Here is a 144,179-nt window from a genome sequence, read left to right as displayed (position 1 = left end):
TATTTTTGTAGATTCTCTGATAGGAGCTAACAGTAGGGTTCTCTGATACGCTGAATGCCATGGTGTCATTTTTGTTAAGATCTTATGACTTTTAGGGGATATTTCCCCCTATTTTCAAAAAAAGAGAAAATTTTCTCAGGTTAAGACTAAATTTGATGAAACTTATTTATTGAAAATCAGCATAAAAAACCAATTCTTTTGATGTATCTATCAGTGTCAAAATTCCGTTTTTTAGAGTTTTGTTTACTATTGAGCCGGGTCGCTCCTTACTACAGTTCGTTACCACAAACTGTTTGATTTCTGTTCGTTTTGGGTTTGATTTAATTATTGATGCTTCTTTTTGGTAGTTTTACTCTTGGTAGATTATTTAAATGTTTTTCTCATTCCTGGTTTAATGGAGCTCTTTATTTTCCTTTAAAACTAATTTGAGGAAAAGTTCTTTTTTATTGGGAGAAAAATATTTTCTTTGGATCTTTTTTATTAAAGAAACAATAAGACCGACACTTACTAAAATTTGTGAAGGGTGGGACAAATTTTTTCCATAAAATATGAAAAAAGGTCATTACCAAATCTGGAAAATAGGGAGGAAGCAAGGATTTTGCTCTATTCTCTGCATAAAAAGGCGAAAAGGTATTTCTCAAAATTTAATGGGCAATTTTCGCTTGAGAAAAAACAAAACACCAATCTAAAGGTATTTTTTCTCATCTAGGGGCTAATTTTACACCCTTCTCATTAGTGCACCAGCATATAGCATGAAAAAAAAGCAAAATAATTATTCATTATACTGATAAATAGTGGTTATTTAGTATATTTTTTCAATAATCTAGTGATTTTATGTGCTGATTTAGTATTTTTTTCAAAAATCTGATGATTTTTTTCACCAGGTGGCAGCCCAAAAAGAGCATTCTAGGAGACGGCTCTAGGCATTTACTCCCCAACCCCTTGAAAAATAAGATTTTCTATGTTTGAGAGAAAAAATTTCAGACATTGTGTTGCGAGAGGAACACTTTGGTTTTGTCCCGTTTTTTTTTTTTTTTTTTTTTTTTCCTATGTTGCCGATGTCGGCTTATTCCTGGAAACTGGTAAGGGTCTAACATGTGCGATTTTTACGGAAAGTGCGGACCTCGGGCTGGATTGATGAAAATGGCATTACATTTTGGAAAGCTCCGCAGAACTCTTGCCTGGGGCCAAAAAGGATGGTTTTTGCTTGTCCACGAGCCAAAGCCTATGGTGTGCGAAGTGAAATGGAGTTATGAAGCCTATGTCAGAGAGGAGTATCTGAAGTCGTGCAGCCAAGCTTTCGTTTCATCAAACCATGTTTCTGCTTTCGAGTGGAAAGCTCCGTTCTAGCAGACAAGTAGGCAGGCACCACTTTCAAATTGCAGATGGACTAAAATCTATAAGTGTTAAATATATGCGGCAGTTACCCGACCCCACAGCTAATATATCTTCTTTGGGTGATAAATAGAAAAATTTACAGAAGCAAAAAAGCGGCATTTTCCCACGGGTCCGGAAGTGCTGCCGTGATTTTCGCTGGATTTATCGTTTGTTTTTTCGGACTTGGGATTGAGGTAGAGAAATGTTATCACATATATCTCTTAAACTTCAAAAGTTCTCTCATTGCTAGAGAAATTGGAGGTTATCCTTTGCTCCTTTCTAATTGGTGACGTTAGAAAGTTGGCCTACGGCAAAAAAAAATCAACTTTTGAACTAAGAAAGATAGAATTTTTTTTCGACGTCAATCGATAGCTCTTGAAGAGCTGATCAAAGTAATTGTCATCCATTTTTTGATACGAAAATTCCTTCATGAGATATACTAGTTTGAAAGTTTCAAGGGGTTGACAACTTCAGTAGTAGGGTACACACTGAAACCAAAAATAAGCCGATACCAATTGTGAGATATGTATGGGTACATGTAAGGAAAGGTCAGCTGTTAGCTCATAATCATCTTCGGCAGTGAGGGGTTTGCAAATTTTGCTATTTGCTGTACCTATTATTTGTTTCCAGTATATTTGATGATAAGATCGAGTTGGTTCCAGTCGTAAGACATGTAGGGGACTTGTAAGTAAAAATTGTCTGTTAGGCTACAATCATCTTTAGTGAACAGTGGTTTGTAACTTTTGCTAGTTGGTGTAGCCTACCCATACTCATTGTAAGCTAGAACTAAGTGTTTACACAACGGGTAAAAACGATAACGTAAAACAACGAGGCAGTTTCGTAATAATTAATAGCGTCATCTATGGTATTTTGATCCTGAAAACTTATGGATAGCTTTATAATACCAACTAGATTATATAAGTTATTGTTCCAAGTCATCCGTCACGATGTCTACGATTGAAAAGGATAAAGTTCAACTGGCTGCAAAGTCAATTTAGTCCCTTCTTTCGATATTCTTTTGTTATTGTTGTTTTTTCAACGCTGAGGAATAACCTTTGATCATGTGATTACTGATCGCTTTCTTCTTTGAACATAACGTTTTAAAAGCTTCGAGAGGCTGACAACTTCAGCGTTTAACCGATAGCAAGGAAACAAAACCAAAGTGTTGCTCTCGCAACACTTTATTCGGCGAAGCCGGACAAAGGTTACTGCAACACTTCACGTTGCTCAGGCAACGTAGGTCTAGTCTTTATTAATATTAGCACAACTCAGTATAAGAAAATAGCCAAAACAAAAATAATCCTTGAAAAAGTGACCGGTTGGATATTATTCATGCCAATCCTTTCTACAAATTTAAATAAAAACGAGGATGTTACAAAAATAATACTAGAGAAGGAAAAAAAATGGCAAAGAAAAATAAATAAATAAAATATATTGATATGGTCCAGAATCTGAGATCTGGTACCGAAATCTATAAATCAAAACCAAACTTAACTAGTCGATAACTACAAACAATTGTTTTAAAAGTCAAAAGAAGATGTTTTGGAACAAGTAAAAGGTCTTGAGTTACAAAATAAATCGTCTAGAACAAACGTTATTAAAAGTCTGTGTTTTAAGGCTTTACTTGTGACTTGGAAAGAAGTTAGAAAATGGGAAAGCTGTTTAAGGATTTTGGTATTGAAAATCCACCAGTCTTTTAAAGATTTGAAAAAGTTTGAAGTGGTAACACTAGGCTGTATTTACATTAGAGTACACGTGATCATTGTTGATATTCTCCTAGTTATCTATTGCGCTTCAAATAACACGTGGAAGGATAAGTATTTGTTGTTATATTTTATGGAATACACCCTGAATAGAGGTAAGTCAGAAACAGGATCAAAACCATAGCTTAGATACCAATATACAGTTTAGAACACTCCAATGTGACGCATCAGAAGCTTTTAGTACAGAGCTCTTAACTTGACACCTCCTCTAAACCCGCGCTCCAACGAGTAGATCGCACTACAACACCATAGGCGGGAACGCAATTTTGTTTTGTTGCACACACGGCTCAGATAACAATATTGGTATCCAAGTTGTACTGCCCGTTTCCTATCCAGGGCTGCCAATTTTTTTTAAGGAGTGTGTCATATTTTTTCCGAAAATGTGCTTTTTGTGTCATCTCAAATTCCATAATGTGTCACGAAATGTGTCATATTTTTTGGCTACAAGTCATATCATATTTAATTGTCAAATCTTTATTTAGAGTTTTGGACATATAATCTTTTCCAAATGAGTTCAAAAAGGAGTAAACTTAACCTTAAACTATTATCTTGGGATCGAGACGTTTTTATGACGTCATGAAAGTAATAGGAACATTTGACTAAATTAATGTTGCACACTATGAATTTGTGTCTGGGCGGCCAACGAGGCAAGTTTACATTTATAAAAGTTTTTGGGACAATCAATTTTGACAGTAAATTAAATACTTTTCGCATGGCGTCGTAATCGTAATTGGCTAAGCTTTAGTTGACACCTTCGAAAATGGAAAAATACAGAATGAGCTTTTTAGTTTGCGAGCATAAAATTTGTCCAAGACCTGGATTCGATCGATAAGAAATTCGTAAAAATGAAGTATAACGCTTGAACATGCTTCTTTTTGTTTTAACATGTTTTGTGCCTACTTTTCTTCTCTTGTACAGTATGTCACTTGACTCGGCAGTCGGAACTTAGTTCCCAGAAAAAACAGCTCCAACTATCTGTCTATCAAGTTGTCTGTGGTTCATTGTGCCCTCATTGAAGCTTAGCTTGAACCAACAATACTACTAAGCTGTCTTCCTGTCTTAATGGTTACAATCGTACTTCTAATGGACCTAGAGGCCGAGGAAAAATGTAAGCCAAAATAAATTGCATATTTGTACTAAAAATTACTAAAAAACTTGATAACCTCTCACACACAGACCCCCTACCCAGAACTTCAAGTATATTTGACCCTGGCTACATCTAGGGCTCATTGGTCTCTCCTTATTTCTCTTTGTACCAGGCCATAAAATTCTTCCACATATCGGAAGGAATTTCCCAGTCGTGCACGGTTCCTGAGGTACGAGAGACCAGCTGCTTTGCATACATCAGTGAGTCTATTGTGTCGAGAAGTAGATTGTTCCTGAGTTTTGTTTTTATATTTGATAGAACTGAAAATTGACGTTCTGCAGCTGCGGAAGAGTACACAGATTTAGAATGAAAGGGGACAGCTCTTCAAACTGTGTCTTGCCTTGAGCATCTTTCGCATTCATTAACGTCTTCCAAAAGATCGAAGGAGACATTTCAGTTCCCATGGTTCTGATAATCTCATCCCTCTGCTGACTCATCAAGATCCACTGAGTCTCTATTACATTCCTTGACCTTTCTACTTCACCTTCATGTTTCCCAAGTAAGCTGCTGAACCGACCAGTCAGTCCCACTAGAGTGTCAACTTTTCAGCTCAAAGCAGTCACTGGGTCTAAACAAGCCAGAGCTTTTAAAGTGGGATCAGAATGACCAATTCATTTCCTCATTTGTTTGATAACTCCTACAAGGAAGTTCAGGCAGTTCGAGATCATGTTTCGAGATAAACTGTTTGAGATCATTCAAGGGTATCACATCCTTGTATTTCAGCACGGGTATTTTGGTATTTGGACCAAAAGAAATCTCGGAGATTTCCTTGAAACAGCCTGAGATCATGGGTATGACAAAAGCATCATCATTCTCTAAGATGTCAGTTTTGACAAAAGACTTCATGATAGACTTCATGGTTGCCCTTGAGGTGGAAAGGAGTTTGTGAAGGCGAGTGTCACTACTCTTGAACTCCAAATTCAAGCAAGTGATGTTGACCTTTTTCATCCTTTTTAAGTGAAACAAGGTAAGGTTAGAATGAAGTAATCTTGTTTGAAAATAGAATTATGTTCAGTTGGAAATTTTGAAGCTATATTTATTTACTCAATATGTAAGCCATTCAGCTAGCTTCAATATAGTATTTTGTCATATATGTTGGTGCCTTTTTAAGCCAAATGGATTATTCTGAAGGAAAGACTTCTCTGGAAATTTGTAATCTTATCTGAGGTGAGATACCCCTCCTGTACTCTTAAAATGTGAGTTGTTGCTTACGCATAAAGCTTTGGTAAACTGCACGCTGTTTACTTTTTACTATTAAGTACGTACCAGTTGGCTACATAGCATACTCAGTCAAGCAGCCAATTAAGTTCGATAATTCAACGTGCATTTTGATCTGAAATTTCCACCTATTGCTGTTTTCTTCTCATTGTTTAAATTTTAAATATGGTCATGGTATCTGTCCTGTATTCCGCACCGTTTGTGTACTGCTGCCACCGTTAGGTAGTGCTATTCTCCTCCGTTAATTTGTAGCTTTTCTGGAGATAGAAAACTGAAATTTTACTTTTCTTTTATAACCATTTAAAAAACAAGACTTGGATGACAAAATTGTGTCATTTTTTTTAAATGTGTCATTTTCGTCGATTGTGTCATTTTTTATCGAAAAATGTGTCATTTTCGTCGATTGTGTCATCATTTCAACTGAATATGTCATTTTGTCACGCAACATCAAATTGTGTCATTTTGACACAAAATGTGTCAATTTGGCAGCCTAGTTTCTATCTCCAGTCTCAAGCGTCGCTACCGCACACTGTGTCCCCAAAATTAAATCGAGTTTTCCTAACTGTATGTTAACAAAGCTGTAATCAAGACTCAGAACTTGGATGCTGACAACCCAAATCACAGTAACGATCATCAGATATATCAGCAATTCAAAAATTGTTAGACATCAGATTTATTTTTTGACGATGAAACATACACCGTCAAAAATATAATAACCTTGATGTAAAATTTCTTTTTGATTTTCACCGTGTGTTTTATTTGAATATAAAACTTCAGAATATTAATGAAATATCAATCACTGTTATTAACGTATGTAAATTATTTTTCATATGTAAATTGTTTTTCATAAGATAATTACATAGTATTAATAATTTCAGGACTTATTTAAGTCGTATAAAAAGCAAATATTCGAAAAATTAAAGCTGAAACGAAGAGTTATTGCCTATGCAAAGCCGTTTTCTTTTTGGTAATACAAAAAAAAAAGTTTTTTTTTCTGAAAGTAAGGAGCGACATTAAAACTTGAAACGACCAGAAACTATTCCGTATATGAAAGGGGGCTGTCCCCTCTGCAACGCCTCTCTCTTTACTCTAAAATTTCTTTACTCTTTACTTAAAAATTAGAGTTGTGACATATTCAATGTTTAGCATAAAGAGTGAGGCGTTAATGAAGGGATAGCCCCTTTCATGTAGGAAATGTTTTCTTTTTGTTTTAAGTTTTAATGTCGCTCCTTACTTTCAGTGAAGAAAAAACTTATTTTGTATATAATTTATGAACGTTTTTCAACTAATGCAGGTTCAAATACTGTTAGCACTTTTAAATTTATTCCTATTCTAATTAAACAGTCCCCGTGTTTCATTTGCCGATCTACAAAAATTACGACAGACAGTCAAACTTTAGCATAAAGAGCAAGGTGTTGAGCAGGGAGCAACCCTTCATGTATTGAATAATTACTGTTCTTTTTGAGTTTTAATGTTGCTCCTTACTTTCAGTTAAAAAAAAACTTCTCGTTTTTCAAAAATAATGCCGGTGAATCTCGCTCACCCTTTATGAAATATGCCCCCCACCTCATGGCCATTTCGCTGTGGAAATTTCATCCAACGTAAAGTGCAACCCCCCGTCCAATTACCTCAAGACATTTCCACCCTCGCTGAAAATCTCTCCTCTCCGTAAAATTGCTTGCGGCTGATTTAGCCAGAAAATTTTCCAATCCAATTACCTCAAGACATTTCCACCCTCGCTGAAAATCTCTCCTCTCCGTAAAATTGCTTGCGGCTGATTTAGCCAGAAAATTTTCCATAGTGTTCTTTCATTTGAATAGGACTCAAAATCTATAATCAGATTTTCGATCACTCCAGAAATACCCCTTCCGGGGAAATTATTTCCTGGAGATCAAACCATGCAGAAAATAGCCTCCGACTAATGATCCCAGAACATCTCCGCATGTACAATTTGGCAAAGAGAATGTAAGACAACTAAAAAGAAAGTAAAGTACACCTCCCCCCCGTAACTCCCTGCAGAAAGTGCAACCCCCGCTGAAAATCCCCCATCCTCGTAAAACTACTTTCGGAAGATTCAGCCAGAAAAGATTCATGGCTTTATTTCATTTGAATGCGACTTTAATTCTCTAATCGGTTTCTTGATCACACCAGAAATGCCCCTTTCCGTGAAAATTATTTTCTGTAACTCAAAAGATGTGTAAAATAGCCCCCCCCCCTAATAATTCTCCCTGACCACCTCCACATGTAAAATTTAGAAAAGAGAAAGTAGGACAAATAATAAGAATTTTGCATTGTAATTCTGTCAAATCCTTTCATTGTATCAGTTCCCTTTGAAAATTATCCCCTCGTAAATTTCCCTCACCTAGGAAGAGTCTCCCTATAGAAATCTCCCAAGAACACCCCCCCCCCCTCCAATACAAAAAATGTTCTTTATACTTCCCAGTAAAAAAAAATATACGTAAATAATGGACAAATTCCAAAACTTAGAGGCCTCTTTCCACGGATTGTGGGCGGTCATTTTATACATAACAACAAGGTTATTTAATCTTTCAACTATACTGAACAAAATGGCTATCTCAAAATTTTGATCAGACAATTTTGGGGGGAAATGGGCGTGGGAGGCGGCCAGTTGCCCTTCAATGTAATCGGGCACTTAAAAAGGGCACTAGAACTTTTAATTTCTGTTCAAATACATCCTCCCCTGATCTTCTATGCCCATTATTTTAATAGGATCACTCTTTGGAAAAAAAGACGAATTAACACACATCCGTCATCTGTCTTCTGGCAATTATAGCAAAATTACTTGTTTTTGTCTATAGGAGCTTGAAAATTCTAAATTCGGGTTTTCTTGGTGCGCTGATTATGATGGCGCAACTTTTATTAGGATTGCTTGAATTTTAAGGGTGTTTTCCCCCTTATTCAAAAATAAGGTAAATTTTCTTAGGCTCGTAACTTTTGAAGGTTAGCTGTGTATCTTCAGAGAGGATGTCGCCATTTTTAAGTGGGTCACCGTTCTCACTATCATGTGCTCCATGAATGATGCTTCTAATCCTACATAAAAGTGTTATTTACCAGCGCTGCCAACGCGATATAATTGTACCGTTTTGGCACAATACAGAGGTCATGGTACAGTAAGGTACAATCCAAATTTTTCTCCACATTTTGGTTTTATTCGCTCTGTACATATACAATACAATTACGGGAAAGCAGTCGTGGTTCCCGCCATTTCAATCAGCTTATACCTACAGTCAAACAGTTCGTGGTAACGAACCGTAGAAAGGAGCGACCCGGCTCAATAGTAACCGAAACTCTAAAAAATGGAATTTTGATAGCAATAGTTACATCAAAAGAATAGCATTTTAATGCTGATTTTAAATATACAAGTCTCATCAAGATCAGTTATATCATCAAAAGTTACGAGCCTGAGAAAATTTGACACATTTTAGAAAATAGGGGAAAACACCCCCAAAAATTCATAGAATCTTAACTAAAATCACACCATCAGATTCAGCATATCAGAGAACCTTATTTTACAAGTTTCAAGCTCCTATCTACAAAAATGTGGAATTTCGCATTTTTTTGCCAGAAGACAGATCACGGATGCGTGTTTATTTGTTTGTTTTGTTTTTTTGTTTTTTTTTTTTTTTCAGGGGTGATCGTATCGACTGAGTGGTCCTAGAATATTTCAAGAGGGCTCATTCTAACGGAAATTAAAAGTTCTAGTGTCCTTTTTAAGAAACCAAAAAAATTGGAGGGCACCTAGGCCCCCTCCCACGCTCATTTTTCCCCAAAGTCACCAGATTAAAATTCTGAGATAGCCATTATATTCACCATAGTCGAAAAACCTAATAACTATGTCCTTAGGGACGACTTACTCCCCCGCAGTCCCCGTGGGAGGGGCTGCAAGTTGAAAACTTTGACCTGTGTTTACATATAGCCATGGTTAATGAGAAGTGTACAGACGTTTTCAGGGGGATTTTTTTGGTTTAGGGGGGAGAGTTGAGGGGGGGGGGTACGTGGGAGGATATTTCCATAGAGAGACTTCTCATGGAGGAAGAGAATTTCAATGAAGGGGGCGCAGGATTTTCTAGCTTTATTTGAAAAAGCAATGAAAAAATAAATATGAAAAGTTTTTCTACTGAAAGTAAGGAGCAGCATTAAAACTTAAAACGAACAAAAATTATTACGCATATGAGGGGTTTACCTCCTCGTTATACCTCACTCCTTACGCTAAATTATTTTTAGTAATTTCAACTATTTATTCTACGGCCTTTGTGATTCAGAGGTCATTCTTAAGGAATTGGGACCACAATTTAAGCTTTATTGTAAAGAGCGAGGTATCGACGAGGGTTAAACCCCCTCAAATACACAATAAAAATATGCGAATATAGAAGTTCGTTACGTAAGTTAATTCGTAAGTTACGTATATTTTTTACCAATGAAAACGTTTGTAAAAAATTAAAAGTTCTAGTTGCTTTTTTGACTAACCAAAAACTTGGAGGGCAACTAGGCCTCCTCCTTCGCTTCTTTTTTCTCAAAATCTTCCGATTAATTGCAATTAATTAATATGCAAATTTCGTTTTAATTATTTATGTGCGGAGAGCCAAGATAAAAACATGCAGTAATTCAAAAACGTCCAGAAATTAAATTAAAAAAAAAAGTTTTTGTAACGGAAAGTAAGGAGCGACATTAAAACTTAAAACGAACAGAAATTACTCCGTATATGAAAGGGGCTTTTCCTCCTCAACGCCCCGCCCTTTACGCTAAAGTTTCTTACTGTTTTAAAAAGTAGAGTTAAGAGAAAGGGTCGAACTTTAGCGGAAAGAGCGAGGCGTTGAGGAGGAAAAGCCCCTTTCATATACGGAGTAATTTCTGTTCGTTTTAAGTTTTAATGTCGCTCCTTACTTTCCGTTACAAAAACTTGTTTTTTTTTTAATTTAATAAATATTAAGCGTTAATATATAAGCATTACAGTAGATAAGTAACTTACTGCCAACTACGAGCTCTATATTATTTTAATGGAGATCAAATTTTAAGAACTTTAAAATCATTATAAATTTTAGATTTTTTTTGTTTCAAAGCTTGTTTCAAAACCGAAGCAGCTCCTTACTGAAAGTAAGGAGCGACATTAAAACTTAAAACGAACAGAAATTACCCCGTATATGAAAGGGGCTGTTTTCTCTTCAACGCCCTGCTCTTTACGCTAAAGTTTTTACTGCTTTAAAAAGTAGAGTTGAGAGAAAGAGTCAAACTTTAGCGCAAAGAGCGAGCCGTTGAAGAGGGGACAGCCCCTTTCATATACGGGGTAATTTCTGGTCGTTTTAAGTTTAATATCGCTCCTTACTTTCATCTAAAAAGAAACTTGTTTTTTATTTAATTTTTGTCACACAAGGAGCGCCGGCGCTACGTGAAATGCGACTAATAACAGTAATAATCCTCAGCACATTTCTATCAATTCCTTTTTTTGGAGCTTGTTAAAGCAAAATATTTAGAAAAGCAAAGTTAGCAAGAAGTTAACATAGCATTGTACATATAGGCAGTTCCACATTTATGGGTTAGTATGTGAACCCAAAACGCAAAGAAAAGGCCGTTATTAGCGTTCACTAGGCGTTTGAATTATAAATTTGGAGTTATATTGAATCTGGAGCTATATTGGAGTTTTGATTTAAATATTGGAACTAAAAAATTAAAACAGTTACAAAAGACCCCTACCTATCAGGGAAAACGATTTGACTGGAGCAAACGTCACAAAACAGGAAGTATAGTAAATTTTCGCAGTTTTGCCACTAATTAAGCTCACCTATTTACTTGATGATTTGATTTTGAAGGCGGCATATTTGAATAAATATTAATGTAAAATACATTAAGAATTGTAACTCTTGTTTATTGTGTTTTTTTTATGGCACTTGGTATTAACCAAGTGACATATAGCAATCGTAATTTCTGTTGGTCTGTCTGTCGGTCCCGGTTTTGCTACTTTAGGCACTTCCAGGTAAGCTAGGACGATGAAATTTGGCAGGCGTATCAGGGACCGGACCAGATTAAATTAGAAATAGTCTTTTTCCCGATTTTACCACCTTGGGGGGAGTGGGGGGGCCGGTTAATTCGGAAAAAATGAAGTATTTTTAGCTTACGAACGGTTGATCAGATCTTAATCAAATTTGATATTTGGAAGGATTTGGTGTCTCAGAGCTGTTATTTTAAATCCCGACCGGATCTGGTAACATGGGGGGGGGGTGGGAGAAACCTAAAATCTTGGAAAACACTTAGAGTGGAGGGATCGGGATGAAACTTGGTGGGTAAATAAGCACAATCGTCCTAGATATATGATTGACATAACCGGAACGGATCCGTGCTCTTTGGGGTAGTTAGAAGGGGGGGAGTAATTCTGAAAAATTAGAAAAAATGAGGTATTTTTAACTTACGAACGGGTGATCGGATCTCAATGAAATTTAATATTTAGAAGGATATCGTGTCTCGAAGTTCTTATTTTAAATCCCGACCGGATCTGGTGACATTTGGGGGGGGTTGGAGAGGGGAACCTAAAATCATGAAAAACGCTTAGATTGGAGGGATCGGGATGAAACTTGGTGGGAAAAATAAGCAGAAGTCTTAGATACGTGATTGACATAATTGGAACGGATCCGGGTTAATTCTGAGAAATTAGAAAAATGACCTATTTTTAACTTACGAAGGAGTGATCGGATCTTCATGAAATATTTAGAAGGACCTCGTAACTCAGATCTCATATTTTAAATCTCAACCGGATCCAGCATCATTGGGGGGGGGGGAAATCTTAGAAAATACGTAAAGCGGAGAGATCAGGATGAAACTGGATGGGAAGAATAAAAGCAATTCTAAGGTACGTGACTCACATACCGGACCGGATCTTCTCTCTTTGGTGGAGTTGGGGGGGGCGGTAATTCGGAAAAATGAGGTATTTGTAACTTACAAACTACTATTACTACTACTTCTAATAACTCACTGCAGCACTAAGCCGCCTGAGGCCAACACAGCTACGCACGCTCCTCCTCCAACCTAATCTATTTAAAGCCTCCCTCTTTACACCCTCCCAGGCAGTTCCCATTTCCTTTAAATCTTTATTTATGACATCCTCGCAACCCAGACAAGGACGACCTGCTTTCCGTGTAGCCCCAGACGGTTGGCCAAAAAGGACAATCTTCGGTAATTTGTCATCCGTCATCTGTAGAACATGGCCTAGCCATCTCAACCTTTCTTTCATTATAGCCCTAGAAAGCGGGATTGAACCACTTTTTTCGTACAACCTACTGTTCGAAATACGGTCAGTCAGCCAGGTACCCAGAACAATCCGCAGGCAATTTCTCTGGAAAACATCTAGTAAATTTTCATCTGCTTTTCGGAGCGGGTGACCAGATCTTAATGATATTTGATATTTAGAAGAATCTTGTGCTTTAAAGCTCTCATTTTAACTTCCGACTAGATCCGATTAAATTCTGACTCTTTGGGGAAGTTAGGGGAGGGGTTCAGTGCTTTGGCGAGTTCGTGCTAAGACCATGAAAATCGGTAGGCGTGTCAGGGAGCTGCAAAAATTGACTTGATAAAGTCGTTTTCCCAGATTCGACCATCTGGGGGGCTAAAAGGAGAGGAAAAATTAGGTATTTATAACTTACGAGTGGGTCATCGGATCTTAATGAATTTTGATATTTAGAAGGACATCGTGACTCAGAGCTCTTATTTTAAATCCCGATCGGCATTAAGCCTCTGATTTTCCTTTTAAATCAATCCATTGATTCTTAGAATTTTGTTAGAGCTCATACCATATGAGCTCCTGGCTCTTAGCTCTTCTTGCCTCCGTCACAAGTGCCATATGAGCTCTGAGCTCTTGTTTTTTTTTTGTTTTTCTTTTCTTTTTTTCTTTTCCTCAGAGGTGATCGTATCGACCCAGTGGTCATATAATGTCGCGTGACGGCTCATTCTAACGGAAACTAAAGGTTCTTGTTCCCTTTTTAAGTGACCAAAAAATTGGAGGGTACCGAGGCCCCCCTCCAACGCTCATTTTTTACCAAAGTCACCGGATCAAATTTTGAGATAGCCATTTTGTTCAGCACAGTCTAAAAACCTAATAATTATGTCTTTAGGGACGACTTAATCCCTCACAGTTCCCGGAGAGGGGCTGCAAGTCACAAACTTTAACCAATGTTTACATATAGTAATGTTATTGGGACGTGTGCAGACGTTTTCAGGGGGCTTTTCCACGTTAAAGGGTGGTCAGGGGAGGGTGTTACGCGAGAGGATCTTTCCATGGAGGAATTTATCATAATCAATCAATCAATCAATCAATTTGTTAATACTAAAGAAAACTATTAAGGAGCAGCATTAGAACCTAAAACGAACAGAAGTTATTGCGTATATAAGGGGGTTCGTCTCCTCCAGAATACCTAACTATTTAAGCTAAAGTGTTTTTTAGCAGTTTCAACTATTTATTTTACGGCCTTTGTGATTCAGGGGTCATTCTTAAGGAACTGGGACCAAATTGAAGCTTTAGTGTAAAGAGCAAGGTATTGACGAGGGGGAGAACCCTCTCATATACGCAATAAAAACATATAAATATAGAATTTGGTTACGTAAGTTAATTCTAAAGTTACGCATATTTATTACTAATAAAAGTTTTCTTAAAAGAAAGTTCTAATTGCCTTTTTAATTAACCAAAAATAGGAGTGCAACTAGACCTCCTCCTTCACTCCTTTTTTTATTAAAATAGTCTGATCGAGTTTTTTATTTAATTTCATTACAGATCAAGAACTAAGTGTGGTCGCTATAACACGTAAGTATTTTTAGTTAATATATACATCGCAGGGTATATATTTGCGCGTTAGGGGTTTAAATTTTTGTCGCTAATGAATGTTACAATTGCCGGAAATTCTGATTATAAATCTATGTCCATTTCTTATCTATCTCATTAATGAGTTAATCAAAACTTTACCTCAAACGAATCACTGTTTGTTATTTCCAAAATACTAATTTTTATTTTTTGCATGACCGATATTGCAATTAAAATGGAAATATTAAAAGATTAAAATTGTATTTACAGAATGTGACCTTATGGTGTAAATAGGTGACATTGAGTGTTTGACCCTTTAGACGGTTGAAGGAGATAGCGTTATCAGACGTCACTAATAGACTTGCGCATTGATCAAAACAAGAAAATCAACTCTCTGAAGAGAATTTTCACTAGTCACTTTGCAACAAATTTGGCAGAAAGGCTTAGGAAATTTCATGTGAGTTTTATTTTTTTTAAAGAAAATTGTTAGGTTAAAATGCAGTTTGTGGGTTTTTGCGATAATTTTTTCGTTTGGTAAAAGATGAATAGGTTTTACTGCTCGATACGCCATTAACAGTGCCGAGTGTGATAGTCGCTACCGCGGTAATTGCGTCCAGACTCCCTCCCCGTAAGGCCTAGGGTAAATGTTTACTTTCGTTCCAAGTTCGTATTACTGCATATAGAAAAATTCTGATAATCACAAATTTCCTTGTCATTATTAGAGAAGCGCATTCATTTCTGGTTGACCCTCCTCCTCCACGGGGCAAAGTAAAAATGCATAAAATGGCTTGCTTACTGGTAACATTATCTATAGAGCGAAGCGTATTAGTCCATGAGCCCCGTGGGCAGTGGGGCGAGGTCTGTATTCTATATTTATTCAACAAAGAGTGATAAAACTTCTAAGACTTAGAACTCAGAAGACTTGGCAATATCTTCCAGAGTATATTTTTGGCTCTGGGTTCATTATGCTACTGAAAATTTCGGTAAAATTCTAGTTGATTGACTTTTGGCTATCTCGGAAAGGGTTTAGATTAGGAAAATGAAATTTTCAGGAATGGGTCTACAGGCTAAAGTATGTCCCGGGAAGGTATTTTGAAGTACCTACCTCCACTCCTCTCTCTAGAGGGCCCTGACCTTTGATGACATTCAAAAATATATGTCTTATAAAAGTGAAATCTTATAAAATAGATCTTCTGCTTGAGTGAAGTACGACAAAATTGTTTTCAGCTTCACAACTTTGCTCAATCCCAATTTATAAGGTTTTAGTGACATACAAATACATTTCCTAAATTTTGAAAAAAAAAACATTGATATAGCTCAGAATTCTACTCAAATAACAGGAATTGCATTTTCAGAGCTAAAGGCAGAGAATAAGCAACTGGTAACTGAAAATTAAGGTAAAATGTTGTTTTGTCAAAATTTCAATAGGTATAGATCTATCATGTAGGCAAATTTCAGGGCCCTCTAGAGGGAGAAGTAGTGGAGGTGGGTACTTTAAAATACCTTCCTGGGATATAATTTAGCCTGTAGACCCATGCCTGAAAGTTTCATTTTCCTAACCTAACCTCTTTCTGAGATAGCCAAATGTCACTCAACTAGAATATTACCAAAATTTCATTTTCCTTGCCAAATCCCTCTCCAAGATTGTAAATAGTAGCTAAACTAGAATGTTGGGTACTTTTGTCTTATAGCCACCGCGCTCAAGATCTTTTATCGCGAACATGAGACAATAGCTGGTTTTCATGGCTTTTATACCAGACAGTATTAGCTTTGGCTCGGTGGGAAACTACGTTGTAGCTACATTTTAATTAAATATTTAGTCGGTATTTTGGTTAGGTTAGTTTAGGTTATGTATTTAACATAATGCAGTTTGGGCCTCCCCCCTTCCATAATTTTTGTTATATTTTTCACAATTTTGTTTATAAAGTATTACATTTTCTTCATATTTTGTTTTATTTCATTACCATTAACCAATCTTCACTTATCGATAAAACTTGAATGTGTTGGCTATAAGACACGAGTACCGAATTTTACCTATTTTGGCCAGTTATGTTTGCTTGCAGGATAGAAATCAAATAGTAAAATGATAAATGTGCAGAGGAGGGGCTCTTCTAAAGTAAAAATAGAGGCATTTTTAGATTACTGATTCTATGCTCATTCTTATTGTTAAAGTCATGTCTGTGAAAGTTTCCCCGCCCCCACCCCCAATGATTCCATGTATAGCTGTAGGCTATCTGCGAAACTAACATGAAATAAAAATATTTTTGGCCCTTCTTCAACACAGACTAATTGTCGGTAACCTGGCAATGCACATATCCCCCCCTCCCCATGATGGACTCGTTTATAACTTCAATTTTATAATGTTACTTCTATTTTGATAATAAATATATCCTAAACCGCATTTATGGGATTATCAGGAGGGTGGAGTGAATTGTCACAAACGTGACATTAATAATAAAAATAAACAATCGGAAAAGCCTCTATTTTTGTTTGGTGATTTTTTGTGAGAGCTGCTCTTTCACAATTTAGGTACTTGGTAAAATTCTAGTTGAGTTACTTTTTTCTATCTTGGAAAAGGGTAAGGTTAGGCAAATGAAAATTTCATTAATGAATCTAGGGCCAAAAACATACTATGGGTAGGTATTTCCAAGCTTCCATGTTAACCTTCTTTTGATTAAGTATTAGAAATTTCCATACTTGACAGGTTACATATTGAAATTGTGACAAAAAAACATTCTACCTTAATTTTCAGTTATCAGTTCTTTTTTCTCTAGTTTTATTTCTGAAAATATAATTCCTGTTATTTTAGTAAAATTTTAAGCCATATGAATTTCTTGTCAAATTTAGGAATTGTATTTGCAGATCTTTGAAACCTCATAATCGGGATCGAGCAAAGTTATGAAGCTGAAACAAATTTTCTTATACTTTATTTAAGCAGAAGGTCTATTTTGCAAGGTTTCACTTTTATAACATAAAGGTTTTTAAAGACCATCAAAGGTTAGTGCCCTCTAGAGGGAGGAGCGGTGGTAGGTATTTCAAAATAACTTCCCTGGACATGCATTAGTTTGCAGACCCGCCCCTGAAAGTTTCATTGTCCTAACCTAACCCCTTTCCAAGATAGCGAAAAGTAGCTCAACTAGAATTTTACCAATGACGTAAAGTAACCTTTATCAGAAGATCTTTATTTAGCTAAACTAGAATTTTACCAAAAATGATTTTAAGGCATCACAAAGTCCTACTCTTCAGATTTTTTTGGCAGTTGAAAGGTATAAACGCTATTGACGTGTCGAGATACCTGTTTACCAGTGATCCAAAAGAATGGATAAACACATTGTTTCAGGATATATATGGTACCATCGGGGGAGGGGGATGTAGACATTGTTAACCGCGAATTTGATATTTGGAACGAACATAAGATAAGGAATCTCGTGGTACTGCTATTGTTTAATTTAGATGTTTATTTTTCTGGAGAGTCGCCAAGATAGAATGTTATCATATGAATTAACTTGACAAATAAACACATAATTATGGCACAACCATAAAATCACCTAGCATTGGATGTAACCTGGGGTTTTTGCCGAGTCCCATTAAAAGGAGTGGCCCGAACATTATTGTCGACTGTGATTATTGTATTTGGAAATAACATTAACAAGGAATCGAATGGTATATTTTGTTTTCTATCCACGTTATATCCGGCGACTTAGTTTAACGTTTAAATTTGATATGTTCTGTATAATTCCCTATTATTGTGTTTTTCTATAAATGTCTGTTTATGTGCCTGATCTTGATGTTTTTCTTTCTTATCTCGCCATGATGTGTATGTCACTTTTGTCTCTTTAGTAACGATCGGTCTTAGGGATACACAGCCCCATTCCCCTTTAAATCTTTAATATGTTCGCCTATTTCTAGCCCAGGCGATGTAATTTGGCTGTTTTTGTATTTCTGTCGCATTTGCCGTCCATTGGTCCGAATTAAATTGCTATTTACGTATGTCTCGTAACTTTTAAACAGCGTTGCCAGATGGGACGCATTTCTGTCTTAATATAAAAAATGAAGTATTTTCGGCTGAACCAAACGTTTGCTCATAATCTATAAATTTGAGGACTAAAAGGTCAGATGACTATGGAACTTTTCAATTATTAATCTAAGAGTGTAAATTTAGTCGACGCATATTCTTCCCTTTCTAAAATCACACTGTTATTCTCTTAAACTTTATTTACAGCATATATAAGTCTGAAAAGGGTACTTGTGTATTAGCCAGTACACACTCGGGAAGTGAAGTTAGGTTAAACATAATGAAATATACCAAAATATGATGAAAATACAATAATTTAGTAACAAAATTATGGAAACTGCAACAAAGAATTATGGTAATGCGGCCGCAAAGAACACATTAAATACCTAACCTAATATAACCTAACCCAACCAAAATAACATGTCTATATATTAAATATTTAATAAAAATGTACTTACTACATTAGATTTCAACTGAGCTTAAGCTAATTGTCTTCGAATACTGACAGCTATAAACCGGTTGTTCTCTGACCTTGCAGATCCAAATTCTCAAGTATGTACTGGCTAATGCACAAGTACCCTAAAATTTACCATCATGCTAAGTAATTTGCTTCTTATAGAAAACAAGCTAATACCTTTGTGATATCCAATCTCACTCTTATTACCTTTCTTATATAGGAGTTAATCAAAATTTCCTAAAGTCGTAAGGCACTTTCCTTTTTCAAAAATTGTATTCATAATCTGCAGTAATTTATCTCTAATTTAACAACCACCATATTTAAAAACTTATTTACCACACTAAGCACCTGGAGCCTTAGTATTTTTTTTATTCCTTTTAGTGTTGCCTCTAATTTTTCTTCGCAAAATATATCTTCATTTACCTCCAAAGTGTCACAATCTATTTCATTCTTTTCAATATCATTTCTTGTAACTCTATCACTGCTTAGCCAATTCTCAAAATATTTTTCCATATCTTTTTAACTCTCTCCTTATCACTAATTTTGACCCGTTCCTATTGCTAACTCGGTCAAGTCCGGATTGACTGTTCCATCTCAGTTTTTTAAGATGCCAATACAATATTTTACTATTATGCCGTCTATCCGCATCTCGTAAATGTTCAGTAATTTTTTCCATTACGTCCACTTCACACCTCATTAACTCATTTTAATGCTTTCTCTACTTTCTTTGCATTCCTCCTATTTTCATGTAAGGTATCACTAAAATACTACCCTTACAATAACAGGACAATTAGCCCCCCCCCCACAGGACCCGTTTTCCTAAAGAAATCTGGTCAAAATCTTAAGATTAATTTGATTGATTTGAAATTTTAAATCAGCATAGATTCATTTGATTCAGCATAGTTAAATGGTCCATTAACTATGCCTCTGGTGATAACATGGCCCCCATCCTCATAACCACTAGGGAAAGGTTTTGTAAGTTATGCAAACTGCCCATTGTTTACATAAAGCGTTGCTTTTCCATGTAGCATTTTTTCCATAAAGCATTGTAGGATTTTCCATGTGGACGGAAGTTCCCGTTGGGAATTTTTCAGGGAAAATTTTACGCGGATGGAGGGGATTTCATTTGGAAAAAAAAACCGTCAGAAATTAAATAAAAACAATTTTTCCAACCGAACAAGGAGCAACATTAAAACTTAAAAGGAACAAAAATTGTTCCACACATGAGTGGCTCTGTCCCTTCCCCATCTCTCGCTCTTAACGCTAAAGTTTGACTTTCTGTTGCAATTCTTTAAGAACGTCTCCTGAAACGCAAGGGTCATTGAACTTGAATGATAAGGACTTTTTTAAAATTCTTAAATATTAAGATTTTTAAAGAATTGAAGAGTATTTTTTAAATATTTGAGCGTAAAGAGCGAGGGACAAATCTATTTGGTATAATATGTGGAAATTCTGATCGTCTTAAGTTTTAATATTGCTCCGTATTTCCGCTGAAATTTTTTTAAAGTCATAGTTACAAGATGGCTGTTATGACTCAAAAGGAGTTATGTGACGTTGTTATTAAACTGAGGTGAAAGCCCAAAGATCAGCTAGCCCCCCTCCTCCCTGACATCCTCTTTTCCCAAAACACATTCAACTGAAATTGTGAGATAGACATGTTGTTACCTATAGTCCAAAAATCATATAACAATGTCTTTAGGGTGGACACAATCCCCCATAGCCCACGGGCAATGGTTATAAGTTATACCTAGGGGACACAAGGTCTTTATGGAACTGGTAGTTGTATAAACTTTCGGACATCTCGCTCCATGGTCAATTTGAGGCTAGCCAATGCAGAAAACGTCCAATCGTCTATCCGCCGGGGCACTGGACAGATTCTCCCACTGTCAATATAGCTTATTGCAATCGATTGCAAATGATATTGAAAACCATTCTTTTTGAAAGAAAAAGAGAATGGTTTTCATTAGCTCTCTGTGATGGAAATCAATTGCAATCAATTGTAATATGCTGTTTTAATTGTAGCATTGATCAACATGTTTTCCGGTTCCAAAGACTTCCTGAACACTTTCGGTGTCTAAAGACATGCCATCTTTTGAACTGCTGTAGCTGAATGCTGGTCAAAATATATCGAAAACTTTTAATACGTAATATAACACAAATAAAATGTATTAAAAAACGAAAATCCCATAAGGAAGGCTGTATGGGGGAGCTAATGGGTTTATCCCCCCTCCAAATAACATCGCACGTCTCTTGAAAATATGACAAAAAACTAATATCAATAGTTTTTTTTTATTATTTTTGAAGTTCTTCTTGTGCAAAATATCCCGTAAAAATACTACCCCCTCCCCCCAAAAACATATTCTGGATACATCCTTGACCGTAAGTGATGATAAAAATATTCTTTGGTCTTGCTTGGGAACATTTTTCGACAAAGCAAAAACACGTGGTTAATCTGGTTCTCTTTTCATAGAGAACTTTCTCTTTCTCTCGTTCTCTTTCATTCTCTTTTCTGGCATTGTTTTGGAGAATATGTATCTGCTGATTGATTCGTTGGTTATTCAACTTCTCTGCAGGATACTTTCAGTGTCCCTCACCGAAATATATTAATTCTTACGATTCTTCTTTGAGATTTCCTTCAGTTAATTCAGTTACCTGCGTTTTGCACGATTTTCCCCTTAAATTCCCTTCAATCAGTTCAGTTACCTGCTTTTTCTCTGGTTTTACCCTTAAATTTCCTTCAATTAATTCAGTTGCCTGCTTTTTGTACGATTTTCCCCATCAATTTCGTGCAATTAATTTAGTTGACTACTTTTTGTACGATTTTCCTCATAAATTTCCTTCATTTAATGGAGTTACCTGCATTTTGCATGATTTCCCCCTTAAATTTCCTTCAATTAATACAGTTACATGCTTTCTGCACGATTTTCCCCTTAAATTTTCTTTAATTAATTCAGTTGCCTGCTTTTTGCATGATTTTCCCCTTACATTTCCTTCAATTAATTCAGTTGCTGGCTTTTTGCACGATTTTCCTCATAAATTTCCTTCATTTAATGGAGTTGCCTGCATTTTGCATGATTTCCCCCTTAAATTTCCTTCAATTAATGCAGTTACATGCCTTCTGCACGATTTTCCCCTTAAATTTTCTTTAATTAATTCAGTTGCCTGCTTTTTGCATGATTTTTCCCTTACATTTCCTTCAATTAATTCAGTTGCTGGCTTTTTGCACGATTTTCCTCTTAAATTTTCTTCTATTAATTCTGTTGCCTGCTTTTTGCTGGTCTGGCTGTATCTGGCCTCTTTTCTCGAGTCTTGCGAAAGACCCTGCAGTGTCACCTTTACGTCCTTTAGGCCGCACCTCGATTGTACGTAACAATTTAATTTTACAAAATATGCTTTATGAAAAGGTTTAAATCGCAAAAAACATCATATTGCACGTCAATGAATTGTGCTACGAGGTCGCGCGAGAACTATTATCTTTTTTTAAGAGCATCTGAGAAATGGAAGAAATTTGAGCCTATAAAAATGAAACGTATTTTCTAAGCGTCCGATCCGCTAAAAAAGATCAGACATTCATTAAGTTTTAATCTATGCATTTATTATATTCCTTTCTACGGAACAAGAGCTATGTTTTCAAACAGTTTTTCCCCAGAAAATGAAATCAATATGAGCGGCTCTTGGTGTCTCCCCCCCAAAGAAAAAGAAAAAAAAACTGTTAGATATTTCCTTTTTATTAGATAAGGACCATTTTGATTTTCTTCACAGTATACCTCCTCCCTCCCAAAATTAGAAAGACAAAACTGTGAGGGCGTTTTCTTTTGATTAGACAAGGACTAAACAGATTTGCTTCACTCTAGAACATCTCCCCAAAAGAGCTGACCCCTCCTTTTCTTGACTACTCCTTTGACAGGCAGGTTAATCAGAATAACCCAGTTCAATCTATTTTGATATTTATAAGAAGAAAAGCAATGCAGTTTACTTTATTTTGAGGTATTTTCGTTTTCTTTGCCCTTCGGATGTCCTTAAAGTTTCGATCGTTATTAGAGATCCCTTGGAACTGCGCCCAAGCATGTCTTTGTCCCGTGAGCTTAGAAACATTTCCTTCAGTATCCTTCTATAAGTCTTGTTGAAAGCGGTGTTTTCAGTTTCTAGTTCAAAGGTAACTTAATAAATAATTTGTAAACTGAATTAAGATTAAGTAGTTGTGGGCATCAAGCCATGGCTAATTGTAGAAAAAGTTAAGACAGATAGTCTGATTGAGTCTGGCATTAACCCCCTTATTAGGATTGTATAAAAATGATATCAGTTCGATTGTCTGATGTATTCCTGTATTACTTAGAACACTCAAGAAATGAAATTAGGTTAATCTTAATGAAATGTATCAAAACACGATGAAAATATAATACTTTTGTTTTAAATAATAATATAATTTGAGCTATTGAGAATGGGTAAAAATGAAGGTTTTAATTTTTTATTAATTTATTGTTTCTCTCTATAGTGCCTAAAATCCATTCTGCTAAACGTAATGTAAAATGTTTACCTGACATTTAAGAATAATCCCTCTTGAAAAAAATGAAATCGCTTACGCGATGAAAACTATACTACCCAACCAATAAGAGAACTCTTAAACTAATTTCATCAATTATTCCTTATTGGAGTTATTTCGCAATAAGTACAGCAACCTCTCCCACCCTCTGGGTCAATTGACCTCAGGTCGCGTGTCTTTTGGTGTTTTTTTCATTTATGGATAATCCTAGGAATTTAGAAGACTTCAAGTACCAAGGACATCATAATAAAGGACCCCCTCTTGGACCCATCTTAGGTCTCATACGTGACAGCACCGATTTTCTAAGATCTTTGGTTTTAGTTGTTTCAAATTATGTGGATTTTAGAGCAGCATTGCCTTTGAGTAGTGTTGCCACGTTGAACCGTGAAAACAAATAGACACAGCTAATTAGTTAGGTCTGAGGTACTCCTGTATTATTCAGAACACACTCAAGAAGTGAAGTTAGGTTAATCCCAATGAAATATATCAAAACATTATGAAAATATAATACTTTGTTTTAAATAAAATATAATTTGGACTCTGCTTCCCAAATAGGGGGTGGGGTAAAGTAATTTAACTTAGCACCCCCCTCTAATGGGCAAATATATAGCCTAAAATTTAACAGTTCAATATAGGGATGAAACCGTTTAATCGACAATGAAACAAAATTTTTTGCTGGATATTTCAGACACGTATACAGTGTCCATCTTCAGCAGTAAAACTCAAAGGTTTCATCCCTGTTTTGAATTGTTACATTTTCGTCATGGAAAGGCAGTGTGGTCTTTGAAGTTATCCATATAGCCCAAATCATACAAGTCCAATGATTTCTGTTATTTGATTTGTCTTTGTGGCTATGAAACTGGTTTTCATAGATCTTACGTTCAGCGAACTTCTCGAGGGTGTTCTGAGTAATACAGGAATGCTAGATTTGAAGGTGTTTTGTGTTCTAAAAAAAATCAAGTATTAGGAATCGGTTCATCCCCAAATACAACTACTCTTTCTCAAGTTGCTTAGCGCCAAGGCATTATTCCGGGGAGTGGTTAGGGAGTTCACCTCTCCCCCCGAAATGTTTGCTTGACTCGTAAATAACGTAATACAAATGTATAAAATATATTTTGATCCGCTTTTCAGTTTTCTGTACTACCCCACCCCCCAAAAAAAAGAAGAAAAATACCCTCCCCCGAATAGAATCCTTGATACGGCCCTGCTTGGCCCCATATATTTTTAGCGTATTTTTTCATTATTTTTATTCCACGTGTGGAATTGTTCTTGGCGTGTGGTACTAACAAAAACTGCATAACTGTATACAGAGGTGTTTCATTAAAAATTATGAATTCCGGATTTTTCCTAGTTTATAAAAAATATAAATGTCTAAGTATCTACTTTACCAATTCAAACAGTCAGATTTCTCACTGTCCTTTGTACTTAAAAGATAAGCCAATTATGTAAATCAAGATTTTTACAACAAACAATTTTGCATTGTCTGGTTGTAAAATAATATAAATGCAACGCTTAAAACAATGGTATCTATGGTATAGATTTTAAGAGTTTTGTGAATTTTATAACATTGATTTTGAAATCATTGACCAGACAACTAGACTGAATTTGTAGTTGTTTTTTGAGATTATAGTAGGGGACACCAAGTCACGATTTTTTTCGGGGGGGGGGTAAAATAGGTGTTTGTTACAGTCTAGGAGTGAGAGTTTTGTTGTTTTTAGTTTTGTTGTAAAAATAGGTGTTTGTTACAATCTAGGAGTGAGAGTTTTGTTGTTTTTAGATTTAAAAAAATGAATATACCGAAAACAAGATATTTTTCAGTAAGAATACAAAAGAAGATATGTTCAAAATCTAGGAGGGGTGAAGGTCCGTCCTACTAGCACCCCTGGTCGTAGCATAGGCTTGTTTGTTTTATGTTTTGGCAGATCAGCAGAAATAAAAACGTAAAATAATTCAAACTCAAAAACGACCAAAAAGTATTATTAAAGAACAAATGAAACCCAAAACGAACAGAAATTACGTACACATTCATAACAAACAAACATACAACAGGTATTAATAGCCTATAAATGAATAAAAACATCTTAAAACGGGTAACATTTAAATTGAATATGCAAATACAGCTTTAGACGAACAAAAAGTTTGGCTACTGTCCTCTTCCCTAACTGTAAAAGTCTAAAACCTACTGCGTCATTGGCGCTTTACTGAAAACGAATGATGTTACAATTATTTTCTTATGTACTTATTATAACATTGAAAATGAAAAAAAATATCCAATGAAATAAAATCTTGAACTGATGAGCTTTCAAAATTTAACATTATAATATGTTAAGTATTCAGTTTAATTTTATTAGTTTATTCCAAGACTGTTCAAGACAAATAGTTTTCAGTAAATCACCAATGACACATAGTTTTCAGTAAAGCGCCAATGACACATAGTTTTCAGTAAAGCGCCAATGACATAGTAGGCTTTGGACTTATATAAAGTTAGGGAAGGGAGCAAAACTGTGAATTTTTGTGTTGAACCTACTTGTTTCATTATTAACTTTTTATAGTTGGAAATTGCTACCTTAAATGACTACGTTTAAGCCATTGGTTAATTATTTTAAAGTCTAATAATTCAACAATTTATAAGTCATTCTGGGAAATACCATGCTCAAATATGCTTGAAAATTGTCAGCCTGTTTTTAAAGCAAATTTATAAAGCAATTGCTTTTTTTAAGCCATTCTGGCAAACACCATGCTTAAATGACCCTGAAGACTGTTTCTCTGTTCTAATTGAGTAAAATTTATTAAGCAATTGACTTTATAAGCCATTCTGGCAAAGCCATGCTCCATCATGACTGAAAGGTGTCCTTGTATTTATTTTATGTAAATCTATTACTCGCTCACAATTCCCCAATTTTTTTTAAGTCACTCTGACATCGATTATTATAATTGATTTTTATTAGTATCGCCAGACATTAATTTTAGAATTATTTTCTACTAATCCTACCTAGTATTTAATTAGACTAAAAGGTACTTTTGTGTTATAGCGACCAAACTCCTATTACGCTGTTTGAAACTTAATAATAAACCGGTTTTATCTTTCAGGCAATTAGCTTACACTCGGGGGAAAATAATTGGCGGGTGACAGAATACATTAGACTTACGTAATTTGGGTTATATATTTGCACATTGCGCGTGGGGATAAAGTATTTGGACAGCGTCAAGTTGGAAAACAACTCTTGTTCCATAATATGCAGAATTATTGTAGCAAAAAGATCTTGTATGCCAACTCCCTATACTTTCCCCCTAATGAGCAAATATATAGCCCAAATTTGTTTAAAGTATTATATTTTCATCATGTTTTGTTATATTTCATTAGGATTGACCTAAATTCGCTTATGAGTGGGGTCGCTATAACAGATAAGTACCCAATAAAATTTACTGTTTTCACTTTTTTCACAAATAATAGATTGACTTCCCTTGGTTTTAGATGACTGAAAAGTCAAAAACAGGGTTTTAAATTACGCTCACAGAAATAAATTAAATTTCATTTTGGCGTAATTCCATTTTCAAAAATGTGGAGATTGTCTGGGAATATATCCAAATTTATGTTTGTTAGCTCGCGTTATGGGTAACACCTAAGGAATACGGCATAATCGCAAAAGTTAACAGTATTGAACCAAACGCTTGGAAAACTACAAGTTCTATGACTATCTTAGCTCTATGACTATCTACCTTAGTTCTACTGGCCCTAGGAATGACGCATGGACGGATAATAGCAAATGCCAGAAATGCTTCTCACTCAATTAGACTATCTGTCTTGGCTTTTTTACAATTAGCCAAGACTTGATGCCCACAACTATTCTATTTTAATTCAAAGTTGCCGTTTAACCAAACACTTGGAAAACTACAAGTTCTGTGACTATCTTAGCTCTATGACTATCTACCTTAGTTCTACTGGCCCTAGGAATGGCAAGTTTTTTCTCTACTTTTCTTCATAATAAATTAATTTTCTAAAATCTATTTTTAATCATTCTCACTTATTATAGAACCATCTTGGCTAAAAATGTCACCCTCTTGACAATTTCTGGGCCGCCACTTTAGGGAAAGCTAGGGGACGGGAGCTAAAGAAGTAAGAAAATTCGTCCCGGAATGAAAATCTCTGAAATAATTAAATAATTGAGGTTTTCTATTGCCTTGCTTTATGCCAATTAGTTTTTGGCTCTTGGTATTCATACAAAGAAAACCCCTGCTAAACCCCTGCTTTGGCACCATGATACCTTGACCCAAAAGAAAGACACCCTAAACTAAAGCTATATTTCATTATTTGCCTCGCTTAAAAGCATTTCTCTTTCTTCCTTTACGACCATGAATTTTGACGATTAAGCTCATGTTTTTAATGTAAAGGAGCCGATAAATAGTCAATATCTGGTGTAGGAGATAATTGGGAGAATTGTGTTCTAGCTATGCCAATTTGACTTCGGCTACTGGGGTAGGGCCCTTGGGTAGCTGAGGATATATTGGCTGATTTATTATATTTCATAATAAATGGGGTATATGTTTTGTTGTTGATAATGACATTATTTCCACACTTTTCTGGGCCTACAGGTTAGTTTCGTCTTGGTGTTAGAGCGGTTCAAATCTGATTCTGGCAAGGGGGATATATTTTTTATTTATTTTTTATTGGGATAATTTCTTTTGACAATTAGCTTGCGATTTCTACTGTTTGTAATACTGACATTGGCGGTAAGACTATAATATTTTTATTAATGGTGAATTCATCCGAAACGTAACGAAAGGTGTAGTATTCAACGTTAAAATCGGTTAATTTGTCAATCTTGTTTACGTCTGACTGCATTATTAATTCCTACGGGAGGAAAAAACCACAACTATGCAACATAATCCGATCAATATTTCGTCAAACGTGAATTCAAACTACGTAAACGCGGGGTTTTTCCAAAGTCAAGGTCGTATATAGGGGTGGGGGTTACCCTGTTTCACCCCCTCCCTGTAATTTTTGTCTTGCTCGTAACAACGTAACAAAAATGAATGAAAAAAAATTCGGATGTGTACCTTTATTATCTGTATCTCCCCCCCCCACCCCAGAAAAAAATCCTTGACTAAAGTTGCTTTTCAGGGGGCGGGACTTTTTCCCCTGTATTTTTAGGAATTGGGTAAAAAAGCAAATTTTTGGTGAGCAGTTCACCGAAAATTGATGTGAATCAAACATAGAACAACTGCGAAAGCATTTGCCAAGAATGTTTTCATTAATCAAGAACGAAAGTTAGAGGTTCGAAGGCGATCAGATACCGCATTTACGTTGAAAAAAGTATCAACGAGGCAATGAAAGTTTAGTGCTAAAACTTTTCGTGGATTTTTTTTTTTTTATTCAGATGAGAGTACAATAGTGGATCACAACATGCTTTGTGGTTATATCAAAGAAAACTGCATGGAAGAAAATTTAAAAAGATTTTTACCTTTCCCCTAAAAGACAAAAATAAAATACAGAAATTGAGCTATTTCCGCACATTTGGAGAAAGGGTTCCCCAATTTTTTTGTAAAAAAAAGTTTTTGTAAAAAATTTTTTTTTTTAAATTAAAAAAAAAAAATTGGTCGTCTCGTCCCTCCTTAGAGGCATTTATATGGCTGCCCTTGAATGTACCAATGATAAAGCGGTACGTGCCCAAGAGGCACACATTGATTTGATAAAAGTAGATTTGACAAGTAAAAGAAAGAAAAACGTGCTCTTTATCATTCGAACATTTTTTATCTGTGACTTTATCAGTAGTTAATTTCTGCTATAGTGCCAAGTGTCGTTGAAAAAATTGGATATCACTAGGCTACAAGTCAATCCTTTATGAGTTTTAAGATATTAAAAACTAGATCATATGATGATCCAAAGTTTTTCCTAGTTTCTCGAACATTTTGGAGACTTCTAAGCTGACTTTGAAAAACATGACATTGAACAAATTCGGGGGCCTCAAATTCTTAAAAACAGCTATTATAGCTATTTTGTTATAACCTTACTTTTACATGTACTGGAATTGCAGCTCTCTGAGGAGATGGCGCACGGTCGTATTCTGGGATTAAGGGTCAAAGGGCAACGATTTCAAGCCAAGGAATTTTTTGATTGGGTAGAAAAAATTACCTTTTGGAGGGGATTTTAATATGTGATTTTATTCCATCGTTTAATTGGTATAATACTTGGACATTTTTGATATTAAAAGGGAGTTTCTCAATTATTTCTACATATTTTAAACATATTTTAATTTAATTATTGACGGAATAAATTTGGTGTCCGTCATAGCTAATGAACTCGAGCTCAAATTAGTGTAAAGGATTGCCGAGCGCAAGGTTTTTTCTGCCCTGTCAAAAGTGACATATTGAGACCGCTTAATAAGTGCTCATTGATTTTTTAGTATACAAAGTTCTTAGCTTTTGACATTGGGCTTAGAAATGTCATCTCTTAAAATAGGGCATTATGCCCTTTTGGCTCTGCGCAGCTTAAATTTTTTTCATCTTCTAGATTAAACAATGACTACCTACTTCAACTATCCACCCCCTGAACTTCAAGAAGAATTGAAGAGGATTGCCAACGCCATTGTTGCTCCCGGTAAAGGTATTTTGGCCGCTGATGAGTCAACCGCTACCATTGGAAAGCGATTCGCAGACATTAGTACTGAAAACACTGAAGACAACAGACGGAAATACAGACAGGTATTTGTCTTTAATCTTTTTAATTTAGAAGGTGTTACAAGATGTACAGCAAGTAGAAGGGAATTTGTAGCCCCTCGAATTACATTTTGGAAAGATTAATTTTGACAGATTGACTCCCTGTCTTTACAAGTACGAAGGACAGTGACAATGAATCCTGATTGTTTAATTTGATGGGAACTTAAACAAGTATATATACATATATATATATATATATATATATATATATATATATATGTATATATATATATATATATATATATATATATATATATATATATATATATATATATATATATATATATATATATATATATATATATATATATATATATATATATATATATATATATATATATATTATGTCTCAAGAAATAAAAAATAATGACGAATTCTATTTTTCACAAAAAAAACTCACTCTATGATCAGACAGAAATTAATTTTTATCTCTAGAAAAGGCCTTCACAATGGTGGAAAAGGCCCTTCACAATATGCAGTTACTTTGTTTTTGACAGTTGTGTACGACAACTTATAAAGAAGAAAGGTCGGTGAAAAGTCTACAAAAATAACTAAAACATATTGCACCAAACACTTCAAGAAGGTGTAGCTTTCCTTTGAAGATGTAAGCGATGTCAAATTTAACTACTTAGCTTGTTTATTTTCACGGTTTGACGTGGCAACACTGACAAATATGGTACTGCCATAATCACTTTACAATTTTGAAACAGGTAAAAAAAAAAATCATAGACAATTGTAGTTTTCAGGCATGAATAGATCCCCAGTGCATTCGAGGGGGATGTGTTTTGATTTTAATGTGCTTTTACCTTAAACCAGTTTAAGTTAAACTGGATTACTTAACTTAAACTGTTTATAGTAGGTTTATTACTCAAGGACCTTCGAAATAAAACAATTCAGCAAGTCATAGACCTCGGTTTTTATGGCACTTGGAATACCAAGTGCCATAAAAACCGGGGCCTAACCAAGTGACATAAAGCGATCGTAAATTCTGTCGGTCTGTCGGTCTGTCCCGGTTTTGTTACTTTAGGCACTTTCAGGTAAGCTAGGATGATGAAATTTGGCAGGCGTATCAGGGACCGGACTAGATTAAATTAGAAATAGTCGTTTTCCCAATTTGACCATCTGGCGGGGAGTGGGGGGCCGGTTAAATCGGAAAAAATAGAAAAAAATGAAGTATTTTTAACTTACGAACGGATGATGGGATGTTAATGAAATTTGATGTTTGGAAGGATATCGTGTCTCAGAGCTCTTATTTTGAACCCCGACCGGGTCCGGTGACATTGGGGGGGGTTGGAGGGGGGAACCTAAAATCTTGGAAAACGCTTAGAGTGGAGGGATCGGGATGAAACTTGGTCGGAAAAGTAAGCACAAGTCCTAGATTCGATTATTGACCGAAATGGATCTGGTCTGTTTGGGGGAGGGTTAATTCAGAAAAATTAGAAAAAATTAGGTATTTTTAACCTACGAAGGAGTGATCGGATCTTAATGAAATTTTAAGTTTGGAAGGATATCGTGTCTCAGAGCTCTTATTTTAAATCCCGACTGGATCTGGTGACATTGCGTGGAATTGAGGGGGGACCTAAAATCTTGGAAAACGCTTAGATTGGAGGGATCGGGATGAAACTTGGTGGGAAAAATAAGCACGAGTCCTAGATACGTAATTGAAATAACCGGAACGGATCCGCTCTTTTGGGGGGAGTTGGGGGGGATTAATTCTGAAAGATTGAAAAATGAAGTATTTTTAACTTACGAAGGAGTAAAAATATCTTCATGAAATTTTATATTTAGAAGGACCTCGTAGCTCAAATACCTTATTTTGAATCCTGACTGGATCCAGTGTCATTGGGGGGAGGGGGACCGGAAATCTTGGAAAACGCTTAATATGGAGAGACCAGGATGAAAATTGGTGGGAAGAATAAGCACAAGTCCAAGATACGTGACTGAAATAATAGGACCGGATCCGCTCTCTTTGGTGGAGCAGGGGGGGGGATTAATTCGGAAAAATTAGAAAAATGAGGTATTTGTAACTTACGAACGGGTGATCAGATCTTAATGAAATATGGTATTTAGAAGGATATTGTGCTTTCAGAGCTCTTATTTTAAATCCCGACCAGATCCGGTGACATTGGTTGGAGTTGGAGGGGGAAACCGGAAATCTTGGAAAACGTGAAAATTGAGGTATCTTTATCTTAAGAATGAGTGGTCGGATCTTAATGAAACTTGATATATAGAAAGATCTTATGTCTCAGATGCTCCATTTTCAATTTGAATCGGATCCGGAGACATAGTGGGTTGGAGGGGGGAAACAGAAATCTTGGAAAACGCTTAGAGTAGAGAGATCGGGATGAAAATTGATGGGAAGAATAAGAATAAGTTCTAGATACATGATTGACATAATGGGAATGGATCCATTCTCTTTGGGGGAGCTGGGGGAATTTCCAGTCCTTTGGCGAGTTCGGTGTTTCTGGACGTGCTAGGACGATGAAAATTAGTAGGCGTGTCAGGGACCTACACAAATTGACTTGATAACAGTTGTTTTCCCGATTCGACCATCTGGGGGGCTGAAGGAAGAGGAAAAATTGAAAGACATGAGGTATTTTTAACTTACGAATGAGTTATCGGATCTTAATGAAATTTGATATTTAGAAGGACTTCGTCTCTCAGAGCTCAACTCAACTCAATCTCAACTCAACATCAACTCGTTAGGGAGAAAAAATAGGACACAACAGTGTCAACTAGCTAATTTAGGGGAGGAACTTCAATATATTTTTTCCAAAATATAGAGGGCATATTTGTTACTTTTTCGGTACTTTTATGATATGCCCACTACCTTATATTCTTCTATATATGTTTCTCTGACGCTCAGTCTAAATGAAATATACCCAAGTAAGATAAAATATAATACTTAAATAAATTTGGGCTATATATTTGGATAGTACTGGGGGGGATAAAATATAGTGGGTCTGTAGGCCTTTTATGTTAGGTACAATTATTCTGCATATTTTGTTGTAAGAATTGCCTTCTAACTTCACACTGTCCAAATACTTTACCCTCCCCCTAATATGCGAATATATAGCCCAAATCATGTATTTTCTGTCACTTTGTCTTATAACGCTAAGCTGAAAGAAACTAACGAGAAAAACTGGTTCTATAATGCATCAATGAATGAACAACATGAGCGGTGGTGGGTTTATCGTACAAGTAAAGCTTTTTCAATTAAAGTATCGAAAAAATGCAGTTTCAAAATCTAGATTGGTAGGGGAAAGCTTTTGGGCTAGTGCTCTCCTCCCCAATGAACACCACTGGTGGTCTAAATTTGAACTAAAACCTTTCTTGGGTATCTTCTTTGAAAAATGGCTTTTTCGGCATTTCTTCTGAAATTAAATTCGAGTTCAATGAAGCATATGAAACATATAGCATGGAAACATATGAATCTCTTATTAAAATACAAGTAATGACATCATTGGCTATAAAATCTGGCTTAAAACCATGCTAATCCAAATGCTAGCATAAAAAATCTATTGAATTCTAAATGTGACAGTAGTATTGGATATGGAGATACCCTTGCGATTTTGTAAAACGGGAAAGAATTCAAGTTCCAGGAAATACCATTAAGCCTTCATTATCACTTAAATTGTGTTGAAAATACAAGTACAAAACACACAAAAATACACATACAAGTACAGACAAATACAAGTACAAAATACACATACAAATACAATGAAAAGAGGAATTTTTTTTAATTTCTTTCGCAAAGCAAGATTAATTTCATTTTTTTTATCCTGTGTAAAAAGTAATATCATAAGGGTATTGTAGCCTACGTCTGGGTATTTAGGGCGTCATCCATATTAAAAATGTTTTTCCAAAATTAATAAAGGCTGTAAACAGTTTTGCCAAGTCTAGATTGTTTTTTTTTGTTTTTTTTTGTTTGTTTTTTTTTTTTTTTTTTTTTTTTTTTTCACATCGGAAAACGAACCATTATCTTGTTATGATCAACCTTATTAAACAAACAATAGCGACGACAGAGCGAAAATTAGTTCCCTGATATACCAGTTATTATTGTAAATTTTCTGCCGCAATGCTTAGTATTTAACGTGAAGCCATTAAGAATCCAGACTCACTTCACAGCTATGAAACGGGGATTTTTTTTTTTTTTTTTTTTTTTTTTTTTTTTTTTTTATAGCTCAAAATCAATTGATTTGTCAACAAAAAATTTTGATTTGAAGTTTCTTCTACTTATAATTAACTGAGGGATCTCTAGTTTCAGTCAACTGGCGATTTATATAAAAAAACATTAAGGAGACTAGAGGGGAATTTTCTTTTCCAAAATCACGACCTATGTAGATCGTTTTTCACACCGAGAACTGGCAGCAGACCACTTCAAAAAAAATTATTGCGGCATTCTCGTGAAAAAAAAAATACAGATACGTTTGCAATTGCTCGTTTAATAAGATAGATTAATGGAATTGTTAAGCATAACGATGGCTTCACAGGCTTATTGGTCAATTCACAATGAAACTATACTAGTACCAAGATTTAGCTAGTATTAATTTGAGCCGATCGTATTTTTCACGGAATTTTCTGATTGGCTTAAATTAGCGCTAGGTAATTCCCGGTGTTGGTAAAGTCTCACTGGGACTTGGCCTTACACATGCATACCACAACGGTTTATTAGATATCTTAGATGCATATTTATTCGCATAAATAGAAAACAATAGTAAACGACATGAATACATCCTCCCGCAAGGTTCTTATGGCCGAGAATGCAAAGAGTTCAGTTTCTAATTCTTTGACTTTTTAACTGACTTGTCATGGGGCGTTTTACATTCCGTGTTATGGAAGCGTTTGAGTATGCCTTAAATGTGATTATATTTTACCCAAGCAATATTAATGTCACTCTTACAGATAAGCTTAAAATTGTACACGACTACCTCACCGATAATATATCCCGTCCATAATTTGGTTAGTGGAACAATGTTTTGGAGCAAATTTTGAAAGTAAATTTTATGATTAACCAATGAGAGTAAAGATTCAAGGCATACGTTTTATAAATTAAAAATATGGAGGCTTAAAACAGCAGTATTCATATATGAAAGCTGGATATTACAATCCAAAATAGATACAGGCTTAGTATTGATGCAGATCCGTTCTTAGGGAGCGGGAGACAACCGGGGTAGTTTCTGCGGGCACTGTGGCTTGGGGAACACCATGACTGGGGAATTATCAAGTTTGATCCAGTTTTTCACTTTGATTCGGCTATTTTGCTTATATTTGACTCGGGAGAGGGGTGCTGTGATTAATTTTGCCCCGTGCACCATCAACCCTAGGAATGGCCCTGTGTTGGACAATAGTTGGAAACCCATTAGTGTTCCTTTTTTTTAATAAACCCCGTATATAAGTAAGTAAGTAAACTTCGTGTCATTTTATTTCAATTTCCGCATACGTAGTACAGATTTGACGTTACAATCAGGAAAAACCACGTATCATTTATAGATCCGGGGTTTTCGACGAATATGTTTGACTATGTTATGACTCGTGCATAAGATTTGTAAAAATCATTAATATTATGCTGATCGTGCTTGTACCTATAAATTGTTTGGATATCAAATGTGACAGGAATATAAACAGTACCCTTTTGATTCCAAGAACAATAAAAAACACAAGTTTCTGGAACAATCTCAGGCTATTTTTGTAATGATACTAGTGAAGCCAAATCCTTGAATCAAATCATGGGATTTAGCAACAGCAAGGTAACAAACAATGAGTTAAAAAGAAGAAATTGTGCAGGATTATTACATTGTCTATTATTATTATTATATACATTAGCCTAACAGTCTGTCGGGCGACACGGAAAAACGAGAAAAAAGTTACAGCGTATACTCTTGCGAGGACAAGAGAAAAAATTATATAAAAGATATTATACTTGCAAATTCAAAATTAGTGTGCACTCCGGTCTCATTTAAACAAAACTAAACCACAAACAAATATTGATAATATTCGGCAAATTGACATAAGTAATTAATGATAAAGTCTTGACAAAAAAGGCCCAAAATATTACATAAAGTTCCTGTTTTTTTTTTTGCCTTTAGTCCGACGGGCCCTACTACTGGTTAAGCCGTAATTCGAACTATTGAACGAGCTGACGAAAACGTAAAAGTCTACTCATAAAAATCATGGCGCAACAGTATACAATTATAGTCCCAAGTATTTTAATTTCCTACTTTATTAAAAAAAAAAACTGTATATAAAAAGGTATAAGCAATACCTAATTTTAAGAAAAAGAACAGAGTAAGAAGATGAAAGAAAAAGCCTGAAATCTAAGCAAAACTTCTGTAATAGGATGTGTCGAAAAAGAATAAATTGAAAGCAATTATGTAGATGGAAAACAACAAAATGATATAGTATTAAAAGCAATATGGACAAGAAATTTTGCTTAGATTACTTTAACCAAGGGATTTGGATTTAACCAAGTTAGAATAATGCGCCATTGGCACGAAGCTCAATCACATGCACGTGCCTGTGACTTTATTTTGGGAAAGATAGGGAGGGGATGATTTGGGAAAAAGCCTTTTTCCCAAATATTAATGAGATAATTAATGAGGTCTATTGGGCAATCGTTGAAATATTGATATTATTGAAGACCAAAGACCCCCCCCCCTCTCCTGTTTACGTACCGTAGTATGTTTATACTCAAATATACCATTTTGATTATTTATTCGGAGTGGCGGAGGGGAGTCAAATTACTCATCTGAAATCTAAAAGGTATTAAATGTATTTTTTTTAAATAAAAGCTGTATAAACGACTTCTCCAGCTGGGGTTCCTACAGCCTAATGAGCTGTACCCCTTCAGGGCTGGATTTTAGGCTCCACCCCTGATCATGGTCTTAAATATCGTAAAGGATTTTTTGTACATAAGAGTAAATTTATTTTTGAGAGCGTTGAATTGGTCAAAATCGGAAATGACAATTTATAGGACAACTGTAGAACGTAATAGGGAAAATTGTGCCTAAGCAGCTCATCACTGTCTTGCTGAAGGTCATATATGACTTTTTTGCGCTTTTGATGTAATTACCAAACACTGTTTGCTAAGCTGTTCTTAGATGTAAGGTCAACAGGGGAATGTTGATAAGGTAGATCAAAGTGTAATTGAGCGTACATTGCCCTGTGGATCCTCCTTTAAGAACAGCGAAGCAGGCAGTTTTTGTCAATTATCTTAAAAGTTTAAAAATTCCTAATATGACTTTAAGGTGGACAGCTGGATTTTGTTGCATTTTACACAAAAGCTAATTTTTTCTCGACTTGCCACTTTTCTAGTTTTTGTCTCCGATATGAGCTGCCTACATGCTCCCAGCTTCAAATATATGCGAACAGATCGACAGCGTTGCAAACTCGGTACAATTATACTGTTTTTGGTACATTTAGAAATATTTGGGTTGGCCTGCAATACAAATTTTCGGCTATATTTGATTCTATTTGTTCTTTTCTCACTCGGATATCTATTCAAGTTTTAGTTAATCGAAAATTCTTTTCTTGTTACGACACAATTTTAACCTGCTGTTCACAAAGTACAAAATAAACCTTTCGTGGTACCATTGTAGTTGGAAAACTGGTACATTTATTTCAAAGTGTTGGCAACGCTGCAGGTCGATATCATACAAAAATGGAAAATCTTTTCTGATAGCTGACGTGACTGGTGTAACTGGTTTTTTAATTTATTTAAAGTTACTTTTTAAAGATTTACTAGCGTCTGATTAGTTGGTAGGTGGGAGTGTCGTCATTGCGTACGTAAAAGAAAAATACGCCTAGCAACAACATTCTTAAAATATACTTTTGATTTTGAATATATGCAGTTTTTGTCTTCGCAATACCAGAATTATACTTATTTTTTGCAACATTTCAGCAGTTTGCACGCCCAGTGCTTTGTCACTATTTGTATTGATTTTCCATGTTGCCTAAACAAAAAATCCCTAATTCAGCACATTAATCAGTAGATTTTTGAAGAAAATCGCTGTTGTGAAAAACAGAAACCTACTCACTCTGGTTTCATAATGGAGAAATCCCTGATACAAAAAATCTCTTAACTATCCCTGATAAAAAAAAACCCACTATAATCTAGTGATTTATTCTCACAGGCAATCTTGCCTTTCAGGGACTGGAATCATAAAGGGGAGGTTTAGAATTTAGGGAGGCTGGTACTGGACTACCCCCCCCCCCTCCATCCTGAAAAATTAGTCAGACTCGTGAAAAAAGTAACAAAATTGCGCATAAACAAATTTTTGATACGTTTTGTAAAGTTCATTTTGTAAAAACCCCGAACAAGATCCCGGATATGCCCTTACTAGTCTAGTAAGCATACTCTCAGATGTTTACTTGTGTTGCCGTACTTTACCAATCCCTTCGAAAGGCAAATCACGAAAATATAGAGATCAAATTGCATATATTTTCAGGTACTTCCTTGTTAGCTAGTTATACTCTCGAGAATTTTGTATCGCGAACATGAGACAATAACCGGATTTCACGGTCTTTTATACCAGACAAATAGCTTCGGCCCGGTGAGAAACTACATTATAGCTGTATTTTGATTAAATATTTAGTTGGTATTTTGGTGAGGTTAGTTACGTATTTAATATAATGCGGTCTGGGCGGCCCCCTTCCGTAATTCCTTGTTGTATTTTCCATAATTTGGCTACAAAACTATTATATTTTCATCATATTTTGGTATATTTCATTATGATTAACTTAACTTCATTCTTGAGTGAGTACTAAGCTAACAAGGAAGTACCAATTTTCATTTTTGGTAGGATAAGAGGGAATGCATTTAAAAAGATATTGACTTTAGAGGTTTCAGGGACCGTGGTATCTGAATAAACTTTTTCTTTAATATTGGTCCTTAGATTAATTGCAGAGCTTACGACCTTAAATAGCATAACTAAAATATCGAATTTTATTATTTTAGCTCCTTTTCACTACTGATGACGCTGTCAGTAATAACATCTCAGGTGTGATCCTTTTTCACGAAACCCTCTACCAAAAAGCCGATGATGGAACGCCCTTTGTCGAATTACTGAAGAAGAAGAATATAATTCCCGGCATTAAAGTTGACAAAGGTGTTGTCCCCCTTTTTGGTTCTGAAGGCGAAGGAACCACACAAGGTAATACACTAAACCCTGTTTTTTTTTTTTTTTTTACTTTTTTTTACTTTTTTTTACTGCTCGTGACCCAACTGCAAGCAAACATTGAGTAATGCTCAAAGTTAATTCTTTCATGTTTTTTACTTGAACGCTTAAGGGTGTTTAATGCCCAGAAAGTAGAAAATAAGAAAATTGTGTTTTCCTCAGGGTTGCGATCGCGGTTAACTCCTAAAGTGCTACAATTGCTCGAATTTGTGTATTACACAGCGATTTTGGGTGATACAGTAAATAAATTGAATTTAACAGTGCTAAATAGCACTTTCGTGCTGTAGGTGGCAACCCTGATCACGTGCTACAATGCTACAGATAATGGAATAGTGCTAAGATAGCACTTTCGTGCTACAGGTCGGTAACCTTTTTTTCCCTAAACATTTGCTGGATATTTTCGAGATGTTTACTCAATGCCTATGGATTGTTTTTGGTATACCAAGTGACTAAATGTATCTAAAAAATTAAGCTGTATGAAAAATGTTGGTCAATCCTACTTTCTGTGGCTATGATGAGAGAAAGATTGAAATGGCTAGGGACACGTTCTGCGGATGCAAGGTGACAGATGGCCAAAGATTGTCCTTGTTGGCCAACCATCTAGGACCAAACGAAAAGCAGGTGGTCCCTGAATGGGGTGGGAGAATGTCGCAAGTATAAGATTTAAAGAAAATGAGAACTTGCGAGGGTGTTGAGAGGAAGGCTTTGAAAAGACCAGGATGGAGAAGGAGCGTTCGTAGCTGTGTTGGCATCAGTCGGCTTGGTACTGCAGTGAGTTGTTGGTAGTAGTACTAGTATTGGAAATTTTGTGTGAGTGGAAAGTTCCGAGGCGGTTTCTGCTGTGTATGGACTTACACTCGACACTGGTCGCAGAAATTCAAAAGGTGTTCTGTAGCATTTTTTAAACTGGGATTTATTGTCAATCTATTTCATCTCAGTTATTATCTATTTTTCCGTTTCGTATTTGATTCTTAAGATATTTAGATGTTAGTATACAGTAAATTTAGAGAAAGATTACAATGAAGAAGTGTATATTAGGAAAAAGCTTATGTGTTTTTTTTTTATATTTAGAAGCTTATATGCACTTGGTATTTAAATATTCAGAGGGTTTTCAATGCAGGAATAGTTTTAAGTTCGAGGTTTTGACTTTTACACATCAGAATTGTTTTTGTCACTTTTTAAGGCTAATTTTTTTTTTTTTTGACAAACAAGTGTACTTGTACAAACAGCAGCCAACAGCATTTGAACTTTTTTTCTGGGGGGGGGGCTGTTTCAGAGATTTTTTCCCTTTTAATTGATGTTTTCGAACTTTACTGGGAATGCCACAAATAATGGGCGAACTACACTGAACTCAGATTTGGCTTGAATGTGCATCCATAGCGGTTTTTTGGCTTTTTTTAATCAACTTTTTTCTGGGGGGGGGGGCTGTTTCAGAGATTTTTTCCTTTTAATTGGTGTTGTCGACTTTAAACTTTACTGGGAATGCCACAAATAATGGGTGGACCACACTGAACACAGTTTTGGTTTGAATGTGCATCCATAGCGGTTTTTTGGCTTTTTTAATGAACTTTTTTTTTTGGGGGGGGGCTGTTTCAGAGATTTTTTTCCTTTAATTGGTGTTTTCGAACTTTACTGGGAACACCACAAATAATGGACGGACAACACAACTAAGTTTTGGTTTGAATTCGCATCCATAGCGGTTTTTTGGCTTTTTTTATGAACTTTTTTTTTTGGGGGGGGGGGCTGTTTCAGAGATTTTACTCCTTTTAATTGGTGTTTTCGAACTTTACTGGGAATGCCACAAATAATGGGTGAACTAAACTGAACACAGTTTTGGTTTGAATGGGGATCCATAGCCGTTTTTTTTTGGCTATTTAGTGTTCTTTTGTATTCCCAGTTTTATCTCTGCCTATACGGGAACCTTAAAAAAACCTTAAGTGCCGCAAATCCAGAAATTAGAAATTAAGTAATTTTTGTTAATTATTATTTTGTAACACCCAAGAGCGATGCTATTGAAAAAATAGTACTTAAATAGGAGGTGGGGACTTGGGGATCACTCCCTACCCGAAATCTCATAGTTATGATTTATTTCTAGTATATTTTCCTCCTCTCGAAACTAATTTCTAACTAGTCTGCTTGCTTGATTCAAAATTTGACCATTTTATTCATGTTATAAAACAAGCAAGAAATTTAAACGTGAACATCTATAAAAAAAATCCGTTCATTTATCTTAAAAAAATAAAAATACTTTGTTATGATAAAGAGTCTTGGGTAGCAACCTGATCTGGAAGGATTCAATATTTGTCTACTGTAAAGCTTGATTGCGACATGCATAACTTGTTTTGCAAGGAATGTCTGGCTGAATAAGTTTGTTGTTGTGAAAAGGGGTGAAAAATCGAGGGGTCGCACATTCCTTTTGCAGAAGAAAAAGAACTGGTCCTAATTCAAGGCAAATCAAACTGTCTTAACAAATTAGTCTTACCACCTACGAAGTCGTCAGACATGTGCTTTTGCATTTATGCTTGCTAAAAACGTAAATTTTATTTTTCTCGAATTGAAATTTTTCCTTTTTTTTTATCTCCAATCAGGTCCAATTATCTCCAATGATTTTATTACCAGAAGTATTAAGAAAATCAAGGTTGCTTTTTCTATGTAATCAGCTTGACAGTTGAGTCATTTGTCGCATATGAGAACAAGCTTGTAACATCCTCTTCGTAAAATGTCCCCATCAATGTTTTGAGGTCAGTTGTGACGGTTCTTTTAGCTCCTCGTGAGTTTGGAAGCACTGCCCCCCCCCCTCGAAGCCAAAACTCTGATTTAGAGAGATACAAAAGCCAGTCGGGACTATGGAAACTTCAACAAATAATAATGGAAAGCAGGTCACCCAGAACGCATTATATTAAATACTTACTTAACCTAACCAGAATAACAACTCTATATATTAAATATTTAATTAAAATATGGCTACCACGTAGTTTTTCCCTTGAGCCTAAGCTAATTGTCTCCGAATACAGACTGCTGCAATCCGGTTTATTAGATTCATAAAGAGAAAACTTCTCAAATGTGTTCTGGTTAATACGGATGTACCGATTATGGTATTTGTTTTAGGGACCTAAAAAATACAAAGATTGTAAATTTTATCCAGCCAAGGATAACAGTCACTATAGATCCTTGTTGTGAAACTGCACTCCCAGAGAGGACTTCAGAACGGAAGAGAAGAATGGTGACTTTTGGAATTGTTCTGGTCCATGACAATGCTCGTCCTCACAGTGCAACCAAAAGGCTCCTTGGATATTTTAATGGGGCATTTTGGACTACCCACCATTTAGCCCTGACTAAGGGCCAAGCCTCTTTTTATATTCACCGTGCTTTCCTTTATAGCCAACAAGAAGTTAAAGAAACTTTCGTGTTTAAAAAGTAAATTGAAAGGGAAAGAAATAAAGATCAACTTTTAATAAAGATAAATAAGCTTTAAAATTTCAGTAGGAAAACAATACAATTTAGAAAATTGAAATAGATGTTTTAAGAATAAAAAAGTAAAAACCAAAAAAAAATATATAAACAAAATTCAATACATAGAAATTTCGGGAAAAAGGGGTGAAATATTTATTATTATAAAACTGCATAAAAATGGCACTTATTGGGGTTCACTCCCTAGCCGAAGTCTCATAGTTATGATCTATTTCTAGTATATTTTCCTCCTCCCGAAACCAATTTCTAACTAGTCTGCTTTCCTTGATTCAAAATTTGACCATTTTGTTAGTGTTTTGAAACAAACAAGAAATTTAAACGAACATCTTTCAAAACACCCATTCTTTTATCTTAGAAAATAAAAAAAAAATACTTTTTTATGATAAGTCTTGTGACAGCAACCTGATCTGGAAGGCATCCAATATTCGTCTATTGTAAAAATTGATTACAACCTGCATAAAAAGTTAAGGGGTCTCACATTCCTTATACAGAAGAAAAACAACTGGTCCTATAATTCAAGGCAAATCGAAGTGTCTTAATAAATTAGTCTTCCAATGAATGAACACACCAAAGTTTTTGTGGCACTTGGTATTAAACCATATAGCAACCGCAAATTCTGTCGGTCTGTCTGTCTGTCGGTCCCGGTTTTGCTACTTTAGGCACTTCCAGGTATGCTAGGACGATGAAATTTGGCAGGCGTATCAGGGACCGGACCAGATTAAATTAGAAAGTCTTTTCACCGATTTGACCATCTGGGGGGAGTGGGGGGCCGATTGATTCGGAGAAAATAGAAAAATGAAGTATTTTTAACTTACGAACGGTTGATCAAATCTTAATGAAATTTCATGTCTGGAAGGATATCGTGTCTCAGAGCTCTTATTTTAAATCCCGACCGGATCTAGTGACATTGGGGGGGGGAGCTGGAAGGGGGAAACCTAAAATCTTGGAAAACACTTAGAATGGAGGGATCGGGATGAAACTTGGTGGGAAAAATAAGCACAAGTCCTAGATACAAGATTGACATAACCGGAACGGATCCGCTCTTTTTGGGGTAGTTGGGGGGGGGGGTTAATTCTGAAAAACTAGAAAAAATGAGGTATTGTTAACTTACGATCGGGTGATCGGATGTCAATGAAATTTGATATTTAGAAGTATATCGTGTCTCAAAGCTCTTATTTTAAATCCTGATCTGGTGACATTGGGGGAGTTTGGGGGGGGGGGACCTAAAATCATGGAAAACGCTTAGAGTGGAGAGATCGGGATGAAACTTGGTGGGAAAAATAAGCAGAAGTCTTAGATACGTGATTGACATAATTGGAACGGATCAACTCTATTGGGGGGGGGGTTCTTTCTGAAAAATTAGAAAAAAATATTTTTAACTTACGAAGGAATGATCGGATCTTCATGAAACTTCTTATTTAGAAGGACCTCGTAACTCAGATCTCTTATTTTAAATCTCAACCGGATCCAGCGTCATTGGGGGGGGGGGGAGACTGGAAATCTTAAAAAATACTTAAAGCTGAGAGATCAGGATGAAATTGGATGGGAAGAATAAAAACAAGTCTAAAATACGTGACTGACATAACCGGACCTGTTCCGCTCTCTTTGGTGGATGAAACTTGGTGGGAAAAATAAGTAGAAGTCTTAGATACGTGATTGATATAATTGGAACGGATCAACTCTATTGGGGGGGGGGTCTTTCTGAAAAATTAGAAAAAATATTTGTAACTTACGAAGGAGTGATCGGATCTTCATGAAACTTCATATTTAGAAGGACCTCGTAACTCAGATTTCTTATTTTAAATCTCAACCGGATCCGGCGTCATTGGGGGGGGGGCAGTTGGGAGGGGAGACCGGAAATCTTAGAAAATACTTAAACCTGAGAGATCAGGATGAAACTGGATGGGAAGAATAAAAACAAGTCTAAAATACGTGACTGACAGAACCGGACCTGGTCCGCTCTCTTTGGTGGAGTTAGGGGGGGGGGGGGGAATCCGAAAAAATGAAGTATTTGTAACTTGCGAACGGGTGGTCAGGTTTTAATGAAATTTGATATTTAGAAGGATCTTGTGCTTTAAAGCTCTTATTGTAAATTCCGACCAGATCCTATGACACTGGGGGGGGGGGGGAGAGTTGGAGGGAGAAACCGGAATTCTTGGAAAATGTGAAATTTGGGGTATTTTTATCTTACGAATAGGAATCGGATCTTAATGAAGCTTGATATATAGAAGGATCTTATGTTTCAGATGCTCTATTTTCAACTCGAATTGGATCCGGGGACATAGGGGGTTGGAGGAGGGAAACAGAAATCTTGGAAAACGCTTAGACTGGAGAGATCGGGATGAAACTCGATGGGAAGAATAAGCACAAGTTCTAGATACGTGGTTGATATAATTGAAACGGATCCGTTCTCTTTGGAGGAGCTGGGTGGTGTTAATTTGGAAAAATTAAAAAAATTGAGGTATTTTTAACTTAAGAACGGGTGACCGGATCTTAATGAAATTTGATATTTAGAAGGAATTCATGTCTCAGAGCTCTAAATTCAAATCTCGAGCAGATCTGTTGACATTGGGGGGAGTTGGAGGGGGGAATTGGAAATCTTGGAAAATGCTTAGGGTGGAGGAATCGGGATGAAGCTTGGTGGATAGAATAAGCAAATGTCATTGATACGTGATTGACGTAACCGTATCGGATTTGCTCTCTTTGGGGGAGTTGGGGGGAGGGGTTCAGCTTTGGCGAGTTTGGTGCTTCTGGACGTGCTAGGACGATAAAAATTGGTAGGCGTGTCAGGGAGCTGTACAGTTTGACTTGATAAAGTCGGATTCCCAGATTAAACTATCTGGGGGGCTAAAGGGAGAGAAAAAATTTGAAATAATGAGGTATTTATAACTTACGAGTGGGTGATCGGATCTTAATGAATTTTGATATTTAGAAGGACATCGTGACTCAGAGCTCTTATTTTAAATCCCGACCGGCATTAAGCCTCCGATTTTCCTTATAAATCAATCTATTGATTATTAGAATTTTGTTAGAGCTCTTAGCATATGAGCTCTTGGCTCTTCTTGCCTCGTCACAAGTGCCATATGAGCTCTTAGCTCTTGTTCTCAATAAATATCCATATCCTTTTTCTTAAAATTTATATCCATGTCTATTTTCAGTTGGAAAACAATGCAATTTAGAAAATTCAACTAACTGTTTTTAAGAATAAAAAAGGAAAAGCCAAGAAAATATATCAAACAAAATTAAATACGTAGAAATTCGGATGAAAAATTTATTATTTTAAGACTGTATAATATGCTATAGTGTGGTGTAACAATGCATAAATATGCCAAAATATATCAATCATGTCGTACACAAATTGTTTGCTTTGTGAATATATTGAAACAAAAAACTTAAATAGCCAGAATTACCAGAAACCAGATAAAATGGTCCATTAGGTTAGGGACGTATTCTGACTGCACCCTCCCCCAGAATCCTAAATTGTTCACATTTTTTTGGTATTTTTTTTATTCAAATTACAACATTAAAAGCGTTTTTATATCTTACAGAAATTAAAAAGTTCAAGTGCCTTTATAAGTAACGAAAAAATGGAGGGCAACTAAGCCCCCTCCCACGCCACTTCTTTTTCCCAAAATCGTCCGATCAAAATTCTGAGATTGTTGTCTTGTTTAGCATAGTTGAAAGGCCTAATAACTATGTCTTTGGAGATAACATGACCCCCACAGCCCCTGGGGAAAGGTCTTAAAATTAAAAAAATTGTCCATTGTTTACATATAGTATTTGTTATTGTAAAGTATACATACATTTTTCGGGTAGGGTGGGAAGGGCGAATTTTTTGCTGGAGGGACTTTGCACAGGGAGAATTTTCCATGGAGATAGAATTTTCAAGGGGGTCAACTTTTTAGGGGAATTGTATGCTGGGGGAATTTCACAGTATTCGTATGTGACATTTCTTTATATGTCCTGCTTTCTCCTTACTGACTCAATTTTGCGCTTGGAGGTGTTAGGGATAATTGGCCGGGGTAAGTTCTCACCAGGATTGAATTTTTCAGAGGATATTTCCGTGGGGAAGGGGTTTTTCTGTGGAGGTGGAACCGGAATTCCTGGCGTTGTTTAAAAAACGATCAGAAATTAAATAAAAAAAATTTCAACTGCAAGTAAGGAGCAACATTAAAACTTAAAACGAACAGAAATTATTAGGTATATGAGAATGGTTGCCCCCTCCTCAACACCTCACTTTTTACGCTAAAGTTTAAATTTTGTCCCAATTCTTCAAAAACAACTCCTGAAACACAAGGGTCGTTTTATTAGACCAATAAGTAATTTTTTTTAACATGCCAAAAAACTGAAGCGTGAAGAGCGAGGTGTTGAGGTAACAATTTTCCCCTTAACACTTTCAGTTGAAAAAACTTGTTTTTTTTTAATTTAATTCAGCAAATAATAGTTCATATTGTGCCTTATTCAGTACGATGCATGACAATACTGCGCTGTTTTGTACGTGGAGCAGCAAGTCCTCCTATGTTCAGCAACCCTGTTGTTAAATTAACAACATTAAATTTAACAACATAACAACAATAAATTTAACAACATTAACAACATAGTTTTGTTGAATACGTTTGTATTGTGAGTTTTGTCCCAAGAGAAACAATTTCATCCTTTTTTTGGCAGTTGTGTTTGTAGAATTTTGTATATAAATGTGTTTGCCTTTTCTTTTGTTTTTGTTACTTAAAATGTAGTTTTCCTTCCTTTTTTGATCTTTTGCTCAAATATGTTTTCTTTTATTGGATTCAAATGTAGAGTATGTATTAGGTTGCTATATATTTTCTACTCTTCCTTTGGCAGGATTTTGTCATGTTTAAAATTTTAAACCAAACTTCTATTATAAGAAATTTGTTTATTTACTTGTTAATATTTGCTTTCATGTCTACATTTTTCTGTTGCTAAAATTTTGTTTAGCATTGAAAAAAAAAATTCCCCTTCCCCCTTACTTTGAAAAATACCTTCTTGGTATCGTCATTAAAGTAAACAATGGCTGTGAATTGAATATTACTATTGAATAATTCACCAGAAGTGAATTTAGAATATTAGGTATATTCTTTCTTTGAAAGTTTTTTCTTCTTCTTTTTTTAATTTACTACACCGCTTTGCATTTTCTATCATTTTTCACACAACAGATGATACTCTTTCAAAACTCATCTCTTGATATCTTCTCCGCTCTTCGAGGAAAATTGCATCATATAAAGTATATCCTGCTTAATTTTTATTTGTGACCCCCCCCCTCTCGTAGATGCTTGAAACGTTGCAAGTAATGTAAACGATAACGATAGATGATTTTAGTATCAAATGCTTAGACGGTCAGACGGATCAGCGGTAGTTCTTGTCATAATGAAATATAAGGCACTAAAAATAAAAAAATCACAGCCATAGCCATTGTCGTACGAATTTGTATGTTGATTCGAAATATCACAGAGTCAAACTAAAACCTAAGACTTGGAAAAATCCAACTATCTGTAAAAAAAAAAGTTTTAAAAAACAAAACGAATAAAAAGAATAATAAAATAAAGCAAATAAATAAAATGTTATGATTTCGGACGGCCAATCGCTATGTACTTCGAAAATTGAGACTGATCGTTAAAAAGATCACAGTTATGTTGCAACTGAACAGTATTGCTAACTGATTATCTGATTTTTTTTTTCTATAGGTTTAGATGATCTGGATAAACGCTGCGCTCAATACAAGAAGGATGGTTGTGACTTCGCTAAGTGGCGATGCGTCCTTAAGATTGGCAAGAATACCCCGTCCTACCAAGCAATCTTGGAGAATGCCAATGTTCTTGCTCGTTACGCTTCAATCTGCCAGGCAAATGGACTTGTCCCAATTGTTGAACCAGAAGTGAGTTTTATTTCACTAATTTTGCTCCCTTTGTTTTTATCAAACATGATCACCTTTTCCCAGTTTTAGTTCTTTATGTACGTTCCAAAAAAAATTATTATTTGTGTGGGCAAAAAAGTAAGGTAGTGGAAAAAAAGAGGGAAGGTAGTGCTGAAAAAAATAGCAAAAAAAAACAAACAGAAAGATAAACATGTTGCATCCTGTTTGAACCAGAAGCCAGCACGGATTTTTAATCTGAATGATCGCAGTGGCGTAAATTACAGGGGGGTAGAGGGCGTGAGCTCTAGATTTTTTGCACCCCTCTAGATTTGGAAAAATGCCTTCTTTTTTTTTTATTAAAAAACGTCTTTTTCGTATCTTCATGAATATAACCAGACAAATTTGCCTCCCTCCCCCTAGGTAAAAAAAAGAATGCACCCTCTCCCATTTAAATCACCTGGAATTGACACTACAGCGTGATTGGAGAACCAAATTGTTTCACATTGTCTGATGTCCCAATAACATGTGATTTATTTCTGTATTTCTATCGCCATCTAGTTTTTAGAAAGTGCATTTTTTGGAGCAAAATTGACTCCAAAATTCCGTCTAATGAGTCCGAATATGGTTCTATTTTCGTTCTTTTTATAAAGTGAACGTCAGTGTTTAGCAGCCACGTTTATCCTGACATTTCATATATAATTTGTATATATTTTTAATTTCAGCATCTTATGAACTAATTTACACAATTTAGGAACTAACAAAATCCTAGTTTTCCAGCGAAAATATACTGGCATCATGGTCATATCAATAATTTATGTTCGGGGGGGGGGGGCAGGTACTTGGGGAGTTCTTACTAACAAAGACTATTAAACGTAAAACAAATTGTTTAACTGCATTTTTGTTACTTTTCTACGAGCGGGAAAATTTTTTAGGGGTGCGATTGGTCCAAACAGGGTACCCCCTTCCCCTGGATACGGCCAAGTCCTGTATGTATATTAGAATAAAGAGAACAGACTGTGTCAAATTAATAATGCGAATATAATATATAAGCCCCTAGTCTATAATATATAGTATATAAAAGAGGTTAAAATCATATTAGTCTTGCCCATATAGTAATGCAAATTGCTTATTGTTCCTTCTTATCATTGTTCTGAAACTAAATAACAGACAAATAAATAGTTGATAATAATTAATTGTAATTTTCAATGTAATTGTAGCGTAATTAATAGTAATTAATTAGACAATTAAGAAACCGAAATGATAAATAATTAAGGTTATCAATCGTACAAACCTTAAGAAAAACATGGTGTGACTACAATTTTACCTATTGGGGGTTGTTGAGGGAATGGGCCTTTGAGGTCTGACCCCTGTCTATTTGGGTCCACCCCATCACAAATTTTGATCAGAGTAATAATATGAATAATTAATTTGATCAGTGTTGCCGGTAAAATTAGGGTAGTAATAAGTGTCGATCTCAGTTGCTGATTGAAAAGTGATGACAGAGCTTGAAAAAATATTAAGTGTCACCAAACTTCAGATGGCGGAGATAGTTTTTTGTTGACACTGGTGCCTGTTCCTACTCTTATCAGCTACTCATGCTCTTTCATCTGTATGCAAACATCTATACAGGTTGAGCTCTGTTCTCAAAGCAGAGCTCAAAACATGAGGAGGAAAGCAAAAACAAACTTTCGTTAAACAAATTAAGCGCGAAAAACAGTTTCAATTGGAACGAATCAATCGTCATTTGCTACAGTTCATAGGTCCACATCTCGTCCTGGCAAAAATAGATTCATTATGTATTGTTAAGGTAGTGAAAAGGCGCACAATTCAAAACTAAACAGTTTCAAGTGATAAGATATTAGGTTAAAAACTTATTAAACCAACATAAACCACTATTCTATTTTTTTTTAAATATGGTTTCGCTCCATAATTCAATTAATAATTCAGGTAGTGCAATATAGTGCAAAGTTGGCGGTGCCATAGTACACATAAATGAGCCGCTAAATTAATAAATAATTTAATGGATATTAAAAGGACTAACGATTTAGAACGTTCTTCACGTGGTATAAGGAGCAAGACTTGTTCAAGCAGTGTACAATCTTACAAAGGCATGACTTCAATTAATTAATTATCAATTTATTCTTAATATCAATTTATTAGTTAATATAATTTATTATAATCAGTTGATAATCAATTAATTCTTCTTCAAGATTTATCAGAAGACCTCCAACTACTGAAAAATTAAAAAATTTTGGCTTGAAGTTGTATTTGGTGTTTACTTTCGTCCCGCTTACGACAAAATCCTCTTGTAAAAAAAATATGAATTTGGTCTGTCAGGGACGGTGATATATACATTTGCGTTATAAATCTCATCTCAAGTGGTTCTGGTATGCTTTCAATTCATAAAGATAAACTATTGAATTTGTGGCTCATAACTGATACTAAGTCCCGCCCAAAGCATTCATTTTAATTTATTTCAGGTCCTTCCCGATGGTGACCATGACCTTGATCGCGCACAAAAAGTCACCGAAACTGTTCTCGCTGCTGTATACAAAGCACTCAATGACCATCACGTTTACCTTGAAGGTACTCTCCTGAAACCAAACATGGTAACTGCAGGCCAGTCTTGTGCCACGAAGTTCTCCCCAGAAGATGTTGCTAAAGCAACAGTCACGGCTCTGCAAAGAACTGTTCCAGCTGCAGTTCCAGGCGTAACTTTCCTCTCAGGTGGTCAGACGGAAGAGGAAGCTACTGTTCATTTGAATGCCATCAATGCTTTCCCTGGCAAGAAGCCATGGGCTCTTACCTTCAGCTTTGGCCGTGCCCTACAAGTAAGTTCGGTGTTTGATGTTATATGGAAGGTCAATGTTGGTATTACCTGAACAATTGTTTTGTATCATGAAACTATTGTTAATAGATGCATTTTGACTTTTGGAACATCTTTTCTCTCTTGAAAAACTACCGCAAACTCACCGTTATGGAGTTATTCCGGCCCAAATATTCTTGTATTTATACATATAGAATTGCAATCATTTCCGTTTTCGTTGATCGGAATTTTGAAATCACGACTCTGTAATAGCTTAGAAACAAATTTGGGCTATATATTTGCACGTTAGGGGGTGGGGGTAAAGCATAGCATATATCAAATACGTACACTAATCATTACTGTATTTAATATATGCTATGCTTTACCCCCCCCCCCCCCCTAATGTGCAAATATATAATAACTCCATAACGGTGAGTTTGCGGTAGTTTTTCAAGAGAAAAGAGATGTTCCAAAAGTCAAAATGCATCTCTTAACTACAGTTTCATGACTCAAAACAATTGTTCAGGTAATACCAACATTGACCATGTGGAATAATAAGAAAAGAAATACAAAAGGAAATAGCAGCATTTAGCGTTACCCAGCAAAGTCATAAACTTGATTATAAAACTAAATATCATTTTTTTTACTTTGGCCTTTTTATTAGCATTTTGATAAATTAGCCTTTTTATAATAGGTCATAGTGACTAATTCCTAACTATCATATAATCCTTAAAAATAGATTAAGAGGATTCAATATCTTAGTCATTTTACGAGCTTGAGCAACGTCGGTTGAGCGTCTGAAAACAAAGGGTCTTGCAGCGAATTCGCCTAGGCGACTAATTGTCATTGAAAGCTATGTTTTGACTCTGATATCTGGTTGAAGAAAGCAAAATTGTGTTGGCGAGGTTTTCAATCACAGGGGGTTGCACCAGAGGGAACTCCCAGATCTGCAAAATTAATCAAAAGATGTAGCCTTTGAGCTGACTTTAGGCGTTTGCCTAGCAGGTATGAACGTTTTTAAACGTTTTATGAACGTTTTAGGACGTTCTTTTCTAAACTGAAAAAAATTTCAGTTTAAAATTTAGAATCGACTGTCTATATGGCTGGCTCAAAAAATAAATATAAATCCCCACAAAAAAAAACGAGTTTCAAAATCTCGAAGGTTGTGTTAATTTGTGTTAATATGAAAAAAAGGTTCACTTAAAATTCTAAAAAAAAAAATTCAGTTTAAAATTCAGAATCGACTGTCTATATGGCTGGCTCAAAAAATAAATATAAATCCCCACAAAAAAAACGAGTTTCAAAATCTCGAAGGCTGTGTTAATTTGTATTAATATGAAAAAAAAGGTTCAATTAAAATTCTAAAAAAAAAATTCATTTTAAAATCACAATCGACTGTCTATATGGCTGGCTCAAAAAATAAATATAAATCCCCACAAAAAAAACAAGTTTCAAGATTTCGAAGGTTGTATTAATTTGTGTTAATATGAAAAAAAGGTTCACTTAAAATTCTAAAAAAAAAAAATTCATTTTAAAATCAGAATCGACTGTCTATATGGCTGGCTCAAAAAATAAATATAAATCCCCACAAAAAAAACGAGTTTCAAAATATCGAAGGTTGTGTTAATTTGTGTTAATATGAAGAAAAAAGGTTCACTTAAAATTCTAAAAAAAAAAAAATTCATTTTAAAATCAGAATCGACTGTCTATATGGCTGGCTCAAAAAATAAATATAAATCCCCACAAAAAAAACGAGTTTCAAAATCTCGAAGGTTGTGTTAATTTGTGTTAATATGAAAAAAAGGTTCACTTAAAATTCTAAAAAAAAATTCAGTTTAAAATTCAGAATCGACTGTCTATATGGCTGGCTCAAAAAATAAATATAAATCCCCACAAAAAAACGAGTTTCAAAATCTCGAAGGTTGTGTTAATTTGTGTTAATATGAAAAAAAGGTTTACTTAAAATTCTAAAAAAAAATTTCAGTTTAAAATTCAGAATCGACTGTCTATACGGCTGGCTAAAAAAATAAATATAAATCCCCACAAAAAAAAAAACGAGTTTCAAAATCTCGAAGGTTCTGCTAATTTGTGTTAATATGAAAAAAAGGTTTACTTAAAATTCTAAAAAAAAATTTCAGTTTAAAATTCAGAATCGACTGTTTATATGGCTGGCTCAAAAAATAAATATAAATCCCCACACAAAAAAACGAGTTTCAAAATCTCGAAGGTTGTGTTAATTTGTGTTAATATGAAAAAAAGGTTCACTTACAATTCTAAAAAAAAGTTCACTTTAAAATTCAGAATGCGACTGTCTATATGGCTGGCTCATAAAATAATTATAAGTCCCCACAAAAAAAAGAACAAGTTTCGAAATCTCGAAGGTTGTGTTAATTTGTGTTAATACGAAAAAAAGCTCACGTAAAATTCTAAAAAAAAAGCTTACTTAAGATTCTAAATGCAGATACCTTGTGTTAATTTGAAAAAAAAAGTGAGCAAAAGACATATTGTGTTTTTTCATTCATGCAAAAATTTGTAACGTTACATTGAAATTCGTTAGCCTTAAACTAATAAAGAAGCATTAAAAAATATTTTCCTCTTAATAAAATCAAACATGTTGCTTTTTGTTGTTCGTTTACTTCTTTTTTTATAATGTTTTTTTTTTCTTTTCTTTTCTTTCTTATTCATAGTCAATCTTTTTTTCCTATTTTTTTATTCTTTTTTTCAAATTTTTTCTTTTTTCATAGTCAATTCTTTTAACGCTAGTGGGTTATAACTAGGAATTGGTTATGGTATTGGTTTGAAAAAAAAAAGATAAAAAGACATTTTTTTTTCTTTTCGAAAATTCGTAGCTCCCTTTTGACATACAACAATTAGACAGAAAAAAATAATAATAAACTTCCTATAAAATCAAGCTTGTTGCCGGCTGTTCTTTCATTAAATTATTTTATGTATATTATATTATGTATATTATATATTACATAATATTATATTATATTATGTATATTATGTATATTATTTTATGTATATTATGTAAAATAATTTTTCTGAGTTACAATTAATTGTATTCGAATAACCGAAAAGAAGACATTTTTTTTTAATTTACCCAAATACTGGTGTCTCCTTTTGACATTCAATGAGATTTACTAATAGGAAAACAATGACCTAAGATTACCACCTAAGATGAAAATTTTTATTGTTTCAGTATTGATGTAGCAGACCCGTATTTGTTTTGTTTGGTTTATTATCCTTACAATATTCTAAATGATAAACGTAGTGATCTGTATTGTTCGGTTATTGTGGCTAATTTTATATGATTTCGCATATTAGTTCAAATAGCTTAAAAAAATAGATTTCCGGGAAAGTAGGTGTCTGCTTTTAGTTTTATGTCGTTTATGCCCAATCAATTCTATATAATTTGGCCACCGAAACTAAAAACATTTATAATGGACGAGATCCATTATTTAAGGGTATCGAGAGGGTATTAAAGGGTATTAAGTATTAAGGGTATTAAACAGGGATTCTTTAAGGTATCGAGTCCTCTTAAGAAAAAACGTGTGCCTGCTCACAGAAAATCCAAGGTCAAATGTAAATTCAAGGTCGAAATTAAAGTTAGCGTGCATTGAATTTTATCCTTTTGTTGAGCAACGCTGTATAGCCTATGGCGTTACTGATTTTTAGCCCCTATGTTAAAGCAGACAACTTCTTGCTTGTCAGTTCCCATGCTAGTGATCCAATAAGGACTGGATTTCTTATGTTCTAGGGTTGGAGAGTAAGGTGGGAGCTGACGTCGCTGCTGTGTTGGTTTAATGTTGCTCTTAATTCTAATTTAATTCCTTGTGAAATTACGCTTTTATTCCCTCATAGCTACAATGTATGACTTGGAACATGTAGAAAAGAGAGCGTATGCAACAAATACGCTTTCGGCCAAATATATATTTTGAAATTCTGCTTCAGTGTTTTTTCCCTTAAATTTTGTTACTAACTTTTATTTTTATTTTGAGCTAATCGTCGATTTTATGCATCAAAATATATTTGCTGCTTCAACCTACTTTAAGCGAAAACTTCCACTTTAGCCCTCCTCATAGTATTTAGTATCAGTTTACTGTTCAGTTTGAGTGAAAATTGTTGACCTTCTTTTTTTAATAGGCCTCTGTTCTCAGAGCATGGAAAGGAAAAGACGAAACAGTCAAAGCAGGTCAGGATGAATTGTTGAAGCGCGCAAAGGTTCGTTTTTTAGCTGTTTTTTCTGTCACTGCACTCGTCTATTTTGCCAACCTCCTAAAATTTACAGCTTTGCTGATTTTGACTTAAGTTTTTTTTTTTTTTTCATGGCTTTATATAATTGTTTCTTTTTCTTTTCTTTTTCCTTTGGTAAGACAGCAGGCTTTTTTGATCACTGTGTTTAGCTTCTTTTTTTCTAAACCCACCGTCCAAAACCCTTGGGCCACCGCCTGATGTTTTAGGGTAAAATAAGGGTGTGTTCCAGATTCTAGTTTTCAGCCATTATGATTAATTATGCCTTTTTTTCGTTCCAAAACGCCAGATACCAACTTATTTCAATCGGTTCTTGTTGTAATAAGTGTAGAGGCTACTGTCAGTTTAGCACATTCTTCTTATTTATTTTATTCACTTTCTTACTCTTATTTTAGCACAGTTTAGCACATTCTTCTTATTTATTTTATTCACCTTCTTATTCTTATTTCAGCACAGTTTAGCACATTCTTCTTATATTTTTTTTATCACATTCTTATTTTTATTTAGCACAGTTTAGCATATTCCTCTTATATTTTTTTATTCACATTCTTATTCTTATTTTAGCCCAGTTTAGCACATTCTTCTTATTTATTTTATCCACTTTCTTATTCTTATTTTAGCAAAGTTCAGCACATTCTTCTTATTTTTTTTATTTACATTCTTATTCTTATTTTAGCACAGTTTAGCACATTCTTCTTATTTATTTTATTCACATTCTTATTTTTATTTTAGCACATTCTTGTTATTTTTTATTCACATTCTTATCTTAACACAGTTTAGCACTTTCTTCTTATTTATTTTATTCACATTCTTGTTTTTATTTTAGTACAGTTTAGCACATTCTACCTAAACTAGTTCTATAAAAAAAAAACAAGTTAGCTTTTATCTGCCAGTTTTGGAGGAAGGTAATACCAGTAAGTGATGATAATCATTGATAACAGACTTCAGGCACATGCTTGAATCAACCAGGGAGGAGGAGCTTAGCAATATAATCACTACCAAGCCAAATCAATACCGTTGTGATGTCGCTATATGTTTTGTGACTAATACTTGTATTTAATTGTGCATGCTAGTCCTTTTTCTTCAAATTACAGGTGAATGGCTTTGCCTCTGTCGCTAAGTACCTAGTAATGACGAGGGTCTTGGCCAATAAATCACTGTCAATCTATATCAATATCAATGTGATGTCGCTATATGTTTTGTGACTAATAGTTGTGTTTAGTTGTGCATGCTAATCCTCTTTTCTTCAAATTACAGGCGAATGGCTTAGCGTCTGTGGGTAAATACCAAGCAGGTAGCATCCAGAGTGTAGCTGCAAAAAAATCAAACTTCATCCAGGCACATAGTTATTAAGACCCCCTCTTGGACCTTCTCTTACCTGCATGGACCTTTTATTTTGCATGTAATTCTTTCTGTTTTTTGTTATTTTTTTTATGTTATTTCTATCATTTGCTTGATTTTCTACTTTATACTAGTTACAATTTGTATAATAACAATAATGTTTTGTTATAACACGAATAGGGTCATACAAAACAGTATTCTGTATCACGCATAACAATATAAGAACTTATAAATAGCCTCCCTTCTTCTCCCCTCCCCCCCCCCAAAAAAAAAATGTACAAAACTTCGAACTCCTACTGCACTCTTTTTTTTCTTTTTTTTTTTCTTTTTTTTTTATTTGAAATCAATATATTTGCAAACCTGAAAGAGTGTCTTATTTAAGGTGAATCGTCAAAGTTTGTTCTTCTTCCAGGATCCTCAGGAACATCAGTTTCGCAAAAAAAAAAAAAAAAAATCGGAAAGCCACATTCTCTTCTTGATTATACCGACGTTAAGAATAGTCTATGCCTAAGGGCATTATTGTCTATCAAACACTATTTCTATTTTTCAACGGTAGATAATTCGCTCGCCTACAAAACAAGTTCCCTAATATCTCCGACGATAAACCTAAATCAAAATAATACTCAAAGCCATGTGGATAATTTTATATAACTCTCAAGGAGTATGTTTATTATTCTCCCTGTGTGCATTTTCCCGCTTGTCATTTTCCCTATGTGTTTAAGTTCTAAAATATTTTTTTGCCGTTAGCGAAGCTGTCAGTGATACCAGTGACAAAGCACGCAGCTTTTTTTGGAACTGCGATATAGCTGATGCTGAAAAAAAAAATCAAGGACAAATGAACTAAAAACCTGCGAAATAAACAAATAAATCTCTGAAATAAAAAATTTTCGGCATACCTGGAAGTCAATAAAAATAACTTTTAGAAGGAGGTTACATCGTGTAACCTTATTTACACAGAATAATTATCTATTCATCCTTTCTTTGCAAAAAGTTCTGTTTCTTGCAACAGATGAAGTTCTTTGCTTCGAAATCACTAAAATAATATTAAGAAAGAAGATGTAACATTATATACCTTTTTAATCCTTAAATATCATATATTCTTGTCTGAATCTGTTGGTTTTGCCGTTAGTTATAATCATGCTTTTATAATTCTGAAAATACATATAAAATACAGCTATAAATATAGAAGATAAAAGATGTGTAAACTAAAGATCTGTCAGATCAATAGTTCTATAGAAAAAACAGTTGTTTAAATATGAGCTTGCCAAAAAGCTGTTGGGAAAGTTGAATTAACGAAATTCCAGCTGGATTTTAAAATGTTGACAACGATACCACTTGTGTCGTGAAAAATAAGAACAAACAGAATATCTCAACCTCCACCTTTATAAAAAAAAGTTTGTAAGACCTTTAAAAAAAGGGTTTTGTCAATCAAACCGCTAATATGTTTCGTTTCAGATATTAAACTTTTCTTTAATTTTCGTTTTGGCGCTCTTATAACGTCAACGAATACAATCATAACGTCAGAGTCAGAATTATGACGTCAACGAATGCAATCATAACGTCAGTCACAATCATAACGTCAGCGAATACAATCATAACGTCATAAGTCAATGATTTTCCTTACGCTCTGAGAAAAATACTTTATGTAGTTTTTTTTACCGCAAGACAAATATCCAGATAAACCGCAGCCTCGAGGGTTTCCGAGCCAGCTTTGTCCACAATACTGTCTTAAATCTGCCTGATGTTTCATATAAAGATAAAATACAAAAATACTTTCTCATTCTTTGTTTGATAGTTTTCATAATTATTGTTACCTACTTATTTGTTTTGCTTTCATGGACGGCGGAATAAAAAATCAAACTCATTGAATTTTATTAGATTTATAAGGAGTCAAGTGAGTATCGGGGATTTTCGTTTAGGGGGAGTTACAATTTTTTTTTTTTAAAGGCATTAAAAATTTGTTTAAATGTATTTTTCTTACGTTTTAAGAGTCGAAAAAAACTTCGAGGGGATGGGGTTATATCTCCTACCCCTCCCCTTCTGGATGCGGCCTTGTACACTTCAACATTGACGTCCCCAGTAGAGTTCAACAATATGTAGCCCTTTTTCTTTTAGGTCTAATATTACATTTTTTTTAAATTAAAGCTTTCTTCCTTTCAGGCTAATGGCGAAGCCTATTTTGGAAAATATGTTGCTGGATCTTGCGTTGGAGCCGCCGCCGAAACGGAACTGTTTGTAGCTAACCATAGTTATTAGTGTTTTCAAATGATTTATTGTTTTATTATTACGTTATTATTCACAAATCAGTAGCGATGTTTTGGTGTTTCAAACTTCATGTTACTGTTCTAAATAAAATCGTTGCTGGGAAGGTTTTAGTAATGTTTACTTTGTTTTTTAGAACTTTTGTTTTTTAAGTAATGTTTATTTAGCTCCAACCTAGGAAAGAGGGATCAACGATCCATGTTAATCAAAAGTCGAAAAATATATTTTGAAAACAAATGAAGAGGGTTTTGAATAAAGAAGGGCCATGGGGTTGGTTTCGATCAAAAGTCGAAAAACGTGTTTTGAAAAAAAAAATGGTGTTTTGAATAAAGAAGGGCCAAGGGTGTGATCATCTAGTTTATCAGCCGGTATATTATTGTAATGTAATGAAACGGTTCTGACTTAGTTTATTCTAGATCTTGATGATACAATAATATAGTGTAGTTTTTGAACCTTGAATAGAAAAAAGTAGATGGAAGCGTCCAATCATACAGAAATCTTTACTTCGTTGTCGCCAGGAAAACTATTAAAAAAGTAAACGGGAGCATCTCTGGAATTCTGTTGCATCTAAGTGTTGGATCGTGGGAATTAACATGTTGAGATAAAGTAAAGGACCAGAAAATTTAAAAGAGAATTGGGTGCTTGATATTTTTAATCTAAAATGCAGTAAGATTAAAGCTGCAATTTCTTTGTAAGAAATAATTAGTCAACAATTCTTTACTTTCAAGAATTTTTAAGTTAAAACATTGTAAATAGTAGGCCTAGCGAATTTAGCAAAGCTATAAGGTGTAGGCCAATCTTGGTAGGTTAGATGGGCTAATTAGATTTAATCTGGTAGACCTATATAAAAAAGATGTTTGCTTTACTTACCCTATCCTGAAATTCCCAAGAACTGAAACTACGTGTATGCAGCAGATTTAGGTCAAGTAGTCACCAAATTCTACATGGTGTCCGTGGTTTGAAAGGTTTCGAGAGTTTGATTGAAAGAAAAATTGAATTTTTTAGGCCTGATAAAGCTACCCGTAGACAATTTTTTTACGGGTTTTCGGAAGCATGGGCGCTCCGAAAAGCAGATGAAAATTTACCTGATGTTTTCCAGAGAATTCCCTACGGATTGTTCTGGGTACCCGGCTGACTGACCGTATTTCAAACAGTAGGTTGTGCAAAAAATTTTGTTCAATCCCGCTTTCTAGGGCTATAATGAAAGAAAGGTTGAGATGGCTAGGCCACGTTCTGTGGATGAAGGATGACAGATTGCCGAAGATTGTCCTTTTTGGCCAGCCGTCTGGGGCTACAAGGAAAGCAGGTCGTCCTTGTCTAGGTTGGAAGGATGTCATAAATAAAGATTTAAAGGAAATGGGAATTGCCTGGGAAGGTGTAAAGAAGGAGGCCTTGAATAGATTAGGTTAGAGGAGGAGCGTGCGTAGCTGTGTTGGCCTCAGGTGGCTTGGTGCTGCAGTGAGTTATTAGTAGTAGTACTATTAGTAGTAAGAGTAGAAGCAGTAGCATTAGGATTCAACTATTTTCTTTTGGTTAGTTCACCATTTTTCACAACAAGCGCCGGTAATTTCAACTTCACTCACCAAGCTGTTCCTAAGATATTGCTGTTACATCGTTTTGACAACCTGCATACAGTGGGCGTCTTCTGATTCAGTTCGTCTTTCCAGCTGAAAATCTCTTGAAAATTTCACATTCATACTTTTGGGCATAGTTGTAATTCACAGTAGTCATAGCAGTCATTCTAAGTCACAGAAGCAGTATTGACATTACTAGTAATGGTATTGATTAGCGGTAGTACTACTAGCAGCAGTAATATTAACTTATTGCCTTTTGGTCAGTAGAATATCTTCCTCATCAAGCCCTGGAAGCTTTAACTTAATACAATTAGCCATTGCTATGGCATATACGTCTTGAAATTTTCATCTCAATGCTCTTAGCCCTACACAGTTGAAATAGAAGTAGTAGTAGTAATAAATGTAGTGCAAATAACAGTAGTATTTGCAGTAGTACCCGCGTATGGCCTTTCGGTGAGATGATCTTCCCCTTTAAGTATTCTCTGAAAGTTCCAACTTAATACCCAAATCAATTCTTGAGATACGCTATTTTCTCAATATGCATACACATCGCGTCTTTTGATTTAGTTCAAATATCCAATTAATAGTGTAAATGGAGTAGTGTGGTAGTATGAGTGGTGGAAGTTGTAGTAGTATTAGTAGCATGAAAATATGGCCTTTTTGATCATCTACCTTATAATTTTCCAAATTAATATGCTCAGTTATTCCTGTGTTGTACCTTTTTGACAATCCGTATATACATAAAGTGTTTTGATTTAGTTCACACCCCCTCAACATATTATGAAAGGATCACCTGCATTCCCTTTGTCTTCTTAAAATTTAAGTTCGAACATGCATATATTTCTGTGTAACAGATACTATGTGTAAGAAATTAATAAATTGCTTAACTTACAGCCCTTATCCCAAGGAAGTGGGGACGTTGACATCCCCAAAGACGTAATTACTGGATATTTCAATAATATTGAGAAAAATAACCCCTTAAAATTTTGATCGGGTTTATTTTGGGGAATGATTGGTTGGGGGGGACTAATTGCCCTCCATTCACTTTTGACTCTTCAAAGGGGCACTGTAATTTCTGACTTCCATTCAAATGAGCTCCATAAGATCCAAAGTTTATACAACTACTCGTTCCATAAGAAACTTATATACTACTACTACTAATAACTCACTGCAGCACCAAGCCGCCTGAGGCCAACACAGCTACGCACGCTCCTCCTCCAACCTAATCTATTTAAAGCCTCCCTCTTTACACCCTCCCAGGAAGTTCCCATTTCCTTTAAATCTTTATTTATGACATCCTCCCAACCCAGACAAGGACGACCTGCTTTCCGTGTAGCCCCAGACGGTTGGCCAAAAAGGACAATCTTCGGTAATCTGTCATCCTTCATCCGTAGAACGTGGCCTAGCCATCTCAACCTTTCTTTCATTATAGCCCCAGAAAGCGGGATTGAACCACACTTTTCGCACAACCTACTGTTTGAAATACGGTCAGTCAGCCGGGTACCCAGAACAATCCGTAGGCAATTTCTCTGGAAAACATCTAGTAAATTTTCATCTGCTTTTCGGATTGCCCATGCTTCAGAGCCATATTTGACCACTGTCATCACTGTAGCTTCCAATATTCTAATCTTGGTTTGTAGGCTTATCTTTCTATTCTTCCAAACTTTTTTTAACTGTGAAAAAACACCCTGAGCTTTAGCTATTCTACTTTTAACATCTTCACTGCTCCCACCGAATATTAGAAACAAAATGGCAATCTTACAGTTTCAACTGAATACATTTTGGAAAAAGAAAATGTCAGGGAGGGGGCCTAGTTGCTCTCCATCATATTTGACTCTTGAAAGGGAACGAGCACTACACATTTCAAATCAAATGAGCCTCTTCTAACGTTCACACGACCACCACTTCCGTACAAACCTTATTTGCCCCTTCGGCATAACGTACAACACTTACCCCCAAACTCTGGGGGATTCTGTCAACCCCAAAAGCCTTGTTAGATAATCTTTGGACTATTTTTGAATAAATCGTTCCACCAAATTTTATTGGATGAATTTGTGGAAAATACGACATAGGAGGGAGACTACCCCTAATGACTTTGACTCTTGAAAAGAGAACTAGAACATCTTATTTCCAATTCATTAGGCCCTCTCCGGGGTTTATACAACCAGCCTTCCCAAAAAACCTTATATCCCGTCGGGGCCTAATTTACAACCCTGGCACTGAGAGCTGAGGGGGAGGGGGTGTTTCATCCTCAAACACAAATTTTCCAGACCTTCCAACTACGTTGAACAAAATGGCTATCTCAAAATTTTTATTAGATGTGTTTTGGGAATTGACGAGTGTGGGGGGGACTCGTTGCCCTCCAATCAGTTTGACTATTAAAAGGGTTCTTTCAATTTCCAATCGATTTAGCCTTTTTTGAAGTTTCTACCACAATTAATGACCATCTAAAAATTTCTATCAGATGCATTTCGGGAAAATACGAGGTGTCAGGGGGATATCCACCCTCTGATCATTTTGAATTTTAGAAATGGTACTAAAACTGCTGATTACCAATCCAATAAGTCCCCTCCAAGGTTTATACAATCACCCTTTCTATAAAAACGTTATATGCCCACTGGGCATAACTAACAACCCTTGTCCTAAGGATTGTGGGGGTTTGTCATCCTCAAAGATATAATTTCTGGACCTTAAAAGTACGCTGGACAAAACGGCTATCTCAAAATTTTGATTGGATGTGTTCGGGGAAATGGTGGGCGTTGGAGGGGGGTTAGTTGCCTTCAAATCATATTCGACAATTGAAAAGGGCATGAACCCTTTCAATTTCCAATCGAATGAGCATTTTTCTTAAGTTTCTACGGTAACTCCTTTGATACGAAGTCCCCTGGTCTAAATCAAACCAAAAAAATAACAGAACACTGTGCCTCCATTGCTTCTTACTTAGGCAGGTCTATTGCACTGCCTATGATTAAGTCCAAGTTTCTAGAAAAATTTTCAAGAACTATTTCAGCTGCTTTCACATCAATAGTTTTCATTTAGTTTTCTAGCTAATTCTGAAGAGTTCTTGACATAAGAGATTTGTGTAGACAAGAGCGGTTTATATACCGACGCTAATCCTTTGCTTAATGCACTCTTGTCGGCGACTTTGTACTAGATTAAATAAAAAAAAAACAAGTTTGTTTAACTGAAAGTAAGGAGCGACATTAAAACTTAAAACGAACAGAAATTACTTCGTATATGAAAGGGGCTTCTTTCTCACCAACACCCCGCTCTTTACGCTGAAGTTTGACTCTTTCTCTCAACTCTTCTTTTTAAAACAGTAAAAAACTTTAGCGTAAAGAGCGGGGCGTTGGTGAGAAAGAAGCCCCTTTCATATACGAGATAATTTCTGTTCGTTTTAAGTTTTAATGTCGCTCCTTACTTTCAGTTAAACAAACTTGTTTTTTTTTTAATTTAATTTCTGAACGTTTTTGAATCAATGCATGTTTTGGTTTTGGCTCTCCGCAGAGGAATAATTAAAACGAAATTTGCATTTTTTTTTTTTTTTTGACTAAATGGCTTTCTCATAATTTTGATCGAATGATTTTGAGAAAAAATAGTGGGGGAGGAAGCCTAATTGCCCTTCGATTTTTTGGTTAATTAAAAAGGCAACTAGAACTTTTAATTTTATACAAATATTTTTATTAGTAAAAGATATACGTAACTTATAAATTAGCTTACGTAAAGAAGTTTTGTATTCTCATGTTTTTATTACATATACGAGGGGGTTCGCCCCTCGTCAGTGCCGCGCTCTTCACACTAAAGCTTAAATTTTGTCGAATTCATTAAGAATGACCCCTGAATCACAAAAGCCGTAGAATAAATAGTTGAAATTACTAAAAATACTTTAGCGTAAAGAGCAGGGTATTAGGAGGAGGTGAACCCCTAATATGGGTAATAATTTCTGTTCGTTTTAAGCTTTTATTCTGCTCCTTGCTTCCAGCTGAAAATAAAACTTTTTAATATTTATTTTTTCATTGTTTTTTTTTATAATGCTAGTAAATCCTGCGCTCCCTTCATGGAAATTTTCTTCCACAATGACAAATTCCTCGATAGAAAATTCCCCAAGCCTATCCCCCTCTTCTCAATCCCTCCCCCCAACCAAAAAATCCTCCTGAAAACGCCTGCACACTTCCCAATAACCATTACTATATGTAAGCACTGGTCAAAGTTTGTAACTTGTAGCCCCTCCGACTGGGACTGTGGGGAAGTAAGTCGTCCGCAAAGACATAGTTATAAGGTTTTTCGACTACGCTGAACAAAATGGCCATCTCAGAATTTTGATCCGTTGACTTTGGGAAAATAATTAGCGTGGGAGGGGGCCTAGGTGCCCTCCAATTTTTTTGGTCACTTAAAAAGGGCACTAGAACTTTTCATTTCCGTTAGAATGAGCCCTCTCGCAACATTCTAGGACAACTGGGTCGATACGATCACCCCTGGGAAAAAAAAACAACAAAAAAATAAACAAACAAATTAACACGCATCCGTGATCTGCCTTCTGGCAAAAAATACAAAATTCCACGTTTTTGTAGGTAGGAGCTTGAAACTTCTACAGTAGGGTTCTCTGATACGCTGAATCTGATGGTGTGATTTTCGTGACTTTTAGGGGGTGTTTCCCCCTATTTTCTAAAATAACGCAAATTTTCTCAGGCCCGTAACTTTTGATGGGTAAAACTAAACTTGATGAAACTTATATATTTAAAATCAGCATTAAAATGCGATTCTTTTTGATGTAGCTATTGGTATCAAAATTCTACTTTTTAGAGTTTTGGTTACTATTGAGCCGGGTCTCAATACGAATTGTATCAAACAGTTCGTTACCACGAACTGTTTGATACAATTGGTCGTATTGGAAGATTCATCTTATGGATCTTAGGAAATCCACATAGCTTAGGGTATAAGGAACTGCATGATAAGCATTTATAATAAAGTTAATCATTCCTTCGTCTTTCAAATAGTTTAATTCGTCTTTAAACTTATTTGTATATGAGTTTGTCGGATCAAAAAAAAGCACCTTTTGTTGGTTTTTTATTCTTTAATAAAGTCCTTAATTTTGATTCATAGTCCTCAGTATCCATCACTACTAAAGTTTTCCCCTTATCTGCTTTCGTAATGGTAATTGATCCATCCTTTTTCAGTATTTTAAGAATCTTTATGTCTTTGATAGACTTATTAGGAATCAAACAGTTCGTGGTAACGAACTGTAGTAAGGAGCGACCCGGCTCAATAGTAACCAAAACTCTAAAAATGGAATTTTGATATCAATAGCTACATCAAAAGAATCGCATTTTAATGCTGATTTTAAATATATAAGTTTCATCAAGTTTAGTCTTACCTATCAAAAGTTACGAGCCTGAGAAAATTTGCCTTATTTAAGAAAATAGGGTGAAACGCCCCCTAAAAGTCGAAAATGACACTATCAGATTCAGCGTATCAGAGAACCCTACTGTAGAAGTTTCAAGCTCCTATCTACAAAAATGTGGAATTTTGTATTTTTTGCCAGAAGACAAATCACGGGTGCGTGTTTATTTGTTTGTTTTTTATGTTTGTTTTTTTTTCCCAGGGGTCATCGTATCGACCAAGTGGTACTAGAACGTCGCAAAATGGCTCATTCTAACGGAAATGAAAAGTTCCAGTGCCCTTTTTAAGTGACCAAAAAAATTGGAGGGCATCTAGGCCCCCTCCCACGCTCATTTTTTCCCGAAGTCCACGGATCAAAATTTTGAGATAGCCATTTTGTTTGGCATAGTCGAAAAGCATAATAACTATGTCTTTCGGGATGACTTACTCCCTCACAATCCCTGGGGGAGGGGCTGCAAGTTACAAACTTTGACCAGTGTTTACATATAGTAATGGTTATTGGGAAGTGTACAGTCGTTTTCAGGGGGATTTTATTTTGTTTGGGGGTGGGGCTGAGGGGAGGGGGCTATGTTGGAGGATCTTTCCTTGGAGGAATCTGTCATGGGGGAAGAAAAATTCAATGAAAAGGGCGCAGGATTTTCTAGCATTACTATAAGAAAACAATGAAAAATAAACATGAAAACGTTTTTTCAAATGAAAGGAAACAGTAGCATTGAAACTTAAAACGAACAGAGATTATTACGCATAAGAGGGGTTCTAAAAATACTTTAGCATAAAGAGCGAGGTTTTTAGGAGGAGATAAATACCTCGCTCTTTATGCTAAAGTATTTTTAGTAATTTCAACTATTTATTCTACGGCTTTTCTGATTCAGGGGTCATTCTTAAAGAATTGGGACAAAACTTACGATTTAGTGTAAAGAGCGAGGTATTAACGAGGGTACAAACCCCCTCGTATACATAATAAAAATATAAGATTATGAAAGTTTGTTACGTAAGTTAATTCTTAAGTTACGTATATTTTTTACTAATAAAACCGTTCGTTAAAAATTAAAAGTTCTAGTTGCCTTTTTAAGTAACCGAAAAATTGGAGGGCAACTAGGCCTCATTCTCCACCCCTTATTTCTCAAAATCGTCTGATCAAAACTAAGAGAAAGCCATTTAGCCAAAAAAAAGAATTAATATACAAATTTCATTTTAATAATTTATATGCGGAGAGCCAAAACCAAACATGCATTAATTCAAAAACGTTCAGAAATTAAATAAAAAAACTAGTTTTTTTAACTTAAAGTAAGGAGCGACATTAAAACTTAAAACGAACAGTAATTACTCCGTATATGAACTGGGTTGTCCCCTCCGCAATCCCTCGCTAATTACGCTAAAGCTTTTAATTGTTTTAAAAAGCAAAATTGTGGCAAAGAGTCAAACTTTAGCGTAAAGAGCGAGGGATTGCGGAGGGGACAACCCATTTCATATACGGAGTAATTTCTGTTCGTTTTAAGTTTTAATGTCGCTCCTTACTTTCAGTTAAAAAAACTAGCTTTTTTATGTAAATTTCATGTTTAAACGCAAAATTGATAGGGTTTTAACGGTAGAAACTGTCACTAAGCTAACATCTTTTATTCGACTTGTGTTTCCGTGTGAAGATGTTTCTATTGAAGAAGTAATTTTTTCTATGGGGACCCTATTAGGTATAAAACAAGACTTTCGACCTTTCTCCAACACTAAATGTTCTTGTTCCGTTAAAGTTCATGACAAAAAATTAGCTACACCTGTTCCAAAGAATTAATGAAGGTGTGATGTTTTTATTTAAGATAATTTCGATTTTTTTAGTAGTCTTTCTCTGGAGAGGCAAAAGTCATGATTGAAATGATCTTTTGCTGTTTTTTGAATAAAACAAAAATCAATCGCGCTAGCATATTTTGATATTAGACTTTCCAGGGAAAATTTATCACTAACTATCAAAGTCCAGGTGATTCAAAGTCCAAAAACAAAATTTAAACCTTTCTCCAACGCTAAATGTTCTATTTCCGTTAAAGTTTTTGACGAAAAATAAACTATACTTTTCAGAAATCTGATTTCCAAGGACCGAGGTCAAAAGAAAATTTTCAAGGAAACTATTGAAATTACGAAAATTTTATTCAAGAACCTAGCTTTAAATAGAGATGCAGGTGGATTTGGCTTAAATTGACAATTTACTGAGGTAAGATAAAGTAAGGTCAATTTCTGCCAATTTTTTTGACCTCTGCTCACCTGTTAATTCAAATAGAGGCAATAAACCGGGAACTAGGAAGTTAAGATAATTTTCTTCTGGTATAGCATTGAAAAAGATAGGAGCACTAAATAATATGTAGCTATTTATTTTGTATACATATCTTTGGTTTTATTTGCTTTACTTTAGTATATCGACTGATGACGGTCACTGTATGCGTAACAGAAATATTCCGTTTTTTTTTCACTGTCTACTAAAAAGATTAATCCCAATTTGAACCGTTATTTATCGAAATTTTTTTGTAAAGATAGTTACACACATGAAAAAGCCTATGGCTTTTCCCTGGTTTGAATAGTAAGAAAAGAACCACGTGGAATCAGGCCTTATAAGTCAGTCAAATATGACGCCATAGCCCAGAAAAAAAAAATTTGAAAAGACAATTGTGTTATATTATTTTGTCAAAAGCTATATGCGTTGCATCAGCATGTATATGATGATTTACTTATATATTTCATTCAATATGGGCCAAAGTTGTATCTTTTTCGCTTAATCGTCAATGCTGTCTTTTAGATATTACTTATATGCCTTTATGACTACCTGCACGCACATAGTGTGTTTCTATTTAGTTCCATATCCTACTCAATATTCCTTGAAAGTTTCATCTTAACACCTTTAACCAGGGCCGGAAAAAGGACAATCGGAACGATTAGGCCCAATCGGGCCCCACTTTTGAAAAGGCCCCGCGCCGTCATCAAAATGTATAATTAATTCTCGAAATTGTAATTTTTTTAACAAGTCCAGTAAGTGTTGCTTCTGGAGAAAGATCATTTTCAGGCTAAAACCAATAAACAAAACTGTGTGGCATCAACATTAAATCAAGATAGACTAGTTAGCTTAGCAATCATATTGACTGAAAGTGAAGACACAAGGAAACTAGATTTTAAAACCGTTTTTGAAGCATTTACAGAACAAAATTTAGAAATACGTAGATTCATGCGCCGATTTTTGGTGATCTAAATTTCAAAAGGTATTTTCAGCAGTTTCACAATATCTAGGGGACACAAACGTAAATTAACGTTATTACAAAATGAGTACAAAAAAAGAACAAAAGGGGGCAAAACCGTGAACTGAAAATGAACAAAATAGACCATCAAATGAGACAAGATGAAGAAAAAAACCTACGGTGGGTGATAAAGAACAACCTAGACCATCGAAAGTGACAAGACCAATCCAAGCAACTAAGGCAAAAGGCACTGACAAAATGTCTGAAGCAATGATAAACGAAATTAAAGATCAAAGAGATATATTGTTAAAATATTAGTGAAACTGAAATTTAGAATAAGTCAAAAACGAAATTGGAGAACATAGAAGTATGCAGTTAAAAGATAAATGGCAGTGAAAATCACAACAACTCAAAACGAAAGTGAAGAACAAAAAAATATATGCAGTTACAAGACGTGTGACAATGAGGGTCAGAACGAATCAAAATGAAAAGAAGAACAAAGAAATGTTTGATGAGAAGATATACGGCCGTAAGAAGAAATAAATAGAAAGTTAGAAGATAATGAGCAGCGAGAATTACAAGCAACAGCAGATATCAGAGCTTGTCAAAGATGAATTAGAAGAACAAAGAACTGTAGGGTTAGCAGACACGCTAAGGCAAGTGTCAAGAGTGTAAAAAATGACCGAACAGAACAAAGAACTGTTCTGTTAAAGAATAGCGAGAATCAGAGCGAGTCAAAAATGAAAGTGGAGAAGAAAACAAGAGCTAAGAGCTCATATGGTATGAGCTCTAACAAAATTCTAAGAATCAATAGATTGATCTAAAGGGAAAATCAGAGGCTTAATGCCGGTCAGGATTTAAAATAAAAGCTCTGAGTCACGATGTCCTTCTGAATATCAAAATTCATTAAGATCCGATCACCCACTCGTAAGTTATAAATATCTAATTTTTTCTAATTTTTCCTCTCCCTTTAGCCCCCCAGATGGTCGAATCTGGGAAAACGACTTTATCAAGTCAATTTGTGCAGCTCCCTGACACGCCTACCAATTTTTATCGTCCTAGCACGTCCAGAAGCACCAAACTTGCCAAATCACTGAACCCCTCCCCACAACTCCCCCAAAGAGAGCGAATCCGGTACGGTTACGTCAATCACGTATCAAGGACATTTGCTTATTCTATCCACCAGGCTTCATCCCGATTCCTCCATTCCAAGTGTTTTCCAAGATTTCCCCCTCCAACTTCCCCCAGTGTCAAAGGATCTGGTCGGGATTTGAAATAAGAGCTCTGAGACATGAATTCCTTCTAAATATCAAATTTCATTAAGATCCGATCACCTATTCGTAAGATAAAAATACTCCAATTTTCACGTTTTCCAAGAATTCCGGTTTCCCCCTCCAACTCCCCCCAAAGTCACAGGATCTGGTCGGAATTTAAAGCACAGGATCCTTCTAAATATCAAATTTCATTAAGATCTGGTCACCCCTTCGTAAGTTACAAATACTTCATTTTTCCAAATTACCCCCCCCCCAACTCCACCAAGGAGAGCAGATCCGGTCCGATTATGTCAGTCACGTATCTTAGACAGGTTTTTATTCTTTCCATCCAGTTTCATCCTGATGTCTCCACTTTAATTATTTTCTAAGATTTTCGCCCCCCCCCCAACTGCCCCCCCCCCCCAAAGACACTGGATCCGGTTGAGATTTAAAGTATGAGATCTAAGATACGAGGCCCTTCTAAATATGAAGTTTCATGAAGATCCGATCACTCCTTCGTAAGTTAAAAAATACGTCATGTTTTTCTAATTTTTCAGAATTAACCCCCCCCCCCCAATTGAGCGAATCCGTTCCAATTACGTAAATCACGTATCTAAGAATTCTGCTTATTTTTCCCACCAAGTTTCATCCCGATCCCTCCAATCTAAGCGTTTTCCATGATTTTAGGTTCCCCCACTCCAAACTCCCCCCAATGTCATCATATCCGGTCGGGAATTAAGATAAGAGCTTTGAGACACGATATCGTTCTAAATATCGAATTTTATTGAGATCCGATCACTCGTTCGTAGGTTAAAAATACCTCATTTTTTCTAATTTTTCAGAATTACCCCCCCCCCCCCCGAACTAACCCAAAGAGAGTGGTTCCGTTCCGGTTATGTCAATCATGTATCTAGGACTTGTGCTTATTTTTCCCACCAAGTTTCATCCCGATCCCTCCACTCTAGGTGTTTTCCAAGATTTTAGGTTTCCCCCTCCCAACTCCCCCCCCAATGTCACCAGATCCGGTCGGGATTTAAAATAACAGCTCTGAGACATCAAACATCAAATTTCATTAAGATCTGATCAACCGTTCGTAAGTTAAAAATACTTCAGTTTCTCTATTTTTTCCGAATTAACGGGGGCCCCAATCCTCCCCCCCCCAGATGGTCAAATCGGGAAAATGACTATTTCTAATTTAATCTGATCCGGTCCCTGATACGCCTGCCAAATTTCATCGTCCTAGCTTACCTGGAAGTGCCTAAAGTAGCAAAACCGGGACCGACAGACCGACAGAATTTGCGATTGCTATAATCATGTCACTTGGTTAATACCAAGTGCCATAAAAAGGTACTTGTGCACATAATGGAACACACTGAAGAGCAACCCAGTTTTATCTATCTGTGCTAAGAAATAATTTAGCTTACGCTCAGTGGAAAAAAGTGATGGGTACAGAATACATTAGACTTATATAATTTGGGCTATATATTTGTTGCTAAAGTATTTTATTTTCATTAGATTTTTGTTTATTTTGTTAGGATTGACTTAACTTCATTTCTCGTGTTTGTACCATTATGTACAAAAGTACCGAAAAAAATATTATGCAAGAAGAACTGCACCATCACAATCTTTAATGTCAACAAATTGTGGCGTAAAACACAGTAAAAACCTACAAAGATGTCGTAAGCTACGCAAGTGTGATTTACAAGTCACTGGGACCCTTCAACTCTTTATGTGTTCACTGTGGAGTTCTCCGTTATCCAACAGAAAATGTAGCCAACACTTACTTGGGGGCTGCTGCCTGTTTAGTCGAATTGCATTCCTGCATCATCAATTTCCGAATGAATTTGTTTGGTCTGATCTCTAGAGTTCCACAAACAAATATGAAACTGGAACTCATGTTTTGCCTTAGTTTTATTCAATGTAAGCGGTGATCGAACCAAAAATTACCGTAATATTTTCAGGCTTCAAAATAGTTTGAAAATTTATTACAAGCTCAATTTAGCAGCACACCCATCACAGTTTCCTGAAGGTGATTTTGAACCGTATTCATATGGCCAAATGTATTGTTTAGACCCCAATAGAGATATTAAAGAACACCTTTCACGTACTTTAAACTAATAGATCGGTCCTGCCCCAAAAGATCCTTAGGAAGAAAAATTGCGAGAGACAAACAGTTAAGCTAAAGACTACATGAAAATGACTATATATATATATATATATATATATATATATATATATATATATATATATATATATATATATATATATATATATATATATATATATATATATATATATATATATATATATATATATATATATATATATATATATATATATATATATATATATATATATATATGAGTGTGTGTTTATTTATTTGTATTTACTTATATACTGGATTTGAATTTTGCTTAAAAAATTAATATATAAAGGGGGCCCCGCAAAAAAAAATCCAAACAGGCCCCGCACGTAGTCGATCCGGTTCTGTCCTTAACCTTAGAAGTAACAGTACTAGTAGCAATAGTAGTAGTAGTGGCAGTAATAGTAGCACTAAGGCAGCATTTGTAGCAGAAGTAGTAGTTGTAGTAGCAATAATAGTAGTAATAGTCAAAGCAGTAATAGTGAAAGTAGCGGCACTATTAGTAGTGATAGTAGTAACAATAGCAGTAGTTTGCAGATTTGGTTAGTTTAAGTGTCTTGGTTAGTTCAATATTCCCCTCAATATTTGATAAATATTTCAGTTTAATACTCTATGCGGTAACTTAGGCATTGTTGATACGCCAGTTTGACAACCCGCATGTGTATGGTGGGTTTTGATTTCAGTCATCACTCCTGTCCACATTCCTTGAAAGTACATTTGAAAGAACTAAGCTTTGACGTTTTAAGTGCTTTATCATGTGTGCATTATTTGCGAAGGTTCCATGACAAGGATTTTTGGCATTCTTCTCTGTAAGAAACTCATTTCGTGTTCAATAAATACAATTTCCACCCGCTCATGACAAATTTAAAATAAAATGTGAGATGGCTCTGCTCTCTTTTGCAGCTTTTGTAACATTCATAACAAAAGTAGGCTGGCTATTCAACGATTACAGAAATTTAACATCATATGGAATAAAGCTGCTTTCTTTTCTATTGTTTAAGCAGGGCTGGATAAGCTTCTGAGCTGCGCTGCAATATCAAAACATGAACAATAATGGTTGCACACATTTGAGTAATTTCAAAGCAGTTAAAGGGACACAACCTTACAGGCTTGTTCATGCTTATTTTGTGGCATGTCCGTCTAAAGAAGCAAGAAAACGAAAGGTATATTTCTCCAGTAATGGTATTTTTCTAACCATGGTTGTAGTTCTTTGGTAAAATTCTAGTTAATTGACTTCTTGCTATCTTGGAAAGGGTTTAGGTTAGGAAAATGAAACTTTCAGGGATGGGTCTACAGACTAAAGTATGTCCCGGGAAGGTATTTTGAAGTACCTACCTTCACTCCTTCTCCCTCTAGAGGGCCCTGACCTTTGATGACCTTTAAAAATATGTGTGTTATAAAAGTGAAACCTTGCAGTATAGATCTTCTGCTTAATTGAAGAACAACAAAATGGTTTTCAGCTTCATAACTTTGCTCAATCCCATTTTATAAGGTTTTAAAGATATGCAAATACATTTCCTAAATTTTGAAAAAAAAAAACATTGATATGGCTCCAAATTCTACTCAGATAACAGGAATTGCATTTTATTAACTAAAGGCAGAGAAAAAGCAACTAGTAAGTGAAAATTAAGGTAAAATTCTAGTTGATTGACTTCTTGCTATCTCAGAAATGGGTTAGGTTAGAAAAAATGAAACTTTCAGGGATGGGTCTACAGGCTAAAGTATGTCCCAGGAAGGTATTTTGAAGTACCTACCTCCACTCCTTCTCCTTCTAGAGGGCCCTGACCTTTGATGACCTTCAAAAAATGTATGTTATAGAAGTGAAATCTTGAAAAATAGATCTTCTGCTTGAATAAAGTAGGCTATAACAAAATTGTTTTCAGCTTCACAACTTTGCTCAATCACAATTTATAAGGTTTTAAAGATATGCAAATACATTTCCTAAATTTTTGAAAAAAAGCACTGATGTGGCTCAGAATTCTATTCAAATAACAGGAATTGCATGTTCAAACTAAAGGCAGAGAAAAAGCAACTGGTAACTGAAATTAAGGTAAGATGTTGTTTTGTTAAAATTTCAATAGGTATAGACCTGTCATGTAGGCAAATATCAGGGCTCTCTAGAAGGAGAAGGAGGGGAGGTGGGTACTTTAAAATAGCTTTCCAGGATATACTTTAGCCTGTAGACCAGTCCCTGAAAGTTTCATTTTCCTAACCTAACCCCTTTCTTAGCTAGCAAGAAGTCACTCAACTCTAGTTTCATAAGACAAATAAAACTGTTAGGAATGAATCCAGGGTCTAAAATATGCTTTTGAAAGAATACCTTGAAAGGTTTTTTCAAGCTATTATTTCTATTCTTTTCTTAGGGCTTAGAAGATTGTGTAAAGAAAAAATTCTAGTATAGAAGCTTTTTGCTATCTTGAAAAGAATTTGAGTTAGGTGTACAAAAACATCAGGAGGTACCCAGAGCTTAAATAATATCCTGGGAAGGTATTCTGAAGTACTTACCTTTCCTCTTTAACTGTTTAGAGAGCAATGACCTTTAAAATCTTTTTGTTATAAAATCAAAACCTTGTAAAATTGATCTTCTACTTAAATAAAGAACAGGAAAAGTATTTTCAGCTTCACTACTTTCCTCAATCCCAACTTACAAGATTTCAAAGGTCAGCAAATATATTTCTTAAATTCAGAAAAAAAATTGATATGGCTGAAAATTCTGCTCAAATAGAAGGAACTGAATTTATAAAACTAAAACCAGAGGAAAAGAGATTGAAAATTGAAAAAATTAAGGTCTAATATTGTCTTCAAGATTCCACAAGTATAGACCTGTCAACTAGACAAATGTCAACCATCAAAATCAGAATAGCATTAACATAGTAGGTTGGCAATACCTCACCAGAACATGTTTTTGGTCATGGATTAACTTCTGAAATTTCTATTTTCCTAACTCAACTACTTTTCAGGATAGTAAGAAGCTGCTAAACTAGAAACAACTATTAATTTGCATTTTTCAGAGTCCATGCTTTGGGGTCATGTTATCCCTGGAAGAATAGTTATGGGGGCCTTTGTGACTGTAGTATTTTGAACAAAATGACTTTCAATATCTGAATGAGATGACTTTGGAGGCTACAAGGTTTGGGCCTATTTGGCTTAGTCTATATGCTGAAATTTGCTGACTTGAATTATTTTTGTGTTTATTTTCTATCTACTAGTATAGTTATAGGTTATAGCCTAAAAAATATTGTCAATTAAAAAAAAGGAAAGAAACCCAGCCAAATCAGCAAAGTTTTGTATATAGCCTAAGGCTTTGTCAGGCTCAATTTTGAGGCATATTTTTTATTTTGAGGACTTTTTATTCTTTTATTTGTTATGAGGACTATTGAGCTTAGGTCTCAGCTGAAGTATTTAAATTTCCTTCTTTTTTCACTACTATTGCATTATTCTGTTTTTCTTTGTTGTTCTTTTTTATTTCTCTTTTGTTTATTATAATGTTTATTTTAAGACCATAGAGAAGGCTCCTACCATGAAGAAAAAAAAGGCTAATTTGCTCATAGGACAGAAATCACATGGAAAAAAATTGCTCTTTAGATTCCCCTATCAATGCTCTTTCCAAATCTAGCAATCTATAGTGTTACAATTATTTTGCAGCCCCCTTCCTAGATATGGAATAGAATAGTGCATTATCAAGCAAACTCTCATAACAACAAAAAAAAAACCGCCAAACTTGTCTTCAGTCAGCTAGCCTACATTTGTATAAAAAAAAACAAACATAAGTGCAATATTAAAACATAGCCTACAGCAATGAACCCAACTGACCTGTCAAATAAAATGAGGACAATGAGTACAAATCAGTATACAAGAACACTAACATAAGTAAAATGAATAAAATGATACACATGAGCCATTAACAAGACAATTTGCATTTATTTATTATTTCAATGAATGCTGGCACAATGCTGTTTTTGTAACACTCAGCTCTTGCTTTTATATGATTTAAAACCAGGATGGGACTTTGGAGGGTAATAAGGGGCTTGGAGTAAACATTGAAAGCATGGTTTATGATGCAGATTACTTCTAAAATTGGTTCAAAGAGTAACATTTTGGCTTTTCAAGGTAGGGAGGTGGAATTCATTGAGGAGGATAATGTAAGGCACTGCCCTAACCATAAATAATTCTCAGGGCTCTCTTCTGGGTTATTTCTAGCCTATCAGACTTATCCCCTGTAAGACCAAAATGCCACACTGAATAAGCATGCTCAAGATGTGGACAGATAAAGGATATATAAAGGCAGAGGGTATGTGCTTTTGGGTATAAAAATTTAACATATAGCTTAAGGAGAGACAGAGATGCACTGGCCTGTTTAAAATAGAGCAAATTTGGGCCTCCCACTTCAAATGGCTAGTCAGCATGACCCCTAAGAGTTTAGTTTTTGTTGTAATTGTTTCATTAGGCATTAAGATTATAAATGATGGCTTTGATTTAAGAAAACTAAGCATCATAATATGAGATTTATTGGAATTCACTTTCATTTTTGAGAATTTCCATTGAGCTGCTCTTAATATTTCTTCTGCACTTTTTGAGCAATGACATGCCATTCACAAACTTCATTAATTGGCTGATTTATTTGCAAGATTGTTAATCATTACCAAAAGGACTAAAAAAAGATTAAAGGACCTAAAAGCATACCCTAAAGAACTCCACAAGAAATAGGGAGTGAATCAGAATAAACATTTTCAAACAGTTCATGGTAACAAACTGCAGTAAGAAGCAACCTGGCTCAATAGTTACCAAAACTCTAAAAAACAGGATTTTGATACTAATAAATACGTCAAAGAATCGAATTTTTATGCTGATTTTAAGTATATAAATTTCATCAAATTTAGTCTTACCCATCAAAAGTTATGAGCCTGAGAAAATTTGCCTTATTTTGAAAAATAAAGGGTAATACCCCTTAAACATAGTATCGTTACAAAAATCACGCTATCATATTCAGCGTATCAGAGAACCCTGTTGTAGAAGTTTCAAGCGCCTATCTATAAAAATGTGGAATTTTATATTTTTTGCCAGAAGACCAATCACAGGTGTGTGTTTTTTTTTCCCAGGGTGATCATATCAACCCAGTGATCCTAGAACCACTAGCGAAAGGGCTCATTCTAACGGAAATTAAAAGTTCTAGTGACCTTTTTAAGTGACCAAAAAAATTGGAGTGCACCTAGGCCCCCTCCCACGCTCATTTTTTCCCAAAGTCATCAGATCAAAATTTTGAGATAGCCCTTTTGTTCAGCATAGTCAAAAAACCTAATAACTATGTCTTAGGTGATGACCTATTCCCCCACAGTTCCCAGGGAGTGGCTGCAAGTCACAAACTTTGACCATTGTTTACATATAGAAATGGTTATTGGGAAGTGTACGGACGTTTTCAGGGGGATTTCTTCGGCAGAGAAAATCCATGAAGGGGCACAGGATTTTCTAGCATTCTTAAAAAAAAATAATGAAAAATGAAAATGAAAAAGTTTTTCAACCGGATGTAAGGAGCAGCATTAAAACTTAAAACAAACAGAAATTATTACGTATATAAGAAGGTTCATCCCCTCCTAAATACCTTGCTCTTTATGCTAAAGTATTTTTTTGTAATTCCAACTATTTATTCTACAACCTCTGTGAGGTTGTCAAGAATTGGGATAAATTTAAGCTTTAATGTAAAGAGCGAGGTATTGGCGAAGGGGCGAACTCTCTCATATACGTAGTAAAAATATACGAATATAGAAGCTCGTTATGTAAGTTAATTCGTAAGTTACATATATTTATTACTAATAAAAACGTTCTTAAAAAAGTAAAAGTTCTAGTTGCCTTTTTAAATAATCGAAAAATTGGAGAGCAAATAGGCCTCCTACCCCACACTTTTTTCTCAAAATCGTCCAATTAAAACTATGAGAAAGCCGTTTAGCTACAAAAGAATTAATATGCAAATTTCTTTTTAATTATCCATGTGTGGAGAGTCAAAATCAAAACATATTAATTCAAAAACGTTCAGAAATTAACAAGTTTTTTTCAACTGAAAGTAAGGAGCGACATTAAAATGTAAAACGAACAGAAATTACTCTGTATCTGAAAGGGCCTGTTACCTCCTAAACGCATTTAGGAGGGAAACCCCTTTCATATATGGAGTAATTTCTGTTCGTTTTAAGTTTTAATGTTACTCCTTACTTTCAGTTGAACAGACTTGTTTTCTTTATTTAATTGAACTTAAGAACTTGATTCCTATTTGACAGAAAATATATAATAATGTTGGCTAGAAAATGGGGTACATTAAATTCACTCAGCGATTTTTCAACTAAAACATTATGACTGGCTGGATAAAAAGCCTTTTGGAGGTAAATTGAAAGGAGATTGAGCCATGTATTTGGCTTCTCAAGTAATTTATATACAGTATAGAGGAGACTGATGAGGATACTAACGTGTTGTTGATAAACCTTTCGTGTTTCCGAATTGTTGTTCATCAACAAGTTCAAGGATAGTCTTTTTAAGTCAATCTGCTGTAAAGCTCTCATGCAGTTTAAAGAATATTGGTGTTAAGCTAATTATTGTACTCCATAAAACTCCAAACCAACACCTTTCTTCTCCATGGGTGCAATGTATCCCTTTTTCCAGCACTTAGGGAATGAACCACTTCTAGCTATTGTATTAAAAATATTTGACAAAGGTTTTGATAACTTATCTGGAAAAGCTTTTACTAAATCAATTAGAATATCAAGGGGGTATAGTGAAGTTCTCTTTAGTTTATGTATTTTTGCCTTAACATCAACAGGCTGTACTACAGGGATATACTGGTCTGATGCTGTGGGGCAGAGAATATTACTTGAGAGAGCAGGGGGGGGGGGGTTTGTACAATAGCGGAAAGATGTTTATTTAGTGAATTATCTGTAGTTTCAGGAGGAACATCAAGATTAAAGTCAACATTTTTTTACTGTTATACCACTGATTTTCTTGACTGTATTATACCACTGCTTTGGTCGTGCTTTAAAGAGTTCACTTGCTTTGTTATGGTAATACTGGGCTGAAGCTTTCTAAATCTGCTTTTTTCTAGATTTCCTTAGTATGTTAGCTTTTTCAGTTTTTCCTTGGCAAAAGTCTTAATTTTTGTTGGATTAAACTATTTATTGCTTGATTTATATATGGCTTATCATTAGAACATCTTTTCTTTTTGACCTCTACAAAATGGAGTAAATAACTATCAGGTTTTTTTTTTTTAAAGTTTGGCTTTCTTATTCGATTCGTTGACAGCAAATACATCTTCCCATTGTTTTTCTGAAAGCCACGTTCTAAAATTGAGCAGATTAATATCAGTAATTGGTCGATACTTAAATCCATCAAGTTTATACTTGCGGATATGATCATGAATTGGATTTAGTGAAAGCATAAAATGCTAACTGCCACCAAATGGGGGGAGGGAATTGGGTCTTTGATAGAATTCATGCATGTTTGTACAAATAACGTTAAGGGAAGTACCACCTTTTGCTGTTGGGATATTAACAATGTGTTTTAAGTTAGCTTCCTGACAAAGATGACTTGTATTTAGTTCATTTCCATTGCGGGTTAGTAGGATCCCAGCATTTGGATGTTTGGATTGGAGGTAATCAAGCAACGCATGGAAGTTTTCCCTAGAAGTCTTTACGCTGCTCCGATAATAAAAACAACCAACAATGATATTAGCTAATGGGTGTGGTAGAACTTCCAGTTTAACTTTAATCCAAATTATTTCATTATACTCATTTATTCTCGGAACGTTTACTCCCCTTGGTGACAGGTTATCACAACAATGGAGGCACTGGAGTTGCCAAGCTTATATTTTTAGACGAAATCGATCTGATCTTCTTGACACTTACAGTATTATCGATGTTATTGATAATGAAAATGGTGTTATTTCAGTTTTCAAGGTATCAGACGCCACACCAGCATGTGCATAAAATTTATCCAGCAAAATCTGACTGATGCTCAAGGGTTTTTATTTTTATTAGTATGATCTACCAGTTATGGCAACTTGTGTCAGATGACCTTGGTTGTGCTGAAAGTTTGTTGTTGTTTAAGAAAATTATTGTAGGTGCACCACTTTACTCGGCACAGTAAGTTCGGCACAGTTGTTGATTCAAATAGAATTATTTTTCATTTTTTTTAGTGCTGTTTTCTTTTCTTTAGTGCTAGCAATGTTTTCCTAATGTTTATTTTTGTCTCTTGTATGTTGTTCATGCGTTTTCTTTGTGTTTATTGATTTGTCTTTGTATTACAACAAGCACTTGAGTGCTTACCATTTTGGGTGAAAATAAATAAATGAAGTATGGCCAGAAATAAATAAATAAATAGAGCCATGATTAGTGGCGATAAAAGAGTTAAAGAGAGATGGGTGGAACATTTTGAAAACATGCTAAACCGTAATAAGGCTGCAGGCAATTATATAGAAGAGAATTAAAACTTTTAGGGAAACTTTGGTCGAGCCCTCCCATAAGAAAGGTGATGCGCGCAAGTTCGGTAATTGTAGAGGCATTATCATGGTTTCTGTAGTAAGCAAATTACATTGTATGATGATAGTTTATATTTAAAGATGCTTTAGGTAAAGTTATAAGACGGAGGTAGATTTGTCATATATTTTTCACATGGATGATTAATGCGTTTTCGCAGCGGTCACGTGAGAACTCAATATATCCAGATGTTGGTTAAAAGGTGTTATGTATTTCCAATATGAAGACCACTCTGGGAACAGTTATGAAGCTATCCATGTTTTCCAGAGGGGTTATTTGCAGATTCTTCTGAGTACCTATCTGACGGAAAGCATTTTAAACATTAAGCCTTATGAAAAATGTGCTTCTATCCTGCTTTCTATGGCTATAATAAGAGAAAGGTTGAGATAGATTGAATACGTTCTGCAGATGAAGAATCACAGTCTGTCAAACAAAAACCAGATCGTCCCTGAATAGCTTGGGAGGAGGTCTTAAGGAAGTTTTTGAGGGAAATTGAAACTTCTAGGGAGGGTGTAAAGAGGGATACTTTTAACAGATTTCGAAGGAGGAAGAGAGTGTGTAAGTGTTTTAGCCTTAGGCAGCTTGGTTCTGCGGTGATTTGTTAGTAGTAGTAAATTATTGTTTTGAGAAAAAAATTAAATTGAGAGTTGAATTATATATTTCTTTTTTCAGTATGATCTCTGTCTTATAAGTAAATTTAACCTGTAACTTCATTACATTCAGAAAATTTCTGACAGCAAATATTCAGTAAATTAGTCTATTGCAGAGTACTGATTTTGCAGGTTTATCTTTTTGTTTGTTAATTTCTCATGCCCACAGTCAGTTCACAATATCAAATAAAGAAAATTAAAAAACGACTCAACTAAATCAACAAATTATTGTACGTAGCAACAGGATCAAAAATCCTTATTTCACTCCAAGCTGTGATTTAAGGTAATTTAAGGTAGCTTAGGGATTATATTTAGACTCATTACATAGAAACTGACCATGGGTTATATATGAAAGTTTGTTGATTTATAGATTTTGTGTTAAATTTCTGATTGTTTCTTATCGAGTCACTCTATAATGCCTAATATAAGTAATTTGAAGAAAGCTGTATAAAATTAATAAACGAAAAAAAACAATACAAACAAAACCATCTATCCACCCTAATTAGAAAAAAGGGGGAAGGGAGCTCGAATGCATTTGGGAAAACATTAATAATATTTGGAAAGATCCTTGAATGGGGAATCCCGTTGTATATACTTTTTTTTCTTATTTTTGTCTCACAACATATATTTACCGGATATTGTGGTGTAGCCTAGGTCTATATCAAGGAATGAAGGGAGTAACGCTGGGATACAGTTAAAACTGGAACTGGCTCTGACAATCTGATAAACCTGCAATATTACTTTTAAGATTTGTTGACACTTTAAAGGTTTCCGTTTGGTAAAAGGGACCTTTCATTTCTGTTTTTTTTTTTTTCAAAAAAGACATACCTTAGATCTATCTTCTTCATTATAAAGGCAAATTAGCCAAGTGAATTAGTCTTTGTATTTCTAATCTTCAACTTCTCGAAACTGTCTAAAGATACAGTTTTCTCTGTTTGACCGTTCTGCTGATGCAGGATGAGTTAAGAAGGAATCATAAAATCCTGAAGAGCTGGTTTGCTGTTGAATCTTCTTAGTGTCCCTGAGTCGTTGTAACATCATAGGTCTAAGTCAATGAAACTTTCAGAAATAGTCAGAATTATATATATTTGAATTCCTTATTGAAAGCTTCATTCACCTCTCTAAATACTATCTTTGAAAATGTCAACAATTAGTAATGTTTAATCGACTAAAATTCAATTCGAAAAATAATCACATTCTTATGGATTGTTTGCATTTTTACAGCCAACGCAAAGTCAATAGTTTCATTTTTGGAATTCAGTTGCCCCCCTTCTGTGTCCCCTTAGTTTGCAGAATCTCAAAACTGTTTTTTACAAAAAAAGTCCTGAAAATATTTTTTTACAGGCTAAATCATGTGTCTGCCATACATGTCAAGGATATGGCTCAAGACTGCATGCATGTCTACATTGTATCTATTTTGGCTGTTTCACTAAAAGCCATATACAAATGCACTGTCAACAGAGAAAGCATTACCTAGGTATGTTTGATATTTTATCTAGGGCATATGTATCAAATATGTTTGTTCCAATGCCACAATTGGAAGCCATTGTAATGGCAGTGGCCAAATGTGCCTCTGAAATTAGGTTGAGGAAGATGTACTTTATGCCTTCCAGAGGAAATTTCTAAGGATAGTCACAAGTACTTATTTGACAAGAAGTAGGTGTATTAATACATAAACCTGTAGAAGTACGTGTATGTAAGAAATACGTAAAGTCAACCGTTCAAAAATATGATTCCATCTTCTAGGGCTTCAATGAAATAAAGGTTAAAATAGTCAGGTCTTATTTTATTGATGAAGGACAATAGGGTGTCAAAAGTTGTGCTTTTTGGTATCTATGTGGGGCCAAATAAAAAGTAGGATATCCTTGACTGGGGTGGGGGGAGTTCATCAGAAAAGATTTAAAGCAAATTGGAACTTCATGAAAGGGATTAAGTAGTGAAGGTTTGACAGGAAGAGGCATATATGCAGCTATGTTGGTCTGAGGCGGATCGGTGGTGTAATGAATTGTTTGTTGTATTAGTATGAGTATGAAATCTTTTATTTTCAGAAACCTCTTGTAAGGTAACCTAACTTATGGTTTATTTCATTCAACATAGCAATATTGACTGCCATGAAAAACTCGTCAGAATCCCAATTATTTCGTTAAAAAAGCGAGGCATGAAACCTTCTCCAAACCAGGCCTGTGTTCCACATCGTTGGCCTCCATGATTTTAAGGTAGTTTGAAAGTAACAAAGGATGATTATTAACAAAATGACAAAGTCATATACATGACAGAATTCAAGGTGGTTTGATTGAATTTTTCTGTTAAATAGGAAGTTTTACTTGTTAGGAGGAAGAGTGTGAAGAAGGAAGTAGTTTTTTTTTAACGTTTTTGACGGGTGAATGTTTTTGATTGAAATTGGGTTGCAGGTTTTCAAAATGTTTAGGATTGATTAAAACTGTTTCCTAAATTTCAAAGTGAATCAGCAGAAGGCACGGGAAATAACGACAATCCATTTTCAAAAGTTCTCCTATTTGTATGTTAGTATATCCAGAAATAGAACACAAATTAAAAGAGGGGAATCAGAGAACCTTTTCTGAGGTGGGGGGAGATTTTTTTTTTATTAACAATGGATGGCAAAAAATTAAATATGGAAATTCTTATGGACACCACTCAAATCCCTTTGCTCTGTTGTGTCCTTTTTTTCCTATTTTGTGTGGAAGTCCGTCCGAATATGGTTAAAAAAAACTCTGTATAGCTAACTTTAATTTAATCTACTGTACAGTCTTAAAAAATTGTAACTTAAAAAAATGTAAAAAATTGTAATCTGACCATACACCTGACTTCAAGGGAATTGATGCAGTCCATAAAGATTTAAACGGAGGGTGATTTGTGTTAATATGAAATATCACAGAAAAGAGAAAAAAGGATAGGAACAAATATTTTAATAAAAAAATTAATAAATTAAAAATATAATTTACAAAAATTCAACAATATCTGTTTATTTTGTAACACACCTAATATTGATATCTAATTTATGATATTGAAGATAATAGCTTTATATATTATGGAAAATCACAGAGAAGAAGAAAAATCATGCATATAGTAGTAAAGTTGCATCAACATAAAAAAGCAATATAAAGGAAAAGATTACAATCTACTGAGTTTAGTATTTCTGTTGTTTTATTTGTACCACATATTGTATTATTCTGTTATATATAAAAAATAAATATTGGTTGTGTAATTGATAATTTATTAAAATAAGAACAATTTTCAGGAGCAAACCACAAATCAAACGTTAAGCTTCCAAGAGCACAGGCCTACTACAAAACCAATTACGAAAAAAATAAACAGAGTAAATAGAATGGAATAAATGTAATGAAGAGATTTTTTAAGATTAGTACCAGGAGACTTAGGTTTGCTTGGTAAAAAGAAAGACATTTTTAAAAAATCTCTTTCACAAAACCACTTTAATTTCATTTTATTTGCTGTAGAAAGTAAAACTATTAGAAAGTAAATATAGGAAGTTAATTGTTGGATTGAAGTTTGGACCAAATGGTTGGAACAAACTAATAGAATGTGATGGTTGAACGAAGTTTGAACCAAATGGATTCAAATTAACATAATTATTTATTAAATTATATGCAAGTTCATAATTATGCGCACAATTACAGATTATAGGGCTTTCCCATAAGCTGTATTTAGGTAGTGCAAAAAAGGCTGCAAACCCTTGCTAGAGTACCTATAAATTTTTTGTCCACGTACCCCTTGAGAATTGTCGGCTACCTGAAACAAACCAGATTTTAAACTCATATTTAGATTATTCAATATTTTAATCGACTGACATACTATATTATGAGCATTCTATTCAATTGAGAATCGGAACCATGTTTCACAATCTGGCTTTCGACATTGTTGTTTCCATTTATGGACTTAACAGATTATGAGTTTTGGATTCAGATTTATAAATTTTACATTTTCATAGTTTGTAATCCGACAACCCTGTTTTATTAGCTGGTTATTATAGACTTCCTGTTCTCTTTCATCGTTCTGTATTTTGTTTGAAGAATCAAGTTGAAAAGTTAAATTTTAAACGATTTTCATTCGAGTAATTTTTCTAGCTGCAGTCATGGAAAATTTTTAATATTCAAAATAAAGGGTGAATTATGCCAAATAAAACGTTTCATCTTTTTTTTTACGTTTGACCAACAATTACGTTTTGCATCTCAGTTTTTGTAAAATTTTGGTTTCTGGTTTAAAAATTCGGATTTTCTATTTTAACCAAAAGTTAGTCTGTAAGCAGCGACACAGCTTGCTATAATAAACATATTTACTGGAACGATAAATTGCTTTTGCTGAAAATATGCTGACACCTAAAGTGAAGTAAACTTTATTTAAAACATAAAAGAACTTGAAATTCAGGAAAATCAATAAAAGTGGACAGATTTTCCTGATAAAGTTCGTTTCAAATTTTAAGTGCAATTAATGATTAGAATAACTGGACAGCCTTGACAATCATATAATCATGCTAATGGTGCCATGCTTAAACCTCTACCGCCACATTTTAGAGAGCAGGGACCCGTAATGGCACTCGGGGGAGGGGAAGGTGGCTAAACCCCCGCAAGGAAAACATGGATGGAAAAGCAAGTCAGACTTTATAAATGCATAAATAGCTTATTTTAGATTGGATTATAACTATATTGAAGATGGTTATCTATACATCCCCTCAAATAAAAGCATAGGTTCCATTACCTTAAGGTGATCAAATACAAAATTTGGAATTTTATAAACGCTGATTCATAATCCTAAAAAGGGGAATAGGTAAATTATACGATGTAGAACGATCTTAGTAACGCATTATAATATATACTGTCAATTAGGGGTTTCACAGGTAAACCAGTATAAGTGATTGTCAGGTAATAAAACAAATAAAGAGTCATGAAAAATTCCACTTTGGAACTAGAAGCTATTTGATACAGCGTTCAAAGCTTGGTATAATTTTTTTTTCTGTTAGTAAATCTACAATTGTGCTGGATTCTGTACAACAGCCCGTCAATCAAATCAGTGGCAGTTCCTCCATTTTAAGTACTTTATTTATTTCCTAGTTTTAGCTTCAGTCATTTTTATATTAGTTTCACTTTATATAACAGAATTTGTTGTTTATTTTCGTCAAAAGGTGAAAGTAACTGAAGAAATCACTATTGGATCCAGGATTTTTCTCGTGTGGGGGGGGGGGGGTCGCAAATTTTCTAGTAAAAAGACAAATGCATAAGAACTTGCTCTTGAGGCATTTTTTTTAGATGCAATTCGTTTTCTTTTACATATATGTTTTGTTTCTTTGCCTCTGGGAGCCAGCTCGTCCCCGAACCGTCTTGTCAAACCATAGAGGAAGTTGAGACATAATAATGTAAAAGCGAAGAATAAGGCAAAAAACTCAACTTATTTAGCAACCTATTCTACTTTTGCCGTTTTCTATGTAGCTAGGGCTTGGTAAACTGCAACATTTCAGTGATGTACTTCCTTTCGTACGAATGCGGGGGTAATCCGCCCCTATCCTGATATTATCGTAAGTACATAGAAAATTAAAGAGCTGTAGCCTAAAAGTGATTTGTTGTTTCGTGTTTTATTGCTCTTCCCGAGCGCACCTTCATCTGTTCTCTTCCCTTGGGGCTAAGTGCGGGAGCATCTGGCTACAGGTTTAAATAAAGATGACGCAAAAATAACACTTTTTTCCATGGTACTTGTTTAAAAAAAAACAATCAGCGATTCCCATTTTATCGCAAATGGGAAACAATAAAATCGAAATACAAACTAAATATTTAGCCATAATTTCGGTTGCTGCCATAACCAGAAGGTGGAAAAAAAATCATGTTTGAACTAAACCAAGAATGTTTCAGTTCAAAAACCAATGGACTCGGTCTCTCCAAATCAACGGACTCGATTCAGAATTAACGGTTCAAATTCAAAAATCAACGGACTCGTTCTCTCCAAATCAACAGACTCGGTTCAAAGTCAACGGTTCAAATTAAAAAATCAACGGACTCGGTCTCGGCCTTCGGCCTTGAATAATAGGAGTAAACTTTCGTCTAATAAACTCTGTTATTGAGGAAGGAGGAGCTTCTCAGATACCTTTGAGTGCGGACTTTGATTAGTCCTATGAAATTTTCGTTTACCTGAATGCCATGTATAGTTTTGTGGGGATCTTATGAATCAATATATTTATTATGACGTTATCCATAACTGATATACAATATGAAAAAGCGCTTCGTTCAGCATGCCTACAAGAATATTTTCAAGGGCTTTATATTAAGCAAACTATAAGAAAACATGGGTTCTTTTCAAGGAAATCAGGAAATTAGAAGTATTTCAGGAAAATAGGAAAAAATATGGGGAAGGAGAAGCAGCTTAGGTGTGTTCAATTATAGCTCTTGTAAAATAGCGCCAAAACAATATTAACTTACCAAGTATTTGCTTCCTATTGCCGCCAGTGCTCGTGATACAGCGCCACGAGTGCCACTATTGATGGTACTAGTGATGCTACTTAGTGGATGGGCGAAAAGAATATTTTTTCTTCGGCGATCCAGATGTTTCAGCATTAAAATATTCACCAAGGAAGTGTGGTCTTTTGTAGTGTAGCTTGCGGGGTCCAAAGGAAGGTCCAAGGAAAGTGTAGCTTGCGGTTTTAAATCGTAGTGAAAAACTTATACGTGCGTCCAGTACATTAGTAGATAATTCCTTAGACTACACTGCCCTTCCATTTACAAAACAAAAATATAGAAATAACTACCGGTTAAGCCTTTAAATAACACAAAAAATTAGACAATACACCCGAATATTGTAACTGTTAATCGTAATGTGATAAATCCCATATTCTAGGGCAGCATTGAAAGAAACGGTTACTGCACAAATGGACGACCATAAGTGGTAAAAAATAGTGCTTCTTGCCAATCCATTTGAGGCCAAGTGGAATGCAGGAAGTCGTAGTAAAAAAAAGAAGTAAAGGATACGGCATTAGACTTTACATTCCCTACCGGCGGTGCTGATCTTCGTTTCTTGGCCCTTCAGCCAGAAAGTGCAATGGGGGGTTGGGGGCCAACCATCCTGTTCTTTCGCACACCCTTCCTGTTTACCTTCCCCGGATATCTCCAGGTACCCATTTAGAACTGGGTCGACTCTGGCTAAGCTTACAGAGTCACGCCGCTGACCCCCTTTCCAAACTGAACAAGTCGTAGGATGGAGTGAAAATAAGAAAATATTTAAGGGGATTCAAAATCTTAAAAAATAATTTTTCGAGTCTCAGCATCGGCTGAACGTCTCAAAGACAAAGGACCCATTAAAAAGTTTTTCCATTGCCACAGGAAATTCCCAAAGCAATTTTGATGAAAATTAATAGGGATCTTAAATGTATCAACAGTTTGAAAAGCTAACGAGAGTCCAGTTTAAAATAAAAAAAAATGTATGTTATCTTACTAATTTTTAAATTAAGTGCTGTCTATTCTATGTACATACAGCTTAAAAAATATGCATCATAAAAATATGAAAAATTATTGGCAAGGTATTTCAATCAAGGTGGTTAGCACAACAGAGAAATCCTAAAACTGTCAAATTATTCAAATGGTACTTCTTTCGAGCTGATTTTTAATCTTTTTCAATCAGGTATAATTTTCGCTTGTTTTGTCTATTTCACCATGGCCCAATTGGGCTTTTGTGTGAATAAATATATCTATCTATCTATAATATTTTTTAGGGATTGCCTTTGTTGAACTTCAAAAATAAAATTCTACTCCGTTCAATTGAAAAAACAAACAAACAATTTCACCCTTTCAAATAATGTAAGTTTTATTAAATCTATATCTCCGGCATAAAACGGAATAAGTTAAATGCTTTCTCTAAGATTACCGAGAAAGTTGGTGTTTGCTTTTATTTTTCTATCGTTTATACGGATCTCTTATGCAAGATCTGCTATTTATGTCAAAACCACCCGATCAGTTCTAAATAGTTTAGCCACACAAACTAAAAAGTTTGTGATGGACGAGAGAAGGGTGATCTTTTAAGGTGTCGAATCCTTAGAGAAAGTAGAAACTTTACGGGGTAAACCCCTCAACAGATTGCGGTGAAGGAGGAGGGTGTGGAGCTATATTTGTGTCAGACAGGTTTGTGCTGCAATGAGCTGTGGGTAGTAGTGGTAGTGATTGTGCTGCAAATCTGGCTATTAAAACAATCATTTAGCTCATGAAATATCCTTTGTTTTAGCTGTGGACCTTTGCTATGGTGCAGTATTTTGTGCTCAGTGCGGTGATTACGTATACGATCGTGAATTTGAAGTTATCGCACACGCTCATAATAGAAAGGCTTTAAAAGCCCTTGGTTTAGGTGAGCCGTTCAAGCCATGGGAACCTAGTCCTATTGAGGCGGATTTACTCAAACAAAATTTTAAGAGGAAGAGAATCTCTGGCTTGTCGACAATTGGTAAGTTTTTATAATAAGATTTTAATAATTGTGCTGCTCTCCCCTTTTCTAAGGTAAGATTGGCCATTCTGTTTCTATGGTACTATCTCCAAAATGGTAAACTGCCATTATGTATCAGAACTCTTTTTTGAATCTTAAGAAACCTCATATTTTGGATTGATGAATTAAAATCAGCTGTAAGCAAACGTCGATTTTTAGAAAATATTCCTTTAAAGGTACACATAATTGTTTAACTATTGTTTAAGGTTATTGGAGACCCCCATATGTGACCCCCATATAATTACAGTGTCATAAATGACACTGTAATTTATATTCCATTTATTGGAAGAAATCACCTGTAAGCAAACGTCTATTTTTAGAAAATATTCCTTCAAAGGTACACGGAATTGTTTAAGATTATTGGAGACCCCCGTATATTTAGATAAACCATTTAGAATCTGCTTTTTATAGAATGTGAGTTTTGATTTATTTATTTATTATGGCGGTTATGCTGATATGATGTTTCTGGAGAGTAAGTAAAATAATGATGTGCTTTTTTGGGGAGGTAGTGATATTTTTTTTTAATTATGTGTTTTGTCGAAAAATCGTTCTATTCTAATTAATGAATTAGTAAATGATTCGGTAATTGACATTCCATACATTTGAAGAAATCAGCTGGAAGCAAACGTCAATTTTTAGAAAATATTCCTATAAAAACTCAGCAGTCCAAATCGTTGAAGAAGTTAAACCATAAGAAAAATCTAAAAATTCTTATTTACGGGGATCAGGACTTTTTTTTCTAAAACTGGTGGATTTTTCATTTATTTGTCCATATAAACATATTGTTTCTCATTTTTGTTGTTGTTATAATATGAATGTTGTAAATTAAAGTGTTTTGTAATTTACAATAAAAATATATTGACATGCTGAACGCAGAAATCAAAATACCAGGAAGTAAATGCTATTGTTTTTCTAACTAGAAGCAATGTTTTCTATGCCCTACTTGGTAGCAACTAGTAAAACAACCAGCCAAAGTCCTTGGTTGCCTCCCTTCGGCATTTTAACATCTATTGCATCTGATTTGAAATGAATTACTGTTGAGTCTTATTGAGAGTTTGAGGGGCTACAAAACGATTAAAAATCATGGAATTTGATGTATCAAAGTTTGAGTATTTGTCAATTATATCAATGATCAATTTTAGTTGCCACTTTCTTCGTAAAGAATTGTTATGTTGTCAAGTTTTGTTGTGCTCTGTAAGCTCGATATTGTGACTAAAGAATATCAAAAGGAGGGGGTGTTAAGATGCTAGAGAGGCTTAGTTGAGAGGCATGGATATCTCTAAAAAATGAATAGAGGATGGGGTAAGGAAGTCAGAATCAGAACAGCCAAAAATAACATAATTTATCACTTGGAGGGAAAGGTGTTTAAACATGTGGATGTATCTAAAAATCTGACATTCATTTTACTTAAGGTAATTCACCAGCCACCAACCATTAAAATATGATTTTGAATTTAATTAAGATATTATGACTCACATTCTGCTAGAATTCAGAAAGTACTTGCAATTGCAAATTGCAGGCAATGGAGATTTAAAAATTTATAACTTCCATATTTGCTCCAAAATAGATGTCAGTAAAGCATCTAACGAAATGTCTCAAAAACTACTTAAACTTTAGAATGCTGCCAATAGTCATTAATAAACTTTAGTTGCTGGTGGTTGGTAGCACTGTGATAGGAGTGCCTTTAGAAAAAGTAGCAGGAGACCACTCACACCAAATTTTTTTTTTACGTCACCTTCTCCTTGGTTTCCCCCCTTGTTTGCCATAAGATAACTATGATAATGAATAAAACATTGTCAAACTTGTTTATCACGAAAGGCCACATTAGCTGTGCGACATATGGTCCTGGATTACATTATGAGAAAAAAAAATCTAATGTAATTTTAGGAATTGTAGCTGTGGATACAAAATAACAAATCAAATACTGTAATTAACTTGATAAGGTCCTATTGGGTGACTGATAAAGAATTGAAGGATTCGGATTTTTGAATCCTATAGTAGTTCTACTTCACGGCGGGGAGTCGTTAGTATTATGAGTTAGTATTTTGGTTTGTATTGTGCCTTTAGAAATGTATGGTTTTTGTTGCTGCCAATTCTAAATTCGTTACGGAGATTTGGGCAGTGGTATATATAGAGGAGGGCTGAGACCGCCCATGGAAGAGTCAAAATAGTATTAAACAGCGTACTTCTTCGTCGGTAAATGATTTGAAAGTGTCTTTTCAATAGTTGACCACCCCCTCTTGCCTAGAATGACTTTTAACCCTCTTCAAATGAAATCCTAGAATCACCACTGGCTGTTAATTGGTACGAATGTAAAAGTCTCCATTATTATTTTTTTTATGGAAATAGTCCATAATTTGGTATCAGTAAGGGGAGTCTACCTGAAACTAAAATAATATTCACCTTCAAAACTTATACAAGTCTTTTTGGATCTGTTTCCCTGCCGGAAAGCTTTTTCCTTATTTTATAAAAATGCGTTTCTAGGTTTAGTACACTAGGAAATAACCTCTGACACCCCACCCTTTTTTCTAGTTAAGATTAGGGAGTGTATGGACGTGTAGTCTGTTCGTTCATCTTTTTGATTTTTCTGTTTTTACTTTTATACACTGATTTTTTTTTTGGCTTTTCTTTTTGATTTTTTTTTTGCAGGTCTCCGAGGACTGATCAATCTGGGCAATACATGTTTTATGAGTTGCATCGTGCAAACGTTGATTCATACCCCATTGCTACGAGACTATTTCTTATCCGATAGGCATATGTGTCGTCTTCCTGAGAAGTCTGACAGTTGTCTCGTTTGCGAAGTTTCTAGATTATTTCAAGAGGTTATAATATTTATTATTTTTTATAGTTTGTAATTTTCCTTCTATATTGTATCCTACCAAAAAACATTGCAGCTTCTGATGTTATGCTATTGATGTAACCAATATCTGGGGGGAGGGAGGTTGCAAGCATTCCTTCTAAGATCTGTCATGTCTTAAGTTTTCGTTATGAATACCCACAAAAGTTCTGTGAAACCACCTTTTTTTAAGAGGGGGGCTATCACATTGTACACTTTTGAGTGTATTGACAAAACCATTATATTAATTTACCATGTAAAACGATTGCCAAAACTGTCAATGAAGGAATGAAGAAACGTTTTCCAACAAGTGCCTAGTAAAATTCTAAAATGAAAAATTAACCAAGAAAAAACGGGTTTTAATTTTAACAAAGAAGTGAACAAAAAATAAAAACGAAACAACACATTAATCAAAAATATATCCCGAATATTTCAGCCCCACGTCCGGGTTGCCTTTCTCAACGAAAAAAATACGAAAAAACGAAAAAAAATGTTTAAAAAAATAACATACACAAAAAAACATGACAACTAAACACATGAAGAAGAAGAAAAAATAAATAGTAACAACTCGCATTATAAACAAACATCCAGCACTGTCTATAGTAGTCTATAGTTGGTTTTAAGAATAAAACAAAAGCTAGTGTCTATAGTGAAACCATGGGTTACTCTCCTCTATGTTCAGTGTATAAATGGAAATCTATTAAAAGTGAAGACTATATTTGCATGAACAAACAAAAAAGGTCACCAAACCCCAGGTCATTCACCTCTAACTAAATCTCAAATGTAACGAGTTCATGAATTATAAATGAAATGGATTTTTTTGTTTCCTAGTTTAGCTACAGTCCGTTGACTTTTCCCGTTTTTATTACTTTTCCCATTTCCTGTGTTTGGGATATAGATTCCTATGTATACACTGAACGTCGAGAGAAGAATTACCCATGGTTTCACTATACACATTAGCTTTGGTTTTATTCTTAAGTTGTAACATCACTGCTGGAAGTTTGTTTGTAATGTGAGTTGTTGTTATTTATTTATATATTTTTTCTGCTTCGTGTGTTTAGTTGTCGTGTTTTTATTGTGTATGTTATTTTTTAAAAACATTTTTTTTCGTTTTTTTTCCGTTGAGAAAGGCACCCGGACGTGGGGCCGAAACGGAATATTATTTTGGTTAAAGCGTTGTTTCGTTTTTATTTTTTTGTTCACTGCTTTTTCAAAATTAAAGCTCGTTTTTCCTTGCATAATTTTTCGTAAATGGAAAAGCAATGTGGTCTAAGAAATGAAAGAAGTGGAAAAGTGGAGAAATATGATAAGAAAAAAAGTAAGAAATGTGGTCTAAGTGAAAGCAATGTGGTCTAAGAAATGAACGTCTAAAATGAAAGCGCAGTAATTAATGCGTCTATAAAAAGGAAGTCAATAAATTCGTCAGTATATTTTTTTAGCAGAAATTTTGTATGGAATTTCAACATTTTGTGTGTTAAATTCAATTTATTGGATATATGTTATTAACGCAATTTATTAATAATTTGAATGTATCTGATGTATCTTTTATGCAAGCAAAAAGCTTTAAAACCAAGTAAAGAAGCACCTAAATGAGAAATAACGAGAAAAAGGAAGTAGTAGATGGAGATTAAAATAGAATAGTTGGGGACTCATAAGTTTTGAACTTTAACGCTGCCATCAGTGGTTCTACAATCAGCTTGCAACCATTGGTCTATGGGTGGGTTTCGCCTCTAGAAGTTTGGACATACCGTTTATAACTCCTAAATAAAAAATAGTCAACAAATTCTAAACCCTAATTTGGTTACAGCTTATGTACGTATCAACAATTCTCTACTTGTATTTACTGCCGAACTTCATATTCAGAATTTCCTCTCTGAAGGTAGAAAATAGTCCTAATCGTTATTTGACTTTTGTCTGCTCGCGCAAAAGAGAGATAAGACGAGTAGTAGAAAAGAAAAAAAAGAAGTAAAACGAGAACGCTTCAGCAGCAAAGAATAAAATTAGACTATTCATTTGTACTCATGAATCAGGCATAGATGCAAAAGCTCAAATAACGTTTTAAATACCGTTTTTATAGAAGTTTTCAATAGACCACCGGATCTACGGACCAGGGTCTAAGTCAATCAGTTTGTGTGAACCAGTCCCATAACAACGATATATGTATGATAAAGGTACTAAAGCAGATGAGGGATTGCAACAGCTGCTTAAAGCTTAGCAAGAATCTTCCAGTTCAGATTAAACTTTAGACAGACAAACTTAACGTAATTTCGGCATTTTTTGCATTTACCAGTAAATGAGAACTTCTGATAAAAACAGTTAAACAAAGTATGGAAGAATAGGAAGATGAGTCTGAAAACCGAGATTAGAATATTGGGAGGTACAGTGATAACAGTGGTTAAATATGGCTCTGAAGCATGGGTGCTCCGAAAAGTGAATGAAGATTTACTAGATGTTTTTGAGAGAAATTGCCTACGGATTATTCTGGGTACCCGGCTGACCGACCGTATTTCAAACAGTAGGCTGAGCGAAGGGCTATAATGAAAGAAAGGTTGAGATGGCTAGGGCACGTTCTGCGGATGAAGGATGACAAATTGCCGAAGATTCTTTTCGGCCAATCGTCTAAGACTAAACGGGAAGCAGGTTGTCCTCGTCTTGGGTGGGAGGGTTTCATAAAGAAAGATTTAAAGGAAATGGGAACTTTCCGGGAGGGTGTAAAGAAGGAGGCTTTGAATATATTGGAATGGAGGAGGAGCGTGTGTAGCTCTGTTGGCCTCAGGTGGCTTGGTTCTGCGGTGAGTTATTATTAGTAGTAGGAGTAGAGAACTTGTGGTATCATGATTAAACGTTATTCCGTGGTATTTCATAGATTTTCCCGAGATAATTTTTGTTCGTTTAATCGTCACATATGAAAGATCGCTGCTTTGTTGCTTCTAAAATTTCAAAAATGCTACCTTTAGTGCATTGACTCTGGGATCGATGGTTTTGTGTCCAGTTATCAATCTGTCAGTTTTCTCTTGTAGAAAAGCAGTTAGTCTTGTAGGTTGAAGCTTAACATCTGAAGGTCGTCTCCATACCAAAGCAGGTTTAGGTCGCATAGGTTGATGCTGAATCCTCCTGCAAGATTGTCTGTTAAACCAGATGTCTGGGTGTTAAACAGGATGAGACTCAATACAGATCCTTCCCGAAGACCTCATGCAGGTTTGATCTGCCGAGGTGATCTTTTATCAATCTGACTTACAAAAAGCTGCCTGAATATCAGAATAAAAACCTGCTACGACATAAGCACTAACCCCACATTCGGGTAATTCCAGGGTCACCCAACATTGAAAATGGAGCTGGTAAATATTTACTACACATAAATTGCACAAAAGATTTTGAAGTCTATGCACAAAAGTGCAATTCAGATTCAGTGGAACCTGAGCTGACGACAATCCAATCTAGCCTTTCCCAAAAATTCAAATATTATATAATATATAGCAAAAATATTTGATGTTTGCTTGATTATTGTCTTACTTCATTTTGCTGAAAACGCAATAGATGCCATTATTCCATGTGTAAGCCAGTTACCTCAAATCAGGCAAAAAATCCGGAGGTCCTTCTAGCCCACCCTCCTTCTCCGTGATCCCCTGATTTTTCCTCCTTTCTCTATAATTTCCTATACTTAGCGTAGAATTTGGCTCTTTCTTTTTATTTACTCCCTCCCTCAGATAATTATCTGCGTACGTGCGTACTTTAAACTAGAAAGTCTATAAAACGTTTTTTTGCCAACCAATTCACCAAACAGCCTGAACAACAGAAAAAGTGCTCTATTATTCTTTTCTCTTCTTATTCATCTTCTTCTTATAAGACATAAACGAAAATTCTACCAATTCACGAAACAGCCTGAATAACAGAAAAACAAACTGCTACGACATGAGCTACTATTCTTTTCTCTTCTTCTATTCTGCCTATTTTATTTCGCCTCTTCTTAGTCATCTTCTTCTTCTAAGCCGTATATGAGAATTATTACATAAAAAAAAAACTAATTTTTTTAACTGAAAGTAAGAAGCGACATTAAAACTTGAAACGAACAGAAATTACTCCGTATATGAAATGGTTTGTCCCCTCCGCAATCCCTCGCTCTTTACGCTAAAGCTTTTAATTGTTCTAAAAAGTAGAATTGTGGCAAAGAGTCAAACTTTAGCGTAAAGAGCGAGGGATTGCGGAGGGGACAACCCATTTCATATACGGAGTAATTTCTGTTCGTTTTAAGTTTTAATGTCGCTTCTTACTTTCAGTTGAAAAAACTAGTTTTTTTTATGTAATTTCTGAACGTTTTTTAATTAATGCATGTTTGATTTTGAGAAATAAGGGATGGGGAAGGAGGCCTAGTTGCCATGCAATTTTTCGGTTACATAAAAAGGCAACTATAAATTTTAATTTTTAATGAATTTTTTTATTAGTAAAAAATATACGTAACTTAAGAATTAACTTACGTAACAAACTTTTATATTCTTTAATTTTTATTATGTATATGAGGGGGTTTGTACCCTCGTTAATACCTCGTTCTTTACACTAAATCGTAAGTTTTGTCCTAATTCTTTAAGAATGACCCCTGAATCAGAAAGGCCGTAGAATAAATAGTTGAAATTACTAAAAATACTATAGCATAAAGAGCGAGGTATTTATCTCCTCCTAAATACCTCGCTCTTTATGCTAAAGTATTTTTAGAACCCCTTATATGCGTAATAATCTCTGTTCGTTTTAAGTTTCAATGCTACTCTTTGCTTTCAATTGAAAAAACTTTTCCATGTTTATTTTTTCATTGTTTTTTTATAATAATTTTAGAAAATCCTGCGCCCTTTTCATTGAATTTCTGTTCCCCCATGACATATTTCTCCAAGGAAAGATCCGCCCACATAGCCCCTTCCCCTCAACCCCGCCCCCTAAACCAAAAAAAAATCCCCTGAAAACGACTGTACACTTCCCAATAACCATTATTATATGTAAACACTGATCGAAGTTTGTAACTTGCAGCCCCTCCCCCAGGGACTGCGGGGGAGTAAGTCATTCCCAAAGACATAGTTATTATGGTTTTTGACTATGTGGAACAAAATGGCTATCTCAAAATTTTGATCTGTTGACTTTGGAGAAAAAATGAGGAAAATTTTGCTATAGGGTTCTCTGATACGCCAAATGCGATGGTGTGATTTTCGTTAAGATTCTGTGACCTTTAGGGGGTGTTTTCCCCTATTTTCTAAAATAAGGCAAATTTTTTCAGGCTCGTAACTTTTGATGACAAAGACTAAATTTGATGAAACTTATATATTTAAAATCAGCATGAAAATCTGATTCTTTTGATGTATATTTTAGCATCAAAATTCCGTTTTTTAGGGTTTCGTTTACTATTGAGCCGGGTCGCTCCTTACTACAGTTCGTTACCACGAACTGTTTGATACTGATTCTACAAGTTTTTTTTTATATGTCGCTCTGCTCAAAACAGACTCAAACTTGTATTATCTTTGAAACGGCTCATCTTATATTTATCTATCTTAATTCTAATTTAAGTCATATGCTATCACTTATTTGCAAACTGGTATCTTCAAACCACTATTGCATAGAAACAAACTATTTTTAAATTTATTCGATTTCTCTATTTGGTTTTACATTTTTAACTTTTTGGGGACTTGTTCATTTGAATCAGAAGATGACCAAACTGTTTGAATGATTTTCTTTATTATAATGTATAATTTGTTTGTTTTCTTTGCTTTGGTTTTGGATTCTTTCAAAAGTGCTTTGGACTGACAAGTTTCTGTTTTTTTTTCTTTATGACAGACTTATGCTTTTGTTTAAATACTGATTTAAATAAAAAAAAGGGCAGATGGATTATTTTTGTCAGAGTGACAAGGTTTGAAAAAAAAATATTAGAAAAGCTGATTTTTAGATTATTGCAATATTTTTGACTTTTACTAGATTTTCGGTCTTTTAGGGACAGTAGATCTATCTTGGGTAGAATATGTTCAGTAAATGCAGTTCAATTTCTCGTTGTGCTTATGATCACTCTACTGTTCTTCATTTTCTTCTATTCTATCTGTTCTATTATGTCTCTTTCTCTTCTTTTTCTCTTCCTCTTCATCTTCTTCTTCTGAGACATATTTTGCTGACACAAAAAACTCAAGGAGATTGTTTAAAATAAGTCTATATAATTTCAAAGTTTTTGTTTCTGGTTTGGTCAATTCAATCCTCACTAGACTTATAAAGGAAAACACTGATATAATGATAAAATCAGACAAATTATTTTACTGGACTTCAGTGTCTGTCAAATCTTGGACGTAGCTGTAGCTAGAAGTTAGAAAAAAAAAGCTGAAAGAAGAGAGAAAAAGAAGACGTAGAAGTTAGAAAAAAGTGTTAAAATTTTACTTATTACTAAAAAATTAACTGCAAGCAGGTCCTAAAAATTCCCTGGTCAGTTAAAATAGACCCTGAAACAAGCTTTAAGTCCTGTATTATCATGCATGATAACACTGAGCGTTCACCAAATCATAGCCAGCGCAATAGCGCTGCCTAAGTAAAGAACGATGTGGGCACAATCTATTTTTTTTTTTGGTCTTAGACCAGGGCACTTCGTATCGAAGGATTTGTTCGCAGAAGCTTCGAAAAGGGCTCATCCAAATGGAAATTGAAACGGCTAGTGCCCTTTTCAATAGTCGAAAGCGATTGGATGGCAACTAACCCCGTCCCACGCCCATCATTCCCCCAAACACATCCAATCAAAATTTTGAGATAGCCATTTTGTTGAACATAGTTGAAAGGTCATAAAACTATGTATTTGAGAATGACGATCCCCTATAGCTCTCAGACCAAGGGTTGTAAGTTATGCCCAGGGACATTTATGATTTATATAGAAAGCATGATCGTATAGACTTCGGAGGGGGCTCTTTGGATTGGTAATTATAAATTCTAGTTCCTTTTTTAAGATTCAGAGTGATAGGAGGATGGATACACCCCCCCCGCACCTCGTACTTTTCCAAAATGAATCTGATAAAAATTTTGAGATAGCCATTTGTTGTCGTAGAAACTTCGAAAAAAGCTCATTCGATTGGAAATTGAAGGGACTAGTATCCCTTTTAATAGTTGGAAATTGATTGGAGGGCAACTAACCTACCCCACGCCCGTCTTTTCTGCAAACACATCCAATCAAAATTTTGAGATAATCATTTTGTTCAGTACAGTTAAAAGGTCCGGAAATAATGTCTTCGAGGATGACAGCCCTCGGGGCAAAGGTTGTAAGTTATGCCCTGGGGCCATACAAGGTTTTTATAGAAAGGGTGATCATAACTTACTTTGGAGGGGTCTCATTAGATTGTTAATTAGATTTTTTAATACGCGTTTTAAGCTTCAAAGTCATCGGAAGACGGATACCCCCCAACACCTCGTATTTTCCCGAAATGCATCTGTTTGAAATTTTGAGATGGTAATTTGTTGTTGTAGAAACTTCAAAAAATGCTCATTCGATGGGAAATTGAAAGGATCTTTTTTAATAGTCTAAAGTGATTGAAGGACAACAAGCCTCCCTCCCACACCTGTTAATTCCACAATACATCTAATCAAAATTTTGAGACACCCATTTTGTTCAGCATAGTTGAAAGGCCTGGAAATTATGTCTTCGATAATAACCCTCCCCCCCAAGCCTTCAGCGCAATAGTTGTAAGTCATGCCCCAAGGGCATGTAAGGTTTTTATTGAAAGGGTGGTCGTAGAAACTTCGGAGGGGGCTCATTGAATTCGTAATCAGATGTTTCAGTTCCTTTTTTAAGAGTCAAAATAGGGATTTGTTCAAAAATCGTCCAAAGATCATATGATAAGGTTTTTGGGGTGGGTAAAATCCCCCAGAGTGGGGGGGGGTAAGGATTTTAAGTCATGCCTCAGGGGCATATAAGGTCTCTATGGAGACCTATGGAGGGGTGGCCGTGTGAACTTAAGACGAGGCTTATTTAATTTGAAATATATAGTTCTAGTTTCCTTTCAATAGTCAAACATGACAGAGCGTAACTAGCCCCCCTCCCTGACATCCTTTTTCCCAAAACGCTTTCAATTGAAATTGTGAGATAGCCATTTTATTACCTATGTTCCAAAAATCATATAACAATGTCTTTGGGGTGGACACAATCCCCTAGAACCCATAGGCAAGGGTTGTAAGTTATGCCCTTGAGTCTGTTTTTTTTTATGGAACGGGTGGTTGAATAAACTTTGGATCGGTTGGCGCTCATTTGATTGGAAGTTTGAAGTTTTAGTGCTCTTTTTAAGAGTAAAAAATAATGGAGGGCAATAAGCCCTACCCAAGCCTATCCTTCCTCAAAACATTATTTTGTTCAGCCTTGTTGAAAGGTCCAGTAATTATGTCTTTGGGGACCTCCCCACAGTCCTCAGGACAAGGGCTGTAAACTAGGCAACTCGTTCATTGCTTACACACAGTGTATGTTATTGAGAAAGGTAGGCATGTTTGAATTTTACTTTCCAAGAAGTGGAATGGCATTCTTGTGAGCCTTTCAGAGAATGTGAATGTTGATCTTTCAACTAAATCAAAACACGTTATATATGTAAGGATTGTAAATAGGGTGTTATACAGGAATAACGGATTGTATTTGGAAAATCAAGGAAATGATAAGGAATATGACCAAGAAAGCATTATTTGCATGCTACGAATGCTACTACAACTACCACCACTACTACTACCAGACCACTCTATTTACAGTATTGAGGGGAAATTCGAGCCAAGTCAAAGACGCTATATGCGTGCAAATTGTAAAAATAGTGTATCTAAGTCAAACTCAAAACAGTATTGAGGGGAAATTCGAGCCAAGTCAAAAGACGCTATATGCGTGCAAATTGTAAAAATAGTGTATCTAAGTCAAACTCAAAACGAGCAAAATTAACATTGGTAGGGCTGATAACCCCCATGCCTTCTTAAGACCAGAATATAATTTGCGGTTTACTGAAAACAAAACATGTTTTAAATGTTTTCACTTTTTTACTTTCATAAATAAAAACTATCAGAACTTGTATCAGTATACAAGGAATATGTATCAGTATATGTACCAAATATGTATCAGTATCAGGATATGTCAATTAAACTGACAATCGACGGTTATTCGTCTTTTTTTTTATTTAGAAAAGCGCAAATTATAGAATAGTTTTATTTATACAAGTAGTCATAGTTTAGAACAAAAATTTCCAACTTAAATTGGCGCTAGTGCTTACAACAAAAACAAGAAAAAAGGAAAACTCAAGACTATAACTTATTAAACACTGACATGTGAAAAGGAACGAAAGAATTGGCGAAACGGTTTGTTCTTAGAATAGGCAAATCTAGTTTTACTTTGTTAGCTGACCTTGTGTTTATTTTATTGCTCGTGACTGGTGGTAGAATCTTTCTATGTTTTTCACTGCTAAGAACAAATTGGTCAAATTTGCCGATCAAATCCAAAGGACGTTCATGAAACGACGTTTACGTCGTTTCACGAACGTCGGGAAAACTCCTGGATTTCTGGTTGGAAAATAAAAGTCATGGCCGTTTTTGCTGGTGATGAATACAAATAATGCATCCAAAAATCTGGATAATCGTGCAAATATGTCAAAAACAACCCATTATATAAATTGATTATATTGTTCAAATCAGTCATAATGGATGCGCCCCTCCGTGTGCAAGATTTCTGAAACTGAAAGGTAAAATGGATGGCGCGATGAGATTTTTTTTTATATTCATTTGATAGAATCTTGGATATTTTGGTTGCTGTGCCATTTGGTGTCGCTTTAGCAACAGTATATGACGAATCAGTTCTTTACAAAAAAATTCCACAAGGGCTGTGCACGCTACTCTCGCAGAATAGCTATTTATGCTTGCCCTTTTTTTTAGTTCTACACTGGCAAGAAAAATCCACTGTCTCTCCACAAGCTACTTCATATGGTTTGGACGCATGCCAAACAATTAGCTGGGTATGAACAACAAGATGCTCACGAGTTCTTCATTACAACTTTAGATGTACTCCATCGCCAGTGCACTTTCGACGAAAAGAGTATCGTCAATGGTCAGAATCAAACTTCGTGCAATTGCATAATTGATCAAATATTTACGGGTGGTCTACAATCAGACGTTGTTTGCCAGGCATGTAATGGGGTTTCGACCACAGTGGACCCGTTCTGGGATATTTCCTTAGATTTGGGGCCAAATTCAGCTGTTTCCTCACAAGGAAGTAGTGAGCCTTCATCGCCATCAGGTTCTTTTTTATTTTTATATTTATTTGTATAAAATTAATTTATTTATTTTTGTGTTTTTAATTTTATTTTATTGATTGAATTTTTTATTCAACTATTAGTTAATTTATTTAATTTTAATTCATTATTTATATTTATCATATTTATATTTGTTTACTAATGGTAACTTAAGACATACAGAAACGATCTCATTCCACATAAAACATTCGACGGTTTTTGACTTCATCCATTACTTACTTACTTAAGTCCATCCATCTTCATGGGATTTTGTGGGGCCACTCCTTTCGAAATTTCACGGACCAGTGCTCGATATGCTGTTCGAACAGGAGCAGTTTTGGATAGTTTGGTAATATGTTGCCGATCAAAGTGTCAATCCATCTCTTACGAGGTCTTCCCCATGGTTGACGCTCTTCGACAGTCCCTTTGAGCGAGATCTTAGGTAGTCTAATAGGTAAACTGCATGCATTGGAGTCCTCTATGTGTATACATAAATATTCTAGTTTTTGTTTTTATTTTCATATTTCTTGTCGTAGCTTATGGTGCGCTAGAGCCTTTCATGCTTTTGACTATCCAATTTAATTTATACTTTTTCTCTCTGTAAAATTGAATATTTTTTAAATTTCGAAAGAGAATTGATTATCTCGAGAGTAAACTGAATAAATCTCATACATTGGCTACGTCTTGACTATGCAAAAAAAATGGTTCAATCCACATATTTTGTGGCAGGTTTTTCTAGTATGCCTTGAGCAAGTTTTCCTAGTATACCTTGAGCGATTGTGACTATCATAAAAAAAATATGAGTTTATTCGTTAAGCTGTACGAAAAGTGTGGTTCAATCCCGCTTTCTAGGGCTGTAATGAGAAAAAGGATGAGATGGCTAGGACAGGTTTTGCGGTTGAAGGATGACAGATTCCCAAAGTTTGTTCTTGTTGGCCATTGCTTAGGGCCAAACGAAAAATGAGTCTTTCGCCGCATGGGATGGGAGGATGTTATTAGGAAAGATTTAAGGAAAATAAGAAATTTTTGGAAGGGTGTAATGGAGACTTTGAACAGTTTGGAATGGAGGAGAGGTGTGCGTAGCTGTGTTGGCCCCAGTGGGCTTCATACTACACTAAGTTGTTAGTAGTAGTAGAAGTAGCAGTGAACGTTGAGGCCATTGTAAACGCTATCTTTCAACTTGAGTCTTTTTAGTCTGGTACGACTAGTATACCTTTAACCCCTTTCGACTCCCATAATAGCAAGTTTTATTACATACGTTTATCATTTGTTTTAACATTATTGTATCTTTCAAAGTCTCTGCATTGAGGGTATCAGTTGTCGCAATCAATATGTCTTTCAATATGTCAATATGTCAGTCAAGTTGTCGCAGGCTCACACATTTATTGCAACAGAAACCATATTCGCTTGCTCAATAATTTAGTTTCCAAATTCCAAAATTTTGTTTGCTTTGTTTCACTTTTATTCAGCTGAAAATGGACAGTTCCCCATTTAGCACGGGTAATTTAGTCCCTAGTATACCCACGTGGAAGATTTGCTAAAAATTCAAAATATCGAAAATACACTAAAAAGACCTACAATATCTTTTTTGAGGGAATTTTCAGTGATTGGATTTTGAGGGAATTTTGAGCAATAATTTAGTTTCCGAATTCCAAAATTTTGTTTGCTTTATTTTGCTTTTATTCAGCTGAAAATGGACAGTCCCCCATGTAGCACGGCTAGTTTAGTCCCTAGTATACCCACGTGGAAGATTTGCAAAAAATTCAAAATATCGAAAATACACTAAAAAAGACCTACAATATCTTTTTTGAGGAAATTTTGAGTGATTGGAGGGCTACTAACACATCCAATCAAAATCTGGAGATATGTATTTGTTCAACGTATCTGAAAGGTCTACAAATTATTTCTTTGAGGATGACAACCCCCCACAGCCCTCAGGACAAGGGTTGTAAGTTATGCCCTGGAACTATATAAGGTTTACTAACCTGTTTTTATCGGAAGTCTTGATAATTTCCGAGTATTGTTTTCTATACGTTGCTGTTTTGTTTGAGGCGAGAAGAAGACAAAAATCACACCAAACATTCTTTGAAGCTTAACAAGACTTGGAAAGATAATTTTGATCTTTATTTTGACATGTGATCTAGCACAAGACTAAGTTATGTAGTTTTCACAAAAAAAAAACAATAAAAAACACATACATATGTGAAATCACTACGAAATACCCATCCCCAAAATAGTGGCCGAACGATTAACGATACCGATTTGTATATATCCTCTAGATACTTTCTGAACTTGTTTTTTTCTCCATATTTTGATTTTTGGGTCTGAACCCAATGGGGCCTTTTTTATTGGTATTGATTCAAGTGTTGCTTTGGTAAATGGTTTTTCAATCTAATTCCAAAGAATAAAATGATCCAAAAAATTGGCACAGTAAAACTGTGCCAATTGGTAGGATGTTTGCTACCAATCCAGAAAATTTAAGTGAAATTTTGGGAGACCACATTTCTTTCTGGAGAATCAGGGAATTTCCAAGAAGACCTCACAAATTCAAAGATAGGGGAAGCACTGGGTGTGAGTATCCTTTTGTAAAAAGGATACTTAGGTAAGCGCAGTGTATCAGCCATTTAACTCAAGTATTGTTTCATGGTTATTGTGTGGCGCAATAGTGAATAAACTGAGCCAAGGTTTATTCAAGAGTCTAGAATAATCCCGGCCGAGACAGTTTAACATTTTTTGAACAAACTGTGCAACGCAATTAATGAATAATCCATGAATTAATGAATGTAAAACAGTGAATTTCGATGAATCAAAATTGGTTTCAAGAAACAAATCACATTTCTTTTACCACAAAATAGATTAAGTATGAACAACATTATGTAAATAATGTAAATTTTCATAAACATAATTTAGATACAAATTTAATATAATTTAAATATAAATTATATAAAATTATAATTTATAAAATTATATAATTTATATTATACAAGTTATGTAAATAATATAATATAAATTATAAATAATACAAAATAGGTAAACATATATCCGTAACTTAGGGGGCTAAGAATTTGAGCCTTCTTCTCGATTACAAATATATTATGAGATTATTTAAAATCGATAATATTAATAGAATATAAATATTATATATAAATAATATAGATAATATAATTGATATTTTAACTAATATAAAACAAAGTAACTAAATTCATATCCATAAGTTAGGTGGCTGAGAATTTGAGCCTTCTTCTCGAATATTTTGGTGTCCAAACTAAATCAATTTTTAACTCGTCTTTTCTTTGTATTAATTTAAAAAACTTTGTCGACAAGATAAGTTTCTCAAAGAAAATTAAAGAGCTCTATTAAGCCCAAGAATAAGCAAAAATAAGTCAAATAATCTTTCAAGCATTAAACTACCAAAAATCACTGTCAATAAATGAAACAAACTCAAAACGAACAGAAATTACAATAAATAGCCGAGTCAAACTCAAAACGAGCGACAATTAGCACGAGTAGGGCTGATAGGCCTTTTCAAGACCAGAAAACAATTTGCGCTTTGGAGAAAAAAAAAACAAAAAACAAATGACCATGGATTGTCAGTTTATTTGACATATAATGACATTTCATCCTTATGGTTTTGATAATTTTTCATTCATGAAAGTAAGAAAGGTGAAAACATTTCAAATGTAATGTTTGCAGAAATGGTGGGCGTGTGAGGGGGATTATTTGCCCTTTAATCACTTTCGACTATTAAAAAGGGCACTAACCCTTTCAATTTCCAATCCAAAGGGGTCTTTTCGAGGTTTCTAAGACAACAAATGGCCATGTCAAAATTTCTATCAGATGCATTTTGGGAAAATATGATGTGTGATGTAGGGGTATCCACCCTCTGATTACTCTGAATCTTAAAAGGGCACTAGAACTTCTGATTACCAATCCAATGAGCCCCTCCGAAGTTTATACGATCACCTTTTCTGTATAAACCTTATATGGCCTCAGGGCATAACTTACAACCCTTGCCATGACGGATGGGGGGGGGAGGGGCGTTGTCATCCTCAAATACATAATTTCCGGAACTTTCAAATACGTTGAACAATATGGTTATCTCAAAATTTTGATTGGATGTGTAGGTCTTTTTTAGTGTATTTTCGATATTTTGTATTTTTGGCAAATCTTCCACGTGGGTATAAAACAGAAAATCTGTATAGAATTTTAATCTTCATTATATAGTGACTAAACTAGCCATGCTACACGTGAGACCGTCTATTCTGCATTTAAAATTTTGAAGCGTTTTGCGGTCTTGACCCATCTTTCTCATATAGACAATTATAATTTTATTAATGTTAGTTTCTCTTTCCTTCTGTGTTGCGTTATCCCACTTTTATTTAATGACTGGTTGTGAATAAGTTATTATTATAATTTAGAACATAAGATTTCCGGAAAATTTTTGCCAATAAATTATGCCTTTTTAATCATATTTAATAATTTAATAATTTTGTACAAGGTGTATAGTTCACATTGTATTATAATACGTAAAACTCGAGCTCCTCAAGATTTCTGCTCTTTGTCTAAAAGACGGCTTAGCTCACGAAAAAAAGTCTGAATAAAAGTGTCCCAGATTGTGTACTCTACAATTTTCATCGTAGATGTTAACCTGAGCTATGGAGACCTAGGTAACTGTAAGAAAGCAATTGTTGTGGGCATGAAAATTTAATAGTTCTGGAATTGCTAAAATATATTGGGGTTTCCCTAAGCAACTTCTTCAGTAGTGATTAATGAGACAGCATGCCCATGGCAAGGAAAAGAAAACAGTGACAAGGCCTCATCTAGAGGGAGGGAGGTGGGTACTCAAGGTTTGGACTCCTTCCCCTGAAATTCTGTTTGACTCTTAAAAACGTAAGAAAAATGGATTTAAACAAAAAATTAGAATAAAAATTTCCCAAATTGTGTACTCTACAATTTTCATTGTACTGAACATTGAACCTGAGCTATGGAAACCTAGATAATCGTAAGAAAGCAATTGTTTTGGGTATGACTATATATATATATATATATATATATATATATATATATATATATATATATATATATATATATATATATATATATATATATATATATATATATATATATATATATATATATATATATATATATATATATATATATATATATATATATATATATATATATATATATTATATATATATATATATATATATATATATATATATATATATATTTAACACTATACATATAACACTATATACATATAATACTATACATATAACTATACTTATACATACTATATATATATACTATACTATACATATACTATATAATATATATATATATATATATATATATATATATATATATATATATATATATATATATATATATATATATATATATATATATATATATATATATATATATATGTATATAATACTTATATATAATACTTACTATATAATATATATATAATACTATATATATATATATATATATATATATATATATATATATATATATATATATATATATATATATATATATATATATATATATATATATATATAATACTATACATATAGCACTAAAGTGAAGGCTCTTAAAAGTTTCTAGCTTATTGTATATAATTTCAATACGATAACCCCAATATGACTGGAATGAAATACTTCACAAAATTAATAGTTCTGGAATGTAGTAGACAGGTTTAATAGCAAAAACTTGACAGCTATCGCTGATTTGTGTTTCTTTACAACATATTCAAAATCAAACTACACTTGTAAATATAAATCAAACTATAAATATTAACTCTTATTGTACATTTTGACGAAAACCGGGACGAAAGAATTACCATATCGGTTTGTTCTTGCTTTAACGGGAACTAACTTATCTTGCTTTCTCGTTCTTGATGGTAGAGGTTGATCAGGTAGAATTTCACGGTGCTGAGATTTAGAAAGCAAGAACTTTCCAAAACTCATTATCAGAGTTTCGTACCGATTTTGGAGTGACGTAGTCCTAGCACTTCTAGAGCCTTTTCGTAGGGGATGTCACGGCGGCCCAAGATGATCGATACCGCTCGCTTCTGAACCGATTCAAGCTCCTGACAAAGATACACTGTTCTAAGCGCTGAGGGCACCCAAACAGGGCACGCATATTCCAGAATGGGGCGGACATATGCTATGTATGCATACTTAATACTCTCTGTGTTCGCACTGAACTTACGCATACCGTTTGTTGCCGTTTACCGCTAGTCTGTAGACTAGCGTTTGCACTTTTAACCATGTTTTCAATATGTGCGGCAAAGCTGAAGTCATTGGAGAAAGTAACTCCAAGGATCTTGATACTGTTTGTTAGAAGGAATAGAACATTTGGCTCCATAACATCACTTTTTAGCGGGTTAAAGTGCACTATCTTCGACTTGTTCACATTAATCTCAAGATTTAGCTCCGCGCACTCTTTTGTGAAAACACTGAAAAAATTTGAACTGAATTTTGGCGTCACAACTCTGTTTTGTACTAAATATTTCAGGATAAATGACAGGTCGTCCACGAACTTGTAGTGGTCGTCATAGTCAGCTATGAGGAAGTTAATTACAGACAAGAATGCAATAGCTGCAAGCTTAGTGCCTTAAGGGGCTCCACAGGTGGATGAGGACCATTCGGAATTACTATCACCTTCGTAGAGAGAGAACGTAGAACTTCACCTTCATCTGCGCAGGAGTCAAGTATTTCAGACTTCTGGGCTTGTGTGGGAGAAGGGAATGAGGTCCAGATGTGGGTAAAATATTTGCTAAAATACATTGGGTTTTACTAAGCGACTTCTTTAGCAATGATTAATGAGACTGCGTGCCCAAGGCAAGAAAAAGAAAATAGTGACAAGGCCTTATCTAGGGGGAGGGAAGTGGGTACAAGGGTTGGACCCCCCCCCCCCCTGAAATTTCTTTTGACTCGTAAAACCGTAAGAAAAAAGCATTTAGAAAGAAATTTCATTTGTGTTTGAAGTTTTTGATTGTAGCCCCCCTCCTTCGAGCTAAAATCCTGGATGCGCCGTTGAACTGTAAACTAATAATTTCATCTAATGTGATCTTAACGACATTTAGCAGATTAAGTTGAATAGGAACAATTTTCATTTGTTTCCAATCGATCCTCCCTGATCTCGATGCCGATGAATGTAAAATGCATCAGTTTCTATAGCACTTGGTATCTACCAAGTGACATATAGCGATCGCAAATTCTGTCGGTCGCTCTTTCGGTCTGTCGGTCTGTCTGTCTATCCCGGTTTTGCTACTTTAGGCACTTTCAGGTAAGCTAGGACGATGAAAGCTAGCTAGGACGTAAGCTAGGACGATTTGGCAGGCGTATCAAGAACCAGATCAGATTAAATTAGAAATTATCGTTTCCCCGATTCGACCATCTGGGGGGGGGACGGTTATACCGGGAAAATTAGAAAAAAGGAGGTATTTTTAACTTACGAACGGGTGATCGGATTATGAAATCTGATGTTTGGAAGGATATCGTGTCTCAGATCTCTTTTTTAAATCCCGACTGGATCAGGTGACATTGGGGGGAGTTGTGGTGGGGAAACCTAAAAATCTTGGAAAACGCTTAGAGTGGAGGGATCAGGATGAAATTGGTGGGGAAAATAAGCACAAGTCCTAGATACGTGATTGACATAAGTGGAACGGATCCTATCTCTTTGGAGAGTTGGGGGGGTAATTCTGAAAAATTAGAAATGAAAGAGTGGTCGGATCTTAATAAAATTTGATGTTTGGAAGGATATCGTGTCTCAGAGCTCTTATTTTACATCCCGACCGGATCTGGTGACATTGGGGGGAGTTGGTGGGGGGGGGACCTAAAATCTTGGAATACGCTTAGAGTGGAGGGATTGGGATGAAACTTGGTGGGAAAAATAATCACAAGTCCTAGACACGTGATTGACATAACCGGAACGGATCTGCTCTCTTTGGGGGAGTTGGGGGAAGGGCTAATTCTGAAAAAATGAGGTACTTTTAACTTACGAAGAAGTGATCGTATCTTAAAGAAATTTCATATTTAGAAGGACCTCGTAACTCAGATCTCTTATTTTAAAGAGTAACCGGATCCAGTGTCATTGTGGGGGGGGGGGGACCGGGAATATTAGAAAACGCTTAAAGTTGAGAGATCAGGATGAAACTTGGTGGGAAGAATAAGCACAAGTCTAAGATAAGTGATTGACATAACCGGACCGGATCCGCTCTCTTTGGTGGAGATGGGGGGAGAGTAATTCGGAAAAATCAGAAAAAAACGAGGTATTTGTATCTTACGAAGGGGTGATCAGATCTTAATGGAATTTGATATTTAGAAGGATCTTGTGATTTAAAACTCTCATTTTAAATCCTGACCAGATCCAGTGACATTGGGGGGAGTTTGAGGGGGAAACCAGAAATCTTGGAAAACGCTTAGAGCGGAGAGATCGGTGTGAAACTTGATGAGAAGAACAAGCATAAGTTATAGATACGTGATTGACATAATTGGAACGGATCCGTTCTCTTTGGGGGAGCTGGGGGTTGTTAATTTGGAAAAATTGAGGTATATTTAACTTAAGCACGGGTGACCGTATCTTAATGAAATTTGATATTTAATAAACTCATGCCTCAGTGCTCTCATTTGAAATCCCGACCAGATCCGTTGACATTTGGGGGAGTTGGAGGGGAAACCGAAATCTTGGAAAACGCTTATAAATGTCGTAGATTCGTGATTGATAGTAACCGGACTGGATCCGCTCTCTTCGGGGGAGTTTGGGGATGGGGTTCAGTGCTTTGGCGAGGTTGGTGCTTCTGGACGTGCTAGGACGATGAAAATTGGTACGCGTGTCAGGGAGCTGCACAATTTGACTTGATAAAGTCGTTTTCCCAGATTTGACCATCTGGGGGGCAAAAGGGAGAGGAAAAATTAGAAAAAATGAGGTATTTTTAACTTACAAATGGGTGATCGGATCTTAATGAATTTTGATATCTAGAAGGACCTCGTGACTCAGAGCTCTTATTTTAAATCCTGATCGGCATTAAGCCTCTGATTTTTCTTTTAAAGCAATCTATCGATTCTTATAATTTTGCTAGAGCTCATACCATATGAGCTCTTGCCTCTTGGCTCTTCCGACCTCGTCACAAGTGCCATATGAGCTCTTAGCTCTTGTTTTAAGAAATTTCACTCATGAATCATACCATTTTCAAAAATTTCTAAATTTCTTTGAGTTAGAAGAGGAAAACATTTTCTGGGTAAAAAGAATATTGTGATAACTGCCAAGTCATTCTGGTAAACTAGGTTGAAAATGTGGAGATTTTTGTTGTTGAATGTAACTAAAATCTCATTTTTTGCGGTCAAAATTGGATTACAATCCTGGAAAGATGAGCTAAAAACAGGTAGAGCTGTTCCAGCAAGACATTACAGAAATGAAAAACCATATCAGAGTAGATAGCAGTTAGTCATTATTTTGTAGGAGTCTGGCATTAGCTGAGACAATAGCGTTAGCTGATATCTTAATCAAAAGAATGAACTTCCTAAGTTGTTCCTTCGACTGAACTGCTTCCTCTGTTTTCTAGATTAAGCGAGGCCATGGGTGGGTATTTGTTTCGGCCACGGGGCAGTTTTTGTCCGTAACTCTGTGTAAATTTAGTAGTGTTACTTAGAAATCCTTTAAAAATCTCTTTTTAGCAAGACTGAGCTATTGACCTGGTTTAATGTAAATGTGTACGACCTTGGCCACATCTCAACCTAGTGAACATGCTCAAGCAACTTCCTGATTGTTTTTTTCGAAAGCTAATATTTGACTCCATTTTATGGTTTGTGGTTTTTATGGTTTTTATGGCACTTGGTATTAACCAAGTGACATATAGCAATCGCAAATTCTGTCGGTCTGTCTGTCTGTCGGTCGGTCGGTCCCGGTTTTGCTACTCTAGGCACTTCCAGGTAAGCTGGGACGATGAAATTTGGCAGGCGTATCAGGGACCGGGCCAGATTAAATTAGAAATGGAGGCCTGTTTTACTGCGTTTTGATGTGTGCAGTTTGATTGCATCGTATTTAAGAAATTTGTTTTTTATTCGAATATTGAACTCCACAAGAACTGGAATCTTCGGAAATAATTAATGGAAGATTTTTGGCATCTATTAGTTCCTTTACTGAGAAAACATAAAAACACGCTAATTAAATAAAATTCTAAAAAGTAATATAGATGTTCAGATTAAGTTGAAGGAGTAGAAATGATATATATAAAAAAGAAATATATACAAAGGTATTGTTGAATAGTAAAGAGAAAATCAAGCGAGATTTATTAAAAAAAAAAAAAGTTCTGTAATGTTATGTCTAATGGGAAAAGAACGAAGTAGTGGATGTGAAAAAAAATCTAAAAAATCTAGAAAAAAAAGCAAATCAATAGGAAAAGAAATTCAAAAGAATGTTGATAATGAGATGTAATTTTTACGTTATTCTAAATATATGAAATGCATCAAGTTTAAAGGTAATTATCAAAGATTTTGAGAATTGGAATAACATTGGTAAAAAAAAAAAAAATTGAATTCATTCATTCATAGAACTCTATAGAATCTTATAACCCTTATTTAATTAAATTACTATTTAATTAAAGTTGAAAGTTCGAGTGACTTTTTAATTAGTGAAAGCGATCCCCTCAGAGCAAAGTAACATTCCCCTGGCATTTGTGGTGTAATTTCAAAATTTTGACCCAAAGAGGGCCAAAAGGATATCGAATGTTACTTTTGAGATGTCCTAGACCACTGGATCACTGTTTATGTTGGTTTGGAATTCATTCACGTAAAATTTGTTCATCAAAAGTAAATAGTTTAAGTATATTTGCTTGATTTTAGAAAAAAAACAGTAGATTCTTTGTGAAAATTCTGGAATGAAATTCAAGATATCCGAGAGTTCTAAAGTATAGAGCGACACAAATGTTAATTTTATGTTTGGCTCTAAGACAGATAGGTGTTTGATTTTAAAAATGAATACCAAGAGAAATCATCCTGTATATGATGCCTTTCTATCACGTCCCAACTCTACGCTCATTTTTTTTGTGCTTTGGTTTTGAGTGTGACAAATATAGAAGAAGTCTAATAGTAAGTGACATATTGTCACATTCCTTCAAAATATTTGAAATAAACAGATTGTGGCTTATAGCAAATGCGCATTAGTAAGCCTTTCCACTCTTAAGGAATTGTGATTTTGCCCCTCTGCTGATTTTGTTTGTACTTGGAGTATTCCTTGAGGTATTGACTTTGACTTGCTTGACTTTGGTCTCCTGCCGGGTGCTGCTTGACTTAGGGATTGACGTCTGCCTCCTCCATCCACTTCGGTCCATTGCAAGGGTTTATAATGGTTTTCTTCACTCGGTCGGATATTTGAAATCGCTAGGAACTCCGATAAGCTGTTGGACCATCATTCCTTTGGTCGGCCGTGAAAGTCAAACAACTTCTTTGTGGGCAAGTTCAGGGGCATCCGGAGTAGATGTCCAAACCACTGCAAGGTACGCTCGGCTGCTTGGGTAGAAAAGCCGGACTGCCTGGTGAGATGCAGCAGCTTCTTGTTACTCACTAAGTCGACCCACCGTAGACCTTCTATCCTTCTTAGACTAAAATCTATCGATGGCCATTAGGGTTGCGGCTGATGCTTGCCAAGTCTCAGCTCCATAAAGCATCACAGAACCAACGAGGGCGTTGAAAATTCAAAGTTTGGTCGAACGGCTGATATTCGGTTCCCGCCAAAGGTGACGGTTCAACCCGCCCATGGTTGAAGACGCTTTGGATAGCCTTACTTGTAGGTCGGGGAGAAGCGAGCCATCCGAAGAAATCGGGGATCCCAGGTATGCAAGCCTTTGGACAACTTCTATGCTAGTTGTTCCATCCAGACTGACTGGAGAAATGACAATAGGATAAGACGGGTCCATGGCCATAATTTTCGTTATATAATTATAATTATTCCTGTTTATCTGCAGTCCCACATTTTTGGCCTCTTCTCGTGATATTTCAAGCACTTTCAGTAACTGCTCCATGGAGTCCGCTAGGATGGCCAAGTCATCTGTAAAATCCGTATCTGAGATGACGCGATCTCCTAACTGGAGTCCAAAGTTGAGACCTGAAGTCGTCTTTGTCACAACGTGGTCTAACATGACATTGAAGAGCTCTGGAGCCACTGCACATCCTTGACGTACCCCTGTCGTGATTCGAAAGAATGGGTGGCGCTGGTTATCAACTTGAGCATAATTCTCTGTGCAATAGTGTAAAGCTTTGAAGAGTCAGTAGTATTTCTCGAGAAGACCAGTAGATGCTAAAATCTTCGAAAGTGCCTCTCGGTTCACTGAGTTGAACACGGCACGGAAGTCAACGTAGGCAAAAAAAGCTTTTGGACGAAACTCTGTGGCTTTCTCCATTATATGTCTAATCGTGAAAATTTGCTCGATGGTGGAATGGTCCGACATAAAAGCAACTTGTTCCGATCACCAAATCCCACGAACTATATTCTGACAACGATCCAGCAGGACCATTGATAAAAGTTTTCCTGGGACTGACAGCAAAGTTCTACGATAGTTTGAACAGTTTTTTCTAGAGTCTTTCCTTTTCCATAAGGAGACAATGACTCCTTTCCTCCAATCTTCAGGAATTATCTCAGTTTGCCAAATTGCGGAAAACTGAGTGTGAAGAAACAGGAGCATTGTAGGACCAGTGTATTTCAGCAGTTCAGAGCTTAAGCCACGGATACCAGCAGCTTTACTATTCTTGAGCCTTTTAATTGCGTTTCGAATTTTTGAGGGGCTGAAATGCTCATATGGAGGAACATCTGCTTCAGGCCTTTGAGTAGATTGGCTCGGACTATCATCTGGAGAGACAGATGGGCTAGTATTATTTAAGAGCGAGCAGAAGTGATGCGGGCGCTCTGAGAGTCAAAACTTTCCGGGTGGCCATCCTAAACCCCTTTGGTCTTGGAGATTTAGTTTGTCAGTCTTTCTGACATCGTCAGCATGTCCGTTGACGCGCGATGATCGATATCTTAAAAGAAAATTGGGATCCGAGGCTATTTTGTCACTTTTCGTAGCAATTTATTTCAATAGGAGGGTTGCTTGCCCAACCGACCCTAGAACTGGAATCTGATTTGAACCGGGTTAGTCTTAGATAATAACATTCCTGGGGTTGGTTTCATCCGCCACAAGAGGTTACGATCACCCTGATCGGAGGGTTTAGTTAGGGGAAACCCCGTATCCAGAAGCACGTGGTCAGTAGATAGACTCTGCATCATTCCAGACAAACTCCATCAGCTTAAAACTCCTTGAGATATAAAGGGCTATTCAAAATTAAGCATAGAGTGGAAGTTAGAGGTGGAGGACAACCCCTCTCCCCTCATAGACAATATAATTTTTGCTCGTTTCGTGTTTTTGTTTCGTTTTTTGATTTCTATTGAAAATTTTCGTGTTTTTTCTTTTAATTTCTTTATGCGCTAATTACTAATTTGCTAATGCCAAGTAAATTTTAAATTTGTTGTATTGTGCATTTCCAGATTCAGTTTATTGTAGATTTTACATTCAACAGTTCGCTTTTGGGAATAAAAGTATTTTTTTCTGTTACAGGCTCGAATAATAGCAGTGAGACCTTTGTATCAAACGGTACACTATATCCTACCTCTTTGATTGATTGTTTGGAGCGCTTCACACGTCCTGAACATCTTGGATCTGCCTCCAAAATAAAATGCTCCAGATGTGGAAGTTATCAAGAATCAACGAAACAGTTAACAATGAAAAAGTTACCTATTGTTGCTAGTTTTCATTTAAAGGTACGGTTTACCCTTTTGTATCACAATTCCTATTAACATCTTTGTCTTACCTTTCTTAGCTTACCTTAGCTTTATCTTTCTTAGTTGTCTATTGTTGCCAGTTTTCATCTAAAGGTACGGTTTACCCTTTTTTGTCACCATTCCTATTAACGTCTTTTTCTTACATTTCTTTTCTTAGTTAAGAAGTATCAAACCTTGGGAAGAAACGGATTAAATTTTACAGGCCCCTGTCCATGATTTTTTATGCATATCCATATTTTTTTAGGGGGGGGGAGGGAGAAACTTGAAAATGAAAAATTATCTTACGGACTACCTTATTGAACAATTTTTCTTTCTTGCCGTAATGCCTAGCATTTAATGTGAAGCAATTAAGAATCCAGACTTATTTCAAAGCTATCAAACATAAACGGTTTTCTCTATAAGCTCAGAATAAACTGATTAATCAACAAAAAATTGTGTTTTATAACTACCCTCACTTGTGCTCAAGACTTGCAACCTTCAAGAATCTCTAATTTCAGTAAGCAGACGACTTATGAAAATTTGTATTATGTATATATTTATATATACAGTTACTACTTGATTAATACTATGCATCTGCGAGTCTAAATTTGAAAGTATTTTTCGCAATTTTACAGTGGCTCCTAGGCAAGCCACTAAACTAATAACTTATTTTCTGGTTTTGGACACAGCAAATTACGATTTTTTGTAAGATTAATGTAAATTCCAAAAGCAATTCCAAAAAAGCAAGGTACGTTTGTAACTACACTAGGAACCTAGTTCCTAGGTTCCTAGGCCCACTGTAGCGGTACAGTGGTTCTTCAAGAATCTCTAATTTCAGTTAACAGACGATTTATGAAAATTTGTATAATGCATATATTTATATACAATTTTTACTTGATTAATACTACACATTTGCAAGTCTGAATTTGAAAGTAGTTTTCCAAATTTTACAGTGGCTCCTAGCAAAGCCACTAAACTAGTAAGTTATTTTCTGGTTTACAACACAGCAAAATACATTTTTTTTTTTTTTTTTTGTAAGATTAATGTAAATTTCAAAAGCAACCAAGGACTTGTGAAAGGTACATTTGTAACTAGACTAGGAACCTAGTTCCTAGGTTCCTAGGCCCTCTGTAGTGGTACAGTGGTTCTTCAAGAATCTCTAATTTCAGTTAACCGACGATTTATGAAAATTTGTATAATGCATATATTTATATACAATTTTTACTTGATTAATACTACACATTTGCAAGTCTGAATTTGAAAGTAGTTTTCCAAATTTTACAGTGGCTCCTAGCAAAGCCACTAAACTAGTAAGTTATTTTCTGGTTTACAACACAGCAAAATACATTTTTTTTTTTTTTGTAAGATTAATGTAAATTTCAAAAGCAACCAAGGACTTGTGAAAGGTACATTTGTAACTAGACTAGGAACCTAGTTCCTAGGTTCCTAGGCCCTCTGTAGTGGTACAGTGGTTCTTCAAGAATCTCTAATTTCAGTTAACCGACGATTTATGAAAATTTGTATAATGCATATATTTATATACAATTTTTACTTGATTAATACTACACATTTGCAAGTCTGAATTTGAAAGTAGTTTTCCAAATTTTACAGTGGATCCTAGCAAAGCCACTAAACTAGTAAGTTATTTTCTGGTTTACAACACAGCAAAATACATTTTTTTTTTTTTTTTGTAAGATTAATGTAAATTTCAAAAGCAACCAAGGACTTGTGAAAGGTACATTTGTAACTAGACTAGGAACCTAGTTCCTAGGTTCCTAGGCCCTCTGTAGTGGTACAGTGGTTCTTCAAGAATCTCTAATTTCAGTTAACCGACGATTTATGAAAATTTGTATAATGCATATATTTATATACAATTTTTACTTGATTAATACTACACATTTGCAAGTCTGAATTTGAAAGTAGTTTTCCAAATTTTACAGTGGCTCCTAGCAAAGCCACTAAACTAGTAAGTTATTTTCTGGTTTACAACACAGTAAAATACATTTTTTTTTTTTTTGTAAGATTAATGTAAATTTCAAAAGCAACCAAGGACTTGTGAAAGGTACATTTGTAACTAGACTAGGAACCTAGTTCCTAGGTTCCTAGGCCCTCTGTAGTGGTACAGTGGTTCTTCAAGAATCTCTAATTTCAGTTAACCGACGATTTATGAAAATTTGTATAATGCATATATTTATATACAATTTTTACTTGATTAATACTACACATTTGCAAGTCTGAATTTGAAAGTAGTTTTCCAAATTTTACAGTGGCTCCTAGCAAAGCCACTAAACTAGTAAGTTATTTTCTGGTTTACAACACAGCAAAATACATTTTTTTTTTTTTGTAAGATTAATGTAAATTTCAAAAGCAACCAAGGACATGTGAAAGGTACATTTGTAACTAGACTAGGAACCTAGTTCCTAGGTTCCTAGGCCCTCTGTAGTGGTACAGTGGTTCTTCAAGAATCTCTAATTTCAGTTAACCGACGATTTATGAAAATTTGTATAATGCATATATTTATATACAATTTTTACTTGATTAATACTACACATTTGCAAGTCTGAATTTGAAAGTAGTTTTCCAAATTTTACAGTGGCTCCTAGCAAAGCCACTAAACTAGTAAGTTATTTTCTGGTTTACAACACAGCAAAATACATTTTTTTTTTTTTTGTAAGATTAATGTAAATTTCAAAAGCAACCAAGGACTTGTGAAAGGTACATTTGTAACTAGACTAGGAACCTAGTTCCTAGGTTCCTAGGCCCTCTGTAGTGGTACAGTGGTTCTTCAAGAATCTCTAATTTCAGTTAACCGACGATTTATGAAAATTTGTATAATGCATATATTTATATACAATTTTTACTTGATTAATACTACACATTTGCAAGTCTGAATTTGAAAGTAGTTTTCCAAATTTTACAGTGGCTCCTAGCAAAGCCACTAAACTAGTAAGGTATTTTCTGGTTTACAACACAGCAAAATACATTTTTTTTTTTTTTTGTAAGATTAATGTAAATTTCAAAAGCAACCAAGGACTTGTGAAAGGTACATTTGTAACTAGACTAGGAACCTAGTTCCTAGGTTCCTAGGCCCTCTGTAGTGGTACAGTGGTTCTTCAAGAATCTCTAATTTTAGTTAACCGACGATTTATGAAAATTTGTATAATGCATATATTTATATACAATTTTTACTTGATTAATACTACACATTTGCAAGTCTGAATTTGAAAGTAGTTTTCCAAATTTTACAGTGGCTCCTAGCAAAGCCACTAAACTAGTAAGTTATTTTCTGGTTTACAACACAGCAAAATACATTTTTTTTTTTTTTTGTAAGATTAATGTAAATTTCAAAAGCAACCAAGGACTTGTGAAAGGTACATTTGTAACTAGACTAGGAACCTAGTTCCTAGGTTCCTAGGCCCTCTGTAGTGGTACAGTGGTTCTTCAAGAATCTCTAATTTCAGTTAACCGACGATTTATGAAAATTTGTATAATGCATATATTTATATACAATTTTTACTTGATTAATACTACACATTTGCAAGTCTGAATTTGAAAGTAGTTTTCCAAATTTTACAGTGGCTCCTAGCAAAGCCACTAAACTAGTAAGTTATTTTCTGGTTTACAACACAGCAAAATACATTTTTTTTTTTTTTTTGTAAGATTAATGTAAATTTCAAAAGCAACCAAGGACTTGTGAAAGGTACATTTGTAACTAGACTAGGAACCTAGTTCCTAGGTTCCTAGGCCCTCTGTAGTGGTACAGTGGTTCTTCAAGAATCTCTAATTTCAGTTAACCGACGATTTATGAAAATTTGTATAATGCATATATTTATATACAATTTTTACTTGATTAATACTACACATTTGCAAGTCTGAATTTGAAAGTAGTTTTCCAAATTTTACAGTGGCTCCTAGCAAAGCCACTAAACTAGTAAGTTATTTTCTGGTTTACAACACAGCAAAATACATTTTTTTTTTTTTTTGTAAGATTAATGTAAATTTCAAAAGCAACCAAGGACTTGTGAAAGGTACATTTGTAACTAGACTAGGAACCTAGTTCCTAGGTTCCTAGGCCCTCTGTAGTGGTACAGTGGTTCTTCAAGAATCTCTAATTTCAGTTAACCGACGATTTATGAAAATTTGTATAATGCATATATTTATATACAATTTTTACTTGATTAATACTACACATTTGCAAGTCTGAATTTGAAAGTAGTTTTCCAAATTTTACAGTGGCTCCTAGCAAAGCCACTAAACTAGTAAGTTATTTTCTGGTTTACAACACAGTAAAATACATTTTTTTTTTTTTTTGTAAGATTAATGTAAATTTCAAAAGCAACCAAGGACTTGTGAAAGGTACATTTGTAACTAGACTAGGAACCTAGTTCCTAGGTTCCTAGGCCCTCTGTAGTGGTACAGTGGTTCTTCAAGAATCTCTAATTTCAGTTAACAGACGATTTATGAAAATTTGTATAATGCATATATTTATATACAATTTTTACTTGATTAATACTACACATTTGCAAGTCTGAATTTGAAAGTAGTTTTCCAAATTTTACAGTGGCTCCTAGGAAAGCCACTAAACTAGTAAGTTATTTTCTGGTTTACAACACAGCAAAATACATTTTTTTTTTTGTAAGATTAATGTAAATTTCAAAAGCAACCAAGGACTTGTGAAAGGTACATTTGTAACTAGACTAGGAACCTAGTTCCTTGGTTCCTAGGCCCTCTGTAGTGGTACAGTGGTTCTTCAAGAATCTCTAATTTCAGTTAACCGACGATTTATGAAAATTTGTATAATGCATATATTTATATACAATTTTTACTTGATTAATACTACACATTTGCAAGTCTGAATTTGAAAGTAGTTTTCCAAATTTTACAGTGGCTCCTAGCAAAGCCACTAAACTAGTAAGTTATTTTCTGGTTTACAACACAGCAAAATACATTTTTTTTTTTTTTGTAAGATTAATGTAAATTTCAAAAGCAACCAAGGACTTGTGAAAGGTACATTTGTAACTAGACTAGGAACCTAGTTCCTAGGTTCCTAGGCCCTCTGTAGTGGTACAGTGGTTCTTCAAGAATCTCTAATTTCAGTTAACCGACGATTTATGAAAATTTGTATAATGCATATATTTATATACAATTTTTACTTGATTAATACTACACATTTGCAAGTCTGAATTTGAAAGTAGTTTTCCAAATTTTACAGTGGCTCCTAGCAAAGCCACTAAACTAGTAAGGTATTTTCTGGTTTACAACACAGCAAAATACATTTTTTTTTTTTTTTTGTAAGATTAATGTAAATTTCAAAAGCAACCAAGGACTTGTGAAAGGTACATTTGTAACTAGACTAGGAACCTAGTTCCTAGGTTCCTAGGCCCTCTGTAGTGGTACAGTGGTTCTTCAAGAATCTCTAATTTTAGTTAACCGACGATTTATGAAAATTTGTATAATGCATATATTTATATACAATTTTTACTTGATTAATACTACACATTTGCAAGTCTGAATTTGAAAGTAGTTTTCCAAATTTTACAGTGGCTCCTAGCAAAGCCACTAAACTAGTAAGTTATTTTCTGGTTTACAACACAGCAAAATACATTTTTTTTTTTTTTGTAAGATTAATGTAAATTTCAAAAGCAACCAAGGACTTGTGAAAGGTACATTTGTAACTAGACTAGGAACCTAGTTCCTAGGTTCCTAGGCCCTCTGTAGTGGTACAGTGGTTCTTCAAGAATCTCTAATTTCAGTTAACCGACGATTTATGAAAATTTGTATAATGCATATATTTATATACAATTTTTACTTGATTAATACTACACATTTGCAAGTCTGAATTTGAAAGTAGTTTTCCAAATTTTACAGTGGCTCCTAGCAAAGCCACTAAACTAGTAAGTTATTTTCTGGTTTACAACACAGCAAAATACATTTTTTTTTTTTTTTTTGTAAGATTAATGTAAATTTCAAAAGCAACCAAGGACTTGTGAAAGGTACATTTGTAACTAGACTAGGAACCTAGTTCCTAGGTTCCTAGGCCCTCTGTAGTGGTACAGTGGTTCTTCAAGAATCTCTAATTTCAGTTAACCGACGATTTATGAAAATTTGTATAATGCATATATTTATATACAATTTTTACTTGATTAATACTACACATTTGCAAGTCTGAATTTGAAAGTAGTTTTCCAAATTTTACAGTGGCTCCTAGCAAAGCCACTAAACTAGTAAGTTATTTTCTGGTTTACAACACAGCAAAATACATTTTTTTTTTTTTTTTGTAAGATTAATGTAAATTTCAAAAGCAACCAAGGACTTGTGAAAGGTACATTTGTAACTAGACTAGGAACCTAGTTCCTAGGTTCCTAGGCCCTCTGTAGTGGTACAGTGGTTCTTCAAGAATCTCTAATTTCAGTTAACCGACGATTTATGAAAATTTGTATAATGCATATATTTATATACAATTTTTACTTGATTAATACTACACATTTGCAAGTCTGAATTTGAAAGTAGTTTTCCAAATTTTACAGTGGCTCCTAGCAAAGCCACTAAACTAGTAAGTTATTTTCTGGTTTACAACACAGCAAAATACATTTTTTTTTTTTTTTGTAAGATTAATGTAAATTTCAAAAGCAACCAAGGACTTGTGAAAGGTACATTTGTAACTAGACTAGGAACCTAGTTCCTAGGTTCCTAGGCCCTCTGTAGTGGTACAGTGGTTCTTCAAGAATCTCTAATTTCAGTTAACCGACGATTTATGAAAATTTGTATAATGCATATATTTATATACAATTTTTACTTGATTAATACTACACATTTGCAAGTCTGAATTTGAAAGTAGTTTTCCAAATTTTACAGTGGCTCCTAGCAAAGCCACTAAACTAGTAAGTTATTTTCTGGTTTACAACACAGCAAAATACATTTTTTTTTTTTTTTTGTAAGATTAATGTAAATTTCAAAAGCAACCAAGGACTTGTGAAAGGAACATTTGTAACTAGACTAGGAACCTAGTTCCTAGGTTCCTAGGCCCTCTGTAGTGGTACAGTGGTTCTTCAAGAATCTCTAATTTCAGTTAACCGACGATTTATGAAAATTTGTATAATGCATATATTTATATACAATTTTTACTTGATTAATACTACACATTTGCAAGTCTGAATTTGAAAGTAGTTTTCCAAATTTTACAGTGGCTCCTAGCAAAGCCACTAAACTAGTAAGTTATTTTCTGGTTTACAACACAGCAAAATACATTTTTTTTTTTTTTTTGTAAGATTAATGTAAATTTCAAAAGCAACCAAGGACTTGTGAAAGGTACATTTGTAACTGCACTAGGAACCTAGTTCCTAGGTTCCTAGGCCCTCTGTAGTGGTACAGTGGTTCTTCAAGAATCTCTAATTTCAGTTAGCAGACGATTTATGAAAATTTGTATAATACATATATTTATATACAGTTATTACTTGATTAATACTACACATTTGCAAGTAGTTTTCCAAATTTTACAGTGGCTCCTAGGAAAGCCACTAAACTAGTAACTTATTTTCTGGTTTAGAACACAGCAAATTACATTTTTTTTTTTTTTTTTTTTGTAAGATTAATGTAAATTTCAAAAGCAATCAAGGATTTGTGAAAAGTACATTTGTAACTGCCTATTCATCTGAATAAGTTTTAGGAATTAATTTTACGCTTAGCGCTACCTATGAAAAGCTAGATCTGCGATGGCACTAACGTATTATCCTTGGAGGCGATAATTTTCCTTTGAAGAATGACTAAAGAATGGAGTTCTTTCAGAGTCAATTGGTCTGTCTCAGAGAATGTGTGCCGAATATTTTTTTAAAAGAAACGAAATATAAAAGTCAACTGTCTTTTGGGTAACAAATCCACACACACTGGGGTGTATTTTTAAAATCCAGAGGGGGGAATTTTGTTGTATTTCAATTTTTTTAGCGAAAATATTTCTAAAATATTGTTTAGCCTTTTAGGAGAAACTGTCTTTTTACCTGCATTTTAAAGACCAACATATGAGTCGTCTATGTCGTGCTGCACTTTCCGCAGCCATGACCTTAGCTTGGCTTCTGTTGCTGGCGATATTTCTCCTGTTATTAGGCATCTTCCTCGATGAAAATCTCATTTTTAAACACTTTATTGATGTGATTAATATGAGGTTATGCAGAAACCTTGGTATTGTAAGAAAGCTGAAACATTGTACTCACGAGCCAATTCTAAGATCTTCTTCAGTTGATTCACATGTTTCCTACTGTCCTATTATATGGATGTCTACTTTTAATTGCTTTCTAACACTTATATAAAGCCATAAATCTAATCCAGAAAACAAATTGTTCAGTAACTAAAAGGGCGACATGTGCTGTTTTTTGTAACTTTTCAGGCGAGCCAAAAAATGGAAAAAGTTTGTCGGATGTGGACGCTCTAAAGAATAAGGCTAATGGAGATAAAGAGAAAATACTATAAACCAACTTTTATGTTCTTTTCAGTAGTGTAAATTCAATCCATATATTCTGAGCGAATTCCAAATTATTCCATTTTATGGGATATTTGTCCTAAATACGTGCCTAAAGGATAAGATAATCCTCTGCTGTCAAAGGTATTCTGAGTGAAGTGAAAATTAATCCAGTTTTTGACCTGTGTCTCCTTTTCATTGACAAAAAAGGAGAAAAATAGCAGGTCCCCTTATATTTTGTAAGAGTTTTTATAAGTGTCCCTTTGTCCCTTTATAGAGTTATAGCTTGTTAAGATAAGATACTTATTTGGAATTTACTCTAGTTTGAAATATTTTATTTAGATATTCACTCATTAAATCGCATGACCTTTTTTTAACTTTTAAGATTCAACTAGAATTAAAGATCGAACTTCTTAATTCCATGTTTATCTCTTTAACTCATTTAATTGTCTTTGATAGTATTTGAGAGACAGAGAAAGAGATACTTTTATTTTAAAAACGACTTTCACAGCGCGTGGTGCCGAATTAGCGCTTTATGTCAGGTATTACAGTCAGATAAAACTTGTCAAATAAAAAGAAAGGAGAAAAATATAGACACAGACACACAGTATCAGACAGACACTTGTCAGATTCAAAAACCAATCATCAACTAAAAAGGTCAATACAACCAATTCACTGATTAATAATGTTTACAAATGCAGAATTCACGCTCTTCCTTTATCTCTCGTGGATTTGTTGGAGAGGTTGAAGGGTGAGGAGAGGTTGCTATAGGAGAAAACCGACTAGGGAGCCAGTTATTGCACTCCACCTTGCGAAGTTTTTTGGATAGGAATAAGGCAAAGGTTCAATCAGGTAAAGACTCGCTGGTTTTTCGTTGACTAGCCTAGTGCAGGGGGGGGGGGGAACTCTTGTCTGGGTATGGAAACACGGGCGAAACTACAAGTTCTGTCAACACAAGTTAAAATACTACATAAATCTACATGATCAAAAGAGCAGTTGCTATTTCTACAGCTTTTCAACCTAAAATCACGGCATACTTGTAAAAATTTGCACTTCTTTTTATTTTACAAAAACCACTCTTAAAAAATCTACATAGCGTATTGAATTTGCAAGGTCGCTGTGTAATCTGACCTGCATTCACAGCATTCAAATTTTTGTTCACTTCATTAAATCTCGGCTCTGGGCTATAATGCATTGAACTTGGCACTAAAATAAGGTTATTTTCTTGTGATGAGGTATAGCAGGTACCGAGATTGCTATTATGCGGTAAACTTGGCACTAAAGCAAGCTCATTTGCATGCGATGAGTCGCTACTTGAATTTTGGTTTGGATAATAATAGTTGCGAGGTGGTGGACTTTTTTCAACAGGGGCAGAAGGTAGCGTTATTTTATGACAATGTAGTTGGTCATTTAGTGTTTAATTATTGTTTAATTTTTAATTAAAAAAACTGAAGATCTTAACCATAAAAAGTTACAGATTTAACTTAGAAATTTTATGCACATAGAGAATTGTCGGAATGTTGTTAAATTTAAAGATTTAGGGTGTGGAGGTCAAATCTCCCCATAATTAGTTATTTTGGCCACAAAACTAACTTTCTTGTTATTATTTACTGTAAATTATAAAAATTCTCAATTTTTGATGATGGTGAGGAAACAGAGGGAGCGAATCTGTAAGCTAATCCTCAAAGTTAATTTTAGATGTAATATTTCTAAATTAAATTTTTATGTTTTGTCAACCCCACGCTTTCCCAGTTTTAGTCTGAAATTCTCCTGGTAGCTATTAAAAAAGAGAAGTTTTTGAAAATTTGGAAATCAAAGTGTTGTTCAAGTTAAAATGTATAGTTTTTCATTTTAGCGTTTCGAACACTTTAATCGTTTCCATAAAAAGATTTCAACATTCATATCATTCCCAGAGACGTTAGATATGACTCCATTTCTTTCTCATCAACGGAATTTGAACAACAATGGTAATTTTAGGAATCTCAGGAATGATCGAAAGGACCAACTGTAAGCTTATTTTATTTTTTTATTAGTGCTAATTTATAGTACAAATATAATAAAGCTCATATACGTTTATTTTACTGTTTTTTTTTAATTTATATCATTTTTGTAATTTTGTGCAAAAGATTTTTTTACGAAAAATTGCATCTTTTTAAGATATTAGCCTAAAACGATTACTACCCTGAGTAAAAACCACGGCTCAGGTAACTATGAAAAGTCTCAACTATTTACATCTGGATCTCGGTCTAGATTCTAGATACCCGCTAAAATAATAGCTTGAAAAATTTACGAAAGCTATACGAAAGTATAGCTCCTTTATGCTTAAGTTCTACAAAAAAAATTTGTGAAAGGAGTCTTTTGGGCAAAACTCCAGAGGGTATAGCTCTTTAATCCAGTGACGCAGCTAGGGTGGTAAAGGGGTACGGCTGTCCCCGGTCACAGCCTCAAAGGGACAAACTTATTTTCTTTTCTTTTTATTTACATATAGCGTAGTAATAATGGCGGGGGAGGGGGAAAGCAAAATGGACATTGTCCCGGACACTGAAGACCCATGCTACGCCTCTGCTTTTATCTCAAACTTGTTTACAGTTAGCATAACTCTAGTTTCGACATTAACTATCGTATATCAGTTGTGCTACAAATGTAAGAATAATTATGTTAACCACAAACACTAAAAACGGCTAGGACCGCCTTTAATGATTGAAATACAGGATAGGAATATTAAGCACAAATCGTAAGATAGAATAGAAAGAAGAAATTCAAATGATCGTTCGTAGCATACCAAAGTGAGTCTGTTAATCAATTCGATTTTCATTCTCTTGTTTTTGTTAGGTTAACATAGAAGTTCCGATGGTGCTGGTATGTATCGAGGAAGCAGAGTATAGGTTCTATCCATCGGAAATATTGTGTGAGGAACATTGTTACTTTTGTTACTATAGTTGTGGCATGGTTTTGTTACAATTACACATAATATTACCATGGCGAATTTAGTAAGGAAAATGGAAGAACAAGTCAAAGATTAAACATAGGAAGTGATCTGTATCTTCTGCATTTTCGTCTGTTTCTTCTGCTAATCGATCATCTCGTCAATCATGTCAATATTCCTTGTATGTTGTCAACTTCCAAACATAACTTACAACGGGGAAGCCGATTGTGTTTGTCTGTGGGGCGAGGGGATTCTCCCTAACCTACATTTTGAAAAAATATTCTATTTGGAATCCTAAAGAAAAAATACCCCCTTATCCCCAGATTTGAACCGCCTTTTTTATATCTTCATTAAATAAAAAATAGGTTCCGTCAGTCAAAAATTTTGTCTTATGGCGATGTACTGCATCAGTATTATAAAGTAAGGAAAATGATTTTGTGTCAGACAAATTTTCCCACAGGTCGAATAAACGTATACCTTAGTATGAAGAAGTGTCTGGTGTAGATCAGCTGCTAGCAAATTTCATTTAAAAAAATAAAGAACATTTGCAGTGGACATCTACTAAATAATAATAAATAGTCATCTCCTACTACTACTGCTGCTGAAAACTCGCTTTAACACCAAGCTGTCTGAGATCAATACAGCTATCCGCCATTCCGCCATTCCGCCATCCGCCATTCCAACCCATTCAAAGCTTCACTCTTCGCCCCTTCTCGTTAAATCCCAATTTCCTTTAAGTCCTTCCTTATGATGTCTGAGATCAATACAGCTATCCGCCATTCCGCCATCCGCCATTCCAACCCATTCAAAGCTTCACTCTTCGCCCCTTCTCGTTAAATGCCAATTTCCTTTAAGTCCTTCCTTATGACCTCTTTCCACCCCTTTCGGGGACGACCTGCTGCTCCTTCGGCCCTACATGGATAGCTAAAAAGGACTGTTTCTTTGATTATAGATCTAAAAAGGGAAATAGAACTGAATTTTCGAAACAACGTATTGTTTGACATATGGAAAGTAAAAAAGGTACCCAAAACTATCCGTAGACAATTCCTCTGAAAAACATTTAATAAATTCTTATTAATATATGATTAATTAATATAATATATTTAATTAATAATATTATTTAATTTATTGTATAATATGTTTAATTGATATACTATATTAATTAATATAGTATATTTAGTAATATATAATATATATTAGAACTATGCTTGACCACTATCATAAGCACAGGTTCCAGTATTCTATTGGTGTTTTCCTGACTTTTCTTCCAAACCTTTTCAAGTGTGAAAAAAAAAGAAAAAAAAAATAGTGGACCATGGCTGTTCTACTTTTTACATGTTCAATAAATCTACCATCGAGCTAGTAAAACGGTTTAGGATATCGAGCTAGTAAAACGGCTTTAAAATCCTCTTAATATAATTTATATTAAGTTGCATTACTTCATATTAATTAAATTATATCAACTTAAATTAATTAAGTTATACAAAGTTATATAGCTAAGTTATATTATATTACTTAATATAATTTTTAGTGTCAGTAAAATTCAGTAGTGTCTTAGAAGCTCAGGGAAGTAAAAACTATTCCATTTTTTCGGTACTCACAAAACAGTAGAAACTAGATTTTCTATTTTTTAATCCCTGTTGCTGAACAGGTTCTTTGTCTATTTCATGTGTATTTGAAGCCATCACTGCCAAATTTTCTTCATATATTCATGAAAATAGGCAAATTGTATAAGTTTTTATATAATAACAATTATAATAATTTAAAACAATTTAAATAGTAAAGTTTAAAAACAAATTTTAAATTAAATTTTAATAGTAAGATTTTTATAAAGTTTATATAGTTATATAAAACTAGCTGTTGGGGTGGCGCTTCGCGCCACCCCAACACCTAGTTGGTGGGGGCGCTTCGCGCCCCCCCCCCCCCCAAGCCCCCCGCGCGCGCAAGTCGTTACGCGCCATATTAGTTACCCGCCATTGTAGTTGTGTCCCTGTGTCCCACCTGTGAATATATATATATATATATATATATATATATATATATATATATATATATATATATATATATATATATATATATATATATATATATATATATATATATATATTTATATATATTTAACTACGTAAAACTTGCGAATGTACAACATTCTTGGCTGTCCCATTGTCTGTGCATATAAATAGATTGTCAGGTTTACCGACTCTTGAACATGCAACATGGGAAAAACAATCTGTATTCAGATCTATACCTCATTATTCTAATGATTGCCCTTGAGCTTTGTTGATGGTGATTGCTAATCGAACATTCCCTGTGTTCCTGTCGTCATTTATATATCCCCCTGTGTACCCCGGCGTCCCCGTTGTTGTTGTTTCCCTGTGTCCCGGTCGTCATTTGTGTCCCGGTGTGCCAGTCTGTAATTTCTCTTTGAGTGTCGCGGTCGTCATTTATATTCCCTGTGTCCCGGTCGTCATTTTTGTCCCGGTCGTCATTTGTGTTCCGGTGTCCCGGTCTCTAATTTCTCTTTGAGTGTCCTGGTCGTCATTTATATTCCCTGGGTCCCGGTCGTCATTTGTGTCCCGGTGCTTTGTCGATGGTGATTGCTAATCGAACATTCCTTGTGTCCCGGTCGCTTTCTCTTTGAGTGTCCCGGTCGTCATTTATAATCCCTACAAGCCTATTTCCTTGCTGTTCTTTTGATTCCTCGGCACGCTTTCTTTTCTGACTTTCTCTATCAGCAGCAAGTTTTTTGGCATAGACTCTTTGAGCATCTTCCTCGGCTGTTGCCATTGTAAGTTCATCAGTCATTTTAAAGTTAAACATTAATAAATTTCTACGTGAACGCATGTCTTAAATATATTTAATGACGTCACCGTCATAACAAAAATGACGACAACTAACTTCATGACGTCAGTCAACACACAAACATGACGTCACCTGACAGACACATCCACAGACAACTTATTTTTATATATGTAGATTTATAGGAATTTGCTGGGAATAGCAACAGTCATGTAGTTTTAAGAGGAAAGGGGGGCTCGCTCCTGATTCATTAATTTAGATTCTTATCATTAAGCTTAAATTCAGGTTTTTATCTGATGATTCCAAATTCTAATTTATTTCGTTTTTTAGTTTTGTATTCACTATTTTTGTTATTGCTGTTATTTATTCTGCCTAATTTTGGCAGAATAGGTTTACAAGGGATGATTGTATATTTATTCCCCCAAAAATTGTACTTTTCTCGCCTAGGGAAAAGTTTCCGGAGAATCCCGAATACATTCGATTACAATACAGATCAATACTATCTCAAAGCTGAAGCAGCTGCAGCCAGCATATTTTCAGCCGGCGCAGTTGCTTCTAAAGATTCTTTACTAGAGGGAAAGAGGTAAATTCCGGAGGGAGACTAAATTCACAAAATTGAAAATAGCAAGGAATTACACGGGGTAGGTGAATAAGCTCTAGAAATGTCCTCCTGAGGTTTCCTAGTGATTACAGTTTTGCCTATGGCTGAGTGGATTGGTGCGCTGGATTCAGGATCCTTTGTCTGAGAGGACGAGGGTTCAAATCCTAGTTTACCCAATTATTTAGTTTGGGACGGGGGTCAATGACGTGACTCTGTAAGCTCATCCAGAGTCGACCCAACTCTAAATGGTTACCTGGAGAAATCTAGGGAAGGTAAACAGGAAGGGTGTACGAAAGCACAGGATGGTTGGCCGCCAACCCCCCATTGTACTTCCTAGCTGAAGGGCCAAGAAACTGAGATCAGCACCGCCGGTAGGGACTGTAAAGTCTAATGCCGTATGTCGGTCCCGGTTTTGCTACTTTAGGCACTTCCAGGTAAGCTAGGACGATGAAATTTGGCAGGCGTATCAGGGACCGGACCAGATTTGACCATCTTGGGGGAGTGGGGGCCCGTTAATTCGGAAAAAATAGAAAAAATGAAGTATTTTTAACTTACGAACGGTCGATCAAATCTTAATGAAATTTGATGTTTGGAAGGACACGTGTCTCAGAGCTGTTATTTTAAATCCTGACTGGATCTGGTGACATTGGGGGGAGTTGGGAGTGGGAAACCTAAAATATTGGAAAGCACTTAGAGGGGAGGGATCGGGATGAAACCTGGTGGGAAAAATAAGCACAAGTCCTAGATACATTATTGACATAACCAGAACAGATCCGCTCTCTTTGGGGTAGTTGGGGGGGGGGGTTAATTCTGAAAAATTAAAAAAATGAGTTATTTTTAACTTACGAACGGGTGACCGGATCTCAATGAAATTTTATGTTTCAAAGGATAACGTGTCTCAAAGCTCTTATCTTAAATCCCGACCGGATCTGGTGACATTGGGGGGAGTTTGGGTGGGGGAACCTAAAATCATGAAAAATGAATTCTGAAATTATTAATTCTGAAAAATTAGAAAAAATGACGTATTTTTAACTTACGAAGGAGTGATCGGATTTTCATGAAACTGCATGTTTAGAAGGACCTCGTAACTCAGATCTCTTATTTTAAATCTCAACCGGATCCAGCGTCATTGGGGGGGCAGCTGGGGGGACCGGAAATCTTAGAAAATACTTGAAGCGGAGAGATCAGGATAAAACTGGATGGGAAGAATAAAAACCTGTCTAAGATACGTGACTGACATAACTGGACCGGATCTGCTCTCTTTGGTGAAGTTGGGGGGGGGGTAATTTGGAAAAATGAGGTATTTGTAACTTACGAAAGGATGACCAGATCTTAATGAAATTTGATATTTAGAAGGATCTTATGCTTTAAAGCTCTAATTTTAAACTCTGACCAGATCCTGTGACATTAGGGGGAGTTGGAAGGGGAAATTGGAATTCTTGGAAAACGTGAAAATAGGGGTATTTTTATCTTACGAATAGGTGATCGGATCTTAATGAAATTTGATATTTAGAAGGAATTCATGTCTCAGAGCTCTTATTTCAAATCCCGACCAGACCTTTTGTCATTGGGGGGAGTTGGAGGGGGAAATATCGGAAAACACTTGGAGTGGAGGAATCGGGATGAAGCTTGGTGGATAGAATAAGCAAATGTCCTTGATACGTGATTGACGTAACTGTACTGGATTCGCTCTCTTTGGGGAAGTTGGGGGAGGGGTTCAGTGATTTGGCGAGATTGGTGCTTCTGGACGTGCTAGGACGATGAAAATTGATAGGCGTGTCAGGGAGCTGCACAAATTGACTTGATAAAGTCGTTTTCCCAGATTTGACCATCTGGGGGGCTAAAGGGAGAGGAAAAATTAGAAAAAATGAGGTATTTATAACTAACGAGTGGGTGATCGGATCTTAATGAATTTTGATATTTAGAAGGACATCGTGACTCAGAGCTCTTATTTTAAATCCTGACCGGCATTTCTGATTTTCCTTTTAAATCAATCTATTGATTCTTAGAATTTTGTTAGAGCTCATACCATATGAGCTCTTGGCTCTTAGCTCTTCTTGCCTCGTCACAAGTGCCATATGAGCTCTTAGCTCTTGTTTTATTTTAGAAAAAATAAAACAATAATAGTAAAGTGAAAATCTTTCGATGCTAAAACATATTCAATAAACTAAACAATATTTTTTATTGCCTCTAGACCCATTTTCTATCTTCCTTCTTTTTTTGTATAATTAGTAAGCCTGTACTAATTGCTATTTATTAATTATTACTAGTAATAATTACTACTTTAATACTAGTAATATTGCTACTATTATTACTAGTAAATTACTAGTAATTATTACTAAGCCTGAAAAACCTGTTTATAAGTATTTTCAACGTGAAAACTTTGTTTTGTTCTTATTTGAGGGTCAACCTTAATAGCTGCTCCCCCTCCTGCAGCTATACCACTGTGCCTTGACAATGATTATGGATGGAATTTCTTTTTTATCCTAGATATTCTCTGTTTGCTGTGGTCAATCACGTTGGTTCTCTTGACTCTGGTCACTATACAAATTATATACGCCTTCATGCTAACGAGTGGTACAAATGTGATGATGCCCAGATTACCAAGGTCAAGTTGCAAGAAGTTCTAGATAGCCAAGGGTATGACTTTTTTGTCTGGATTATTTAGAAAATGAGTTGACAACCTTGAAGCTCTTGGGATGAGTTACCTGTTGAAATTGTGATTGTTTTTTTATTCATGTTTGCCAATTTTTCCGAAAAAGTATGGAGCTGTTTTCGAGAAAAAATGCATATATACATACATTCACAATTATTGCTCGTTTATGAAGATAGTACACAAATGGTGAATATACATGTATATATATATATATATATATATATATATATATATATATATATATATATATATATATATATATATATATATATATATATATATATATATATACACGGTGAATGTCTGAAATTTTGTTAATGTCAACATTCACCGGTGGATGTTTGAAATTTTCTTTTCTCTGCTTTGCGAGTCAGCTTTTTCATTCTTGTGCAAGCTATGATGGCAAAAGTTAAAGTTAGGTTAGCTTAAGTTAGATTAGGTTAGATTTGGTTCTAAATATCAGAAATGGGCTAAAAACCTAAATTAAGCTGACCTAAACCAACCTAACCTCGTCCAGACCTAATCTAACCTAATGTATCATCATCAAACCTTGCATTAAATTAATAAATAAATGACTGGCAACGCTGATTTAATCCAAGGAGAAAAAAAAAGGTATTTCGGGCATTCACCGGTGAATGTCGACATTAACCAATTTGCGGATATTCACGGTAACATGTATATATCTTTGATGATTACCATTTAGTGTAGAGTAAGGGTGTTAAGAATACTACCAGCTTTTATGTTTATCATTTTCTTTTTAATTTCAAGCTCACATCATTTTTTTTTTCATTTTGAGTTACTATTCCTATTTGAACTTGTCTGATCTGATATATATATATATATATATATATATATATATATATATATATATATATATATATATATATATATATATATATATATATATATATATATGTACTAGCTGTTAGGGTGGCGCTTCGCGCCACCCCAACACCTAATTGGTGGGGCGCTTCGTGCCCCCCCAAGCCCCCCCGCGCGCGTAAGTCGTTACGCGCCATATTAGTTACGCGCCATTGTAGTTGTGTCCCTGTGTCCCACCTGTGAATATAGATAGATTTATATATGTGTTTCAAACTACGTAAAAATTGCGAATATACAACATTCTTGGCTTTCCCACTACTGGGAGCTTTCCGTTTCCAATTGCCAGCAATTGATCTGAAAATGTTTGACCAGAGTCATCGTTTTGCAATCGGACACGCATATTTGTAGTTAATTTTAATATTTTTACGTGTGCCCATAAATTAGAATTTTTCAGGCAAGCATTAATTTCGTCTGCAGGAGTTAAACTACGTAAAAATTGCGAATATACAACATTCTTGACTTTCCCATTGTCTGTGCATATACAAAGCCGTATGTACTAATAATGACGTCATATGCAAACGCTCTTTTTACAAACGAACAAACATGCATACACACAACTCGTTTTTATATAGATAGATAGATAGATAGATAGATACAATACAAATTAAATGCGTAAAACTTGCGAATATTCAACATTCTTCGCTGTCCAATTGTCGCTGCATATAAATAGATTGTCAGGTTTACCGACCCTCGAACATGCAACGTACAATTGTCCATGGGAAAAACAATCAGTATTAAGATCTATACCACATTTTTCTAATGATTGACCTTGAGCTTTGTTAATGGTGATTGCAAATGCTAATCGAATTGGGAATTGCAATCTTTTAAATTGAAAAGGCAGATCCGTTGGAATCATGGGAATGCGAGGGATAAGAACAGCCTCACCCTCAAAAGGCCCTGTCAAGATTGTGGCCTCTATTAGGTTTTCCATTGTTTTTTTTACGGCAAGTCGCGTGCCATTGCAAAGCTTTGGTGGGTTGATATTTCTTAAAAGTATTATTGGTACGCCTATTTTTAGTTGTAGCACGTGTGGTGAAAACCCTGAAAGATCTATGGAATTTAAAAATTCAGATAGATAATTAACCGCTTCATTTGGTTCCAAAACTGTGTCGACTGACTTGTAAAGGACTGCCTGGTCTCGAATCTTGGTCAAAACAATATTGTTGATTTCGTGGACGTCTATATTTTTGGGTGCGAGAATCGCTCTTTCACTTAGCCATTTATTATTTCTATAATTTTTTAGAATATTCGGAAATACTTTTTCAATCAATTCATTTTTGGACGTCACTAAATTACAGAAATCAGCAGTTAGTTGTATACGTCCTGAAATTGAGTCTACTGGGAGCTTTCCGTTTCCAATTGCCAGCAATTGATCTGAAAATGTTTGACCAGAGTCATCGTTTTGCAATCGGACACGTATATTTGTAGTTAATTTTAATATTTTTACGTGTGCCCATAAATTAGAATTTTTCAGGCAAGCATTCATTTCGTCTGCAGGAGTTGATCTAGGTATTATAGGTAATGTTTGCCTGATATCTCCCGCAAGCAATATTAATGTGCTGCCAAAGGGTTTCGACTTCCCTCTCAAATCTTTCAAGCATTGATCCAGAGCCTCGAGCGATTTTTTGTGTGCCATTGTGCACTCATCCCAAATAATAAGTTTGCATTGCTGCAATACTTTACCCATCCAAGATGATTTGGAAATATTGCACGTGGGAGTTTCTGTAGAATGCAAGTTCAGAGGCAATTTCAAAGCGGAATGAGCAGTTCTTCCACCAGGCAGCAACTTTGCGGCTATTCCGGACGACGCAATTGCCAACGCTATATCATTTTTTGATCGAATTGATGCCAGAATCAGTTTTATCACAAACGTTTTACCAGTACCTCCTGGCGCATCCAAAAAGAAAATTTCTCCAACGTTGTTATCGACACAATGCATTATCGTATCATAAATGTCTTTTTGTTCCGACGTTAACTTGGAAATGTTATTTTGTACATACGACAATAGATCACTCGTACTGTAACTTTGTTCACGATCCAATTCTACACATGTCGAAACAGCAGCGATACGGTTAGGTGAAGGCATTCCCAAATCCTGAAGAGGTTTGTTTGCCATACGTACGCACAAATCTTCTATAATAACTAAAGTGTAGTTATAAATTTCTGATGTAAAATCAAAAGTCATATCTGACGTCTCAAACTGTTTTCGATGGAGTATATCTTCGTACATTTTTGACTTATATTTTTCCCATAACTCTGTAGGAGCTGATGGAGAGCAAGTTGTTAAAATGATGCCAAACAATGCACGAATTTGACTTGGGGTTGACGTTTCGCACGCGTCATTGATGCAGTTATCCCAGTGTTGGTCATTCTCCAATAAATTCAGAGCTTGGCATGCACTACGGTAAGTGTCATGTATAGTACCGTTTACAGTTCTCAAATACTCAAAGGATGTCGGACCGGGTACATTCACCAAAAGCAGGCGTAGAAAGAAGCATTCATGTTGATTGGGGTGAACGGTGTAGAGTCTTCCTATCGTGGTATCTTTGAAGATGGTAGGTTGGCCGTCGACTGACTGGCTTCACTATGAAATACATATCGCCGAACCTTTGTTTTTTTAACTAAAATCTGGTAGGCATTGATGACCTTATCCAAGTCAAAATCCCAAACCCAATCATCATCGCTATCATTTTCAGTTTTGATATGTTTTGACTCTCGCTGTCCAGGTGGATCTTCATCTAACTGCGCGGTTTTGCGTTCTTTAGCCTCAAGCCTGTTTCCTTGCTGTTCTTTTGATTCCTCGGCACGCTTTCTTTTCTGACTTTCTCTATCAGCAGCAAGTTTTTTGGCATAGACTCTTTGAGCATCTTCATCGGCTTTTGCCATTGTAAGTTCATCAGTCATTTTAAACTTAAACATTAATAGATTTCTACGTGAACATATATGTCTTAAATATCTTTAATGACGTCACCGTCATAGCAAAAATGACGACAACTAACTTCATGACGTCAGTCGACACAGAAACATGACGTCACCTGAAAGACAGACACACAGACAGACAACTTATTTTTATATATATAGATATATATATATATATATATATATATATATATATATATATATATATATATATATATATATATATATATACACACATATATATATATATATATATATATATATATATATATATATATATATATATATATATATATATATAATACCAGCTTTGATGTTAACCATTTTCTTTTTAATTTCAGGTACTTGCTGTTCTATCATAAGCAGATCCTAGAATACGAATAAGGATATGAGTGGTATAGGAAATATTTCCTTAGGGTATATTTAGAATCCGGAAAGCTGTTTTGTCTTGTGATAAGATTTTATTTTTTTATTTCTAATGCTATTGATCATTTTTTCGTATTAATCGTAGATCTTTGCTTTAAATCAAGCAATGTTAGCTAAATCATTTGTTGCTAGTTTTTTTTTCACTTTTCTTTTTTTCTTTACGAGAGTTTGACCGCTGAATGATTGTGTAGGAATAATGTGCTCAATATTTGATTTGGATATCTATAATTGTCTGTCCAAATCAGTAGCGTCAATTGGGGGATGGGAGAGGTGGGTCATATATGCTCACATAGTCTCAATCCACTAGATTTTGAAAATATCTTTCTGGAATTTTCCTTGAAGAATGTCTTTTTTAGGATTTCCATTGGAAACATCGAAAAAACAACAATTTTGCTCCCCACCCAGGATTTTGAACAAAAATTTGGTTTCGATAATTGGAATGAGATATTGAATGTAAAAACCTGATGATGTGTGACTTACCAACTGATACTAAAACTTCGAGACATGTGTAATATCCTATAAGAGGCAGTTACTTTATCGTATATGATACAGCAAGAGATATTGAACAAAGATGAATGTGTTCTTATTGGAACATGTTAAGGGGGGCTTCCAGTCTCTTGATTATACCCCCACCCAACACTACCTCCAAATTGATGATTTCCTCTGAGATTTTTTATCATTTTTACATGATCAACCTTCCTTGCTGTTTATTCAAATATGCCCATCCTGAAAAAATTCCCATATAAGGGAATTATAAGGGAGTATAATGGAATGATATAAGGGAATGATTCCATTAATATAAGGCAACAACCTGTGTACAATAGCTCAAGCCATATAAGTTTCTTGTAAAAAGCGGCGGTTTCAAAGAAGTTATTCAGTTTATTTTAAACTGAAGATAATTCAACCACTTCTAATCGTTATAGATACAAGTCTGACGTTCTGTGTCCAAGCAAGCTTCGCAGTAAATAATATTGACTCGTACTGCTCGTTTAGGTATTAACAACTTGTCCTTATGAAAGGGCGTCTGAGAACACTAGTGAACAATCTTCCCCTATCCAACTTCCTTCTTTTATCATCTAATTGTCAAAGTCACATAACCAATCCAATTACCAAGCCTAAAAAACTTCAGGGTTTAGTCCCTTCATTTGATTTGATCCCAAGCTTACCTACCTTGTCGGGTCTTTCAGTTATCACTTGAGGGATATTTGTTAAAACTATCAACTCAAAAATTAATCATTGGATCAAAAGTGTATCAATATCCCTCTCAATTGTGATGAAATATAATTTTCACGTGTTCTATAACTTATTCGTCTCAGAATATCTACTGGGAAATATATCAGAGGGGATTCAGGGTCTCGATAGGTCTTTCTTTCTATTTCGACCTTGATCTTTTTTCGTTTATTTTTTTTTTTTTTAGATTTTGTCATACCAACAGCTATTTTTTACATTTACGCGCATACAAACTGCAAACATTCTTGAATATATTACGAAACACTGGCTTCAAGGGAAGGGAGTTGGGGCATTTGTTCCCCCTCCCTAAATTTCCATAGAATTTGAAAAATGTTTTTTTTTTTTTTTGTATTTTCCCTGAAAATATCTATGGAACAATATTTTCATTGGAACAATTCTAAAGAAAACAACTAAAATTGCCCCTTTTTAAACTGTGAAAAAAAAATATATGTTGTCCCTCCCCCCTAACTCTCGTGAATTGACGCCACTGTTACCAAATTTGGTTGAACGAAATCGATATGATCTGCTATTGTGTTTCTCAATTTGTGATTGGAGTATGTGTTTCCAGTATTATCTTGTCGATTCTAAAGTTTCCTGTCTTTGCTTTTTTTGTATTTTTTTTTCTCTTATGTGTCAAAATTTGTCAATCTATGTCTATCAATCAGATCTATGTTAAGCTAAGCATTATCTATGATTACTAAATGGTTCGCTATTAAAGTGGACGAATCCCGTTGGAGTGATAACAATAGTAAATAATAATCTATTGAATGGTAAGTTCTGCATCGTAGACTCGAACACCCTGGACTGTCTCTCTATTTATAAGCCATCTACAAAGAGGAAATTAGAAATTTCCCATGTAGTAACCTTCCATTAGAAACAAAGAATAAAAAAAAACAAGTGAATTTGTTTTACTGTAAAAGGAAAGAAGTTATTAATGTAGCCCTTCAGCAACTGCTGGAATATTTTGAGTTTCAGTCGTGTTGGAGTATCCGTGTTTTGAAAATTTGTGCAATTACAATTCATACAGTTTAATCCTGAATCCTCCCAGAAATAATACAGTTGATCAAAAAACAAAAACCTTTGATAAATAACACAAGTGTAGGTGCAGTCCATGTCGAGTGATTATAAATAACTCTGATAAGATGAGTGGCTTTTTCTATGTGTGCTCATCATTAATTATTATCAGGCGTGGAGCCCTATTTAGTCGCACAATTTGAAAATTCAAATATTGATCACAATTTACTAATCCGACAATAGCCCAAAACAAAGATTTTTGCTGTCAAAAACAAGAAGAAGAGAAGAAGAAGAAGTTTATTATCATTCAATAAAATACAATACAAAATAAAATTCAAAATGGAATTACAATACACTTATTCCCCTCGAAAGGCTCCATGGCCAGGGATACAAGGGGGGTAAAAGCCAATCAGACTGAAAGATGAGAGTGCTATGGTAGAATCTATGAGAGAATATAAACTTACATATTAGTCTGAGATTAATATGGAGACGCTTTCGCATAATCTCATCAACGGAGTTACTCTGTTGTTACTAGTGGCCCTTTTTAATTGCCCCTTTTTGAGCTGTGAAAAAATATACGTCGTCCCTCTCCCCTAATTTTCGTGAATTGACGCCATTGTTACCAAATTCGGTTGAAAGATATCGATATTATCTGTGTTTTCCAATTTATGATTAGAATGTGCGTTTCCAGCATTATCTTGTCGGTTCTAAAGTTTCCTGTCATAAGTATAAGTTACTGTCAAACTCAAGTTTCCTGTCAGTATAAAGTTACGCCCCATTTAGTCGTACAATTTGAAAATTCAAATATCGATAACAATTTACTAATCCGACAATAGCCCAAAACAAAGATTTTTGCTGTCAAAAAGCCAATCAGACTGAACATGAGATTGCTCTGGTAGAATCTATGAGAGAATTTATTCTTACATATTAATCTCAAGAATCTTCTTCTTGGGATTAATATGGAGACGCTTTCACATAATCTTCAACGGAGTCAGTGTCTTGTAACAGCTGAGTTTGAACTCTGGTTCCCACATCATCAAGCTGTGGTCAAACCCATTGTATCACTACAGGACATCAAGAGTCTTAATTGCTTTAATTGCAATATTCTATACACCGAACTGTGTCAACTTTCTATTCGGCTAAGACTTACTATGTCCGCCCATTTATAAATGTACTCTTGACTACAATCGGAAAACTTGAATTACCTTACAGACGCGGAAGAGAAATGCTCTAATGGGCGAGAAATTTCTTAAAGTTCAGCGACGCAGAACAGATCAGTCAAAAGATTTAATCACTGTTAATTATAATTGTAATGTGGAAGCATCCGTAGTAATTATAATAGTGTATTCCTAATATATATTTGTTATTAGATTTGATATCATTAGGCTCAATGTTCCAATTCTGTCAGTATAAACTCGGGTTAAATGATCAGATTCAATAGCATTTGATATTTTACATAATCTTAATGTCACTTAAATTCTCTCCATCTTACTCTCTTTCCTATCTCCCCCCCCCCAAGGTTCTTCCTCTTTGTCCCTCTCTTACAGAACCCTCTTTTGTTGGAGCAAATATTGCTAATTGGTCTCTCGAGTGAGATTTATTGGTTTTCGAATCAAAATTTTCCCTATACTAATACAACTTAAAATAAAGAAACAATTATAGTTTCAACAGTAAAAACAGCGTAGTTCTGTATCTGGCTTTTTAAAATGAACAATTAAGCTTAGTAATTATATTGTATTTTCAGTATACTGGTTATATTATTTCATTATGTATTTATGTAATTATCATCCAATACCATGGCCATTACATTAAGTATAATCAATTTCAGTTTTACTCTATTTGTCTCTCCCCATTTTCATTTATAATCTCTCTAACCGAACCCTGTTGTTTCGCCACCTCTTATTAAATTTATCAATTTATTTTTGAATATTGATCCATTTATTCTTTTTATTTACCAATTTAACCTTTATTTATAACCTTCTCGTACACTATAGAATGGACTGTAAGGTTTGGCCACTTTATTAGAAAATGCCAAGTATATGTTATGGTTATAATATTAATGAAAAATATAAATAATTAACGTTTCATAATATTAATGAAACATTAAAATAAATAATATTAATGAAATTTTATCAGTTTATTTCATTACATTTTGTTTCCCGATTCGCTCCCTTTCATTTCTTCATTTCTTCTATATAATTTCGAAGGCCATAGTAAATAAGTAAGACGGCACTAGACCCTTAAGGTCCAAACCGCCAGTGCTGATGTCCGTTTCATGGCCCTTCAGCCAGGAAGTGCAAGGGGGGCTAGCGGCTAAGCATCCTATGCTTTCACACACCCTTCCTGCTTACCATCCCCAGATGTCTCCAGGTGCCCATTTTGAGCTGGATCGACTCTGGCTGAGAGTCGTGCCACTGACCCCCCTCCGAAGCCAAATAACTGGTCACAACTGGGGTTGAACCCATGCCCCTAGAACAAAGGATTATCACACCACCGCGTCAACCACTTAGCCAGGATGGTTTTCATTTCTTACACACTGCCTTTTCATTACGATAAATAAAAGTTAGAATAGGGATAAATCCTTTTAATAGACAGTGATAATTTACAAAAAATACTGGGTATTTCGGTCACATGTGCAGTGACCGTCATCAGCAGAAACACATAAAAAGTATTTTTAATCATCATATACCTGATCATCAGCAGTATTTCTGCTGATGCCGGTCACTGCATTTGTGATCGAAATATCCAGTATTTTTGTTTAATTGCTTTTAATGTTTGTTAAGTATAAACCTCAGTGTGTACCGTAAAGTCAATGGAAAGATTCAGTTTGACCCCCCCCCCCTCCAGAAAGTTTTGTCCGATTTAAAAAAGTAGAAAAATGTGATATTCCTATTTTTTATGCGTTCTTGAATTTTT

General features: G+C 34.9%; 2 protein-coding genes across 5 annotated transcripts; both read left to right on the top strand.

The window, feature by feature from the left end:
- Nucleotides 1-14,584: 14,584 nt before the first annotated feature.
- LOC136039755 (fructose-bisphosphate aldolase-like) lies at nucleotides 14,585-59,328 on the top strand. Of its 4 annotated transcripts, none has more exons than XM_065723608.1 (8): nucleotides 14,585-14,765; nucleotides 29,835-30,025; nucleotides 38,997-39,192; nucleotides 48,390-48,580; nucleotides 51,040-51,390; nucleotides 55,512-55,589; nucleotides 56,877-57,021; nucleotides 59,121-59,328. In XM_065723608.1, the coding sequence occupies exons 2-7, from the start codon at nucleotides 29,843-29,845 to the stop codon at nucleotides 56,970-56,972; spliced, it is 1,095 nt and encodes a 364-aa protein (XP_065579680.1). In that variant the 5' UTR covers nucleotides 14,585-14,765; nucleotides 29,835-29,842; the 3' UTR covers nucleotides 56,973-57,021; nucleotides 59,121-59,328. The 4 variants fall into 4 exon arrangements, with proteins under 4 accessions (XP_065579680.1, XP_065579678.1, XP_065579679.1 ...); XM_065723607.1 differs by lacking the exon at nucleotides 14,585-14,765 and adding an exon at nucleotides 22,805-22,936; XM_065723606.1 differs by lacking the exon at nucleotides 56,877-57,021 and having other exon boundaries at nucleotides 14,586-14,765.
- Nucleotides 59,329-73,687: 14,359 nt separating this feature from the next.
- Nucleotides 73,688-141,572, top strand: LOC136039753 (ubiquitin carboxyl-terminal hydrolase 22-like). The gene is made up of 9 exons (XM_065723603.1): nucleotides 73,688-73,967; nucleotides 83,312-83,444; nucleotides 90,203-90,418; nucleotides 93,107-93,279; nucleotides 103,188-103,548; nucleotides 117,156-117,358; nucleotides 127,666-127,817; nucleotides 134,627-134,776; nucleotides 138,935-141,572. The coding sequence occupies exons 1-9, from the start codon at nucleotides 73,848-73,850 to the stop codon at nucleotides 138,975-138,977; spliced, it is 1,551 nt and encodes a 516-aa protein (XP_065579675.1). The 5' UTR covers nucleotides 73,688-73,847; the 3' UTR covers nucleotides 138,978-141,572.
- Nucleotides 141,573-144,179: the final 2,607 nt, after the last annotated feature.

This window comes from Artemia franciscana, chromosome 20 (assembly GCF_032884065.1).
Source record: "Artemia franciscana chromosome 20, ASM3288406v1, whole genome shotgun sequence".
Lineage (NCBI taxonomy): Eukaryota > Metazoa > Arthropoda > Branchiopoda > Anostraca > Artemiidae > Artemia > Artemia franciscana.
This window is presented reverse-complemented; position numbering and strand designations above follow the sequence as displayed.

What these genes read in the sequence shown, in the direction of transcription:
- LOC136039755 (XM_065723608.1), top strand. Translation starts at nt 29,843, where the DNA reads ATGACTACCTACTTCAACTATCCACCCCCTGAACTTCAAGAAGAATTG. An exon ending in AGGCGAAGGAACCACACAAG is followed by an intron (nt 39,193 to 48,389) that starts GTAATACACTAA and finishes TTTTTTCTATAG; the next exon opens with GTTTAGATGATCTGGATAAA. An exon ending in TCCCAATTGTTGAACCAGAA is followed by an intron (nt 48,581 to 51,039) that starts GTGAGTTTTATT and finishes AATTTATTTCAG; the next exon opens with GTCCTTCCCGATGGTGACCA.
- LOC136039753 (XM_065723603.1), top strand. Translation starts at nt 73,848, where the DNA reads ATGAACAATAATGGTTGCACACATTTGAGTAATTTCAAAGCAGTTAAA. An exon ending in AAGAAGCAAGAAAACGAAAG is followed by an intron (nt 73,968 to 83,311) that starts GTATATTTCTCC and finishes ATTTTTTTACAG; the next exon opens with GCTAAATCATGTGTCTGCCA. An exon ending in TTTCTAGATTATTTCAAGAG is followed by an intron (nt 93,280 to 103,187) that starts GTTATAATATTT and finishes CCTTTTTTTTAG; the next exon opens with TTCTACACTGGCAAGAAAAA.